General features: G+C 43.5%; 10 protein-coding genes across 16 annotated transcripts in view; 5 read left to right on the top strand and 5 right to left on the bottom strand.

Moving 5' to 3' along the window:
- Positions 1-3303: 3303 nt before the first annotated feature.
- Positions 3304-21569, bottom strand: LOC106606732 (cytochrome b-c1 complex subunit 2, mitochondrial). Its single transcript, XM_045720016.1, has 14 exons — positions 21450-21569; positions 17407-17499; positions 16846-16995; positions 16638-16702; positions 15656-15712; positions 12077-12201; positions 11757-11854; positions 11598-11655; positions 9245-9340; positions 8890-9089; positions 8572-8652; positions 8395-8471; positions 8058-8211; positions 3304-3650 (listed from the first exon to the last, which is right to left on the bottom strand). Exons 1-14 carry the CDS (start codon positions 21480-21482, stop codon positions 3567-3569), a joined length of 1371 nt encoding a protein of 456 aa, XP_045575972.1. The 5' UTR covers positions 21483-21569; the 3' UTR covers positions 3304-3566.
- Positions 21570-23575: 2006 nt separating this feature from the next.
- On the top strand, positions 23576-28127 carry LOC106606728 (NHP2-like protein 1). Its single transcript, XM_045721283.1, has 3 exons — positions 23576-23659; positions 25415-25535; positions 27575-28127. Exons 1-3 carry the CDS (start codon positions 23576-23578, stop codon positions 27829-27831), a joined length of 462 nt encoding a protein of 153 aa, XP_045577239.1. The 3' UTR covers positions 27832-28127.
- Positions 28128-28886: 759 nt separating this feature from the next.
- LOC106606729 (kelch-like protein 20) lies at positions 28887-43556 on the bottom strand. Of its 2 annotated transcripts, XM_045720014.1 has the most exons (12): positions 43395-43556; positions 41828-42116; positions 39805-39939; positions 39406-39597; positions 38821-38964; positions 32289-32475; positions 31870-32016; positions 31534-31662; positions 31091-31267; positions 30698-30844; positions 30298-30463; positions 28887-29937 (listed from the first exon to the last, which is right to left on the bottom strand). In XM_045720014.1, exons 2-12 carry the CDS (start codon positions 42095-42097, stop codon positions 29766-29768), a joined length of 1866 nt encoding a protein of 621 aa, XP_045575970.1. In that variant the 5' UTR covers positions 42098-42116; positions 43395-43556; the 3' UTR covers positions 28887-29765. The 2 variants fall into 2 exon arrangements, with proteins under 2 accessions (XP_045575970.1, XP_045575971.1); XM_045720015.1 differs by lacking the exon at positions 38821-38964.
- Positions 43557-44420: 864 nt separating this feature from the next.
- Positions 44421-52969, bottom strand: LOC106606738 (ankyrin repeat and SAM domain-containing protein 4B). The gene is made up of 2 exons (XM_014203100.2): positions 52662-52969; positions 44421-46280 (listed from the first exon to the last, which is right to left on the bottom strand). Exons 1-2 carry the CDS (start codon positions 52820-52822, stop codon positions 45119-45121), a joined length of 1323 nt encoding a protein of 440 aa, XP_014058575.1. The 5' UTR covers positions 52823-52969; the 3' UTR covers positions 44421-45118.
- A 371-nt stretch (positions 52970-53340) lies between these two features.
- Positions 53341-57215, top strand: LOC106606740 (peroxisomal membrane protein PMP34). The gene is made up of 9 exons (XM_045720013.1): positions 53341-53696; positions 53921-53981; positions 54250-54316; positions 54657-54811; positions 55033-55149; positions 55232-55377; positions 55485-55580; positions 55781-55863; positions 56011-57215. The coding sequence occupies exons 1-9, from the start codon at positions 53622-53624 to the stop codon at positions 56156-56158; spliced, it is 948 nt and encodes a 315-aa protein (XP_045575969.1). The 5' UTR covers positions 53341-53621; the 3' UTR covers positions 56159-57215.
- A 4854-nt stretch (positions 57216-62069) lies between these two features.
- Positions 62070-72928, bottom strand: LOC106606733 (decapping and exoribonuclease protein). 3 transcript variants are annotated; one of them, XM_014203093.2, is made up of 8 exons: positions 72841-72928; positions 71956-72011; positions 67429-67925; positions 66915-67141; positions 64927-65146; positions 63482-63617; positions 63220-63314; positions 62070-63044 (listed from the first exon to the last, which is right to left on the bottom strand). In XM_014203093.2, the coding sequence occupies exons 3-8, from the start codon at positions 67917-67919 to the stop codon at positions 62894-62896; spliced, it is 1320 nt and encodes a 439-aa protein (XP_014058568.1). In that variant the 5' UTR covers positions 67920-67925; positions 71956-72011; positions 72841-72928; the 3' UTR covers positions 62070-62893. The 3 variants fall into 3 exon arrangements, with proteins under 3 accessions (XP_014058568.1, XP_014058567.1, XP_014058569.1); XM_014203092.2 differs by lacking the exon at positions 71956-72011 and having other exon boundaries at positions 72841-72924; XM_014203094.2 differs by lacking the exons at positions 71956-72011; positions 72841-72928 and adding an exon at positions 68241-68560.
- On the top strand, positions 72910-84709 carry LOC106606734 (serine/threonine-protein kinase 19). Of its 3 annotated transcripts, XM_045720009.1 has the most exons (7): positions 72910-73044; positions 73276-73372; positions 73467-73612; positions 73944-74179; positions 74538-74635; positions 74713-74866; positions 83177-84709. In XM_045720009.1, the coding sequence occupies exons 3-7, from the start codon at positions 73505-73507 to the stop codon at positions 83199-83201; spliced, it is 621 nt and encodes a 206-aa protein (XP_045575965.1). In that variant the 5' UTR covers positions 72910-73044; positions 73276-73372; positions 73467-73504; the 3' UTR covers positions 83202-84709. The 3 variants fall into 3 exon arrangements, with proteins under 3 accessions (XP_045575965.1, XP_045575966.1, XP_045575967.1); XM_045720010.1 differs by lacking the exon at positions 73276-73372 and having other exon boundaries at positions 72948-73044; XM_045720011.1 differs by having other exon boundaries at positions 73002-73372; positions 74719-74866.
- On the bottom strand, positions 75313-81928 carry LOC106606735 (ras-related C3 botulinum toxin substrate 1). 2 transcript variants are annotated; one of them, XM_045720012.1, is made up of 6 exons: positions 81617-81928; positions 79398-79469; positions 77981-78098; positions 77662-77724; positions 77215-77378; positions 75313-76925 (listed from the first exon to the last, which is right to left on the bottom strand). In XM_045720012.1, exons 1-6 carry the CDS (start codon positions 81649-81651, stop codon positions 76865-76867), a joined length of 513 nt encoding a protein of 170 aa, XP_045575968.1. In that variant the 5' UTR covers positions 81652-81928; the 3' UTR covers positions 75313-76864. The 2 variants fall into 2 exon arrangements, with proteins under 2 accessions (XP_045575968.1, XP_014058572.1); XM_014203097.2 differs by having other exon boundaries at positions 77219-77378; positions 81617-81926.
- Positions 82329-84709, top strand: smim10l3 (small integral membrane protein 10 like 3). Its single transcript, XM_014203098.1, has 2 exons — positions 82329-82799; positions 83177-84709. The coding sequence occupies exons 1-2, from the start codon at positions 82620-82622 to the stop codon at positions 83195-83197; spliced, it is 201 nt and encodes a 66-aa protein (XP_014058573.1). The 5' UTR covers positions 82329-82619; the 3' UTR covers positions 83198-84709.
- A 14569-nt stretch (positions 84710-99278) lies between these two features.
- The window catches only part of LOC106606720 (cytohesin-3), a 51986-nt gene continuing 35430 nt past the window's right edge, over positions 99279-115834 (top strand). Inside the window, exon 1 of the mRNA XM_045720007.1 lies at positions 99279-99650. Coding sequence (XP_045575963.1) covers positions 99632-99650 — 19 coding nt within the window. The 5' untranslated portion in view covers positions 99279-99631. The remainder of the gene's footprint in view (positions 99651-115834) is intronic.

The raw sequence follows: 115834 nt of genomic DNA, 5'->3' as shown, positions 1-115834 counted from the left end.
AGCAGTCTCAGCAATGTGAGTCTTCACACTGGGCAGACGTCAGTTTAACGTCTAGTTTTGATGCACATTTGGTTGAGTTGTTAACTAACGTGAATTCAATGTGAAATCAACCAAAAATGTCACCCTGTCATTGAATTTAGGTTAAAAGTAGGGTGAAAAATACAAAATACCTTTAAGTTGATGACTTTTTGCAAATCCAATCAGTTTTCCACAACATCATTACATTTCTTGGTTAAAATAACGTGGAAACAACTTTGATTTAACCAGTTTTTACCCAATGTGTTTCTGCTTTGGAGAGAATTTATAGATCACCCAGTTCTCATAACCTCAGCAAAAAAAGAAACGTCCTCTCACTGTCAACTGCGTTTATTTTCAGCAAACTTAACGTGTAAATATTTGTATGAACATAAGATTCAACAACAGAGACATAAACTGAACACAGGTTCCACAGACATGTGACTAACAGAAATGAAATAATGTGTCCCTAAACAAAGGAGGGATCAAAATCAAAAGTAACAGTCAGTATCTGGTGTGGCCACCAGCTGCATTAAGTACTGCAGTGCATCTCCTCCTCATGGACTGCACCAGATTTGCCAGTTCTTGCTGTGAGATGTTACCCCACTCTTCCACCAAGGCACCTGCATGTTCCCGGACATTTCTGGGGGGAATGGCCCTAGCCCTCACCCTCTGATCCAACAGGCCCCAGACGTGCTCAAAGGGATTGAGATCCGGGCTCTTCGCTGGCCATGGCAGAACACTGACATTCCTGTCTTGCAGGAAATCACGCACAGAACGAGCAGTATGGCTGGTGGCATTGTCATGCTGGGGGTCATGTCAGGATGAGCCTGCAGGAAGGGTACCACATGAGGGAGGAGGATGTCTTCCCTGTAACGCACAGCGTTGAGATTGCCTGCAATGACAACAAGCTCAGTCCGATGATGCTGTGACACACCGCACCAGACCATGACGGACCCTCCACCTCCAAATCGATCCCGCTCCAGAGTACAGGCCTCGGTGTAATGCTCATTCCTTTGATGATAAACGCGAATCCGACCATCACCCCTGGTGAGACAAAACCGTGACTCGTCAGTGAAGAGCACTTTTTGCCAGTCCTGTCTGGTCCAGCGACGGTGGGTTTGTGCCCATAGGCGACGTTGTTGCCGGTGATGTCTGGTGAGGACCTGCCTTACAACAGGCCTACAAGCCCCCAGTCCGGCCTCTCTCAGCCTATTGCAGACAGTCTTAGCACCCTTGGAGGGATTGTGCGTTCCTGGTGTAACTCAGGCAGTTGTTGTTGCCATCCTGTACCTGTCCCACAGGTGTGATGTTCGGATGTACCGATCCTATGCAGGTGTTGTTACACGTGCCACTGCGAGGACAATTAGCTGTCCGTCCTGTCTCCCTGTAGCGCTGTCTTAGGCGACTCACAGTACGGACATAGCAATTTATTGCCCTGGCCACATCTGCAGTCCTCATGCCTCCTTGCAGCATGCCTAAGCCACGTTCACGCAGATAAGCAGGGACCCTGGGCATCTTTCTTTTGGTGTTTTTCAGAGTCAGTAAAAAGGCCTCTTTAGTGTCCTAAATTGTTATAACTGTGACCTTAATTGCCTACCGTTTGTAAGCTGTTAGTGTCTTAACGACCGTTCCACAGGTGCATGGTCCTTAATTGTTTATGGTTCATTGAACAAGCATGGGAAATAGTGTTTAAACCCTTTACAATGAAGATCTGTGAAGTTATTTGGATTTTTATGAATTATCTTTGAAAGACAGGGTCCTGAAAAAGGGACATTTCCTTTTTTGCTGAGTTTATATTGCTTGCCTGTATGATCTAAGCTTTTACAGAACACGACCCTAAATTGACACTAGAATATGCAGGAGACCCAACTTGGAAAAATGATATCCTGTGTGTTCATATTCACTCAATTGTAGGTCCCACTGGCTGACCAGGCAGAATGACATGAACACACATTCTAATAGTGGAAGTGGTCCTTAGTTGACAGTGTGTTATATGTTAAAATGTGTTTGTATTATGAATTGTATTCATGTTTAAGGACTCTTGGAAGGTTAGTCCAAATAAGGACTAAAAGAGATCCTAATAAAATAAAATCTATTTGAAGAGAAAAAAAGTTCTTAATATGTTTAATAACATTAGATTTTCACAGCGGACCCCACACTATAGCCTTCATGGCACAGGAGGTATATTAGTGCATTTCCCTGTTACCACACAGTCAGTCAATCACTGATTCAAGCACCACTTCACCACCTCCAATGGGAAATACATGTTGAACCTAAATAGAACCACATGGATATGTAGCTTTATTATTCACTACGTTCCTTGAATACGAGTCACTGACATCCAGTCGTTATCCGTGTTGATTTGTCATGTTTAGTCATCAAGGCCTTTTTTGCCCCTCTCTCTCTAGCCATAGCTGTTATTCTTAATGGCTGCTTTTGCTGTGCCATATTTTTGATAACGTGTTTGACCAAACTCCAGATCGATCAATATACTTACCAAATATGTAAACTTAAAATGCAACAATTTCAAAATGTTTACTTAGTTACAGTTCATAGAAGGAAATCAGTCAATTGAAATAAATTTACCCCCAAACGATCCTACAGGTGAAGAAGCCGGATGTGGAGGTCCTGGGCTGACGTGGTTACACGTGGTCTGCGGTTGAAAGGCTGGTTGGACGTACTGCCAAATTCTCTAAAATGGAGGTGGCTTATGGTAGAGAAATTAACATTAAATTCTCTGGCAACAGCTCTGTTGGACATTCCTGCATTCAGCATACCAATTGCACGCTCCCTCAAAACTTGAGACATCTGTGGCATTGTGGTGTGTGACAAAACTGCACATTTTAGTGTGGACTTTTGTCCCCAGCACAAGGTGCACCTGTGTAATGATCATGCTATTTAATCAGCTTCTTGATATGCCACACCTGTCAGGTGGATGAATTATCTTAGCAAATGAGAAATGCTCAATACCAGGGATGTAAACAAAATTGTGCACACAATGAGAGAAATAAGCTTTCTGTGCATATGGAACATTTCTGGGATGTTTCATTTCAGCTCATGAAACATGTTGCGTTTATATTTTTGTTCAGTATATAAACAATACCCCCACAATTTTCCCTCATTCTAACATACCTGGCTGCTACACTAGATGCAACATTTTTGCCGATATGGCAGCTCCAACAGATTTTCAAGGCTCTTCGTCTCCCCCTGCAGCAGCTGGGTGGAATAACATCAAAGATATATCATTACTCATTCACCTTGGTGATCAAATCAGACCGCCATTACTGTAGATAGACCATTTAATGAATTTACATCAAATATACAGAGAAATTGACAACAAAAAGCATAATTATTCCTGATACTTGTGTACAATTATTGCAGAACAAACTTTAACATGATTTGTTAACAAAGGATTATCGTTTGCTGTAAGATGAAGTCATGGGCTTCATATCAGAACCAAGTTCCTTTTTCTGGAGTAAGCAGCCAGGCACAACCTGCCCAGGTTAAAATGTTAAATAACTGTTTCATTGTTTATGGTTTGTTTCTTTTCACAATTCATCCACAAAGGGTGTGTTGGCGAGGTGTCCGCTAGCTGCCATCGATTTCTTGCCGTCCACAAACTTTCTCGCAGCCTGGAAAAACAAAATAATACACTTATCACATTGTCCCTTATTCCCCTTCTGTGTCCCCAGCTGACCTGCTATAAATAAACGTAAATGTAGGAGGCACACAAAAATCAGTCTTCAAAAATGTTATTCATATATTTATTTTTTTCCCTTTCTTTTTTACTTGGAGAATGGCGTTCCGATCACCTTACCCAAACATTATTATTTTATAAGACAGATGGAGGTATAGTTTGGAAGATAGACATAAAGAGGGAAAGAAAGGATTTAGGGGCACATACAGACAGCAACCCCCATAGCCAAGGCGGCAATATATTCACCATAAATATTCACAGGCATACACTGAGTGTACAAAACATTAGGAACCCCTGTTCTTTCCATGACAGACTGACCAGGTGAAAGCAATGATCCCTTATTTCCCTTATTGATGTCACCTGTTAAATCCACTTCAATCAGTGTATATGAAGGAAAGGAGACAGGTTAAAGAAGGATTTTTAAGCCTTGAGACATGGATTGTGTATGCGTGCCATTCAGAGGGTGAATGGGCAAGACAAAATATTTAAGTGTCTTTGAGCAGGATATGGTAGTAGGTTCCAGGCACACCAATTTAAGTGTCAAGAACTGAAACGCTGCTGTGTTTTTCATACTCAACAGTTTCCTGTGTGTATCAAGAATGGTCCACCACCCAAAGGACATCCAGCCAACTGACACAACTCTGGGAAGCATTGGAGTCAACATGGGCCAGCATCCCTGTGGAATGCTTTCGACACCTAGTGGAGTCCATGCCCGATGAATTGAAGCTGTTCTGAGGGAAAAGGGGGGTGCAACTCAATATTAGGAAGGTGTTCCTAATGTTTTACACACTTAGTGTATATCGAATGTGAATAGATACAGTTGAAGTCGGAAGTTTACATACACCTTAGCAAAATACATTTAAACTCAGTTTTTCACAATTCCTGACATTTAATCCTAGTAAAAATTCCCTGTTTTAGGTCAGTTAGGATCACCACGTTATTTTAAGAATGTGAAATGTCAGAATAATAGTAGAGAGAATTATTTATTTCAGCTTTTATTTCTTTAATCACATTCCCAGTGGGTCAGAAGTTTAGATACACTCAATTAGTATTTGGTAGTATTGCCTTTTTATTGTTTAACTTGGGTCAAACGTTTCGAGTAGCCTTCCACAAGCTTCCCACAATAAGTTGGGTGAATTTTGGCCTATTCCTCCTGACATAGCTGATGTAACTGAGTCAGGTTTGTAGGCCGCCTCGCTTACACACGCTTTTTCAGTTCTGCCCACAAATGTTCTATAGGATTGAGGTCAGGGCTTTGTGATGGCCACTCCAATACCTTGACTTGGTTGTCCGTAAGCCATTTTGCCACAACTTTAGAAGTATGCTTGGGGTCATTGTCCATTCAGAAGACCCATTTGCAACCAAGCGTTTAACTTCCTGACTGATGACTTGAGATGTTGCTTCAATATATCCACATAATTTTCCATACTCATGATGCCATCTATTTTGCGATGTGCACCAGTCCCTCCTGCAGCAAAGCACCCCCACAAAATAATGCTGCCACCCCTGTGTTTCACGGTTGGGATGGTGTTCTTCGGCTTGCAAGCCTCCCCCTTTTTCCTCCAAGTTTTATCAGACCTCTGGTCTGTTTTATCAGACCAGAGGACTTTTCTCCAAAAAGTATGATCTTTGTCCCCATGTGCAGATGCAAACCATAGTCTGGCTTTTTTATGGCGGTTTTGGAGCAGTGGCTTCTTCCTTGCTGAGCGGCCTTTGAGGTTATGTCAATATAGGACTTGTTTTACTGTGGATATAGATATTTGTGTATCTGTTTCCTCCAGCATCTTGACAAGGTCCTTTGCTGTTGTTCTGGGATTGATTTGCACTTTTCGCACCAAAGTACATACATCTCTAGGAGACAGAACGTGTCTCCTTCCTGAGCGGTATGACGGCTGCGTGGTCCCATGGTGTTTATACTTGCGTACTATCGTTTGTACAGATGAACGTGGTACCTTCAGGCGTTTGGAAATTGCTCCCAAGGATGAACCAGACTTGTGGAGGTCTACAATTTATTTTCTGAGGTCTTGGCTGATGTCTTGATTTTCCCATGATGTCAAGCAAGGTAGGCCTTGAAATACATCCACAGGTACACCTCCAATTTACTCAAATGATGTCAATTAGCCTATCAGAAGCTTGGAAAGCCATGCCATGACTTTGTCATGCACAAAGTAGTTGTCCTAACCGACTTGCCAAAACTATAGTTTGTTAACAAGAAATTTGTGGAGTGGTTGAAAAACGAGTTTTAATGACTCCAACTTAAGTGTATGTAAACTTCCGACTTCAACTGTATATGTATATATATATATATACACATATACAGTTGAGCAGTATATATATATATATATATATATATATATACTGCTCAAAAAAATAAAGGGAACACTTAAACAACACATCCTAGATCTGAATGAAATAAATAATCTTATTAAATACTTTTTTCTTTACATAGTTGAATGTGCTGACAACAAAATCACACAAAAATAATAAATGGAAATCCAATTTATCAACCCATGGAGGTCTGGATTTGGAGTCACACTCAAAATTAAAGTGGAAAACCACACTACAGGCTGATCCAACTTTGATGTAATGTCCTTAAAACAAGTCAAAATGATGCTCAGTAGTGTGTGTGGCCTCCACGTGCCTGTATGACCTCCCTACAACGCCTGGGCATGCTCCTGATGAGGTGGCGGATGGTCTCCTGAGGGATCTCCTCCCAGACCTGGACTAAAGCATCCGCCAACTCCTGGACAGTCTGTGGTGCAACGTGGCGTTGGTGGATGGAGCGAGACATGATGTCCCAGATGTGCTCAATTGGATTCAGGTCTGGGGAACGGGCGGGCCAGTCCATAGTATCAATGCCTTCCTCTTGCAGGAACTGCTGACACTCCAGCCACATGAGGTCTAGCATTGTCTTGCATTAGGAGGAACCCAGGGCCAACCGCACCAGCATATGGTCTCACAAGGGGTCTGAGGATCTCATCTCGGTACCTAATGGCAGTCAGGCTACCTCTGGCGAGCACATGGAGGGCTGTGCGGCCCCCCAAAGAAATGCCACCCCACACCATGACTGACCCACCGCCAAACCAGTCATGCTGGAGGATGTTGCAGGCAGCAGAACGTTCTCCACGGCGTCTCCAGACTCTGTCACGTGCTCAGTGTGAACCTGCTTTCATCTGTGAAGAGCACAGGGCGCCAGTGGCGAATTTGCCAATATTGGTGTTCTCTGGCAAATGCTAAACGTCCTGCACGGTGTTGGGCTGTAAGCACAACCCCCACCTGTGGACGTCGGGCCCTCATACCACCCTCATGGAGTCTGTTTCTGACCGTTTGAGCAGACACATGCACATTTGTGGCCTGCTGGAGGTCATTTTACAGGGCTCTGGCAGTGCTTCTCCTGCTCCTCCTTGCACAAAGGCGGAGGTAGCGGTCCTGCTGCTGGGTTGTTGCCCTCCTACGGCCTCCTCCAAGTCTCCTGATGTACTGGCCGGTCTGCTGGTAGCGCCTCCATGCTCTGGACACTACGCTGACAGACACAGCAAACCTTCTTGCCACAGCTCGCATTGATGTGCCATCCTGGATGAGCTGCACTACCTGAGCCACTTGTGTGGGTTGTAGACTCCGTCTCATGCTACCACTAGAGTGAAAGCACCGCCAGTATTCAAAAGTGACCAAAACATCAGCCAGGAAGCATAGGAACTGAGAAGTGGTTTGTGGTCCCCACCTGCAGAACCACTCCTTTATTGGGGGTGTCTTGCTAATTGCCTATAATTTCCACCTGTTGTCTATTCCATTTGCACAACAGCATGTGACATTTATTGTCAATCAGTGTTGCTTCCTAATTGGACAGTTTGATTTCACAGAAGTGTGATTGACTTGGAGTTACATTGTGTTGTTTATGTGTTGTTTAAGTGTTCCCTTTATTTTTTTGAGCAGTAATATATATATATATATATATATATATATATATATATATATGTTTGTTATGTCTTAGCCATGAAGGTCAGTAATGCAGTAGTAACATAAGAATATGATAGAACCTGATATATGTTGATAAGTGACTGTCCCTAACAGTGACTGTCCCTCTCTGTACATGTGATAAAAGCTGCCATCACCCAGGTGACAGGGGTTGCGAAGGGAGGCGTGTCCGAGGATGATGTCGCCAGAGCAAGGTGAGTTCACTAAACAACATGGCTCATTAAGTGGACATGAAACTTGGGGCTGTCTCTCTGTGGTTTTATTTAACCTTTAACCAAGCCAGTCAGTTAATAACAAATTATTATTTACGTTGGTGGCCTATAATACCTTCTTGCCCTAGGAGTAGTGAATGTTGAAGTGTACTCACGTTGACGACGTCTGCGTGGCTGACAGAGTCGATGCTCTGGGTAACTGTCTCTGGTGAGTGGTAGGCTCCGCTGGACAGAGCCTGGGCCCCCATCTCCTCCAGCAGGCCCTCGGAACTCTCCATGGACATCAGGTACTCCGCTTTCAACTGCTTCCTACCAGGTAAGAGGGGGGACAGGGTCAGAGGTCAAATCAGGGCAAAAAGGTATTATAGGCCATCAATGTAAATAATAATTTGTTATTAACTGACTGGCTTGGTTAAAGGTTAAATAAAACCACAGAGAGACAGCCCCAAGTTTCATGTCCACTTAATGAGCCATGTTGTTTAGTGAACTCACCTTGCTCTGGCGACATCATCCTCAGACACGCCTCCCTTCGCAACCTCTGTCACCTGGGCGATGGCAGCTTTTATCACCTGTACAGAGAGGGACAGTCACTGTTAGGGACAGTCACTTATCAACATATATCAGGTTCTATCATATTCTTATGTTACTACTGCATTATAGTGTGCTCACCTCTCCTGCGGAGTCGGCTTGGGCGATGGAGTAGACTCCAAAGAGTCCAGAGTCAGCGTATGTGGCATTGAACGCTGTGGCCTGCATAGGAGACAGAGAAATAAGCATTAGATTAACTTCTGTACACAAGATAGTCCAAGATCATTGTGCTTTCTAACCTCCACACCTTTTATTTTTCTCTGTGCGTAATTTAGACAATCATACAATGAAGACTCCAGTTATGTAGAATTTCAGCTATGTAGAATATCGATTTCTATTGTAGTGACCACAACCAACAACACAGGAATAACTGTAGCAACAAACAGGGAAGTTACTCACATCGAAGGGCTGTGTGGTTGCCTTGGCGATGCCCTGGCTCAGTTTGCTGGTGACGTTGGAGCCTCTCTTTACGTGTGGCCCGGCTCCCAGAACCCTTTGCAGTACACTAAAGGCATTGGCCTCTGCTGATCCAGTCACACCGCCCTCGCTGGCGATCAGCGAGTGGACCAGACCGGCCCCGTTCTGCACCCGCAGCTCACCTGCAGGGACACACAGTCACACACAGTTAACCACCATCAGGGTACGAACACACAACCCATCTTGGCTCACACACTGGGGTTGACTGAATCAGTGGCCCAGACTAGAGCTCAGCAGTTAGGCGTGCATTGCTTCTAAGGCTCTCTATGGGTCTTACCTCCGCGGTATACAGCCTTGGCCCCAGCAACTCCAGCCCCACTGCGGACACTGAGAAACTGCTCTCCTACCTGCCTCAGCACAGAGTGATTCACACCTGGGGAGAGACGGCACAGACAGGGGTCATGTCACTGGAAGACACACCAGAGAGCCAGCAGGAGACACACACACACACACACACACACACACACACACACACACACACACACACACACACACACACACACACACACACACACAGGTGGAGTGTCATCACATAGACATCACATGCCCTCAGTTCAGTGTTTCACACAGGGGTACATTCTAGGGCCGGGAATTGCCAGGGACCTCACAATATTACCACCATACTTAGGTGCCGAAGCGATATGTAGTGTTGTTCTATATGTATTGCGATTCGATACTGTGATTTTATTGCGATTCAATATATATTTTGCTCACCATATATCTGCTGCCGACGGACAAGAGAGAGCCATGACTTTTGATCAGTAAGGGAAATATACTACATGGCTAAAAGTATGTGGACACCTCTTCAACTTAGTGGATTTGGCTACTTCAGCCACACCCGTTGCTGACAGGTGTAAAAATCGAGCCCACGTCATGCAATCTCCATAGACAAACATTGGCAGTAGAATGGCCTGTACTGAAGAGCTCAGTGACTTTCAACGTGGCACCGTCATAGGATGCCACCTTTCCAACAAGTCAGTTTGTCAAATTTCTGCCCTGCTAGAGCTACCCCAGTCAACTGTAAGTGCTGCTAATGTGAAGTGGAAACGTCTCGGAGCAACAACAGCTCAGCCGCGAAGTGGTAGGCCACACAAGTTCACGGAACGGGACTACCGAGTGCTGAAGCGCGAAAAATTGTTTGTCCTCGGGTTGCAACACTCACTACCGAGTTCCAAACTGCCTCTGGAAGCAACAATAACACAATAACTGCTCACCAGGAGCTTCATGAAATGGGTTTCCATGGCCGAGCAGCCTTACACAAGCTTAAGTTCATGCGTTGGCTGGAGTGGTGTAAAGCTCGCCGCCATTGGACTCTGGAGCAATGGAAATGTGTTCTCTGGAGTGATGAATTGCGCTTCACCATCTGGTAGTCCAACGGACGAATCTGGGTTTGGTGGATGCCAGGAGAACACTACCTGCCCCAATGCATAGTACCAACTGTAAAGTTTGATGGAGGAGGAATAATGGTCTGGGGCTGTTTTTCATAGTTCGGGCCCCTTAGTTCCAGTGAAGGGAAATCTTAACGCTACAGCATACAATGACATTCCAAACGATTCTGTGCTTCCAACTTTGTGGTAACAGTTTGGGGAAGGCCCTTTCCTGTTTCAGCATGACAATGCTCCCATGCACAAAGCGAGGTCCATACAGAAATAGTTTGTTCGAGATCGGTGTGGAAGAACTTGAATGGCCTGCACAGAGCCCTGACCTCAACCCCATCGAACACATTTGGGATGACTTGTAACGCCAACTGCGAGCCAGGCTTAATCGCCCAACATCAGTGCCCGACCTCACTAATACTCTTGTGGCTTAATGGAAGCAAGTCCCCGCAGCAATGTTCCAACATCTAGTGGAAAGCCTTCCCAGAAGAGTGGAGGCTGTTATAGCAGCAAAGGGGGGGACCATCTCCATATTATTAACCATGATTCTGGAATGAGATGTTCGACAGGTAGGTGTCCACATACTTAAGACCATGTAGTGTAAGTGCTGAAAATAAATTGTCTCCCTATTTAAAAAGAAGATTGAGAACAAGTTTTGGGGCAGGTACAGCCAACTAGTGCAAAAACAATATTGCGATATTATCAAAAGAATACGATATCGGCAAAAATAATATCTCAATATGTAACTAGCGATTTATTTCCTATCACTTGTACATAGCAGAGAGCAGTCATGTCACACACACACACAGTGCGTCATACTAGAGCAGAACAGCTGACCTCTACTCCACATATCTTTAGACAGCTTTTAACTCTAGCGTTTGGACAGAGGCCAAAGGAAATGTGATGTGTACACAGTACGCACGCACACACAGAGGGAGAGAGTGTTTACGTCGGCCTAATTCAAAGGATATGACCCTCATAGTGACCCAATCAATAGGGTTGTTCCGATTCCCTACCCTTCTTCCTGAAGTGTGCACTTGCTCAATGTCCCCTCACGGATTTAAAAGTAATACATTGGCTAGAGTGAGTTTCCACCATAATCCTTTTCAATCCATGAGGGGCTGTACACTTCAGGGAAAAGGTAGGGCAAGGAATCAGAACAGCCCCGGAGACATGCTGAAGGAGCTGCAACATGTAGAAAGGAGAACCCAGGGTGCCATTGGATCAAAAAGACTAACCGCCAGACACACTCACCTAGTCCTACAAGAGCCATTCTGGCACTGGTGAAATTGTTCTGGACAAAGGACTGCAGCTAAGGGGGATAAGGAAGTAGGAGAGAGTTTGAGAGAGCTAAGCTGTGACAAACACAAGGTAGCACTATAGTGAACAACACAGCTATTAACACAGTCTTACCTGTTCACCACTGACTTTGCCAACCATGTAGTCAGGACAGTACAGGGAGTTGGATAGAGCGTTTTTGTAAGCAGCTTCATGCAACTTCTCAATAACACCTTCAGAGAAATAAACCCCATAACAAAAGACTTCAGTCAGTGTGTTGGCAAGGAGAACTAATAACAGGATGCTAGACAAATGACTATAGACAAAAAATTCATCTGCAGCATACAAATATATACTAAACCAAAATGCTACTGGTAATTCAATAAAACATATTAATTCAACAAGGAGCAATCGTGCTGGACAAGTAAAGTGTACAGAGGGGAAGTGTTGCTGACCTATCTGTGAACACTGGTGGGCCAGGGCCCGGTCTACCTTGACCCTGGAGGTCAGGTCGTCCACTTCCCATGGCCGGAACTCTGGGGTCGTGGTCACGTTGATCAGGTACTCCATCACTGTGTCTCTGAGGAGAAGGATGGACATTGGATGGGCAGACACAAACACACGGACTCACACGGACAATGCAACAGTCATAACTCTCAACATACAGTGGCAAGAAAAAGTATGTGAACCCTTTGGAAATACCTGGATTTCTGCCTAAATTGGTCATCAAATTTGATCTGATCTTCATCTAAGTCACAACAATAGACAAACACAGTCTGCTTAAACTAATAACACACAAACAATTAGAAGTTTTCATGTCTTTACTGAACACACCGTGTAAACATTCACAGTGCAGGGTGGAAAAAGTTTGTGAACCCTTGGATTTAATGACTGGTTGACCCTCCTTTGGCAGCAATAACCTCAACCAAACATTTTCTGTACAGTCGCGGCCAAAGGTTTTGTGAATGACACAAATATTAATTTTCACAGAGTCTGTTGCCTCAGTTTGTATGATGGCAATTTGCACATACTCCAGAATGTTATGAAGAGTGATCAGATGAATTGCAAAGTCCCTCTTTGCCATGCAAATTAACTGAATCCCAAAAAACATTTCCACTGCATTTCAGCCCTGCCACAAAAGGACCAGCCAACATCATGTCAGTGATTCTCTCGTTAACACAGGTGTGAGTGTTGACGAGGACAAGGCTGGAGATCACTCTGTCATGCTGATTAAGTTCGAATAACAGACTGGAAGCTTCAAAAGGAGGGTGGTGCTTGGAATCATTGTTCTTCCTCTGTCAACCATGGTTACCTGCAAGGAAACACGTGCCATCATCATTGCTTTGCACAAAAAGGGCTTCACAGGCAAAGATATTGCTGCCAGTAAGATTGCACCTAAATCAACCATTTATCGGATCATCAAGAACTTCAAGGAGAGCAGTTCAAATGTCGTGAAGAAGGCTTCAGGGCGCCCAAGAAAGTCCAGCAAGTGCCAGGACCGTCTCCTAAAGTTGATTCAGCTGCGGGATCGAGGCACCACCAGTACAGAGCTTGCTCAGGAATGGCAGCAGGCAGGTGTGAGTGCATCTGCACGCACAGTGAGGCGAAGACTTTTGGAAGATGGCCTGGTGTCAAGAAGGGCAGCAAAGAAGCCACTTCTCTCCAGGAAAAACATCAGGGACAGACTGATATTCTGCAAAAGGTACAGGGATTGGACTGCTGAGGACTGGGGTAAAGTCATTTTCTCTGATGAATCCCCTTTCCGATTGTTTGGGGCATCCGGAAAAAAGCTTGTCCGGAGAAGACAAGGTGAGCGCTACCATCAGTCCTGTGTCATGCCAACAGTAAATGATCTTAAGACCATTCATGTGTGGGGTTGCTTCTCAGCCAAGGGAGTGGGCTCACTCACAATTTTGCCTAAGAACACAGCCATGAATAAAGAATGGTACCAACACATCCTCCGAGAGCAACTTCTCCCAACCATCCAGGAACAGTTTGGTGACAAACAATGCCTTTTCCAGCATGATGGGGCACCTTGATAACTAAGTGGCTCGGGGAACAAAACATCAATATTTTGGGTCCATGGACAGGAAACTCCCCAGACCTTAATCCCATTGAGAACTTGTGGTCAATCCTCAAGAGGCGGGTGGACAAACAAAACCCCACAAATTCTGACAAACTCCAAGCATTGATTATGCAAGAATGGGCTGCCATCAGTCAGGATGTGCCCAAGAAGTTAATTGACAGCATGCCAGGGCGGATTGCAGAGGTCTTGAAAAAGAAGGGTCAACACTGCAAATATTGACTCTTTGCATCAACTTCATGTAAGTGTCAATAAAAGCCTTTGAGACTTATGAAATGCTTGTAATTATACTTCAGTATTCCATAGTAACATCTGCCAAAAATATCTAAAGACACTGAAGCAGCAAACTTGGTGGAAATTAATATTTGTGTCATCCTCAAAACTTTTGGCCACGACTGTAGTTGCGGATCAGATCTGCACAACGGTCAGGAGGAATTTTGGACCATTCCTCTTTGCAAAACTGTTTCAGTTCAGCAATATTCTTGCTATGTCTGGTGTGAACTGCTCTCTTGAGGTCATGCCACAGCATCTCAATCGGGTTGAGGTCAGGACTCTGACTGGGCCATTCCAGAAGGCATATTTTCTTCTGTTGAAGCCATTTTGTTGTTGATTTACTTCTGTGTTTTGGGTTGTTGTCCTGTTGCATCACCCAACTTCTGTTGAGCTTCAATTGACGGACAGATAGCCTAATATTCTCCTGCAAAATGTCTTGATAAACTTGGGAATTTATTTTTCCGTCGATTATAGCAAGCTGTCCAGGCTCTGAGGCACCAAAGCAGCCCCAAACCATGATGCTCCCTCCACCATACTTTACAGTTGGGATGAGGTTTTGATGTTGGTGTGCTGTGCCTTTTTTTCTCCACACAGTGTTGTGTGTTCCTTCCAAACAACTCAACTGTAGTTTCATCTGTGCACAGACTATTTTGCCAGTAGCGCTGTGGAACATCCAGGTGCACTTTTGCAAACTTCAGACGTGCAGCAGTGTTTTTTTTGGACAGCAGTGGCTTCTTCCGTGGTGTCCTCCCATGAACACCATTCTTGTTTAGTGTTTTACGTATCTTAGACTCATCAGAGATGTTAGGATGATCCAGAGATTTCTGCAAGTCTTTAGCTGACACTCTAGGATTCTTCTTAACCTCATTGAGCATTCTGCACTGTGCTCTTGCAGTCATCTTTGCAGGACGGCCACTCCTAGGGAGAGCAGCAACAGTGCTGAACTTTCTCCATTTATAGACAATTTGTCTTACCGTGGACTGATGAACATCAAGGCTTTTAGAGATACTTTTGTAACCCTTTCCAGCTTTATGCAAGCCAACCATTTTTTATCTTAGGTCTTCTGAGATCTCTTTTGTTTGAGGCATGGGTCACATCAGGCAATGCTTCTTGTGAATAGGAAACTCACATTTTGTGAGTGTTTTTTATAGGGCAAGCCAGCTCTAACCAACATCTCCAATCTCGTCTCATTGATTGGACTCCAGGTTAGCTGACTCCTGACTCCAATTAGCTTTTGGAGAAGTCATTAACCTAGGGGTTCACAAACTTTTTCCAACCTACACTGTGAATGTTTAAATTATGTATTCAGTATAGACAAGAAAAATACAATAATTTGTGTGTTATTCGTTTAAGCACACTATGTTTGTCTATTGTTGTGACTTAGATGAAGATCAGATCAAATTTGATGATCAATTTATGCAGAAACCCAGGTAATTCCAAAGGGTTCACATACTGTTTCTTGCGCACTGTAGATGATGAATCAAGATGATCTCGAAGTGGCCCTGTGGAAAGCCTCTATGATAAATAGGTAAGAAATACAGGGGCTAATTACACTATGAATCAACCCTGTCCTCGCATACAACGTGCCCGTAATTGAAGTTTCCCCATCCATCAATTCAACACCAAACTAAACCCACACACTATGAGGGAGTCTGGCTGCGGTAGTAAGGGTACTTACAAGTGGTCTCTCAAACACTCCACAGAGTAAACCATGGTCTCCCTCGATGACGTTACCCTGCAGACACACAGAAAACAGACATCTTAGCTACATCCTCCAGACTAGACTAGCTATGATGCACATTGCTTTGCAATGAGGTGAAAATTGGAACATTCTTGTGCTGTGTGTGCAGGTTGGCATTTACTGGGATGATTCATGTACTGGAGGCAGCTCTACAGGGTGGTCACTAGCTGGCACAGCCACAAAGTCATAAAATCTGATTTTAAACCTAACCATACTGCTAACCTTAAATTGAGACGAAAAAAACCACATTTTTGTTTTCATAACTTTTACGATATAGCCAATTTTGACTTTGCAGCTGGCCCATCTAGCGGAACACTGAGCTTTGCCCCCAGGACAAGATTCATCCCAATAAATGTCAACCTGCATGTGACTCTGTGCTTCTCTCATCTTGTTCATTCTACTCCATCCTAAAACGTGAGCCCCCCGTTGACTCGAGGGCAACTGTATGTGTGTGCATCTATAATGTAGTGAAGCTATAGCTTGTGTGAGGTATGGGTGTTGAAGTTGGTGTTAATGTTGCACTGCCTCCTACATTTACGTTTATTTACAGCAAGTCAGGCGGGGAAACAGAAGGAATAAGGGACAAGGAGGTAAGGGGTACACAACAAGTGTATAATATAATAATAATAATAATATTCCATTTAGCAGAAGCTTTTATCCAAAGTGACTTACAGTCATGCGTGCATACATTTTACTTATGGTTGGCCCCGAGAATCGAACCCACAACCCTGGCAGTACAAGCGCCATGCTCTGCCAACTGAGCCATACAGGGTAACAGAGGGTATATTGTAGCATACACTGTGTATGTGGAGATAGGGTGATAGGGAACAGTATAATGTATACTCTGCATGAGGACGGAAATGGGGTTAGGGGACAGGGAGGGAGGGGACATAGTGCTGTACTCTCCATACTCACTGACCTCAGACTACCCCCCACTGCCTCCACACCACGACAGATCCTGAACGCAGACGCTCCCTTAGTAGTCTGAAAACAACAACAGTGACAGTGTTCATTCATTAACTTAAGGACTTAAAAAAACAGTGTAGTTGTGATGGAAATTGCCCTTATTGTTGAAGTCATTCACAAGTCAAAGAGATCAATCCATTCATAAAACCACTGGGACTTACCAGGTTGGCTGCCAACCGCAGGACATGACTGACTCCCTGGTTCTCCACAGTCTCATAACGAGTGCCTGCTTTCACAAACACACCCACACTGGACACGGGAGAGTAGTTCTCCAACGACGCGATCACTAGACCGTTGGGCAGCTTGGACATCTAGTAGAGAACACAGGGAGGGAGAGTCATGATGTCACAGCTGGAACACACGTGAGACTGGCAGCATTGTTGTTTTGGAAACTGCAGAGTGAATAAGAGAGTAAACATTCCATTCTGTTCAACCGAGGTAAAGTTCTTGTGATCAACTACACAACCAAAAGTTCATTTTGCAATATGGAGGGAAAAATATGGCTGCACAGTAAGTAAAAGTGTGTGCATGGTAGTGCCTAAAACAAGTCTACACATGAACATAGTCACAATGCTTAGCCATAGAGTAGAGCACATCCTCATCCCTGACACGCCACGGAAGGACCCACCAAGAAAAACTCCACACCCCAGTTTGGGCTACAACTAGGGCCCAGAGTTTTTCCTGTGATCCCATGTGAAAACGTCTTGGCCTCTATGACATACCTGTACACTCTGGGGGGGCAGGGCCGCCCCAGCCTTCAGGCCAGCCAAGGGCTCAGTGAGGACATCACTCCTCCTGGTGGCATAGCATCGTATCTGGGGAGGGAAATTATAAAAACCATGTCAACAAACACTCACCAGCACTTCCTCAGCTAGGGAATTACAATATGATACACTATTCAATTCATGTGGAGGGATCTAGATTTCCTTCTGTCCTCAAATGACCCCAGTCAAATGACGTCTTATGGCTGAAAATAATACTACAGGTGGATTAAACCAAACCATCATAACAGGTTTTGTTTAGGAGGATGTTTTGTGATACGAGCAGCTTCCTCTAGACCTAAAGACGGGAGATGAATTCTGAGCCTGGTCTAGACTAGAGCAGTGGGTATTCTTGATGATATTTAGTCCACTCTGAGGGTAGACTCACTGGGTGCCAGGCCAACCTGAAATATGTAGTATGTTAAGCCTTCTTCTTATTTGTCCTTCCAAGAAGACACATCATACATTGGCTGTAGCACCTTGGCTAAGATGAGGGTGAGGTGTAGGGAAACTCAATCGGTAGTAAAGCTAAATCCTAAAGACCTGATATGATCCAACCCCCAGTCAAACATCTTATGTCAGAACAGATTATGGTGTATGCTTGACAAGACAACCCAACAACAATATGAAAGAGAGAAATAGGAGCTACTCATTTTTTTGCAGTATGCAGTCTTACAGATAATTTTCCACATTAAAGCATTTTCATGTTATTTCCACAGAAATGACCAAAACAGGTGTCTCCAAGTGTAGCAAGCTACTTTTTTTTCTAGCTTTCAAATAGGCCCATTTTTCTTCTCTTCTCTGGGTTCTTATTGAACTACTTACTCTTGTACACTATGTTTTCTGTTTATTTTTCCTGGTTTTAGATTTGTTAAAGTTTTTCACTTTCAAAAGTATAATTGTTCATAGAAAAACAACAAAATTGGATGTTCTGAGTCCATGTCAATGGTTAAATCACATCAGAAAAATACATTTTTTTAGGTATGTTAGAAAACTTAGGTATGTAAAAATACATGTATTTTTTGTGTAATTCCCCTTAAGTTGCGCATCTGGCCATTTAATTGCGTATCTAGTGAGTGAGGAATGTGCTAAGACCGTGATATGGCTGAAGCAGAAGTGTCGTTTAAAGCTGAAAGTGCGTTGAATACAGTTAGCGAGAAAGATTAGTGGACAACAGTGAAGAATGGAACAAGAATGGAACAAAATGGGCTGAAGTTGTTGTGGAAAATGAGTCTGATGTATCGTTCCTTGTTGGAGTACTTTTTTGGATAAAGATGTTTATTTGGGAAACCCTTTTGAAGTCATGAGGATGGTGAAGGCGGCGTTGGTAAAAGTGGATGCAGTCAAAGTAACCAGAAGTGGTATGGTGTTGATATTGTGTGTATCTAAAGAGCAAAAGGAGCGTGCATTGTGGCTCACGAAAATATCGACGCATGAAGTGAACAGCTTTGATTTTCGGAGCAGGGCACCGGTAAAATGTTATTTCTGGCGTCCTATTGGACATTGATAATCGTTATCTTAGGCCAAAAATTCCAGGAGTAGTTAATGCACGTCGCTTGACACACATGGATAATGGGAAAAAGGAGCAGTTTATCTGTATTATTGATTAATTAGTATATACCACCCTAAGATACGCCGTAAAAGCGTTCGTCCAAAACCCGATGCAATGCAAGAAGTGTAAAAAGGTTGGCCATGTGTCAAGTCTTTGCAGACGGAAGGAATGTTATTGAAGAGTCTTAATGTAAAATGTTGAAACTGTGGTGGGGATTGTATTTCCGAATTCCCTGAGAGCCCTGTTAGGGTGAAAGAGGTTGAGGTGTCAAAGATCAGGGATGTAGGAGGTGAAGAGCTTTGAAGGGGCAAGAGGCCACAGTTCTGAAGAAGATGTGGCGGGGGATATGCCACAACCAGTTGCAAATGTTGAATACACTTATTGTGAAAAAGGTGTATTTTGTAGCATTTATAGCCACAGTTATTAATTGTACTGCACAAGTGTCCAAGAAGCTGGACATCATATCTGCAGCCGATAAGTTTTTGGGCCTCCAAGACTTAATGGCAGAAGCACTGCAAGGACTACTATCACCAGGATATGTTCCTGCATCACAGGATCCTTCTGAGCCTGTGTAGGGACCTGCTTAAAACAGAAAAGCTTTAGTTTCATTTAGTTGAATTAACATTTCGTTACAGGTAGTTTGTATGGAATTTTTGTAATGTATTTTTTACCCCATTTTTTCCCCGTCCTTTTTTGAGCCTTATTATCATCAACTTGTACAGTAGGTGGCGGAATGCGAACGCCATTATACCAAAGAAGAAGAACCAACTTTGCAGTTAACATTTAATTGAGAAGGTTTTGGGGAAACTATCTGTCAACCCACAAAATGGTTATCATATCAACTGGCTACACATAGTGTGAAGGAGAAACGCGCGCACCACACAGACAAACGCAATATTGCTGGAAATGAATAGGCAGATAGTGTTAGGTTTGGCTTTTTAAGACAATAGTGGCTAACCAGGAGTTGGATAATGTCAATGTTGCGTTGATTAGATAGTAACTGGGAGCTTGCTGTGTCTGATACTTGATACTTGTCAAATTGTATGTACTTTCAGAATTGTTTGGCGAGCATCTCATAGGTGGGCTGCGAGCTAATCGACCTGTTGGAGACCTCGGACCTAAACCAATCTAGAACCTGATATCTGAAAAGCTAATAAACTCAGAAAAAAAAAGAAACGTCCCTTTTTCAGGACCCTGTCTTTCAAAAATAATTAGTAAAAATCCAAATAACTTCGAACTTCCGAACATCACACCTGCGGGACAGGTACAGGATGTCAACAACAACTGCCCGAGTTACACCAGGAACGCACAATCCCTCCATCAGTGCTCAAACTGTCCGCAATAGGCTGAGAGAGGCTGGACTGAGGGCTGTAGGCCTGTTGTAAGGCAGGTCCTCACCAGACATCACTGGCGACATCACTTATAGGCACAAACCCACTGTCGCTGGACCAGACAGGACTGTGAAGGTTGTGGTTTTATCTCGCCAGGGGTGATGGTCGGATTTGCGTCTATCGTCGAAGGAATGAGCGTTACACCGAGGCTTGTACTCCGGAGCGGCATCGACTTGGAGGTGGAGGGTCTGTCATGGTCTGGGGCAGTGTGTCACAGCATCATCGGACTGAGCTTATTGTTATTGCTGGCAATCTCAATGCTGTGCGTTACAGGGAAGACATCCTCCTCCCTCATGTGGTACCCTTCCTGCAGGCTTATCCTGACATGACCCTCCAGCATGACAATGCCACCAGCCATACTGCTCGTTCTGTGCGTGATTTCCTGCAAGACAGGAATGTCAGTGTTCTGCCATGGCCAGCCAAGAGCCCGGATCTCAATCCCATTGAGCACGTCTGGGACCTGTTGGATCGGAAGGTTGAGGGCTAGGGCAAAACGGTGGCTTATTGTCAGACTGTCGTAGCTAAAGCTGCCAGTTACTAAATCCCATCACTACCAATTAACATTGCAATGAGATTACTTGATAGGTGAATTGAGACATTGACTGTTCCATGACATGTCACCTGGCTTGGATTGTCAGTGCGGGATTGATCTGAAAAACCAGCAGACCCGCAATGACCTTCAATGGGTTGAGCTGGAGTGGAACTATGGGCTACGTGACAGCTAGCGTGACAGCCTGCCAGCGATTCGCCAGTAGTGAACATGCCATTGTAAAATGTTGTACATAGCCTCATTTGTAAGTGAGAATGGCTATTATAGGTTCATGAAACCGATTGGATACATTATCTCGGTCAAGATTATAGAAGTAAGCGCGCCTAGCTAACTTTAGCTAGGGTAACCGACAGGCTAATTAACCATCCGTTTCCACTAGCCAACCTTGGCTACTTTGCCGGTGAGTCCACGGGGTGGGTTCCAATTGACTCCCCAACGGAAAGAATGCACGAAACCTCATGATAAATCGTTGTAAAATACACGTTTAATAGGATAGAGTAACGAGACTCACGGATAATTTATTTAGAGTTCGGATCCCTTTCATGACTCCCGTTTCTCTCCTTCAGCCGCAGTAAAATACAGATATGGACGCCCTGACGTCCTACCCACAATGCACCGCTCTTCACAATCCAAAAATGGTAAAAAGATTCGTCAAAGATATTTCACTTTAAAGGGCCAATCGGTAGTTGAAACAATACTGTTTTGGTAAAAATCTGAGGGATGAGCCTGTAGAAATGTTACCACTTAAATTCATAGACAGAGCTATGGATGCAAGCAGGGGCGAAAATCTGATATCAACTTTGGAGGGGACAATTACATGAAATTTTCTCAAGAGCAATTCCTGAGGGGGACACCAAAAGTAGTGCTGTAACACATAGCCTACATTGTAATATGGTAAATTTATATTGAGGAACCAAAGAAATAAGGTGTTTGCCGTACTCCTAACTACCGGTACCCAAAACTACACAACTAATCACAACAGCAATACCATTGCCTTTAACAAATCTTAGTTCAGTCACCAGTTTAAGTTGAGAGTGGGGGTATCCATGGCATTTTCCAATTATGTTCCTATTTTACAAGTCAAAAAAATTGAGAACCTTTCATAATGTTGCCAAACAAAGACTCAACAAACTTACCTGAGACTCCCTGTCTCTGCCAGTCTGTCCCTGCATATCTGTCCCCAACTCTGCTGTCTGTGTGCCATCTGTTGCCTGCTCTGCCTAATGACATCATTGTGAAACATTTCCATTAGAATTTCATTTCTTTCTTATGAACATTTTATCAACTAGTCTTTGAGATATTAGGCTAGTAGGGTTCTTACTTTGCGTTTTGGTGTACTGAAAAATACTCACATTTTTCTACCTGGCTGGCTGGCTGGCTACATACACACACACAGTGTGTAGGTTATTTACAGTAGGAGATGGGCTTCTATCATCTTATCTTTTATCATTCTATTTGGGCTTCGATCTAAAAGGTAGCTAGCAAATGTGAAACGGATTAAAATGACAAGAGTTGACAGCTGTATGAGTTCACCATTTACACAACATATGCTGCAACCTTTTGTAATTTTAATAGTTTGTTTCATATTGGCTGGCTTCCAACAATAGCTGAATTTGCAAAGCTAGCGAGCACCAATTCCGTTTCAGTGGTGTTTGCTATAATCTTTCCTACCTGGGTTAAATAAAGGTGAAATAAAATAAATAAATAAAAGTTCCCTTGCGACAATTTAGCTTTTGTACCGAGACCAGTTTGGACTTCAGTTTATCGCTAACCTTATCACAGGGACTTTGAAGCACTAATTTACATCATCTGCATGCTGATCTTGGAATAAATTGACGATAGCAAAGATTCCATCTTTGACGAGGCCACATAAATGGAATAGGTACTAGCTAGCTTAATAGTTAATATTCGCACGCTAGCTCTGCATATTCAGCTAGTGTGTGTGCGCGATTGACTGGATTAACCTCACATCAGTTACGTTCATTGAGTGCCTTTCAGACAGTGGATACCACCCCTCTGTTACCTTGCCAACTAAGGAACTGGCAGTGGATCAAACCATTGTGAGGCAAAGGGTGGGGGGGTCGCAATCTTTTGAAACTTAAAAACGCGCTATTAAGTGTCTATAATCAGCACAATTGCTTTCATTGCGTATTATTAATATTATTTAAATTACATAGTTATGTTTCAGTGATATATTGGGGGGGACAAATCATATTTTTCCCAGGATGGGGGGGGTCGTGTGTCCCCCGTCCCCCCCCGGGATTTCCGCCCCTGGATGCAAGGACTGACCATCCATGATATCCAAATGAAAGTTGTAACCATGGTTTGAGGCTATACAATGCAGAGGAGACTGGAGGGAGGAGCGGGCTCATTGTAATGGATGGAATGGAATCAATGGAACGGAGTAAAACATGTGGTTTCCATGTGTTTGATACCGTTCCATTCCAGCCATTACAATGAGCCCATCATCCTATAGCTCCTTCCACCAGCCTCCACTGATACAGTGTTTGTTTACATTAACCTTGTTTACAACCATTGGAATAATACAAGCTAATATTTGGGGTTCTGATGAGGTATGACAAATGACATCATTGGGTACGATAGTTAGGGTATATACCATTCATTTATAAGTGCAAAATGGAAGTAGCAACTGCAGACTGCCCCTTTAACAAGATTAACATGGATCAGATTCAGAAGTTGTATGGACAGGCTGAGTCGACTGTAATGCATTTTCATATTGGAACCTTTGCCATAAGGGTATGTGTTAAATACACTACAATAAAACAAAACAGTTGTGGTGACTGAAGGAGAAACAGCTCAGCTGAAGAGAGTGGGCAGGTCTGGTGTGATCAACGGGGTTTGTCATCAAACCCACCACAAGACTGTCTTAGCCCACAGAGCTAAAGCCTATACATTAGCTTGGGGAACTAGCGCAAGTCTTCAGGTCTCATGCAAGGTTACTCACACAAGTGAGACTGACTGCAAATGGATTTGAATCCATCTGCGCAATACAAAACTGGTATTCTATCCTAAAAGCCTAGGCATTATTTAAGGGAGCTAATGCAAGTCTTTGTGTCTTGCAGCCATTAGCTGTTGGATTTTGAAATTTGAGGTATGGGGATTCTCACTGACTTAAAAAAAAAACTATATTCAGAATGTGCACTATCCCTAAATTCATTACAACAGCTGAGAGTTTCGTATCTCGATAGAATACTATTTCTACTGCGCGATTAAAGTTCCTCCTCCCGGGTCGCCGGTAGCTTCCACCATAGACAATCGGCACATAACTAATGCCGTGGAGAAAGAGATAGGTAAAGTTAAGTCAGTCCGGTTAATTGGAAATGGTACATTTTTGGTACATGGTACAATATTTTGTGGTAGACAGGCTCAGCAAGGGAAGATTCTGCAAATGGAAAAGCTTAATGGGAAGAAGATTAAAAGCCATGTACCTGGTGCTTATTCTAGGTTGAGGGGAGTCATCACTGGGGCCCCAATATATATGTCCACAGCACATGAGATTAGTGCCACCTTAATTGGGGAGGACAGGCTCGTGGTAATGGCTGGAGCAAAATAAGTGGAATTTATCAAATACTTCAAACACATTATTTCCATGTGTTTGATGACATTCCATTCGCTCCGTTCCAACCATTATTATGAGCCGTCCTCCCTTCAGCAGCCTCCACTGGTCCACAGGTGTGAAGGGAAGCAGAGTGATTAAGGCCAAAATGTTGATCAGTAGGAAAGAGGGTCAAACAAGCGAAAGCTTATCAGTGCTGCTGAGGTTTGAGAAAGTTCTGTCTCGTCGTTCTATCTGTGGACTCACTCTGCACATTTTTAAAACGTCTTTCAACAGGTTATTTCTGTCCTCTGTGAAGCACACGCCGAGAGGACAGAGGGATTTAACATCTTAATCACTGGAAATTTGAAGAAATGGTGAGCTCAGAATAATCGAAGTATGCCTGTGCTAGCTAAGTTAGTTAGCAAGGTAGCTAGCTATCTGTTGTTCAAATCAAATGTATTGGTCACATACATTTAGCAGATGCTATTGCGGGTGTAGCGTCCAACCGACTAGCTGTCTTATTGTAGAGTTTATGAAACGTCTGGCAGCACCACGCCACCACGTGTTTCCTCGATGTTCAAATGTATTGGGGACTTCTAAACTAACTTGCATTATTGAGTCCATGAAAGTAATTGTCTGATTTGTCCAGATTAGATATTATTATTCCTAAAAGAGTAGCAAAAATGTATGTGTGGCGACTGTGACCGAGATATGTGTTTACAACATTCACTGTAGTAACTAGCTAACATTAGCTATGCACTCTGGACAACCGCCAGTGGTCGCTATTGACCTGTCCTTTGAGTCGATCCGTCAAAAGACCGATAAAACGAGACCCCCCAGCGGCTGTCCACGCTGTGTTGATATGTGTGGCCTGGTCACCATATTAATTCTAACCACAATATATTTAACCCTATTAGGCTGATGCAGAAGTCAACCCCAAGGCCTACCCTCTGGCTGATGCCACACTGAGCAAAACCATCCTGGACCTTATGCAGCAAGCTGCTAATTACAAGCAGCTCCGCAAAGGGGCCAATGTAGGTGAGACAAACCTATCTGTAGTGGAACTACATTGTTTTGGTTGCAGGGTTGGAAACGCACAATATGTTTACTCCAACAAGGTGACGAACTCTATGCATTTTACGCACGCTTTGACGACAACAACATAGAGCCGGGTGTGAGGGTCGTCTCCGACCCAAGGTCTGGGGGGGATCTCGCTCTCTGAGGCCGACGTGAGAAGGGTCTTTAATTAGGTCAACACCCGCAAGGCCGCGGGCCCCGCCGGTATTCCAGGGCGCGTTCTCAGCATGCACAAAACAGCTGGCAGGCATATTCAGTCATTTTCAACCTCTCCATGTCCCAGTCTGTAATCCCCACATGTTTTAAGATGACCACCATCATTCCTGTCCCTAAGAACTCTAAGGCTTCATGCCACAATGACTACCGCCCTGTAGCACTCACTTCTGTAATCATGAAGTGCTTTTGAGAGGCTGGTTATGGCACACATTAACTCCACCATCCCAGCCACCGTAGACCCACTGCAATTTGCATACACCCCCAACAGATCCATAGATGACGCAATCTCAATTGCTCTCCACACTGCCCTCACCCACCTAGATAAGAGGAATACCTATGTGAGAATGCTGTTCATTGATTACAGCTCAGCGTTCAACACCATTATTCCCTCCACGCTCATCACCAAGCTTAGGACTCTAGGTCTGAACACCTCCCTCTGCACCTGGATCCTGGACTTTCTGACGGGCCAACCCCAGGTGGTGAGGGTAGGCAACATTTACCTCCACCACGCTGACCCTTAACACAGGGGCCCATGCTTAGTCCCTCCTGTATTCCCTGTTCACCCACGACTGTAATACCATTATCAAGTTTGCTGACGGCACAACAGTGGTTGGCCTGATCACCAGCGACGATGAGTCAGCCTACAGGGAGGAGGTCAGTGACATGACAGTGTGGTGCCGGAGCAACAACCTCTCCTTTAATGTCAGCAAGACCAAGGAGCTGATTGCGGACTACATCAATGGGGCGGCAGTGGCGCAGGTAGATGGCTTCAAGTTCCTTGTGTCCAAATCACTAAAGACTTAAAATGGTCGAAAAGCAGGCGCTAAGAATCTGTTGTGAAGAAGGCGCGACAGTGCCTCGTCCCCTCAGGGGGGTAAAACGGTTCTACAGCTGTACCACTGAGAGCATGTTGACTGGCTGCATCACTGCTTGGTATGGCAGTAGCACCGCCCTCGATCGCATGGCGCTACAAAGGGTTCTGCGGACAGCCCAGTACATTACGGGGGCAGAGCTCCCTGCCATCCAGGACCTCTATATCAGGCGGTGTGAAAAGATGGCCCGGAAAATCGTCAAAGACCCCAACCACCCAAGCCATAGACTATTTTCTCAGCTGCCATATGGCAAGAGGTACCGGTGCATCAAGTCTGACACCAACAGGCTCTTGAACAGCTTCTATCCCCAAGCAAAACAACAGCTAACAAAATAGCTACACGGACCGAGTTTACCATGTATCTTCATTGGCCTTATATATCAGTATTTGCACTCGCTAAGCACACGCACTGTCACTCCAACACACTTACTCCATTTGGTCGTTCGCACATAATATGCACATGCATTTATACTGACTGTACAGACCTGCACACCCACTCACATGCAAGCTGCTGCTACTCTTAACTTATATCCCATCGCCTAGTCACCTTACCCCTATATATATATATATATATCTACCTCCATCACTCCAGTATCCCTGCACATGTAAATATGGTATTGGAACTGACTTTTTAAATATTTCCTGTATATAGTATACTTTGTATATCTCGTTCTTTATTTTTTTCTTAGTAATACATTGATTATTGCATTGTTGGGTTTTGAGTTTGTAAAAAAGGCATTTCACTGTGCATGTGACATTAACTCGCTACTCTCTTGCACCTAACGTGTTCGGAGGAAGACCAGCATTTCATCCAGACCAGTAATACAATTGACATGCCTCTGGAAAAGTACCACCTCACCTAACAGCTTCAGATTTGTCACTCTCTGACCTCTGCTTGTCCTCTCTCCCCCAGCCACTAAAACACTTAACTGCGGTATTGCTGAGTTCATCGTGATGGACGCAGAGCTCCTGGAGATCATCCTCCACCTGCCACTGCTCTGCGAGGACAAGAACGTGCCCTATGTGTTTGTGCGCTCCAAGCAGGCCCTGGGACGCGCCTGCGGGGTCTCACGCCCAGTCATTGCCACTTCGGTCACCATCAAGGAGGGCTCGCAGCTCAAGCCCCAGATCCAGTCTACCCAGATGGCCATTGAGAGACTGCTGGTGTGAGCAGAGAGCTCAGGATGGGGGTTGTAGGGTTAACGATGGGACGGGCTATGATTTAATGTTGTCCTGCTCTGTTTCATGTCCTGTCAGACTCATGTATAGAAGATTCTATTTTGTAGGGCAGTGTCCATTTTGAAATGTTGGGACAGAATAGGTCTATCTGAAGCGCTGGAACAAAAATGGCTTAACTTGTTTTTAACATTACTATGTTGTAAATGTGGCAATTATATATAAAGAGTATACGGGATGTCAAACTAAGCATAGTAGAATCATAGCCAGCAGCATACCACCCTGCATCCCACTGCTGGCTTGCTTCTGAAGCCAAGCAGGGTTGGTCCTGGTCAGTCCCTGGGTGGGAGACCAGATGCTGCTGAAAGTGGTGTTGGAGGGCCAGTAGCAGGCACCCTTTCCTCTGGTCTAAAAAATATCCCAATGCCCCAGGGCTGTGATTGGAGACACTGCCCTGTGTAGGGTGCTGTCTTTTGGATGGGGTGTCCTGACTCCCTGAGGTCATTAAAGATCCCATTGCACTTATTGTAAGAGTAGGGGTGTTAACCCTGGTGTCCTGGCTAAATTCCCAATCTGGCTCTCATACCATCATGGCCACCTAATCATCTCCAGTTTACAATTGGCTCATTCATCCCCTGAAACTATTCCCCAGGTTGTTGCTGTAAATGAGAATGTGTTCAGTCAACTTACTTGGTAAAATGATAAATGCAATTACACTTAGTTTTGGTACAGTTAAAGGTGGACATGTTCATTCCAGTATTTGTAGTGTTTCATTTGGGAAACATTCCTACATTTGGTTTTAAATTATAATTTGATTAAATACATTGGGCAAGTCACTGTGTAGGTGATAATGTATAATTATGTCTCAATTAAAATGATCCTGTTTCAGCATTGTAATCAAAGGAACCTATATGGGCAGATGGATGGAAACTTGGGTAAAAGCCATGCGGTAAAATGGGTTTAGATCCTGGCATCTACAGGGGGACAAAATTATTCTGGGTGCATCTCAGCCTAGAGTGGCATGCTAGTCAGATTCAGTAATAACCATATTGGCATCCATATGCTTTTTATTAATTTCACATTTCCACTTTTACAGAATTAAAATGACTACTGGAAAGCAACATTTACTAAGCATACCGATTAGACAAATATAACCTAAACCATATAACAGGCAATCAAAAGGCAATTGTGAACAGACCTTCCAAATTTGCATGACAAAACACTTCAAACATGTTTGGCTTTTCTTCACTAATTTGTCTCAAATATTGGTTCACAATGGATTCTTTGGCCAATAAAGAGCATCTTTTATAAACGGGGAAAAATAATGATCTTCCAATTGTAATAAAATGGGCCATCCACAACTAAAGAAACATCACATAAAAATAATACAAAAATACACTACGATGGTTGTGGAGAGAACATCTCGCTAAGTCACCGTTGTAAGGTGACAGTTCTAATGAAACAGCCTGACCCCAAACGTTTACGTAACATTACAAGAGAGAGGGTTCCATAAGTGGGTGAGGAGGGTCATCCATCCTAAATGATACCCTTACCATGTACACAGTGACATATTGCCATGGCAACAGAATGGAACCATGCCATTGAGTAAGAGAACAGGCTTTCATGGTGAAATAAAGACCACTTTTGTCAGGCTTGCCATTGAGGCAGTCACACAACTGTCCTCCATGAGTTAAGCCTTGAGGCGCAGTGACTTGGCAAGGTCAAGACTCACGATGAGACAGAATAGCAGCCCTACTAAGGTAGTTAGCTGCCCTCTGGCACAGAGTGACTTCTGTTCACCTGAACAGCCAGGGTCAGGTTGACAGTTTGGCAGAGATGCATAGTCAGAGCTCTCCAAAAGGTGGCAGTCTGGAGCAATATAAATGAATGGTCTGGAGTTCTCCCTCCATCCGTCTCTCTTTCCCTCCTCAGTCCACAGAGAACTCGGTCTCAGAGGCAGTGCCGGGACGGCTGCCCCCATGGGCGTCCTTCCTCAGCTGCAGAGAGACACAGCTCAGCCAGCTCCGGCTGGTGGGCATCTCCCCCACGATCTCCCAGCTGTCTGTCTCCTCACAGTACCGCTCGATGGTGTCGTGGTACCTGGCGGACAGATGGGACAGGTTGCGTAGGCTCTGGTCAAAAGTAGTGCACTACATATGGAATAAGGTGCCATTTCATCAAAAGTAGTGCTATGAATAGGGTGCCATAGGCACCCCAGATACTTTTCATATTCTCCTTAAAAATATATTTGATAGGCCTTGCACCTGCCAAATCAGGGTCGTATTCAGTAGGCACCAAACCCGAGAAAACCGACTGAAATAGGGAGAGAATACGTCAACTTGTTCAATAAGAAACGCTTGCTTTCATTTTCTGTTGAAAACCATTTTGCTCAGGTGTGTCCTAATAAATACAATCAAGCTGAATATAATTAGAAAGGCTTGACATGGAGCTGTCTTTTACCTGTCCCAGCCCTCCTCTCCACCCAGCACGTAGATCTTGCCGTCCACCACGGCCACACCGGGCCGGTAGCGCCTCTCCCTCATATGGGCACACATGGTCCACTGGTTACTCTTGGGGTCGTAACACTCCACCTTGTCTGTGTTCTCTGTGGACGCATGCCAGCCACCTAGGAATGGAATACAGAAGAAAATCCTAATGTATTTTTCCACAGACAATGTGGAAATATCCTCTGGCTTCAAACTAGGGCCTTACTACTTTTTTCCTGATCAGGTCACGTGTTCAGGGAAAAGTCACTATGTATCAAGCATCTTAGAGTAGGTGTGCTGATCTAGGATCAGGTCCCCCATGTCCATGTAATTGTATTCATTGTGATCCAAAAGTCAAAACTGATCCCTGATACCTATGACGTAGATTTTCCCCTTCAGGGTGCAGGCAGCAGAGCCGGAGCGAGCGATCTGCATGGGGGCCACCTCAGTCCATACAGACGTTTTAGGGTTGTACACCTGGGCCAGGTCTGTGCCGTCACCATCCTCTAGAACAGCACCACCTAGGAGCCAGGAGGACACCGATAAGTTACTATCTAATATTAAAGATGACCTGTAGACAATTCAAACTATCGCATAAAGCAATTTCAGAAAAATTATATAAACCAAGCTGAACCTATAGAGTTGCTGTGACTGTCCACAGTAAATACTTTGCCTGCGTTTATACAGTCATCCCAATTCATATTTTTCCCACAAATAGGTCTTTTGACCAATCACATCAGATCTTTTTCAGAGCTGATCTCCCCTACCTGTGACATAGAGCAGTCCATCCAGTGCCACCACAGCAGGGCTGGTGACGGCCATCTTGACCGACTCCATGAACTGCCAGGTGTTGGTGTGGGGGTTGTAACACTCTACCGAGTCCAGGCGGGAACGGCCCTCCCAGCCCCCCACCGCAAACACATAGCCATCCAGCATCACCAAACCTGGAGGGGAGGGAGGGGGACATATTCATGGAAGATTCGGCCTGCTCAACTTTAAACAGAGAGGAGTTATCCAATGGAAGTCTATCTTCAATCAGAAGTCTGTCGGCAGTCACAAATGATGAACTGTATTGGCTATTGTTAACCTGACACAAAGTCTCCGGCTGTCCTTCTAACCAGTGTTATGGAATAAAACTAATTTTAACGCTGACATGTCAGACAGTATGTTAAAATGGATAAATAAATGGCTAGAATTGACTGATTTTTACCTAGCTCTGAGCGGGCTACGTTCATGGGGGCCATCTCCAGCCAGGAGTCGAAGCAGGGGTCATAGCGCCACATCTCTCTGCTGGCCGAGCCATCAGGGAACTCCCCTCCAGCCAGGTACAGAGTGGAGCCTGGGGGAGAGAACATGGAGATGGGAATACATTAGAAAATAATACAATTCCTCACAAATGTGTGTATTTTGTGAGAAACTGACATCTCTTTTCTTCATCTCATTCTCAAGCATTAGGTCAAATGTAACAAAGGTTCTATAACATACAGTAGTAGGATCCATCTTATCACTAGGTGTTAATATACAAACTAAACCAAATGATCCTCACCTGAAACCACCAGGCCGTGTTTACTGACAGCGAAGGGCAGGCAGGCCAGACTCTTCCACTGGCTGGTAAGGGGGTCAAAACTCTCCACGCTACGCAGCACCACCTTATCATCCTCTCCCCCCACCGTCACAATCACCTCAGCTGTCCCTGTCACAGAGAGAGGCCAGCAGAGAAGGATGTGACTGGGGAGCCACAGAGACTAGTCCCTTCAGAGAGCTGGTCATTGTATTAAAGGCAGAACAATCCTCCAGGCATACCAGGGTTTGCGCTTCAGAAAGCTAATTAAAGCGCTAGGCGTGTGGAGGAGTTTGGCAAGTGGGAGGTTAAATGTGTGTGTGTTAAAGTCCTTGTGTGAGTCAGGGTGACAGGGTGTATTTGGAGTGTGTTTATGTGCATGTAGCCATGCGTCTGGTACCTACCTGTGGACCTACGTGGGCGTGCTCGGGGGCAGTAGAGCTCTCCTCGTCGGTCCTGTAGCAGCAGGTAGTCCTTGGCCTCAGAGATGAGCCTCTGACAGCGCTGGGACTCCCGGACCACCTCCAGGGACTCAATCACATCGTGGATGTAGTACGGGCTGATCAGGGGCAGGCGGATGTGCTCCAAGACCTGCAGGGAGACGTGGGTTAGAATGACGACATACACTGAAAACAAACACACCTGCACTCACTGGACACAGGCAGGCATCTCCATCCGACCTCTACAGTTTTATATACACATTAAAACAAGGCCATAGGACCTAACCTTCAATTTAGTTATTTTAATTGAAAAGGTTAGGTCCTATTCCATTTTACCAGAGCGACCTTGATACCTCCAACTTCCACTTAACATGATAGGATCGCTGACCCCTGACCTATGCAAAATGACACCGACTCACATCTGAGAGGCTCTAAATCCTATTGGTGCCAGGCCAGGGTGACACCTTCCAGGGCCCATGGTTACTACAGGACCATACAATGGGGTTCTAACCCCTATAAGAATATTTTGAAGATAAATATACAACGCAGAGGATGAGAAGACGAGAGTACTAGAGTACTAATGGTCAATAGCGAATTGTAAATAGGAGTTGGTTCAGTTCAACATCTGTTCAGAATCTGTGGAAAGTCACTCCTGAACTCAGAGCGACGTGGGCTACATGTCACCTTTTCATTGGTCTGTACGAGTCGGTTATAAATGGCATCCTGTTCCTTTGTTCGGTGGGGAAAAGCTGAGGACAGGGGAGACTGAACATCTGACTCCCAGCATAACATCTTGATTTGTCCTCTCTGAATAAACCTATTTTTCTTCCCCTGATTTGCTTTGGAGTTTGTGTTACTGAAGAATAAAAAAAATTGCTAACACTTGGTGCCATGTTCCGGATGAATTGGTCTGAACAACAACAAGAACTTATCAACTGTGTGTTTATCCAGAAGAAAGAGGCTGAGCGCAGTTAACTCTTAATCTCCTGATTGATGGCATAATTGCTGGGTGAGTCTAGACAAATATCATTTTTAAAGAACCAAATCAGGTTCAAATAGTGTATGCAATGAGTGACATGTATCTGCGATGTATAAGTGTTCAAGTCCTTTGTTTACTCTATCAAAAGGTTGGAGTCCTCTGTTTTTGTGAAACCTTGTTGCATAGAACCTTGTTGCATAATTGAGTACCAATTTTTACACGTGTGGTAAATGTAAGCCTTGTAAGCATTCAACAAGCTTTGAGTGAAGATAAGTTATGGGTAGCCAGGCCCTACAGAAACAATGTGTTCTGGAAAAGGGTTGGGTCCTCAAAAGGGGTTATGCACACACACACAGTGGGGGAAAAAAGTATTTGATCCCCTGCTGATTTTGTACGTTTGCCCACTGACAAAGAAATGATCAGTCTATAATTTTAATGGTAGGTTTATTTGAACAGTGAGAGACAGAATAACAACACAAAAATCCAGAAAAACACATGTCAAAAATGTTATAAAATGATTTGCATTTTAATGAGGGAAATAAGTATTTGACCCCTCTGCAAAACATGACTTAGTACTTGGTGGCAAAACCCTTGTTGGCAATCACAGAGGTCAGACGTTTCTTGTAGTTGGCCACCAGGTTTGCACACATCTCAGGAGGGATTTTGTCCCAATCCTCTTTGCAGATATTCTCCAAGTCATTAAGGTTTCGAGGCTGACGTTTGGCAACTCGAACCTTCAGCTCCCTCCACAGATTTTCTATGGGATTAAGGTCTGGAGACTGGCTAGGCCACTCCAGGACCTTAATGTGCTTCTTCTTGAGCCACTCCTTTGTTGCCATGGCCATGTGTTTTGGGTCATTGTCATGCTGGAATACCCATCCCCGACCCATTTTCAATGCCCTGGCTGAGGGAAGGAGGTTCTCACCCAAGATTTGACGGTACATGGCCCCGTCCATCGTCCCTTTGATGCGGTGAAGTTGTCCTGTCCCCTTAGCAGAAAAACACCCCCAAAGCATGAGGTTTCCACCTCCATGTTTGACGGTGGAGATGGTGTTCTTGGGGTCATAGGCAGCATCCCTCCTCCAAACACGGCGAGTTGAGTTGATGCCAAAGAGCTCCATTTTGATCTCATCTGACGACAACACTTTCACCAGTTGTCCTCTGAGTCATTCAGATGCTCATTGGCAAACTTCAGATGGGCATGTATATGTATTCTTGAGCAGGGGGACCTTGCGGGCGCTGTGGGATTTCAGTCCTTCACGGCGTAGTGATTTCAGTCCTTCACGGCGTAGGTAGCAAGCTGCGGTTAGGAGCACTCCCTTTAAGAGTGTGCTCCTAATCTCAGCTCATTACCTGTATAAAAGACACCTGGGAGCCAGAAATGTTTCTGATTGAGAGGGGGTCAAATACTTATTTCCCTCTTTAAAATGCAAATCATTTTATAACATTTTTGACATGCGTTTTTCTGGATATTTTTGTTGTTATTTTGTCTCTCACTGTTCAAATAAACCTACCATTAAAATTATAGACTGATCCTTTCTTTGTCAGTGGGCAAACGTACAAAATCAGCAGGGGATCAAATACTTCCCCCCCCCACTCGTGTGTGTGTGTGTGTGTGTGTGTGTGTGTGTGTGTGTGTGTGTGTGTGTGTGTGTGTGTGTGTATATACACATACATACATACATACATACATACGTGTGCATGTACACACATATACACACACACACACACACACATATACACACAGAGATATATATTTTGGGGATAAATAAATATAAACATAGAGCTATATATATTATACAACTTTTGACGTTAATGTTAAGTGAGAAAACCACTCTGGAAAAGGGTGGAACAGCTCTTTCGGATGTGAACATGAAACAGATTTTAAATTCACTCTCTAGAACCATTTCAAAGTAGAGCAGGAGACACAGATGAAAAGGTCAGACGTGACCCCCACCTGTGGCCTCTCGGTTTTCTCCTAATCTATCCTTACACCGAGTTGTGCAAGGCAGATCAGGTTTCAAGCTGGTCGGCACTGTCTGTCTTTGAGTCAACAGATTCTGACAGCAGTGACAAACGATGTCTTAGGCTGTAAAAGGGAGTAAAGATAAACTTCCAGAGGACAGTGATCACACATAAATCAGCATTTAAGCATCCACGAGACGTGGTTATCAGAATTATGCAGGTTCCGAGTGAAACCAACAACATTATCCGTTCACAACAACAGAAACCTGGTGTATGTCATTATTGCGGGATTTCTGGTCACTGGCAACGAGACTGTTGGAAAAGAAAATGTTATTTTATGAGAAGTGGCCAGGAGAAGCAGGGTCCATCTAAGGGAAAATGGAAACAAGACAACAGTCCCAACGACACAATACTCAGCAGCAGAGGTTGCTGGATGCTGTGGAGGTAAACTAACAGACCCCTCTTACGTTCCATCTCAGCTGGTGTACATATGAAATCGGATGGAATATTTGAACATGATGGATAACAACTTTCTTTAGTTGAAACGGGTGATGAAGTCACTGTATTGCCCATAGCTTATGCAAAACATGTATGTCCTCAGTACATGGGAAAGAAGATGAGAGCAACAGGAGTGTGTGTGTGTGTGTGTGTGTGTGGGGGGGTGGGCAGATATGAAACAGACCAAACCATTATCAATTTCTATTGGTCCAATGAAGACTGATGCAGGGGTTTGGATAAGCTCCTTTGAACAACCTATTTTAGGCCTTGATGTTATTATGCAACTTGACTCTACATTGAACATTTCTGAAGGGAAGGTGACGTGGCAAATTAGACAACTCCAGAAATCTATAGTTCAGAACCATCCTATTTGGACTAAGTGTGGAACTTTGGATATGGAACCAGTGTGCTTCACAGGTGATGCCCCACCTTGCACAAAACATATCTGGACATGCTTACTTAGGGAAATCTATGTGAAATATCAATTTCTCTTGAAACCAGGACAAATTACTTTCACTTTTTTGTTTCCTTCATTACAGGTTATGAGAATCTACTGTCTGAAGCTGAAGTAATATCCTTCGATTCTAGAACTAACACAGAGATGCATCAGCAGGATGAGGGACACTTGGGAGTCAATACGTTTCTAGCTCTCTCTCTACATTATGCCACAGTAGTCAATCAAAGTAGTTGTTGGGTTTGTACGTATGGTCCATTCACATCAAGGGCAGGTATTCCTTTAAGGGCTATTCCTTTTAACCAGAGTGAAATGTTGGGTATATGGAGAGATGTTCATTGGTATAAGACGATTATTGCTACTAATTTGGGTGAGAATGTTGAGTATCAACATGCGAGAGTACCTAGTTCTGCAGTACCTTCCGTCATTTGAGATTACCAATGACACTAATCAGCGACCACCTTACCTAGTTATTACACATGCCCCTGTTGGGTGGTTATGTTTTAATAGGTCTCTCAATACCTTGGGTAATATCATCAATAATGGTATGATAGCTCCTAATGGGACTTATTTTATCTGTGGATCCTATGCCTATTCCTGGTTACCAAAGTTGTGGCAAGGGTCGTGTTATTAAGGGTCGTGTTATTAAGGGTCGTGTTATTAAGGGTCGTGTTATTAAGGGTCGTGTTATTAAGGGTCGTGTTATTAAGGGTCGTGTTATTAAGGGTCGTGTTATTAAGGGTCGTGTTATTTGGTATATGTTGTACCCCGTGTAAGACATTCGGTGAATTCTCCTTTTTCACATCGTCATAAACGTGTGATTACAGAAACGGGGAGATACTTTACAATTGTGTTTTCCTCTTATGGTATTTCTAAAATAGCACAGGAAGTTATTAATATGGATAACTCTTTGGAAATCCTAGCTCATAGTACAGTTGAGAGTCTTGAGTTAATTACAGCTGAGATGGTTGCCATTTGGACTGTGGCGATGCAAAATAGTTTGGTCCTTGATTATCTTCTGTCTGCACAAGGGGGTACATGTGCTGTGATTGGTGCTGAATGCTGTACTTACATTCCTGATAATTCTGAGGAAATAACTGACCTATTCCAAAAGATCAGGACTGAGGGTGCTAAATATCATGATTACAATCCAGATGATTTAGGCTTAGTCATGTGGTTCTTCCACATGTGGTACATGGGGAGGTTTTTTTGGTGGGCATGATACTTCCAATAGTGGGAGTTGTGGATATTTCTCTTATCCTCATCCAGGTTATTTTTTAATGTATCTTTATTTAACTAGGCAAGTCAGTTAAGAACAAATTCTTATTTTCAATGACAGCCTAGGAACAGTGGGTTAACTGCCTTGTTCAGGGGCAGAACAACAGATTTGTACCTTGTCAGCTCGGGGATTCAAACTTGCAACCTTTCGGCTACTAGTCCAACGCTCTAACCACTAGGCTACCCTGCCGCCCCGGCAATGTGCTATTGCCCGATGTTTGTCTGCTAAAATCCGATGGTTACGTGATAGGAGATATCATAAGATTCATCAACTGTGCCTTTTGGAGATGGTATCAGTGGTGTTCACCAGAATGTGCTGGGGATCATAAGGGTCTTCATCATCACACCAAGCCTCATGATTGTGGTCAATGTGCCCGTGGTAACTGTCCTCGGTGCTGTAGTGAACCATGCTCTCTCAGATGTGCTGGCACACTTGTTAAGTCCTCTTTTCTATAACTTTGTGTGAAATCTATTTCTTATGGCAACGGCAGGTACAATATGCCCTTTGTGTTTTAGAGAAAAATGCAAGGTGTTTAATAATGTAAATGATTTTATGCTTTACTGCTAATGTTTTTCTATTCCGTAAATTTTTTCATGTTTTCTAATGTTGTCTTCTAAAATGACATTTTAACTATATTTATTTTTAAAAATGGCCTAGGGGGAATATAAGAATATTTTGAAGATAAATACACAACGCAGAGGATGAGAAGACGAAGAGTACTAATGGTCAATAGCGAATTGTAAATAGGAGTTGGTTCAGTTCAACATCTGTTCAGAATCTGTGGAAAGTCACTCCTGAACTCAGAGCGACGTGGGCTACATGTGTCACCTTTTCATTGGTCTGTACATGGAGTCGGGAGAAGGATACTGGTTATTTGGCCATTGGCCAAGTTGTACTGCAAGGACTTCTGATTGGTCAACCCCAGGCTAGGGTGGGGGGTTATAAATGGCATCCTGTTCCTTTGTTCGGTGGGGAAAAGCTGAGGACAGGGGAGACTGAACATCTGACTCCCAGCATAACATCTTGATTTGTCCTCTCTGAATAAACCTATTTTTCTCCCCCTGATTTGCTTTGGAGTTTGTGTTATTGAAGAATAACAAATTTCTAACACCCCTAACGTTTATGTAACGCTGAGTGACTGACAGCTGGGGTTTCAGACTGTCAGATCTACTGGGGATTCCAGAGCTTAAAACCCCACACACCACAGTCAACTGTAGGGAGGGGAGCGTAGCACAGAGCTGGACACAATCTGTTGCCTAGATACTGCTCAACACACAGACAAATGGGGGACCACTGCATTGACTGTTGTTTCCACGCTGACCTTTTCAAAGCTCTGCCTACGGGTGGCGCTCTTGTCCAGCCACAGCATGGTGGCCTCGAACACAGTCTCCTCCTTGGCTACGTTCAGGTGGTCGCTGGCGATGATCTCCGTCAGCTTGTCTGCACACAGAGACAGGAACTCCTCCTGGGGGTGTGGGGGGGGGGCAGTGTTCAAAAGATTTTGAAATTTTAAGCAAAAATGAGCATTTCTTATTGGAACAAGTCCAGGTAGTCCCTCCCTGTTTTAGTCTAGTTTCTTCCTTTTGGTGCCTAATGAACATGATCCAGGGCTGGCAAGGGGCCAGACAGTTTTGTTTAGGGGAACAAAAGACAGTTGACTATGATGTCACTTCCCCTTTCTCACATACACAAAGAATGGGAATGTCTAAACAATGAGACATGAGAAATGTCCTCTCCTTCGTCTGCACTGTTCTGAAGGAACAACACGGGTGAAACCGAATACCTCTCTGGGATCATTGTGTTCTCCTTCATCTGTGCTGCATTGAACAGAGGTGAAAAATACATTTGAAACTATTGAGACGCCCCAGGTTTGGACTACACAACCCAGACTTCCTTCCTATCTCACCTGTTGGCAGACACTGCCGAAGTGCTGGAGGATGTAGTCCATGCTGCGTTTCTCCAGCTCCCTGCAGGAGTGGGCCTCAGCGAAGCAGTGGATGCCCACACAGTTCATCTCATCCATCTGGCGCTCCATGAAGCGGCAGCAGGCTTCACGCACTGCCATCACGTCCAAGAGGTTGGCCGCAGCCAGCAGGGCCTGGGGGTCACAGGTCAATGACATTTGATTTCAAGACAGTCAACTCAGGACATTTATTTAGGAAATGAGAAGTGCCATTTACTGTATTTATAACTAGGAATGAAACTGACTTCAACTCTGGGGTAGTTCAACTTTAATTTAACAACTGCAATGCTAAACCAGAAGCTGACTACAAAGTGAGACAGGAAGACAACGGTTCGACCTCACCTGCACGTTGGCCTTGGAGATGACCACCTCAGCCGTGTAGGCGTAGCTGACCAGCATGCCAATCATCTGGGACTCCACTCCGTTGATGGCCACCCGCTCCTGTCTGGACTCCATCAGGTCTGTGGAGAACATGGCCTGGGGAGGGCAGAGCATTAGGACAAGAGAGAAGCAGACTCCTGCCAATGGAAAAGCGCCAACAGCAAATGACCACATTTAAGTACTTCAGGTCTGCAGTGAGTGACAATATAAAAGATGCACGGTCATCAGTAAACTGTATCCATTCAGTAAATGGAATAGTTCAGGAGCAGGGGCACCGTCAGCTTGCTCATCCCTGCTGCACCACTGTATTGCACTCTGAGTCTATGTCGTATAGTAGTTAGAATAATCATTTGGGGGGGGTGCTTACATTTGTCCTGTTATACACAAGTGTGTAGTTTGCATATCCCAACTCCCCCTGAGACACCCATATAGAGTGGGGTCACGGCCAGGGTCACCATTGTACAGTGCCCCTGGAGCAATTAGGGTTAAGTGCCTCAGGGGCAAAGACCCTGTGCTCAAGGGCACAGCAACAGATTTATTTTTACCTTGTCGGCTCCGGAAGTCCAACGCTCAAACCTCGAGGCCACCGACTTATATTAACGCACAGTCTGACTGTCCGGTATGAGTTGGTAAGTGTTAGTGTATCATACGCAAAATTGCCATGGGAGATGAGAGGGACATGTCCCCTCCCCCAATATTCCGAACAGGTTGATTGTAGAATAATAGGAAATTGTAGAATACCCGGACATTTGATTTAAAACTGCTAAATTATTTCTCATCCTCATGGCAAAATGTGAATAGCATGAGATGAGCTATAAAACAGCACGTTTCTCTCTACCCCATGGAAAATGTGTAGAACTGCAAAAAAAATGCTTTAAAACCGCAACATTTTCTCTCAGCCTCATGACAAAATGTGTAGATTAGCATTTATAAAACTGCACTGCATTAGTCCAGTCCTGTTCGGATGCACTGAGCCTCCTCCGCTGTCTATACAGGTGCACAATATATTTGTGCGCATCCTGCTTCAGTACCAGTAAGTGAAATATTACTAATTTACAGTTTCAATGAAGACTCTCCCCCTCTAACAGGCATTCAGCCAGTCCTTAGTTCAAGGTAAGTTTACAGGTGGAGGTTGAGCTAAAACAATGAAAACTAGAAAACTTGATAGTCAATGTATGATCAATTTAGTAGATGATATCCTATGTAAATATGAATGTGCATCATCATTATAATAGTACTCAGTCTTCATCTTTTTTGTATTATTAATATTTTAAATACTTTCATTGATGGTGACTGATCCTTTCACTTATACCGTTTTCAAAGTACCCCTCAAGAGAGGGCATAAATTCATGTCAAACTGTAGAATTGCAGGAACTTTCTTTTTATATGTAAATATTCACAATTATAATAAAACTCAGTCTTGATCTTTTTTGTGTTAATATTTGCCTTGAAATACCTTAATTCATGATGGTGCTGACTTATCCTTCCACTTGTACTGTTTTCAAAATACCATTCAAGAGAGGCATTATAAAGTAATGTCAAACTGTGCACAATTGCAGGAAATGCCTTTTACAATTTCCCCCAAAATCCTGGGAGACGACTCCCAGATCCAACGTCTACTGTTTGTCCCCCCGAATATCTACCCACAATTTAATTTACATATACATCTTAGTCATTTAGTAGACGCTCTTATCCAAAGCGACTTACAGGAGTAATTAGGGTTAAGTGCCTTGCTCAAGGGCACATCGGCAGATTTTTCACCTAGTTGGTTCGGTGATTCAAACCAGTGACCTTTCGGTTACTGGCCCAAAGCTCTTAACCACTAGGCTACCTAATGCCCTTGTAGTGTATGGAGAAGTAGTGTATGCATTCTCTGTCTGCTCTTGGACAATGTATGTTTTTTGTACTCTTGTCCCAATGATAACTTCAACACTCCCTGTGGGGATTAATAAAGTTGTATTGTACCGTACACCACTGTCCATACCTGGAAGTAGGAGCTAAAGGAAGCCAGTACGATGCGGTGACAGGGGAACTCCTGCCCCCCACAGCACAGTGTCACATCACAGAAGGCATTGTTGAGACGCAGGCTGTTCAGGCCCTCCAGGACCTTGTTGGGGTGCCTGGCCTCTACAAACACATAGTCCTCACTGTCCAGCGAGGCCAGGGGAAAGCCAGAGTCCTCAAGGACAGGAGATGGGGGCAGGAAGAAGGTGGCGGATGTGGCCGAGATGTTCACAGCAATGATTTCGGCCATCCTTTCACTTTAGTCAAGCCTGTAGGGGAGGAAGAGGCAGATAGACTGTAGGCTACAGCCTCTTTACCCAGCAGATCTGACCCACTTGCTTACAGCTGCACTAGGGTCAGACAGCATTCCTGTGTAGATTAAGAAACCGTGGACCTGGCGCGAGATTTGGCTCAGAAAACATACCTCAATCCAGGGATGAGAAATGTGTTGTACTACGAATTGTCCCATTATCCCAACTGTTACACTGACGTCATGCTAGTTATAGGTAGACACAGCAACCATTATGGAATGGCATGGCGCATTGAACAACAAAATGGCTGCTATGTCTTCTGCTATCTAGCATGAGAACAAAAATGACACTTTTCCAGAAAAACTAGCAGTCATTCAATCTTCTCGGTGTAACAGTTGGGATAATGGGAAAATTCGGAGTACAACGCATTTCTCATCCCCCCAGGTCTGCAGAGGCCAAATCAAGCTCCGCACTGCAATGCCATTCGACTCCAAAATGTTGTAATAATGTGAATAACAACTCTGTATAGCTCTGCATTGACATGACTGGTTGGCAGTATGTCCTGTATAAACACAAACTCCCTTACTTGACAACAGGTCTGCGAATTGCAAGAAGTATGCATGCCTTGACTTCTGTAGAGCCACATCAGAGTAAATGCTGTGTTTGACTGAGCATGCAGAGCCTTTAACATCGACACAGGAATGCTGTCCAACCCTAGAGCAGCTTTAAGCAAGCCGGTCGAATCTGCTGGCTACAGTCTATTTTTCCCCAGCTTGCCTGTCAAGAATATTTTCAGTCCACTGGGGCAACAGTCTCCTCTCATATACTGGCCTCTCCATAGCAAATACAATAATACAAAATAAAAAAAGAAGTAAGGTTAGTGAGGGAATTCATAGCAGCATCACAAGTGTCTAGTACAATTCCAAGACCAGATAATGCCATTCCAGTTCACACAACATAATATTGTAGTAATTACATTTCCCCCTTGTTATGGCAATTACACAATTTTCAACCAATGCAATAATTTTGAGGACGCAAACTGATTCCTTCGATTGAAATAGTGCATTGAAACTGAAATTACAACACTACATATGCAATGAATGTAATTAAAACACTAACAAGCTAGTTTGTTATTGCCGAAGATTTCTGGAAAGCGCTCAGACTGACTGACACTGCTGACAACTGCTAAGTTAAATGATGACCGACACTTGCCTCCTAAAATGGTTATTTATTGCCCAAAATCTAAGACTGCACCATACACTTCTACCCTGACATCGTGATAATATGTTCCAATACCTGATAAACATTGCGGCATCAATAGAACAATCCAAATTTGTCAGGTCTCGACCGAAAAATTGTTAAGAGTCGTGACCACCAGACGCCATGTCTTCTTTTTCTCTGTTTTACTTTTTCAGCAAAGTGAAACAGAGCTCCTTATCGCCCCCTGCTGTTTATGTCCCCGAAGGTCCTTGCTTGGTTACACCCTAAAAGGTTGATCCATCATGTATGTACCTGTTCAAAGTATAATGTAATAAAACACATTTTGTGTATATCAGTTAGTCACAGTGTATTATTTATCTAATTTGAAGCTCCACCTAGGTGTAACTCCACATATTATCACCAATAGCCATAATACCACTCCAGTGACTCATGGTTACATCAGAGATAGACTTTGTAAATGTCAGTGGTGATCCTATGCAATGTATGATATGGTCAGATTTCATATAATGACCAAACTCTGCATACTGGCACATACAAGACTGGTTGTAGTCACTTACAGTTTAGATAAAATCAACTATTTGGATGGCTTTGCTATAAAGTTTCATACGGAATACAGTTTAGACTTTTAAGCGATACTTCATTATGACCATGACAAGTTGTCCACCAGACACAACCCATGTAGATTAACTGGCTTGAACTTGTCTTCTCCCTCTCTCTGTGTCCTCTCCATTGAAGCCAGAATCAAAAGCTTTCCGTCTAAGAAGACTGCTGGTGCATGGGACTCCTCCTCCCTTCATTTCCTGGTTGACTGGGTCAGAAGGATCTCCTGACCATGGCCTGCTAGGATTCCTTCTGTCTGCCTCTCTATCAAATGAGCTGTGTGTCTAATAAACATTTAAGATATTTTTTTAATTGGCTAGATTCACACTACTAGGGCTCAGAGATTTTCCTGGTTAGGTCACCTGGTAAGGAGAAACTCATGGCTCGCTACAGTTTTGCATGGTATTTATCTACTTCACCAGTGATTCAGAACTTTCAAGTGCCAAAAAATCCAGTCAGAGAAAATGTATGCATGCAACTCACATGGAAGAATTGATCAACTGATTTAAAAACGTTATTTATTTTGGTTGTCATACGTTTTTTTTTATCAATGTACAAATCACAACAATTAAAATTCCCATACAAAATGGCACAACTGAATTCATCACAATATCGTCTCCTTTCAATCAATCATCAAAGGAGGGAACAAGAAAATCAAGATCAGAACAGAACAGTTTCCACTTAATAGGCTCTTACATTACATCATTACTCAAAATGAGTTGTGTGCTTCTCAGAGACATGCCAAAAAGAGCATGCAGCTCAAATTATGTTTGAAATCTGACAGTGTTTCTTCCTTCATGAATTGGTATTGCAAGATGGTGATTGGTAGTGGTTGTGGTGGTGTTATTGCCACTCCATTAATCTAAATGACATTCCTGCTCAGTTCAACCATCGCCGATTATCTCGTCACAGTGCCAGACTTATCCAGCCTGTTGAACCCCCCACTGTTTTGGGTGAATCAATGCTAACTTTAGCCTGTGGCGGCTATAGCAAAGTAACGAAGGGCTGCTGTCACTCCTAGTCCAAGGTAAGAGAAAGATTAAAGAATTTGTCTTTAAAGGATAGAAAACCAGGATATGTATTTCCACTTCAAACTCTCAACTTTGCATCAGTGTTCTTTTCATTCAAAAGTATTGTCACTCTACATCCTCCTACTTGCATCCATCCTACTTTCAACCACCTCCAATATCATCATTTCATCACAAGAAGCTGTCCTTGATGGCGCCAGGTTTCTCCAGTGCACTTTTCCGGCGAGCGGCAGCTTCCAGGATCTTCTTGCGGGGCCCCAGTTGGATGCGGATGCCCTTGAGGTCGTCGTCGGAACAGAGCATCAACGCCTCCAGGTCCAGCTGTTCGCGGGTGAAGGCTGGGGAGAAGTCTGGCAGGGAGATGGATGAGAGGAAGGCATCCAGCGGGGAGGTCTCCTCATCCTGGTCGTCATCCAGGCCGATCTCCTCCTGGTTCCAGGGCAGGTCGCCGTCCTCCTCGTCCTCAACAAAGCCTGTGTCCTCCCCTTCTGTGTCGAACCCCTCCCTGCGGATGAGGAAGCCCAGGTTTTCATTGTTCCCACTGGGGAAGTCATCGGGCTCTATCCCCATCTCCATGGAGAAGTTCTTCCTGAAGACCATGTTCCCCAGGCCGGGCCGTTTGAAGATGGACTCCTTGGCTCCTGGGCCATCTCCTCCTTCGTCATCGTCATTAACTTCATCATCCGTGAATCTTCTCATTCCTCCGTCCTCTTCCTCATCGATCTCATCCTGCTCGGAGAAAACACCCATGAACTCAGGCTTCCCAGAGAGGGTGCCGTTCTCCTGCTTGACGAAGATGACGTTCCCGTCTCTTCCCACCTTCTCTGTCGTTCCTTTATCCTTTTTCCCGAATATCCTCTGGAGGGTCCCCTTTGACCGGGCCGTAAGCGAGCCTGAGGTATCGGAGGCGATCAGCTTGGAGAACTGCTCGTTCACACTGTTGATGGTGCCCATCTTGGAGAACGACGGAGATGCCGTGCTGGCCTCTGACACTGACCCTTGGTACATCTTATCCATCTTGCTCTTGTGCCTTTTTTTGACCCTCTCACACAGCTTCACCCGTGTTTCAGCCTCTTTGGTGGCTTCCTTCTTCAGCCTGGCCACTTTCTTGGCATTCTGGATGGTCTGCTGTGATGCGGCATTGTCCAGGAATCGCACGCAGTCCATGCGGTCGCCCGACGCTGCCACGTCCATAGCTGTGTGGAAGTCGTTGTCCTGGGAGAAGAGGTTGGCGCCGAAGTTGACCAGGAAGCTGAGGATGTGCATGTGACCGTTGGTGGCGGCGTGGTGCAGCGGCGTGTTGCCCCAGATGTCGCTCCTGTTGGGGTCCCCTCTGAAAGAACACAGAAACATCTGTCAATCAATCAACAAACCAATTCATTAACAAACCAATCATACATTTCTATGACACAAGATTAGATAAAATATGTTTTATCTCTGTGATTTCTGTTCAGCTTTGGCTCATCATTGTAGGTGTGAAAGGTAGGCAGTTGGACAAGTTTTATGTTGTAAGTAAAAAAGTCACACCAGATGAGTACATGGACAAGGCTGCACTGAAGGAAAGCCTTTGTTCAAATAGGAAAACTGACTTTGGTATATTTGCTTTTAGATTATTCCACCGTTTTTCTGTGTGTATTTCTTTCTAAACACTGAAATGTCATTATTGACTCCCTGATTTGAAGTTATGGAATTCATCTTGATCATTTGTGTAATCATCGCTTTCTGGAATGATGGTGATGCTACCAGATTGTCTTTGTCCCTCTCCTGCTTCTCCTCCACAGAGCAGTCTCGGGTACAGTAGGCCTACCCTACACCTTCACTGTGTGTGTGTGTTCATTTATTGACAGCGCCCAGTCTGAGGTTTCTTTCTCTTTTTACTCTCGGATCTGAACGGGTCTCTAGGATCCGAACCGGCACGTGTCTGTTTGGGTCTGTTTTTCCACAGGCCTTTTTCGGAACTGGTCTGACTGTCCTGGGTTCCATTCAGAATGGGTATCTGTTTTTTTGTTTGTTGATGATGCATTTCAGATTGGGTGGGAAAGCCACAGATCCATTGTGCAACTTTTTAGACCTGTGAAGACCTCTACCTCAAACCCGGTATCAATGCTGAGGATATGAGAGTGGAGTGGTTTAGACTGCCCCACCCAGGCTCTGCTGTTAATCTTTACCAATACTGAAGAGACAACTATAAGGATCAGATGGTCTCCTACAGGGGAAGTACAGCACTGTTTAAAGACAAACTGAAAAGATGCAACACCTCCATGAAACTGACCAGGGTACAAGGCAATGATGATGGATTGTAGCAAGTACTTGATGGATTGTTACAAAGTCCGGGTATGATGATCTCACCGTTGAAGTCCGTATTAAAGGCAAGGTTACATTTTCTGTCAAATGCAATAACCTATACAGTTTGCCTTATAACATGTATTCATTTTCTCAAAACCTCACTTATTTTAAATCCTGTATACCTTTGTGTCTGTAGCTGTTGGATCCCAGCCAGTGATCTCAATTGAGGAGCTGACAAGGGTAGCCATCATTCTGAGGTGTAAATCTAAAGGCTGGTATCCAGGACAGTGAGGGAACCAAGGGAGCCAAATTGTATGGTTGGTATTCAGAAATACAAAGGAACACTGAGGGATTCTACTCTGCCAAACTAAAGGTCACTCAACAGGAGACAAACAGAAACCGATTTGATATGTATTGTTCAACAGAGCCTGCTCAATGAAGTGAGGAAGACAGAATGTCACATCCCTAGTCAGCTGTTCCAGTGTGTTAAGTACAGTTGTGGCCAAAAGTTTTGAGAATGCCGCAAATATTAATTTTCACAAAGTCTGCTGCCTCAGTTTGTATGATGGCAATTTGCATATACTCCAGAATGCTATGAAGAGTGATCAGATGAATTGCAATTAATTGCAAAGTCCCTCTTTGCCATGCAAATGAACTGAATCCCAAAAAACATTTCCACTGCATTTCAGCCCTGCCACAAAAGGACCAGCTGATCTCATGTCAGTGATTCTCTCATTAACACAGGTGTGAGTGTTGACAAGGACAAGGCTGGAGATTACTCTGTCATGCTGATTGAGTTTGAATAACAGACTGGAAGCTTCAAAAGGAGGGTGGTGCTTGGAATCATTGTTCTTCCTCTGTCAACCATGGTTACCGCCAAGGAAACACGTGCCGTCATCATTGCTTTGCACAAAAAGGGCTTCACAGGCAAGGATATTGCTGCCAGTAAGATTGCACCTAAATCAACCATTTATCGGATCATCAAGAACTTCAAGGAGAGCGGTTCAATTGTTGTGAAGAAGGCTTCAGGGCGCCCAAGAAAGTCCAGCAAGCGCCAGGACCATCTCCTAAAGTTGATTCAGCTGCGGGATCGGGGCACCACCGTTACAGCGCTTGCTCAGGAATGGCAGCAGGCAGGTGTGAGTGCATCTGCACGCACAGTGAGGCGAAGACTTTTGGAGGATGGCCTGGTGTCAAGAAGGGCAGCAAAGAAGCCACTTCTTTCCAGGAAAAACATCAGGGACAGACTGATATTCTGCAAAAGGTACAGGGATTGGACTGCTGAGGACTGGGGTAAAGTCATTTTCTCTGATGAATCCCCTTTCCGATTGTTTGGGGCATCCGGAAAAAAGCTTGTCCGGAGAGACAAGGTGATCGCTACCATCCGTCTTGTGTCATGCCAACAGTAAAGCATCCTGAGACCATTCATATGTGGGATTGCTTCTCAGCCAAGGGAGTGGGCTCACTCACAATTTTGCCTAAGAACACAGCCATGAATAAAGAATGGTACCAACACATCCCCCAAGGGCAACTTCCCCCAACCATCCAGGAACCGTTTGGTAATGAACAATGCATTTTCCAGCATGATGGAGCACCTTGCCATAAGGCAAAAGTGATAACTAAGTGGCTCGGGGAACAAAACATCGATATTTTGGGTCCATGGCCAGGAAACTCCCCAGACCTTAATCCCATTGAGAACTTGTGGTCAAATCCTCAAGAGGCAGGTGGACAAACAAAACCCCACAAATTCTGACAAACTCCAATCATTGATTATGCAAGAATGGGCTGCCATCAGTCAGGATGTGGCCCAGAAGTTAATTGACAGCATGCCAGGGCGGATTGCAGAGGTCTTTAAAAAGAAGGGTCAACACTGCAAATATTGACTCTTTGCATCAACTTCATGTAATTGTCAATAAAAGCCTTTGACACTTATGAAATGCTTGTAATTATACTTCAGTATTCCATAGTAACATCTGGCAAAAATATCTAAAGACACTGAAGCAGCAAACTTTACGGAACTTAATATTTGTGTCATTCTCAAAACTTTTGGCCACGACTGTACATATGTGAAGATGAAAATCATGAAGGGATATTTTGGGGGTGCTCTCTAGTGTTTCTCTTGCTGGTTGCTTCTACTGTGATTGGACTATCTGTGACCATCTGCCGTCTAAAATATAAAGGATCAAGTTAAACAGCAGTGGGATGACCTCACTCAGGAAAATTAAAACCTCACCAAGGAACTACTTCTAGTCACAGATTAATACATTTTAGCTCATGGTGAGCGAAGGGGTCTCATTCAGGAGAGGGATCGCGTCAAAGAAGACCTCAACTGTCAGCTGAAAAACCTAACTGAGGAGCAGGATCAGATCAAAGATGACCTCAATCGTCAGCTGATTGTACTCATTAATCAGTTAGACTTGTGAACAGGAAGTGGTCAAGATCTTGAAACCATCCAAAACCATTCAGTGGATGTGACTCTAGACCCTGATACGGCACATCACCATCTCATTCTATCTGAGGATGGAAACAAGTGGAACATGGAAATATACATCAGACACTGCCAAACCAGAGAGGTTTGATACTTTTCTCAGTGTCCTGAGAAAAGGAGGCTTTTCCTCTGGAAAATTTTACTATGAGGTGCAGGTTAAGGGGAAGACTGAATTGGATTTAGGAGTGGCCAGAGAGCCCATCAACAGGAAGGGGATGAGAACACTGACGATGGATCCTGGATTTTGTGGCTGCGGAATGGGAATGAGTACATGATTCTCACTAATCTTCCTGTCTCGCTCTCCCTGAGAGAGAAGCCCCCAGAAGGTGGGGGTATTTGTGGATCATGAGAAGGGTCAGGTCTTCATCTACAATGTGGAGGCCAGGTCTCCTATCTACTCTTTCACCGGCTCCACCTTCACTGAGAAACAATATCCTATCTCTAGCCTCTGTTGAAAAGATGGCGGTAAAAAACATAAACCCACTGATCATCTCTCCTGTAGACAATACTGACACTGACTGATTCTATAATGGATGTCACTGCCTGACCGTTTTAAACAAAGCAATGCAAATTAAATGTTTTGAGAGTGATATCTTTTGCTTTTCAGTTTGAGTGACCTGTAATTTGTTTATCATTCTATATTTTGCATGGAGGTTTACAACTTCGGGAGAAATGTAAATCCAAACTGTATTATTTGTCACAGTGAATAACGTAAAATGAATAACGTGTTTTCTGTATTTTTAAGGTATATTGCATATATTGTGAAAAACCTTTATCTACACAGTGTACAAAACATTAGGAACACCGTCCTAATCTTGAGTTGCACCCCATTTGCCCTCAGAACATCCTCATTTCGTCAGGGCATGGACTCTACAAGGTGTCAAAAGCGTTCCACATGGATGCTGGCCCGTGTTGACTCCAATGCTTCCCACAGTTGCGTCAAATTGGCTGGATATCCTTTGGGTGGTGGACCATTCTTGATACACATGGGAAACTACTGAGCGTGAAAAACCGAGCAGCGTTGCAGTTCTTGACACACTTAAATTGGTGCACCTGGAACCTACTATCATACCCTGTTAAAAGGTATTTAAATATTTTGTCTTGCCCATTCACTATCTGAATGGCACACACACACAATCCATGGCTAATTGTCTCAAGGTTTAAAAATCCTTCTTTAACCTGTCTTCTCCCCTTCATCTACACTGATTGAAGTGGATTTAACAGGTGACATCAATAAGGGATCATAGCTTTCACCTGGATTCACCTGGTCAGTATATGTCATGGAAAGAGCAGGTGCTCCTAATGTTTTGTACACTCAGTGTCTATAGACATGTATACATATTAACACATATGTCCATATCAACATGAATCTAACAATACAATATAATGAACAACACTTGAAAACTAAATAATGAGTCTTAATTGATGTTGTATAATAGCATTCCTATAATAAATGAATGAAAAAGGACTGTCACCAACGCTATACTCATGAAGTACAAACTAACCCTTCCTTATGGGTTAATTGGTAAGCCATTAAGAATGAAAGTCCTTCTTTGTTCCATCACTACCTCTATAAAACTCCCGATTGCAGTATCTTAGCAACAGGTGATCATAAAACCAAGTTTGTTGCAGTACATCCTACTGCTAACGCCCAACGTGGAAATAGGCAACTATGATCACAAAGGTATGGTAGACATCATTCCAAACATTTTATAAAAATACATTGAGTTCAATGTTGTGAAAACTTAGTAATCCATTGTTAGTGTGCTTCAATTAAATAATCAAGCAATTGGTCGGTTGTCATCTTGACAGAAATAAATAAGAGATGAAAATCAGGTCTGTTTTTTTCCTGCAGTATGAAAGCAGGGGGAAGCTGTTAGGGGAATGAAGGGCTCTATTGTTTGTCATTAATTACATAATTCCCCTTGGCTGATTAAATATTTGGCTCTGCTCATGGGAAAATGTGGTCTAAAAGGCTCTGGGGGGACAGTTTCAGAGTGGCATGCATGTCTAATGCACAAAAATAACATGGGTGAAATGTGACATGGACATACAGTACATTGAGAATATAGTTAAAATATCAGAGGCATTCAGTCACCATTTGAGGACGGTGGTTTAAGTTGATAGAGAAACCTGTAAGGTTGAAACTAATGTGACACAGCTAACTGCACCTCTCTCACCTATAAATCCTTAATGAGGATAGTCTATAGTCGATTTATGGGCATCAGGAATGAGGTGATGGGCATTCCTTCTATCACATGAATGAACAATAAAGTACACCTTTGCTCTTCGTTCAAGTATTTGTTTTGGAAACGAGCAGCAGTGCTGGGAATAGGATCAGCATTAGGCCACTTCCGGACTTTTATCCTCCAACTGCATCCCTCCCAACAAAACATGTGTCATCAATATTAAAGGAGATAAAATATTACAGTATTCATTGGATTGGTACTATAGGTTTTGTGACTATTTTGTAGGTTACTGGAGGATGCCTTTATTGTTGTGTTTTAGCAACTCATCAATGTAGATTGGAAATATTAGTCCTCATACGAGGAATAATTCATCAAGTTACTGACAGTAATGGACAAGGACTAGGAAGAGGTCAAAAGGTCAACCATAACCTATAGCTTCTATCCTTCCTCCTCATGTCAGGCAGAGTTTCTGCTATTTTTTCATTGGATTAGAAGTTAATTGATCTAAACATACATAGGGTAAATTACATCAAAAGAGGTCCAAATAAATTCACATTCTAATAGTTTAGACTTAGTTAAATCAGTTAACTAATATGAGAAAAATCATTTCTAAATTAGGTTTCAATTTATTGTAATTAGTGATTGTAAAAACGTCACAATTGGTATATATTGCTAATATGCCACTTAAAATATTTTGGGATGTTAGGTATGGGAAGGTAGGCTATGACTTCTGAATATCAATTGCACTCACCCTCGGCTACATATAAGTTGAAGGGCCTCGACGTGTCCATGAAAAGCAGCCCATAGCGTAGGTGTCATCCCGTCCTCGTCCGGAGAATTCAGGTCTTTCCTGGTGGTCTCTTTCAAGAGGTCCAGGTAGCCATCGATCGCTGCTTTGTGGTACCTAGACATGTTTACTCTGTGTTTAGAACACTACACTGTGAAATGAAATAAAAAGGCACGTATTTTAGCAGAAATCTGGCATTTTGTTCTTCCTTCCAGCGCGTTGGAGCGCCACAATTGCGCACTGGAGATGTGAGTGGTTTGGTCAGAGCGCTGGGCGTCATCATATCGGTGGAACTCACTGCCATAAAACAAAAGCAAAGTCCATATGCGATTTGTCATGCTGTCCCATTGAGGAAATTCAAGAATCTACAATTGATATGCTGAGAGAAGTTATTAAGCTACTGTATAGGCCTAGGTTACAAGTTGCCAAATGATGGAATGGCAATGACAGAGACAATATATAGTCAAAATATGTTAAATGAATTGTGCATATATATCAGTAGGCTTTTATTTATAAAATGTCATGAGGTCATAGAACAGTGGCCATACCTGGCTGGGCGCGCTTTTGAACTCATGAGCAAAAAGAAAGCCGCACTAATCTCAGGTGCCCTATAGTACTCCATTCCAGTAGATGGCAGTATCGCCCTTTAGAGCGTTTCTGAACTCTGACTGACTGCACCACCAAAATGAGTTATTAGGAATCAGAAATCTCCACAACGAAATTTGCCTTATTTATGGCACTGTCGGAGTACACAAAAGTCACTCAGCCACTCATAATGGAATGACAGCAGGTAAACTTACTCCACCACAACCAGTCACACCGCAAGAAACTCAACCAGGGTGCTCTGCAGTTGCTGACCGACGATAGATTTGGCATTTGGCTAATATCGTCAGATCGAAGATCTGCGGCCCTGAAGAATCAGAGATGTCCGACAATGGTGCCTCAGCGATCAACCTTTTGTCTTACGAGACACTGGTACACGCCGTGGCAGGTGCAGTGGTAAGGACATCTCAACGTAGTTTGCCTATGCATGAACAGCCCTTTAATAATAAAGACAATGCCAAAACTTTCGAATAACTACACTGAAATGTTACAACCGGTGCCTGTAGTTAGTTTGTTAGTTAGCATACTGTGTCAGATTGTATCAACTTTGTGAATTCGTCGTGTAACTTAGGTTTAACTACCCGTCTATCTCCTATATATCATAATGCATTTGCTTCTAGGGTAGCATGACGGCGATGTCCGTCTTCTTTCCTTTGGATACAGCGAGGATCAGACTTCAGGGTGAGTTGTAGAGTAATTGGTTATCAGCAGTCACTATATACCACCATCTTTGTTGTCAGTGTGGCCATACTTGTCTGCTATAACGTTGGTCTCTGCACCCAAGGGTCAGTGAGTTCACAAGGAAATGAGTGATGGATATATAGAAGTGGAAACATTGACAAGAGAGACCTTACCATTGCATGAGCATACCAGAGCTGCAGACTACTTACAATGTTACAATAATGTAAGAAAATGACAATCCCTTTTCTGCCTTCCTTTTCTGTTGCAGTGGATGAGAATCGGAAGTCCAAATCGACTGCCATTCTCCTGGCTGAAATAGCAAAGGAGGAAGGCCTGTGAGTATTGTATGGAACTGTACACATACTTTACTACAATTTATAATCCACCTTTGATTGCTCAAATCAATTGACTGGAAAGGAAAGCTGGCCTTGTATCACCGCATACAGGGCTTTCACTGTGCTGTTGTACCCATAGATCTAGAGTAGTAGAATGGCCATTCCTTTCAGTTCAAAGCAATGTTCCATGATATGTCCATTCTATGACTACTTTTATGTGTTGGGCCAGGAGTTTTCCCCAGTCAGATCACATGCACAGGAAAAACTCCTAGTCCTGGGTTCCCATGGCCCAATGACTTACTTTGCGTATTTCCCTGGTCTCTCTCCTCTCCCCTCCCAGGTTGTCTCTGTACAGAGGCTGGTTCCCAGTCATCTCCAGTCTGTGCTGCTCCAACTTCGTCTACTTCTACACCTTCAACACACTGAAGAAAGTCATGGTGGGTAATCAGGGCCGGTCCAGACCAGGAAAAGACCTCCTCATGGGCTTCATCTCAGGTAGGAGGACCAAACAGGGACCTTTTAGTGGTAATGGCTAAGTCACTATCAACCTACTGCCACCTATTTTGATGGAGTCTAAGTCATTGATGTAGTTATATTAGGGAAGGGGAGTCTGAGAGGTGGTTAACAGAGATTCATTGAAGAAAGTAGATTTGACCTCCATATTGAAATGTATTTAAATGTCTTTCTGTTGCCCGTGTTGTGTGTTTCTCCCCCAGGGGCAGTGAACGTGCTCCTGACCACGCCCATGTGGGTGGTCAACACCCGGCTCAAGCTGCAGGGGGCAAAGTTCAGGAACGAAGACCTCCAGCAGACCCACTACAGAGGCATCTTTGGTGTGTGTTATTCACTGTTGTCTCTTTTCAGTACTAATAAAATGTGACTTACTATCATCATACAATGTGTTTTCGATTACAGATGCTTTCTCGCAGATCATAGCCAGCGAGGGAGTGGGGACTCTTTGGAACGGTACACTGCCTTCTCTGTTGCTGGTCTTCAACCCTGCAGTCGTGTTCATGTTCTATGAAGCCATGAAGAGGAGAGCAGGCCGAGGAGGGAGGAAGGTGAGGGAAGGAGAGGAGGGAGCCAGCTTTCACACCTCTGTGGCGTGTCTGAGCGTCAGTCATGCTGAAAGTTTTTAAGCCTTTGTTTTGTTTTTGTCTGCTCCTAGATTACATCAGCAGAGATCTTTCTCATTGGAGCTGTGGCCAAGGCCATCGCTACCACGGCGACGTATCCCCTGCAGACCGTCCAGGCCATTCTAAGGGTAAACAAATACACATGAAAACGTGTGTATCTATAAACGCACACACCTGCTAACTGAACACTCATTGCAGTGTTTCCCCAAAGTTACCCATCAAACTGTGTCTGATATCATGATTTTGTACTGCTCAGTAAAATAAGTCCATATTTCCTGTACTCACAGCTCATTTTGTTGATTAAATTACGGTCTTTCTCTCCCCCCAGTTTGGGCAGCACAAAGCTGAGGGCAAGGGAGGTCTACTGGGCAGTCTCCGAAACATAGTCTACCTACTTATGGACAGAATCAAGTGAGTAGATCACACACACAATGGAACTCTTGCGTCTCAAGTCTGACTACTGCAATGTGGTGGGACATTTTTCAGACCGTCTTGTGCCAATGAGTTCATCTTGTGTTGATCCATCGACGTGTTCCCTCACTGTCCTCTCCCCTGCAGGAGGCATGGTGTGCTGGGCTTATACAAAGGCCTGGAGGCCAAACTGCTCCAGACAGTACTAACGGCAGCCCTCATGTTTGTGGTGTACGAGAAGATCACCGCAGCCACCTTCAAGGTCATGGGCATCAACAAGAAACTGAAGCACTGAGGTGTGAGCTAGCCCCTAGACCTCAACCTGCACAGGCTATACAACAGTGGTCACCACCCACCCTGGTCCCGGGTTTTGTTCCTGCCCAGCGACGAAACCCCTGGTTCAACGTTCAGATTGACCTATAGATATTACCACATATCTGGAACTTGATTCAGGTGTGTTTAGCACTGGGATATGACAAAACCCTACACACCTGTCTCCAAGATGAGGGTTGGTGACCACTGGGCTACTGACACCCCATCCCAACTTCCCTTTCCTCAATCCCAACATACACCTCAACCAGAGATGGTGTCTCCTCTCTTTTCCCCTTACACTCAGGGGGTTATTCCACATACAGTATTCATATGTCTTCCCTACGATGCCAATATGGGTGAATCTCTCTGGAAATGGTTGTACATGGTCTTATGTGTCATAACTGTCTAGCATATGCATTCTGTGGCAATTGTATTATACCTGACTGAATGGCATTACATTTGAAGCTTGTTATGCTTTCTCCAGCCCTATTACTTTGGAGTGCTGATAACAACTAGCAGTTTTACTAGCCAACTCCTTTTGGCTTAGACGTTGTCTTTCCAAATAGTTGTTCAGAAAGATGATGCCAAACAACTATTTGCTTAACAAGCTTGGACAATGCCCAAGCTAGTGAAGAGCAATATTCTGAAGAACGTTGAGGGCTTGAGTGAAGCATCAAGGCATTTGCAAACATATCTGTATTCTATTTAAAAGTCTGTATATTTCACAGTGCTCCTTCAGCCCTTCGTTAAGCCCACTGCAAACCCTTTCCGGAGAGATGTTACTGCTCTTGAAAAGTAGGTGTTTATTTCTCAGCTGGCTGTGACAGTTTGGTGCCTACAGTTGAAGTTGGAAGTTTACATACACCTTAGCCAAATATATTTTAAACTCACAATTCCTGACATTTAATCTTAAAATTCCCTGTATTAGGTCAGTTAGGATCACCACTTTATTTTAAGAATGTGAAATGTCAGAATAAGAATGTGAAATGTCAGAATAATAGTAGAGAGAGATTTATTTCAGCTTTTATTTCTTTCATCACATTCCCAGTGGGTCAGAAGTTTAGATACACTCAATTAGTATTTGGTACTATTGCCTTTTTGTTTAACTTGGGTCAAATGTTTCGAGTAGCCTTCCACAAGCTTCCCACAATAAGTTGGGTGAATTTTGGCCCATTTCTCCTGACAGAGCTGATGTAACTGAGTCAGGTTTGTAGGCCGCCTCGCTCGCACACGCTTTTTCAGTTCTGCCCACAAATGTTCTATAGGATTGAGGTCAGGGCTTTGTGATGGCCACTCCGATACCTTGACTTGGTTGTCCGTAAGCCATTTTGCCACAACTTTGGAAGTATGCTTGGGGTCATTGTCCATTCAGAAGACCCATTTGCGACCAAGCTTTAACTTCCTGACTGATGTCTTGAGATGTTGCTTCAATATATATAATTTTCCATCCTCATGATGCCATCTATTTTGTGAAGTGCACCAGTCCCTCCTGCAGCAAAGCACCCCCACAACATGATGCTGCCACCCCCGTGCTTCATGGTTGGGATGGTGTTCTTCGGCTGGCAAGCCTCCCCTTTTTTCCTCCAAACATAACGATGGTCATTATGGCCAAACAGTTATATTTTTGTTTCATCAGACCAGAGGACATTTCTCCAAAAAGTATGATCTTTGTCCCCATGTGCAGATGCAAACCATAGTCTGGCTTTTTTATGACGGTTTTGGAGCAGTGGCTTCTTCCTTGCTGAGCGGCCTTTCAGGTTTTGTCGATATAGGACTCGTTTTACTGTGGATATTGGTACTTTTGTACCAGTTTCCTCCAGCATCTTGACAAAGTCCTTTGCTGTTGTTCTGGGATTGATTTGCACTTTTCGCACCAAAATACGTTCATCTCTAGGAGACAGAACGCGTCTCCTTCCTGAGCGGTATGACGGCTGCGTGGTCCCATGGTGTTTATACTTGCGTACTATTGTTTGTACAGACGAACGTGGTACCTTCAGGCATTTGGAAATTGCTCCCAAGGATGAACCAGACTTGTGGAGGTCTACAATTTTTTGTTCTGAGGTCTTTTTGTTCTGGCTGATGTTTCTTTTGATTTTCCCATGATGTCAAGCAAAGAGGCACTGAGTTTGAAGATAGGCCTTGAAATACATCCACAGGTACCCCTCCAATTAACTCAAATGATGTAAATTAGCCTATCAGAAGCTTCTAAAGCCATGACATAATTTTATGGAATTTTCCAAGCTGTTTAAAGGCACAGTCAACTTAGTGTATGTAAACTTCTGACCCACTGGAATTGTGATACAGTGAATTAGTGAAATAATCTGTCTGCGAACAATTGTTGGAAAAATTACATGTCATGCACAAAGTAGATGTCCTAACTGACTTGCCAAAACTAGTTTGTTAACAAGAAATTTGTGGAGTGGTTGAAAAACAAGTTTTAATGACTCCTAAGTATGTAAACTTCCGACTTCAACTGTATGTGCTGAATAGCCTATGTTTGATCTGCTTGGCCATCTGCGGTACGCACTATTGGCACAGGACAGAAAAAACACAGGATGCTATCAGTGTTTTGTATGACTTGAGTTTTCTGAGTCGTCATACATAATGTACATTCGCGTCCAATACAACAAACATATCTTGGCTTCAATTACGTACTAGAAGTGGATCCCATTTTTATTTTATTTTTACTCCTGAAATATTTACCTTGTATTGCCTTTTAATGAAGCCAGTCAACCATTTCTCAGTCTTATGATTTAATTCAAAATACAATAATGATTATTCTAAATGCTTCTCTTATTTAAAACAAGTTTTCCCCAACCACCTAACAAGGAACAACTCTGGGCCCTAGTTATTATTAAAAACTCTTATGGTAAACCAGTTAACTTTAGAAGAATGTCTGCAAGACAAAAGGCTACTTTTATTTATTTAGGGTGTCGGTATAAGATGAGCGTTACGTCATGTTTCACAAAACTGTAGCCAGGAATGTTCAGTCAGTTTAACCTCATTGCTGCTCAACAGGTTTGTCTTCATTAGGCACCACCCGGACTGAAACAGGGAGGCATTACATGAACTAGTCCAATAAGAAACCCTCATTTTCACTTTACGTTGCACTAACGTTTTCTGTTTTGTGCCCTAATGAACATAACCAAGATGAAAAGGAGAGTTGGTTGGGCCAGTCTATAGAGAAATCGGATAAATACTTTTAAATTTTTTACATTTAGATAAATCTTAATCTCTAGATTGGATGAACATTTTTCCAAATTGAAACGCATAGTATACATTTTCTATGCTATCTTGGAATATGTCTTGTCTACTTAACTTGCATAGAACATGTGAAGGGGTTTATATTAAAATCTAAACTAGTTAAATGAAAATGGGCCAACTAGAAGAATCAATACATGTACATTTGGCGGTGATAATTATAATTTCACTGCAGCATTTTGCAATCTATGTAATGTTGTTGTCATTGTTCACTGGAATTCTTGAGCCTGTACTTTTTAATGCTAAGTGCCTCCAAACCTAGGGACTAGCGATGGTGATGGACCAGATCTGTTGATAGCACTGTAAAGACTGTTGACACATCACGTACTGACTGTGCTGATCAGTAGTCAAATCTGTTATGTCTTAAAATTAGTAGTTCATACAACCCATAATCTGCTGCCTTGCTTAGCCTAGACAGTAGGCTATGTATGTAGAGATTGGATGTTCAGAATGATATGAACAGTATGTGACCTGTACTAAGAAAGCTGACTGTCTTTCAAAGCAATAAATTCTACAAGTTATAATAACTGCTTCTCTACATTTTACTATATCTTTGTTGCACAGAAATTCTGACTTACAGTGCATTCGGAAGGTATTCAGACCCCTTGACGCTTTACACTTTTTATGTTATTTTTTAAAATCTATTTAACTAGGCAAGTCAGTTAAGAACAAATTCTTATTTACCATGACGGCCTCCCCTGGCCAAAACCGGACGCTGGGCCAATTGTGCGCCGCCCTATGGGACTCACAATCACGGCCGAATGTGATGCAGCCTGGATTCGAACCAGAGACTGCAGTGACGCCTCTTGCACAGAGATGCAGTGCCTCAGACGGCTGCGCCAATCAGGAGCCTTATTCTAAAATGTATTAAATATTTTTTTCCCCCTCAATCTACACACAATACCCCATAATGACAAAGCGAAAACAGGTTTAGAAGTTTCTGCAAATGTATTAAAAAAAAAAAAAAAATTACGTAAGTATTCAGACCCTTTGCTATGAGACCTGGAATTGAGCTCAGGTGCATCCTGTTTCCATTGATCATCCTTGAGATGTTTCTATAACCTGATTGAAGTCCACCTGTGGTAAAGTCAATTGATTGGACATGATTTGGAAAGGCACACGCCTGTCACAGTTGACATTGCATGTCAGAGCAAAAACCAAGCCATGAGGTTGAAAGAATTGTCTGTAGAGCACCAAGATAGGATTGTGTCGAGGCACAGATCTGGGGAAGGGTACTAAAAAATGTCTGCAGCATTGAAGGTCCCCAAGAACACAGTGGCCTCCATCATTTTTAAATGGAAAAAGTTTGGAACCACCAAGACTCTTCCTAGAGCTGGCCTTCCGGCCAAACTGAGCAATCGGGGGAGAAGGGCCTTGGTCAGGGAGGTGACCAAGAACCCGATGGTCACTCTGACAGAGCTCCAGACTTCCTCTGTGGAGATGCGAGAACCTTCCAGAAGGACAACCATCTCTGCAGCACTCCACCAGTCAGGCCTTTATGGTAGAGTGGCTAGACAGAAGCCACTCCTCAATAAAAGGCACAGCCTGCTCGGAGTTTGCCAAAAGGCACCTAAAGGACTCTCAGACCATGAGAAACAAGATTCTCTGGTCTGATGAAACCAAGATGTGACACTTGGCATTCAGGCCAAAGAGTTCAGTCTGGAGGAAACCTGGCATCCCTACGGTGAAGCATGGTGGTGGCAGCATCATGCTGTAGGGATGTTTTTCAGTGGCAGGGACTGGGAGACTAGTCGGGATCAAGGGAAAGATGAACGGAGCAAAGTACAGAGAGATCCTTGATGAAAACCTGCTCCAGAGCGCTCAGGACCTCAGACTGGGGAGAAGGTTTACATTCCAACAGGACAATGACCATAAGCACACAGCCAAGACAATGCAGGAGTGGCTTTGAGACAAGTCTCTGAATGTCCTCAAGTGGCCCAGCCAGAGCCTGGATGAACATCTCTGGAGAGACCTGAAAATAGCTATGCAGCAACGCTCCCCATCCAACCTGACAGAGCTTGAGAGGATCTGCAGAGAAGAATGGGAGAAACTCCCCAAATGCAGGTGTGCCAAGTTTGTAGCGTCATACCCAATAAGAATCGAGGCTGTAATCGCTGCCAAAGGTGCTTCAACAAAGTACTGAATAAAGGGTCTGAATACTTATTTAAATGTGACATTTTTTCATTAGTTATACATTTCTAAACCTGTTTTTGCTTTGTCATTGTGCGGTTGTGTGTAGCTTGAGGGAGGAAAAAACAATTGAATCAATTTTAGAATAAGGCTGTAACAAAATGTGGAAAAATTCCAAGGGGTCTGAGTAATTTCAGAATGCACTGTATGTGGTTATAACAGTATTTCCACTTCTGACTTGAATGATTAAGGACGTACAGTAGGACATGACAAGATGTGCCTTGGAATTCATGGAGAACTCTGGGACTAGTATGCACCCTGCAGATTTTAAATTAATAATAATTCTGTAAATTGCATTGAAATAAATGAAATCTATGACAGATTAACATCTTCACAGAGAATTATTTTTTTTTTTTAGTTAATTCCATTCAGCACAACTGCATTGTAGAATCAAACTTTTACCTGGGATGTTTTCTACCATCTGCGACATTGTCAATGCTTCATTCAATGAAGGTGTAATTTATTATAGGACAAAGGATAATGCATTCTGACACTGGACAGTTTCCATGAAAACTTTGGTTAAAACTGCTTATGCAATATTGATGTTCTTACAGTGCATATGTTTTTCGTTTTTTTTATGTGGCATATTTGAATTAATGTACTCCAGAAAATAACATGATAAGTGATCGATATGCCCATGGGGTTAATAATAAAAAGGTTTGATTGGGAAATGAAATCTTGTTATGGTACTATTGTTCGACAGTTTCAGAGCAGACACTTCAAACCGCAACTGTTACATTCAAATCACTGAATTTTGTAATAAAATAAAATACAAATCTGAGGTGAAAAACGTAAATACTACACATTAAAAAAAAGACACCACAAACCATTAGGAAAGACATGTTTTCTGTAAACCTGGACACCATTTGTGAGGAAGTCCCAAAAGCTGGTTTGTGAATGCTAAAGTCCATGCTGATCCACACTATATAACTCAGCCACTCTGGGAGGAAAATGGAAGTTCAATAAAACGGCTTTCTTTATCGTCAAAAACCGACCCGTCAGAACCCGCCTACTCCTTCAGGGCGCTTGGTGTGTTTCTACTTCATTATCAAATAACAGGTTTCAGCGTTAAAGTATTGCTTCAAGTCCATACTGGTGTAAGGTGAAAACCTTGGCCTGTACGAATAAAGCATAGAGTAGGAGTGCTGATCCAGGCTCAGTTTTGCCTACTAAATCAGAATGAATAGGATGAGGGACCTGATTCTAGATCAGCACTCTTACTCTGAGACGCTTTGTGAATATGGGCCATTGTCAGGTTTGTTCTTAATCAGGTCTGAGGTGGGTGGTGGTGTGTCTCACGACTGGTTGAACTGGTCATCTCCCTGACGTACCAGTCTGGTAGGAAGGAGTACTGAGAGTCTCTGTGGATGGAGTAGGTGACGTCTCGGTGTGGATCCCATGAGAACAGGTGCACCACCCTGACAGAAAGAAATAACACAGTTAACTAGAGTCAGCACGTTTCTAGGGAAACCCTTGACTGTATGCAATAGCAAGTTCTCTTAAGCTTTTTTTAATGGGAGCAGAAAGTAAAGGTTATGAGCACTGTAATAAAATAAGTACTTTAAAAAGAATCTTAACCATATCAAGCATCACCTTGGATTGTCTTCTGTGACCACACTCTTCACGAAGGACAGGAATTCACAGCAGAAGTTCATGCAGACAGTTGGCTTCCAGCAGTTGGTTTCATTCTGTGTGAGAGAATAGAGTCAACCACTTAGGACAAACAATCACGCACATTGTTTTTAACCTCACAAAATAGGCATCCTATATTACACAGACCTACTGGGTTTCTGGTATGAGACCTGTTACAAATGTGTATTTTCTTTTTCAGAAGAAAATAAAACACGAACCGTACCTTGATAAGCTGAGATATCTTGGAGATGTGGTAAGTCTCCACAGACACAACCACTCCGTCATGATCACGGAAACCAGCTACGATTCGCGGTACCCCAGGAAGAAAGGACTGGGCCCACCACTTTAGTAGTTTAAACCTGGATGGAGAACATACACAAGAGAAAACGCACATTTTCACTCTCTTGGGAAAATGTTCCAACTGAAGACATGAGGAGCTAGCCTTGGTTCCAGTTTCATTCTGTGTATATTCATCAGCAAAACATGTCTTTACCAGACAGTGACAACAGAGCTGGTTACTGGGCAATACCATGATAATGGAATTACGCTGAGACTCAGATTTTTCACTTTAAAATGTATGTCTAAAAAAACATTTAAGAGTTTAACAAACCATATAACTCTATGCACAGAGACTACCGTAATTTCCGGACTATAAGCCGCAACTTTTTTCCCACGCTCTGAACCTCGCGGCTTAAACAATGACGCGGCTAATATATGGATTTTTCCCGCTCAGTTTTTTGGCGGCATGAAGCCTTCATTAGACCAATGAAATTGCCGAACGGGTTAAGGTCAAACAACTTTTTTGTTTACTGTTTAGATTAAATCGAGCGCTCTCAAACTTCCCATCATTCTGATTACGGTAGTCATTTTGTCACCCTCATCATGGCAAAGACACGGAGAAATGCATATGATGCAGCTTTCAAGTTGAAGGTGATTGATCTGGCTGTTGGAAAAGGAAATAGAGCTGCTGCACGGGAGCTTGGTCTTAATGAGTCGATGATAAGGCGTTAGGAATCGACTCAGTGCAAAAAGACAACTAAAGCTTACTGCTAATTTTTTATTTTTTGTTACAAGCCGTGTTTCGTTAAAGCCTATTTATTTTTGTTACAAGCCGTGTTTCATTAAAGCCTGTGTAAAGTTCATTTGTTTCAATATACCGGTAGGCACCTGCGGCTTATAGACATGTGCGGCTTATTTATGTTCAAAATATTATTTATTTTTTAAATTCAGTGGGTGCGGCTTATATTCAGGTGCGCTCAATAGTCCGGAAATTATGGTACTTTTAACAATTTACACTGAGAATTTTACAAATACAGGAAGAACTGTGCAGATACAAAGTTTGGTAAGAGAATAAAACTGAAGGAGATTGTAACGTAATTCTGTTACCAAACTTTGCACCTGCACAATTTTTCAAGTAAATGTTTTTTTTTTATTGTCTAAATTGTTCAACATAGTCAGTGTGCATAGAGTTGTATGGATTGTTAAACTTTGAAATCAATGGCTTTTGTTTGGCATACAGTTTAAAGAAAAATATGAGTCTCAGCGAAATTCCGTTAACATGGAATTTCCCAACTTCAGATATCCAGAGATATAAGATATGGATATGCAGATGTGCAATCCGTCTCCATAATAGGGGGCTGGTGCAGAGCGTATCTGGGGATAGTTTACCTGTGGAAGTTGCTGCGTTGTTTGGGGGTGGAGATTTCCAGTGAGGTCTTCATCTCGATGTAGTTGGCTGGAGGAGACGGGGCCTTGGGGTCTTTGTCCCGACAGTCCACCTCGCCAGAGAACAGCAGTCTGTGCTCGGCTAGCCGGGTCTGGACTACAGTGCAGAAGGCCTCGTTGGTGTTTACAACCCCACCTGGATCTGGAAGACTCTGGGCGTCATCTAAAAAAAGATTACAGACATATCAAAACCATCCAAGGCCTCCAACTACCATCTCAAGTATGAGAAATGTTATGCATTTCTAGGTGTAGGCTTTTCAGGAACTGTACACCAATCTCAAGTCATATTGATATAAAACCATCAATAAAAACCATCAGCAATCAATCATCTGAAAGTCCACCACAACATACAGTGGCTTGTGAAAGTATTCACCCCCTATTTTTCCTATTATGTTGCCTTACAACCTGGAATTAAAATCATTTTTTGGGGGTTTGTATCATTTGATTTACACAACATGCCTACCACTTGAGCATGCATAAATATTCACCCCCCCCCAAAGTCTATACTTTGTAGAGCCACCTTTTGCAGCAATTACAGTTGCAAGTCTCTTGGGGTATGTCTCTATAAGCTTGGCACATCTAGCCACTGGGATTTTTGCCCATTCTTCAAGGCGAAACTGCTCCAGCTCCTTCATGGATGGGTTCCGCTGGTGTACAGCAATCTTTAATTCATACCACAGAATCTCAATTGGATTGAGGTCTGGGCTTTCAATAGGCCATTCCAAGACATTTAAATGTTTCCCCTTAAACCACTCAAGTGTTGCTTCAGCAGTATGCTTAGGGTCATTGTCCTGCTGGAAGGTGAACCTCCGTCCCAGTCTCAAATCTCTGGAAGACCAACAGGTTTCCCTCAAGAATTTCCCTGTATTTAGCACCATCCATCATTCCTTCAATTCTGACCAGTTTCCCAGTCCCTGCCGATGAAAAACATCCCCACAGCATGATGCTGCCACCACCATGCTTCACTGTGGGGATGGTGTTCTCGGTGTGATGAGAGGTGTTGTGTTTGGCCAGGCATAGCGTTTTCCTTGATGGCCAAAAAGCTACATTTTAGTCTTATCTGACCAGAGTACCTTCTTCCATATGTTGTTTGGGGAGTCTCCCACATGCCTTTTGGCGAACACCAAACTTGTTGGCTTATATTTTTCTTAAGCAATGTCTTTTTTTCTGGCCACTCTTCCATAAAGCCCAGCACTGTGGAGTGTACGGCTTAAAGTGGTCCTACGGCCAGATACTCCAATCTCCGCTGTGGAGCTTTGCAGCTCCTTCAGGGTTGTCTTTGGTCTCTTTGTTGCCTCTCTGATTAATGCCCTCCTTGCCTGGTCCGTGAGTTTGGGTGGGCGGCCCTCTCTTGGCAGGTTTGTTGTGGTGCCAAATTCTTTACATTTTTTAATAATGGATTTAATGGTGCTCCATGGGATGTTCAAAGTTTCTGATCTTTTTTAGAACCCAACCCTGATCTGTACTTCTTCACAACTTTGTCCCTGACCTGTTTGGCGTGCTCCTTGGTCTTCATGGTGCCCCTTGCTTAGTGGTGTTGCAGACTCTGGGGCCTATCAGAACAGGTGTATATATACTGAGATCATGCAACAGATCATGTGACACTTAGATTGTACACAGGTGGACTTTATTTAACTAATTATGTTACTTCGGAAGGTAATTGGTTGCACCAGATCTTATTTAGGGGCTTCATAGCAAAGGGGGTGAATATATATGCACACACCACTTTCCGTTATTTTTAAAATTTCAATTCACCAATTTGGACTATTTTGTGTATGTCCATTACATGAAATCCAAATAAAAATCTATTTAAATTACAGGTTGTAATGCAACAAAATAGGAAAAATGCCAAGGGGGATGAATACTTTTGCAAGGTACTGTAACAACTCAGTGCATACAGCAAAAGAGGAATACAAGAAGCCATCCTCTACCTGCACAGGTGTACTGTTCAAATTTGTACCCCCAGTACATCATCTCCTCGTGCCTCTCGGTGCGGTTCTCCCGGTCCCGGCGTGCAGCCTCCGTCTCCACCTCACTGATGTACAGTGTCCCCCCCATCCTGGTCACAGCCAGCAGCCAGCCCTCCCGGGTCTCATAAGGCGTGGTCAACAGCTTGGTTAGGTGGCCGCGCCATGTTACAATGTCTACACCTAATGCACTGGTAGGAGAGGTCGATCAAAGAATACATGTCTGTCAGAACACACAGGTTAATATAGTCACAGTCATTCCTTGTGACTAGGAATCACAGAATTGACTGAGGACATTGAGTGTGTGTATATTGAATATTGTGTCCATCACAACTGATCCCATTCTGAAATGTTTATGGCCTTGATGACTGACAATTAGTGGGCCTATATCTGTATAACTAGACAGAAAGGTGTTGCTATTGATGAATAATGTATCAATCAAAATAACATCTCTTAAACTGACACTAGTGGTGCTTACCATGGGGAAGAAGAAGCAGCTGTGTCCTTCGACTGCAGCTTGGACCTGTTTGCCAGGATCCATCTGAGGATGTGGTCCAATTTCTCCTTCACCCTGTCGTCCCTCTTGACGAAGCGGCTCCTGTACCCGTCCCTCAGGTCGAAGTTAGGACAACTCTTCTCCGGCTCCACGTAGTAACGCAGCTGCCGGGCATCATTGAAAAACCTGCGCTCAGAGTCCAGGGAGAAATGTCCCACCTCCACAGGCTGTTTGTATAAGGGGAAGTCTCTCTCGTACAGCTGTCGTTGTATGCTCAGGCTCTGGGTTGGGGGGCTAGATGGGGGTGTTGAAGGGCCAGCCGGGTGATGGTTCTGACCGGGTCTGAAGCGCTTGTGTTGGAAATGACCTCTCCCACTGTCATCCATGTCTCTCTTGAATGTTGACTGGTGGTTGTCGTGGTGATTGGAGTTTGGATGTTGTGGTCTGTGGTGGGACTGGTGGCGTTGGTCCATGGTGATCTAGGAAGAGACAAATATATCTGGTTAATAATCATTCAAATAACAATCTGATAGTCTGTGTCTGACTCAATCTCTTCCAATCTTTCCTTTTTGTATACTACTCCTAATTAAAAGCCCAAAGCAGTCCAAATGTGACTTTCCTGTTTGTTTTTTTACATATTTCCACACTTTGAAGTGTGTGAAATAAAAAAATGATAATGCCCTTTTAGCTGTTTGAAAAGACTGCCTGAAATGTCAGTCTATTTAGGTGGGATGGAGTTTTAGCCTGCCTGGTGTAGATTAATTAATAGACCAATAAAAAAGGGAGTTCCAAACCTGGGGCAAAACAGACGGGGTTGGCTTAGATTGTTGACAGGAGGAAGGATGGCGGAAGCGGACACACTGATGTGGATTGGGAATCTAATGGCGGTAGAATCAAGGAGAACTTGAATATTGTCCAAAATAATGGAAAATGGAGCAAGATAGCGTACAGGGCTGAGAAAGACCCTTCGTATCTTGTAGCAGTGCGGTTTGTTAATGACGAGCAGCTGATCGGATTACTAATCTTGAAGAATCCATTTGATACAGTCAGGTCCATAAATATTTGGACATTGACCAAGGTATTATTGTTATTTTAGCTGTCTACCACAGCATATTGGAGTTAAAATTAAATAATGAATATGAGCTTTCATTTGAGGGTATTTACATCCAAAGCGGGTGAACTGTGTAGGAATTACAGCACTTTTTATATGTGGTCCCCCCGTTTTTAAGGGACCAAAAGTAATTGGACAATTGGCTGCTCAGCTGTTCCATGGCCAGGTGTGTGTTATTCCCTCATTAGTTAATTTACAAGTAAGCAGATAAAAGGTTCAGAGTTTATTTCAAGTGTGGCATTTGCATTTGGAATCTATTGCTGTTAACCCTCAATATGTCCAAAGAGCAGTCACTGCCAGTGAAGCAAGCCATCCTTAGGCTGAAAAATCTAAACAAACCCATCGGAGAGATAGCAAAAACATTAGGTGTGGCCGAATCAACTATTTAGTACATTCTTTAAAAGAAAGAACGCACTGGTGAGCTCAGGAACACCAAAAGGCCAGACAAACTACGCAAAACAACGGTGGTGGATGACAGGAGAATTATTTCCCTGGTGAAGAAAAAACCCTTCACCACAGTTGGCCAGATCAAGAACACCCTCCAGGAGGTAGGTATATCTGTGTCAGAGTTAACAATCAAGAGAACACCAGAGTAAATACAGACGGTTTACCACAAGATGTAAACCATCTGGAAGACCAGATTAGAGTTTGCCAAACAACATCTAAAAAAGCCTGTACAGTTCTGGAACAACAGCCTATGGACAGATGAGACAAAAATCAACAGAATGATGGAAAGAGAAGAGCATGGAGAAGGGAAGGAACTGCTCATGATTCGAAGCATACCACTTTATCTGTGAAGCATGGCGAGGGCATGTATGGCTGCCAATGGAACTGGTTCCCCTGTATTTATTGATATTGTGACTGCTGACAAAAGCAACAGGATGAATTCTGAAGTGTTTAGGGCTATATTATCTGCTCAGATTCAGCCAAATGCTTCAAAACTCATTGGATGGTGCTTCACAGTGCAAATGGACAATGACCCAAAGCATACTGAAAAAGCAACCCAATACCTTTTTAAGGAAAAGAAGTGGAATGTTCTGCAATGGCCAAGTCAATCACCTGACCTGAATCCAATTGAGCATGCATTTCACTTGCTGAAGGCAAAACGCCACAAGAACAAGCAGGAACTGAAGACAGCTGCAGTAAAGGCCTGGCAAAGCATCACCAGGAAAGAAACCCAGCATCTGGTGATGTCTATGTGTTCCAGACTTCAGGCAGTCATTTGCAACCAAGTATTAAAACTCACAATTTAATTTATGATTGTTAGTTTGTCCAATTACTTTTGAGCCCCTAAAATTGGGGGGGACCACATAAAAAATGCTGTAATTCCTACACCGTTCACACGATTTGGATGTAAATACCCTCAAATTAAAGCTGAAAGTCTGCACTTTCAGCTCATCTTGATTGTTTCCTTTCAAATCCTTTGTGTTGGCATACAGAGCCAAAATGAAAATAGCTTGGTCAATGCCCAAATATTTATGGGCCTGACTATATCCGAACTGGTGGAGAGTGCTGGGTAAAGTGAAGGCTGTGATGATCACGAGAGGCGGGCTTGTTTTGATTTTTTTGTACTTCTGCTGATCAGAAGGAGCGTGTGTTGCGTCTCACCCGAGTTGATAAGTTTGACATGTCGTGTGTGTCTCTTAGAACAGGGCACTCCTCAAGGGGGTAATATCTGGCGTCTCGTGGGAAGTCGATGCACGTCGGATGAATCGTGTGGTGAATGATGAAAAGGTGAAGTCTATCTGTTCTTTTGTGGAGTCTCTCCCTACTCAAGTGCAGTTGGGGTATATAAACTACAGAGTCAGAGTATTTATCCCAAGAACAATGCAGTGTGATCACTGTAAAGCTTTTGGACATGTTTCAAGTGTTTTCAGAAGGGAGAACCCGAGATGTCCAAGTTGTGTAAAAGATCATGTTGTGTTTTAAAAGTGATGAAAATGTTGCAATTGTAGTAGGAACCATGAAGCCAGGTCTTTGGAATGCCCGACAAGGGTGAAAGAGAATGAGGTGGCCAAAGTCAGGGCTGTCCAGAGCATTTCATATGCAGCAGCTGTTAAAAGGGTTGAGTGTTCGAATGGTGCTCCTGCTGAGTCCATGGTGGTGGATAGGCCTTCACTGCAGGCTGCAGCGGTTGCCTTTCACCAGCAGGACCCAAATATTTTGAAGGTTAAGAAGGTGGACTTTGTGGCCTTTATAGCTATGGTGATTAATGGTACTGCCAAGGTGGAGAGAAAGTCCAGGAAAATAGATATCATTGTGGATGCGGCGGAGCGGTTCCTGGGATTGAAATATTTCTCAGCGGAGGATGGAGTATTGTCACAAGCCGTACCACCCTCTCAGGCCCTAGAGCCTGTGAAGGGAGATATTGAGATTTGAAGGAAGGAAGTCAAATAACATTTTATTAGTCACACGCGCCGAATACAACCTTACAGTGAAATGCTTACTTCCGGTACAGAGTCAATGTGCAGGGGCACCGGTTAGTTGGGGTAATATGTACATGTAGGTAGAGTTATTAAAGTGACTATCCATAGATGATAACAACAGAGAGTAGCAGCGGTGTAAAAGAGGAGGGAGCAATGCAAATAGTCTGGGTAGCAATTTGATTAGTTGTTCGGGAGTCTTATGGCTTGGGGGTAGAAGCTGTTTAGAAGCCTCTTGGACCTAGACTTGGCGCTCCGGTACCGCTTGCCGTGTGGTATCAGAGAGAACAGTCTATGACTAGGGTGGCTGGAGTCTTGACACTTTTTAGGGCCTTCCTCTGACACCACCTGGTATAGAGGTCCTGGATGGCAGGAAGCTTGGCCCCAGTGATGTACTGGGACGTTCGCACTACCCTCTGTAGTACCTTGTGGTCGGAGGCCGAGCAGTTGCCATACCAGGCAGTGATGCAACCAGTCAGGATGCTCGCGATGGTGCAGCAGTAGAACCTTTTGAGGATCTGAGGACCCATGCCAAATCTTTTCAGTCTCCTGAGGGGGAATAGGTTTTGTCGTGCCCTCATCACGACTGTCTTGGTGTGCTTGGACCATGTTAGTTTGTTGGTGATGTGGACACCAAGGAACTTGAAGCTCTCAACCTGCTCCACTGCAGCCCCTCAATGAGAATGAGGGCGTGCTTGCTCCTGTAGTCCACAATCATCTCCTTTGTCTTGATCACGTTGAGGTAGAGATTGTTGTCCTGGCACCACACGGCCAGGTCTCTGACCTCCTCCCTATAGGCTGTCTCGTTGTCGGTGATCAGGCCTACCACCATTGTGTCATCGGCAAAGTTAATGGTGGTGTTGGAGTCGTGCCTGGCCTGGTCAAGTTTTGTTTTGTTTTGTTTTTGTCGATGTACTATTTTTATTTGGGTGGATTAAGTTAGTTTTCGATGTCATGTATGGTTTTGGTTTTTACCTTGGTTTTTCAACCCATCCAGTTGGTGGCGGCAAAACACCTTTCGGGGTTCCAGTCTGCCATAAAACCCACAGAAGAAGAAGAAGTTGCAAACCTCTCTGCCAAGAGCTTGGTTTTCCCCTCCCCACTCCTAGCAAAATTCTTGTTTGAGAAATTGCTCTTTGGTAATAAGCTATTTCAGTTTTTTTTTTACCATTTTAATTCAAAAACAATCACTGTAATGTACTTGATTGTTACCCAGAAATGATTTGATATTATCATTTTTTTAATTTATAATGTCTGCATTGGACCTTTAACTGATCTGGCAGAACAGGATGGATAGATGGAGAGCCAGAATGGGTCAATCACATTGCTTCTTCCTATTTATTCATGGACACTGCATTCTTTCTAGAAAATCTTTAGACATCGCTCTCCTTTGGGATGCAAACCACAGAAGTAGGCTGGCTAGCTAACTAGCGACTAACATACAGTATACAACAATACACAGACACCGGACCCAAACCTTCGGCTTCTGCCACTGCTGTCTCATATGACTGGCTGAAAGCAAGCGTAACTAAATTAGGTAGCTATGTGGACTAGATAGATAATATCACTGTATTGGTTATTACATAAATACTGTAATATGTTACATCAGACGTAATAACAGATTTTTTTTAAAATTACATTACCCTCCAGTCAATGTAAGTTCAGCATTGAAAATGCATGGCTAGCGAGCTAGTTAGCAGCTAACAGTTGATGTAAATGCACAATGGTATTAACTTAGTAGCAGTTCCCTTCAACACAAACTGCATGCATGCATGCTACATTATGTTATGCATGCTACTTTCTATGTTTTGATCAAGCAAAGCAGATGCAACTCATTTTGCTAAATGTGAATTTACTCACCACCGTCTTATTAGCTAGCTAGCTAACGTTACTTCTGTTTTGCAGGATGTGTAATAGTTGATGCTGACGGATAGGTGGCGGTGTGTTTCGGAGTCGGGTGCTGTCTTGTCATTCTGACACAATCATTTTGTCCGGTGAATGTTTAAACGATTGGAAAATCTTGTTTGACAAGGAGTTGCTACAGCAATGCTTACTTTAAGTCAGGTGTGGACATCCATTTTATTGCTAGTGAAAATACTTATGGAAAACAAACCAATGTTTTGTAATAATACCGTTATTATAAAGTTTAACGTTACCCTAGTAGACAAATGGCTAGAAGCTCGTTTATTTGAACGTTAGCATGCTGCTGTCTATCTTCATAATAACAACTAGTTACTGTAGCTAGCCACTAACGTTAGCAGTCCACAACGATTGTTAATGTTTTTCATGCCTCAGTTATGAACAGAAAACGGGCCCTTATATCAGACACGTTTAAAGTGAACAAACGAAGAGTTGGCAGAGAAGCAGTTTGGAGCTGTCAACAATGGAGAAGGTGCCTTTTCTCAAACTTAAATGTAGCTAGCTAGCTAAATGTGTCAGTGTTTGACTTGTTGTCCGTCTCCTTTCTTGTCCCTTTCTTTTCCCAGAGGGACCACTGGACGTCAAAGCCACCCTGCAGGACCGTATGACATTATTCCCACGCAAACTCTTCAATGACGCCCTTCCACAAATTGTCCTAAAACACCAACTCTACAGCATACACAATGATAGGACCCAAGTGGACAGGCAGCTTGTAAGCCCAATGAATATTGCTGGAGCAGTGTTCTTTAATCCTGGTGGTCTCAATCAAATGTTTTTGTTTATTTTTATTTAACCTTTATTTAACTAGGCAAGTCAGTTAAGAACAAATTCTTATTTACAATGACGGCCTACACCGGCCAAACCCGGACGACGCTGTACTGGTTACTAACAAAAACCTCCACACTTTGTTGGTCTCCAGGACCGGGTTTGAAGAACACTACTAGTCCTAGAGAAATATTCAAATTTGTCAATTTAGACCATTGCCTTGGTTGATCCATCTATGTTAATGTCCAACATCTTCATTTTCATCATCTCTTTGTTAGAGTGACTTGAGGGAACAGGGAGAGCTGTTGATGTTCCAGCTGGGCTTTGACTCCGAGGCCTTTGGGTTGGTGTTCTCTGCAGACTACAAGGCTAAAGTCCTGGCTGGGGAGGAGGGGAGAGGGACACGGGGCACAGTGGATAAATTCCTGGAGAAAGTGCTGCCCTCCTGCAATGACCTGAGCTTCAACAAAGACAAAATGCTGAAGGAGTTTCGCTTCACAGACTCAGAGATAACGTATGAGGAAAAATGCTTTTTTTAAAATTAATCTTGGTCTCTTCATGTATTGAAAGTCTTTGTTTGAATGCGTTTCTACTATAGCTTGTTTGCCAGACACAGATTAAGCCTAGTCCTGGACTAAAAGGCTATGTCAATGGAGATTCTCTATTATACATGATTTTTAGTCCTGGTCTAGGCTTGATCTCTGTCCAAGAAACCGGCACTGTGTGTGTAAGATAAAAATAAATTGTTTGAGAGGGTGGTCATCTATGCTGCATCTTATCCTTTTCATGTATCTGAAAGACTCTGCTTGGATTCATTTGCTCCATTGTAAATGAGTCACTAATAACTTGTGCTATATCTCACCCCCACCCAGGCAACTGGTGAAGTCGGGGGTTCTGACTGTGAGGGACGCTGGCAGCTGGTGGCTCTCCATCCCCAACTCTGGCAGATTCACCAAGTACCTAATACAGGGTCAGCTACCAAACAAAGAAGTTATTAGCACTACTTTGCTAATGGAGTGTTGACTGTTTACTATCTTCCTCCCCCAGACCCAGGTCGTAAAGCTGTGCTGGGCATGGTTAAGAAGTCCAAATATAACGAAGTCTTAAAGGCAGAACTGGAGGAGAGGCAGACCAACTCACAGGTTAAATTCCAGATCAAGTACCACATCCATGACATCATTGGTGCCGAGCTAGTAGAATGGTGAGACTGGTTTTCATGTCAGTAGGACCAAGAGTTTTCCCTGAACATCATGACACTCTTGCACACATCCACCACTAATGCTGCTGCCATATTGTTTACTGTTATTATCTGTCCTGATACCAGTCACTTTCTCCTAATCCCTGCCTACATGTAATGTACATATCTACCTCAACTAATCCAGTATCCCTGCACATTGTACATCTGGCACTAACCCTGTATACAGCTTACATGTTCCTTTCTTTTCTCGTGGCTTTTAAGATATACTATCCAGCTATACTCATACTCAGAGTCCTCAAAGGAGGAAGTACAATAGCATGTCAGTCCTTAAGAAAAAGCTTAAACACTAAGTGCTGTAACTACTGTAAATATGAATACCTCACTTGAGAAGCAAAGTACTGTGACAAATATGAATACCTCAAATGTAAAGGCAAAGTAAATACACACGGTATGTTTAATTCAAATTTAATGGTTCTCAAAAAAGTTACAAATTGCTTTATCCATAAAACCAAAGGGCCACATTGGCTCATTTGGAGCGCAGCTTGATGCCTGAACAACAGTTACATATCTTGTAGTTCAAATATGTAAATGCTAAAAATGTATATGTATCAGTGTTTGCAGCACATTTCATGCCATCTGCATTAATTACAAAAGGCTAGACTTGTAGTAAAATTAAAGGTTTATTTGTAGTTGGTAAACAATATAGCGTTCATAGTTTGTTTAAAAATACAGTGAGTGATTAACTTCAGTGGAATGTTTTTAATACAAAATAGCCAATTGAATGCAAATGATTATAACCAAAGATGAATATATATATACACACTACGTCATTACTGACTGTAGCTTAGTTACCGTTAGAACATTCCTCAGTCATTTAAATGCTCTCTCCTTTGCCTTCCAAGTAGTTGTGGCTACTGTGAATCAAATGGGCTATTCACAAAGAATACACAGAAGAAATCACTGCATGAATGGTTTCTGATAAATGGCCAAAGACTAATATAAGAGGTGCTTTTATCTCACATCGACACCCAAAACAGTCCTCACATCCAATCTTCTCATATAAAGTCGCAAGCTTTGTTTTTGTCAGGCAACGATTTGGTTCAGACAGTACAGGGAGAACACAGCAGGAGCGGGATCGGGGGATACAACATTTTTGACTGACAGGTCCAACCGTGCAACGAGGCACACCAGCTCTCCCATTAAATACTTTAGGATCACGCCTTTTCCAATCGACAAAAAGCACTGTTAGCTAGACCAGTGTTTCCCAAACTCAGTCCTAGTCAAATTAGATTTATGGTACATTAATTAGTAGTTGGAGGTGAAAATAAAACTGGTGATGCTATTAACTTGGCTAGTTGTGGATTTCCATGTTATAAAGAATGCCACCCCACAAATAGAATGCCATCTTATCCATGTAACCATTAACTGCAGTGCATCATGCCAAATTATTAGCTGTACTGTTAGGAGGTAAACCTAAAAAATGATCAACAAGTTTAGTGTCTGTCTGCTGTACAGCTCTAATATCTGCAGTACGCAGTTTGGCAAATTCACGCTCCACCCAAAACAACCTGTAAAGACTGTAAACAAACAATATGGACTATGAGTGTAAGAGCAACAAATAGAAAACATTTCAGCATCCTTTTCACAGAAGTTTAAATCCATTTGTAGAAGGCCTCTCGAATCTCTTACACTTCAGTGATGTGTGTCTATGTAAAGAAAAGGACTGGGTTCAGATTGTCATCAAAACCCATTCCTAAACCTATCTGTATGTTCAGTTTCTTTTAACAAAGGAACAGTTTGTCCCAGTGCTGTACTAGTAGCGACTAATATATAAAGGAAGGAAAGATTCGGAAGTAAAATGCTTTTGTGTCTGCGTCTCCCCGCCCCGCATGGCGAGTGCACACTTCCTGACACTTCCTGTCTGCGGGGTTCTAGAGCAGGGAGCACTTCCTTCTCCTCTTCTTGACGGGCGGGGGGCAGAGGACCGCCCGGATGGCCTCGTCAAACACAGTCTTCAGGCCGCGCTGGGTCAGGGCCGAGCACTCCAGGTACTTCACCGCACCTGAGCGACAGGAGAGAGTATGAGGAGACTGTTACTACTAATGCATGGCTCTGAAGGGTGTGCATGTGCTGTCCTAGCAGGAGAGAAGCCAGTTACTCTTCACCCACTCCCTTTGAGACGTCACTTTCTAAAGTCTTACTCAGAAAGCATGACTACATCCTAAGTAATGCATGAGTACAACCACTTTCTCCTGGTTGAGAAGGTCATCTGCATTCAAAGCATGAACTGTCCCTAACAGTAAACACACTCCCTCAACCTGCATTCATTGTCACTGATAGACACTGAACACGTACCGATCTCTTTGGCCATGGCCAGGCCCTGGGGGTAGGTGATAGGGGTGAGCTTCTTCTCCCTGAGCTTCTCGATGGTGTCCTTATCGTCCCTCAGATCCAACTTGGTGCCCACTAGGATGATGGGCGTGTTGGGGCAGTGGTGCCTGACCTCTGGGTACCACTATGAAGAGAGACCACATCGGGCATATCACTTTCATAGGGTTCCCATTCAATTTGTCATTACAGTTTCCATGACTTTTCAAAATATTGATCAATATAACCAGTAAAAATCTGTAATCTTATGAAGAATCAAAATGGACTGTCTTTTCCAAAATGACTCTCTGAAAAATAGAGCTAAACAATATAAATGTGTTTGAACTGAACATCATGTCCTGTGTTGTAGACAAGCTCCTTGTATTGAATTCTTAAGAGCTATGATGAGTTGCTTCAAACAGGGCACCCACCTTGGCACGGACGTTTTCAAACGAGGCAGGACTCACGAGGGAGAAACAGATAAGGAACACATCCTGGAGCGAGAGAGAAAGGAGGAATAATCTCAGTCAGTACCTGTGATAATCACTTCCGTAATCACAGTGTTCCTTACATACAAAGGTGTGTGTTTCCTTATATCTAAAACGTCCTTATTATTACTACCCACAGAGACGAGGACTAGGATATTTTTGACAGAATGTCCTGTAAGTACACAAAGGCTTCATTTCAAACAAAACAATAGTAAGTTTCAGCTGTTCCCATGGCAATGCATGTCTGGTCTGTCAATCTTACCGTCTGTGGGTAGGAGAGGGGGCGGAGTCTGTCGTAGTCTTCCTGTCCTGCTGTATCCCACAGGCCCAGGTTGACTGGTTTTCCATCCACCATCACATTGGCAGAGTAGTTGTCAAACCTGTAGGGATCAGTCAACCGCTATGAGTTTGGGTATAGGCTAATAATCAACTGCAGACAACAAAGGAGAGAGAAGTGTATCCTATTTACCTTGATGTGAAAACCTAAAGTGCTATAAGGGAATAGAAGAACGTCTCTAGATATTTTTACATAAGCTCGTAATCCTTATTTAAAGGGACAATCAACAGGTGAAACAATAAAGCGTCTCCCCACCTCTTTTGGTAGAAAGTTGAAGGATGGCCCTGGAGAAATGTAACCACTGAAATTCATAGACTGACCTATAGATGCAAGGACTGACCATCCAAGATATCAAAATTACAGACCAATTTAGACCTGTGACACCAAGTGGGGGCAATTAATTATCAGGTAGAACAGAAAACCAGCAGGCACCAAACCTCATGGGGTAAGAGTTGAATACATTTACAATAATTACAAACATTGGAGTTAAACAAGCATACATTTTGGGTTATGCTGGGGTATGACAGTTAAACTAAGCTCATAGTGCATTAATCAGTTATATTCTTTAAGAATCAACGGGTCTCTCTCATTCATTTATAAATCCAAAAATGGAAGTAGCAGCTGCAGATTTCCCCTTTAATATTATCATTTGAATGTTTTACAGTAGTCCCTCTTATGAAGAACTGGTTCAAACTGGTGAAAACCTCTTGGTAAATCTGACCAGTGACCATCAATAATAAAACATCTGGTCACTTATCTAAACCAGTTTATGTCACTGATACAGATCAACATAAGTTAGTGCCAGGTCTGATAAGACCTAAAAACCCTTCTGGTAATTTACATCGCCGTGTTTTCCCCAGGTATTTCTTCCCCTAAGGGAGCGCACACACCCCACCGAATGTTGATCTGCTGGTCATCTGCCATTTGTTCGGCGCAGTATGTTTTAGGGACCAACCCGCCAGAGGACGTCTGACTGCCAACATTTTCATGTGATTCTACATGTAGAATTGTTTAGCAAATTACACCTGGCACCCTGTTCAGAGATGCTAAGTACTCTTGGCTGGCAAACACTACTGGTGTAATGCTAAGGCCCACAGGTTAGCATGATAAGCATCCCAAGCAGCCAACAAACATTTTCCCACCAAATCCAATTGAAATCCTATTTGCAGGTTTAGGTGGGGGGCAAATGACAGCTATGTAGAGATGCCCTCCCTGCCTAGCCTGAATAATGGTTGTGGAGACTGAGACAAGGGGAGAATTAGAGGGGTGTGGTGCTGGGGGTGTCTGGCTCCAGGGGGTTCCCAGGCCAGGCCTCCCAGCCGGGGGCTGTAGAGGTACTCACACTGTGGGGATGTACTCTCCAGGGAAGGCGTTGGTCGTGTAGCTGATCAGCAGACATGTCTTACCCACAGCTCTGGAAGAGGAGAAAATAAAGGCACATGTCAATGTTATGGAACAAATCATAGGCGGGCATGCCACATGCCAATTTTATAGCACGATGTCGATCCTCTGAAAGAACCATGCTAAAGACATGGCTATGGTCTATTATAGAGGGCATTGAGGTCCCTACCGAACTTGAAACTGGGTGGATGGACAACACACACTTCAAAATCTACCTTGAACGATTGTATGCCCTGCAGCCAGGAACTCAGAGACTTGGTTCAAATGAGTAAGGTTGAGAGTAGGCCTAGCCTCGGCCAAGATGTCTGATGCCATGCAATGCCATCCTCTACACATTAATACATTGATGATCACACATTTCAGAGGATCACCTGCTTTTTTTTCAATGATCTGAGGTTCAGTAAAACCAACTCAAGTCCGTAACTCTTTGAAATGTGGCCTAGTCACTATTTCAAAAGATAAAAGGCTAGCCGACAAATGGGAGTGGACAGTTATATTACCTCCTTAAATCAAAGAATAGAACAGTTCAGCCGTGGTTCCATCTATGACGTGTGGGCTTTAATTTCTCCTGCTGCCTACAATATCCACCACACCCAGCCCAGAGGCTGCATACTCTGTTGTGTACACCCTCCCCTCCCTCCTACACATTATGAGTGGAGTGCCCAAACAGATCAGAGTTTTTCTGATACGGTCATCCAAAGGTGCAGTTATTTGAGTGGCGAACTACCAGCTAGGTGAGGAACAGGTTTGACCAAGCACCACAAGGGTAACTAAAATATGTTACCAAGTTTGTTACCTAATTGTTGGGTAATACCTACCTACCAACCACTAGTTAAGGCATTGTATCTACCTGGTTAGCAAACAGAGGTCGGTGAAGTGCAGTGAGTCACCACGTCTTATTACCACGCTCACACCTCAGGTTTAACCTGAGGCCATTTAACTTGGTTGGGAACTGCAAACATCAAGGAGTTATACAGTCTAGATGAAATACTCCCTATGATCCAGATATTAATATTCATATATAGAGTGAGTCAGTCCACCTGTAATGGTCTGGGATAGTTGAATGTATTCAGTGGGTAAGTGACTAGGTATCCCCTTTCCCTCTCTTTACTTCACACCTGGAAAATGTTTCTACGGAAACATTAGCTTGCTGGCAAAGATGATGAATACCGGTTAGCTGTTTTCACAATTTAGATTCAATGAAATGACCAAGTAAACAATGACAGAAATAAACTGGAGACGAGGTTTACTTGAGCCCAAAAAAATACAAAAGCTTCAAATACAGCTTGCCAAGTACCTCAACTCCTCCATGAAGCAGAGTGCAGACTGGAGTTTTTGCAAGGAACCTCCGACTTCAATACTTCAAAAATATACATTTGTAAACGTTTACATGTATCTATGTTTGTCCACTGTTGCGTACCTTTATTGGTTTGCTTTAAGCCCTACTTTTTATTAAAATATTCATGAAATACAATCGCTGACTGTTTCCATGTTGATTAAATTGGCGCATTGGCCGGAGTTTCCATCATACAGCAACAGGGAAACAGTCGGTGGTTGTATTTTATTTAAAAAAATATGATTTCAGCAAACAAATGGCCTGCAACAACAAAGGACAAACACAGGTACACGGTAAGTGTTTAATAATTTACATTTTTAAGTATCGAAGTATAGTTACTAGTGATGGGGGAAAATCGATAGTAATTTTTGGGCAACATTATATCCGTATTTTACTCCAAGTATCGAATTGTAAATAACAAAATAATAATTGTTAGCGGAGTTGAGATACTTGGCTAGAATATAGACATGTTTCAGCATCTGAATGTACACAGCTATGGTAGAGCAGTGATTTAATTCATAAAGTTAACACACCAACTTAATTTAGTCCCATTGACGGGGACTAAACCAGCTGATTTGCACAAATAACAAATGTGAGAATAAGCATGTATTTGCTTACGTAATGTTGGATTGTCATTGTTGAACCTGTTAGTTTGGTAGTTACCTAGCCTTTAGCTAACTTTTCAACTAACTAACATTAGCTAGCAAGTTAACACATTTGCTAGATATATTATTTATTTATTGACTTTCACACCAAATATAGATAGTTACTTAGCTATAATGGTACATCGTGTATTTATAGTTAGTAAACGTTAATAAACTTACCCGTCCCCAACCACGACACACTTTATGGCCTGCATTGTTCCGGACCGTACTACCAGACTGGTCCAGATGCGTCGCTAAGTCCGTTTACTAGCTTAGGTGCTAGCTTAGTTACCCACTCTTTTGTCTGAACTTGTTCAAACTTGAAATGTCTGGAATTATTTGGTCAAAATAAGACTGATTGGCAAGGTTAATGTGTGTCTTTTCGAAAGTGTCCGATAAGATATATTTTTTTGAAGTGATCTTGCTACATTCCCATACTTTCTCAACTGGAAATTATGGAGCAAACAGCTGCTACCACCCATTGAGGAAAAAACAGAGCCGCGTTTTACGTCGCAAAACCGTGCGGAACTATCAGTTCACCGGGTCACTTCCGGTTGCTTTAGACGCCCACGCACGGATTGAAATCACTGATGTCCAGTAGTTTAATCCTAAAACAAAAGACAGTACATTGTGATAAAACGAAAGAAGCATCACATTAAGAAAAGGGATTTGAACTTGTATCTTTCACACAACATACATACAATTATTTAGAAGTTAGCCGTTTGAAAACGTGTACCAAAATACACATTTGAGAAGTGTGAACAACTTTTTCAGTGTTCAGGTAGTGTGGAGTTATCAGAAGATAATATATTGCTATACTGTATGGTATGCAGAGGTATCTGGTATACTTAGTAACCAGAACAGTATAAGAGAGACTAATTTATCCAAATGATTATATTCTAAAAAAAAAAAACAGCGTATTTACGGACACCATAGACAGTTACACAATGATGACGTTGCCGGATATCATTGCATTGCAACTTCCGTGAGTCACACTGTTAATGTTCCGTTTGACCAAAACGGGAAAGGAAGGGTGGATTTATCGGTTGGGGTGGGGTACCTCGTCAAAAGACGAAAATATGAATGTTAAAAACTCCAGACAACGATGGCAGTATGCACTGTTGTATCTTCTTAACTTGTAAATAAGATTCCGGTGGATAATCGCCGTTGCAGACATTGTCTTATGGCGGGTCTGTCTTATTTAGTGTTCCGTTTTTCGGGGTCCGCTGGTCGGACTTACGGGGTGTTTTCAAAAGGATTGACGAGGACTTTGTTGATATTTTTTGATCTCGCTTGGCGACTGCGAATCAGATTCCCATACCTCTACCTCATCGCTTCGATGATGTTCAATGTGCGATTACAGGTAAACATATTCCTGGCTAACCTTGCACCTAAACGGTGCATACAATTAGCTAGAGCGAACATTATTTTATCTTCACAGATTGACTGAGCTATTTTAGCAGCTAGCTCGCTTGCTAGCTAACGTTTGTTAACGCTACAGCTAAATAAAAAATAAAGGTAATTTGCTAGTTTGCTAGCTAGTCTAAGAAGCCACAGCATAAGGTTTGGCAATGCAAGTTTGAAGTACAGTATCACGACCATAAAGGAGGCAGATTTAGAAAGCCACTGCCCACTTTGACACGTCATGCTTTGTTCAGTGTCATTTCTTGTTTTCATACATTCACCATATGTCAGATTTCCAATTTTTAGCTAACTGTCTTTGTCTTTTCCTATTTGCAGGTCCATATTGAGATTCACTGAGTGAGTTACAACTTCCACAATTGAGGACCCAACACCCCTGACTCTGCGCATTAGTGGGCATCCTCAGTCGCAACTTCCCAAAGAGACCCTGCAGACCTCACACAATCAACAATGTGGAAGAGGGCACTAGTATCAGGGGCCAGTATGACAATGCGCAATGTTACACGACCGTTGTCTCAGCCACCCCTTGTCATAGGAACCCAGTGTCTTTGCTTGGGAAGGACACCATGATGATGTCATTAACAATGGCCGCCGGGGTGTGCAGAGATCTGTGAGGTTGTACTGGGATATATCTCTCACAGCCACTCGCCACCAGAGATTCTTGAGCTACCCATCTGGTCAGAGGAGACATAGGAAAGGATGACCAGTGGAATTCAACACTGCCTTTTTGTCGCAGACCACAAGGAGGACTGAGAAACAAAAATTACAATGACAACAATGGAATGAAAGTTTTTGGAACCTTTCTTATTTCTTCTTCCTCTTAGAGTTCTGTTTGATGTGTTCATTAGTGCTCATCTGTTGTTGTCTCCGAAGGAAAAACTGGAAACTTGTCATATAGTTCCCCTCATAATGAAACATAAGTATCCACTAGCTTGCATCTCCACCGCATGACATAAACCAGTGCATGTTTTCTATTCTCAGTGGTTTGGGCATTTCTTTTGAGCGGTTTTGGTAAAGTTTGTTTGCAAATGGAAGGATGGTGCAGTGAGTTGGAAAGTGGAAGAGGAGAAATTTCAGTGTAGCTCAGCAGGGCTACTGTTACAACCTTTCAGTGTAGCTCAGCAGGGCTACTGTTACAACCTTTCAGTGTAGCTCAGCAGGGTTACTGTTACAACCTTTCAGTGTAGCTCAGCAGGGCTACTGTTACAACCTTTCAGTGTAGCTCAGCAGGGCTACTGTTACAACCTTTCAGTGTAGCTCAGCAGGGCTACTGTTACAACCTTTCAGTGTAGCTCAGCAGGGCTACTGTTACAACCTTTCAGTGTAGCTCAGCAGGGCTACTGTTACAACCTTTCAGTGTAGAAATTGTCACCTTTCAGTGTGGGTACGGTCACCTTTCAGTGTGGGTACGGTCACCTTTCAGTGTGGGTACGGTCACCTTTCAGTGTGGGTACGGTCACCTTTCAGTGTGGGTACGGTCACCTTTCAGTTAGAGAAATGGCAAGGTGCTTGTTGTGTAATGTACATCTATCCTTAGTGTCACTTCTTCTCACTGATTTGGAATGGAATGTTGCAGTGTAGGTGTCAGGCAAAGAGGAAGGATCCAGGAAAGGAATGATTGATGACACACACACACACACGTCACCCACTTCTCTGTATTGGTCAATGGAGCTAACGAGGTGGCATTTTAGATTTGAAATAAATGGTTTATGATTTTGTCTTTGGTATGCACTCGTCCTTATCTCTCAGTAAAGTGTTTGTGGGTTTTGTCATTTGAGTCACTGTATTAAAAGGGTAAGGAATTTAATATGGTTGTACCTCCTTGGAAACAATAAATTATTAAACAATCAACTATTTCTGTCATTTTATATTCTATGAAATTACTTTTAGGTTATAATCTTCATCTTGGATTCATACACAAAACACTAACCTCTGCCCTCTACCCTTCTACACCCTCATGGTAATGTTTACTTAAGTGGGTAAGATCTACACCCTCATGGTAATGTTTACTTAAGTGGGTAAGATCTATAGTAAGGATTTTTGTGTTAAATCTGTTATTTAACCCGTATATCTCATCCAATCTATTATTAGAGAGTGACCAGAGGGCATAGCAGAGATACCATTTCAAAGGAGAACAGTGTGACTATTGAGGTCATTCATTCATCCTCCCAAGATGGATTACATAGCCCACAGATAATTTACAATGTGGATCAATTAATTTAATTAAAAGTGGATTTCAGACAATTTCATTACAGTCAATTCAACATATCCCCTTAATGATGAAGCAGGACATTGTCTCTGCAATCAAGATGACCCATTGGTAAAGCTGGTGCTGATCTGTTAAAGATTGTCTTAGAAACCATATTGTAAGGGAGTGAACGTTATTTATAATAAGGGTTACATGGAGAAAATCAGACCTATGAAATGAAAATAGTTCACCCTTCCTTCAGTAAAACATATTTGACCTAAACCCTCCCTGAATGCTAGAAAAAAAACAAGTGACCCTCTATACCCAAATGATAATTTAAACAAAGTGAATAGCAGAGAACATGCCTACCGTTTACCCTCACTTCCTGGACAGACCAGAACCTTAGATTTGCAGTTTTAGAAACTGTTCTTCATCCTGTAAGCATTATATGGCAACTCAGGAATTTTGATAGCAAGAGTAGGGGTGGAAAGATCTCCTTTATTGTGAAGGCATTGCATGAATCTTTCATCGTATTTGCAGGGCCAAGAAAAAATGGCTTTTTATAAAAAATGTACATATTAGCAGAATCGTTTTAATACCGCTTAAATTCCCGAAATTACAAGCTAAGAATGGATAGAGAGATAGTCCTATGTGTTCATCTTAACATATTTCTCCAATGCCAAATCAGTGTCTTGTTTGCAACTGAACTGTTCCTATTTGCAAATAATAAAATCTGAGACGCCATTAGGAATCTGAGCATAGTACTTTCAAAAGTTAGGTCTACCTTTCCACCCCAGACAGAGTAGACCTGCTACCGACGCAGAAAAATGTAAGCTGCTGGCTAGGGTTTCCCTAAAATCTGTCTGGGTTTAAACATTTTACATTTTAGTCATTTAGCAGACGCTCTTATCCAGAGCGACTTACAGTAGTGAATACATACATTTCATTTCATGCATTTTTTGTTTTTGTTGTACTTGCCCCCCGTGGGAATCAAACCCACAACCCTGGCATTGCAAACACCATGCTCTACCAACTGAGCCACAATCTTCTATTGTACATAAATAGAATAGCTTAATCAATTGATAGTGACAGAATTAAAGTTTAAAAAATGGTCTCCTGGGCTATAGAAGATTGTAGCTCAGCATCTGAATGTCAAAGAAATGAAACAATAATATCCCCATATGCATCGGATTCTTTCCTTGGTATTTTACAGCTTGTTTCTAGCATAAAGCATTGCGGACCAAATCGCTGTTATAGATCACTTTATATAACCGGATCCATTTTATTTTCTTCAAAATCTTAAGAAAACAAGAGGTAGGTCTGTGCTTTTTGCCATTTTTTTCATAAAAATTAGGCCTATGATAAACCCTCTCATACCCCTTAATTTCGAGTCTCGGTTTTAACTTAATAGCTTATGGATATAGCAGCCTATAGCCTAATTTTGTCTGTCGAACAGGAAGCCTACCTCTTATTTCTTAAATAGGTAGAAATAGGCTCCAACACAAAGCCCTATTGTTGTCAGGAAAATGAAGTATAATTAAAATGAAGATGTTGAAATGAATTATGCCTACTCAAATTTGCCTACTTTCAGCACCATGAGCTGTCCATTTTAGATTGCTTGTGCTGCAGCTGCAGCTTCAAGTTTCAGCACCACAATGTAAGTTACTCGAATCTGTCTTATTGTGAGGTCAATAACTCTGATAAATAGGCCTACATCATGGGCAAGAAACATATTGTTTTAAATCAAATCAATTATAGTAGTAGCAAGGTATCAAAGTTGACCTCCTGTCCTCCTTCTCATCTTCACGCTCTCCTTCTCGAACTGAACAGAAAATAAACTATAGGCTAGTCCGCACGCAAGATAGTGAGTTTTTTGGACTAGGCCTAATCAAAAATTATTTTCGGAAGAAGCCTTTGACACTCCTCCTGACCTGCCACCATAGGCCTAAACAGCACAGCCATTGGTTAGGCAGCACACAAAAACGTGTTTGATCAGCAAGAGCAGAGCAGACCAGGGCTCAGGGTTGGAATATCCATGGCAGTGTGTAATGCTGCCTAGTTTTATTTACACCATCCCAGCAGCTATCATAGAAATATAACTTTGCTCTGTGCTTCTCCAAGCATGCACTTTGTAGCTTATAGGCTGTGGATCATTTGATTGAGACCACACTAAATAGGCTGTGGATCATTTGATTGAGACCACACTAAATAGGCTGTGGATCATTTGATTGAGACCACACTAAATAGCCTATAGGCTATGGATCATTTGATTGAGACCACACTAAATAGCCTATAGGCACACTTGAAATTGCACGCCCAGTGGAGAATCAGAGATGAAGGGCGGCACAGGACACACATTGCCTAATAAGCAACTAATTCTAAAACACTGAGAAATATTGAAATTTCATCATTTAAAAATTACACGACCCTCCCCTGGACTAGATTTAAAAAACTTAACCCTCCCCTTGACTGAAATTGGAAAAGCATGACCCTCCATTTTCTTCCAGGTACCCATTATGTAAATGTGGATCCTGCCCTAATGGAACAATAATACTGTATTAAATATGCATAACAGAATATGGTTTGAATATTCATAATGGCAGTTGTCCTATAGCTCACCAAGAGCTAAGAATTTGTGAGAATTGTTGGGTAGTACATCCTTTATAGGAGAATTGTTTGGTAGGGTATACTTTATCTTGACTTTACTACAAGTGACTCAGCTGTTGTTCTATGCTTGTCCACACGGTGGCAGCAGCTCCTCACTGGTAGTTTAGCACCTTCCCAACTCTTGCTGAAAGTACATCACTCATGCCCCCTAGACCTAGTATAAATGGAAAATATAGAAGTGAGACGAAATAAGTAATTTGCTTTTTGGTGAATAGTAATGTTTATCACTGGTGACTTAGTCCTACCATCATTTTAGCAGCGAACAGCTCTCTGATTCTCCTCTTTTCTCATCTCAGATACAATCTCCCCAAAACTCTTTAACTAGATGTACTTGTAACGTAAAAGTGTCAATGTGCAGTGAAACAAACATTATGCTGTAAACCCACCAACAGCCCTACTTTGCACTCGCCGATTAAACTCAACTCCACGATTTACGAGTGATGACTAATATTGGCGGACTGGACCTCCGACATCACATCACGTGATTTTGTTTGTAAAAAAACCCCCTGCTGATTCCAGCACCCAAAGAATAGACCGCAAATACACACGACATTGTTGTGTGCTGAAATCAGTAGTTTTTTATAAAAATGTTGGCGCTCCAGTCCGCCCACACAGTCCGCCAACTCCATCGTAAATCCTGGAGTTGAGTTTAGACGGCTAATTTGGCACTTTCCTTTGCTATGGCTTGCACTCTGGATTTGTACATCTGCAAAATGCTGATACCTCGCACAGTGCAAACTGTACCCGGACGAAAACTTCCGACCGAGTATTTCAATGGCAGGCACATGTAAAAACCATAAGGTTGCTAAGGCAACTGCATTATAATTCTCCATGTGGCAACCCTGAACCCTCCACCTCCTCTTTGGAAAAGAACATGGATTCATTTCTCTGGGATTTGCCACATGAAAATATTTTAATAATAGGGTTAACATAATGGACTGACAGAAACAGAATGAGAGAGAGAGTGAGTGGAACAAGCTGATCCTAACTGTTATTGGCCAATTTCTATTTTGCCCTGTTTATCAATCAACTGACTGGCTTTCTTGATGTCTATAGTATTCTCTCTGGTATGCAATCTGGTTTCCCCTCAGGTTATGGATGTGTCACTGCAACCTTAAAGGTCCTAAATGATGTCACCATTGCCCTTGATTCTAAGCAATGTTGTGCTGCTATTTTTTATTGACTTGGCCAAAGCTTTTGATACAGTAGACCATTCCATTCTTGTGGGCCGGATAAGGAGTATTGGTGTCTCTGAGGGGTCTTTGGCCTGGTTCGTTAACTACCTCTCTCAAAGAGTGCAGTGTATTAAGTTAGAACATCTGCTGTCTCAGCCGCTGCCTGTCACCAAGGGAGTACCCCAAAGCTCGATCCTAGGTCCCACGCTCTTCTCAATTTACATCAGCAACATAGCTCAGGCAGTAGGAAGCTCTCTCATTCATTTATATGCAGATGATACAGTCTTATACTCAGCTGGCCCCTCCCCGGAGTGTCCAACAAGCTTTCTCTGCCCTTAATCTTGTTCTGAACACCTCCAAAACAAAGGTCATGTGGTTTGGTAAGAAGAATGCCCCTCTCCTACAGGTGTTATTACTACCTCTGAGGGTTTAGAGGTAGTCACCTCATACAAGTACTTGGCAGTATGGCTAGACAGTACACTGTCCTTCTCTCAGCACATATCAAAGCTGCAGGCTAAGGTTAAATCTAGACTTGGTTTCCTCTATTGTAATTGCTCCTCTTTCATCCCAGCTGCCAAACTAACCCTGATTCAGATGACCATCCTACCCATGATAGATTACAGAGATGTCATTTATACATTGGGGTAAGGGTGCTCTCGAGCAGCTAGATGTTCTTTACCATTCGGTCATCAGATTTGCCACCAATGCTCCTTATAGGACACTGCACTCTATACTCCTCTGTAAACTGGTCATCTCTGTATACCTGTCGCAAGATCCACTGGTCTATGCTTATTTATAAAACCGTCTTAGGCCTCACTCCCCCCTATCTGAGATTCCTACTGCAGCCCTCATCCTCCACATACAACACCAGTTCTGCCAGTCATATTCTGTTAAAGGTACCCAAAGCAAACACATCCCTGGGTCGCTCCTCTTTTCAGTTCGCTGCAGCTAGCGACTGGAACGAGCTGCAACAAACACTCAAACTGGACCGTTTTATCTCTTCATTCAGACTCAATCATGGTCACTCTTACTGACAGTTGTGGCTGCTTCACGTGATGTATTGTTGTCTCTACCTTCATGACTTTGTGCTGTTGTCTGTGCCCAATAATGTTTGGACCATATTTTGTGCTACTACCATTTTGTGTTTCTACCATGTTGTTGTTATGTTGTGTTGCTAGCATGCGGTGTTGTCATGTGTTGCTGCCATACTATGTTGTTGTCCTAGGTCTCTCTTTATGTAGTGTTGTGGTGTCTCCCTTGTCGTGATGTGTGTTTTATCCTATATTTGTATTTTTAATCCCCATGTCCCCGCAGGAGGCCTTTTGCCCTTCGGTAGGCTGTTACTGTAAATAAGAATTTGTTCTTAACTGACTTGCCTAGTTAAATAAAGGTTATATTAAACATTTTAAAAATAAAGAAGTAGATTAATCTTTCCCCTCAAATACAGTCAACCACCATTTGTATACAGGCTACACTCAAAAACATGGAGGATGCAACATGAAGCTCGTCTATTTAGCCTCTGGCTTCTATTTTTATTTATTTTATTTAACTAAGCAAGTCCTATAGCAACCAGGCAAGTCCTATGTGTTCTATAGCAACAAGGATGTGAGCTTTAGGCTACTTCTCTGTGTGATTTGGCCTGATGATGATGTGTGTGTGTGTCTAAGTGATAATTCTGCTACAGAGGGGTGTGTGTGTGTGTGTTTGTTCATACATGGTCACACAGGTGCATAGTCTCTGTGCATTGGGGCATGTGAGTCCGTGCATGAGTATCTGAGTGTGTCCATATGCTGCTTTCCATGTGTTTAATACAGGGTGATAATGAACTTTGTTTAGATGTGATAATTATGTATTTTTATGTGTACTGTAAACTTGCTGTAGGTGTAGACTGTAGGTGCGGTGCATTCGGAAAGTATTCAGACCCCTTAACTTTTTCCACATTTTGTTACGTTACAGCAAATGTCCACATCAATCTACACACAATACCCCATAATGACAATGCGAAAGCAGGTTTTTATACATTTTTGCAAATGTATTAAAAATAAAAAACATAAATGCTTTATTTACGTAAGTATTCAGACCCTTTGTGAAGGGAAGGGGGGAAAGCTGATAATAGGATGCTCTGAACTGGATTTCCTCACATCAGAATCTGACATTGTTGTTGGTTTACTTAACAAAACACCTCAAATATGTCCGTTTCTTGTAGGGACACTACTACATCATCAACAAGAGTGGCAGTCACTCACTCACTCTCATGTGCATTTGTAAAGGATACAGTCCTACATTACTATTCCAAGTTCACCATGCATGGAAAATGGATTAGCCATTCTAAATGTAATCAAACATGAATCCAGTTCATGTAATCTCAAATGCATTAGTAAAAAACTGTGATTGCACATGATCCTTCTGGGTTGGACATTGAGAATTGGTAATAATGATATGAGTATGAGATTACTGATGTTATTTGAGGCAGTAGAATGAATGTACTGCTGGCTGCGTTCAGCAGAGCAGGCCACAGCATTGTGGAAATACAAATATTATGTAGCGCAACCATGTAGATTAGAATAAGCCATCTCTATTCATGACATTTCTATCTTAAATGCTCCACAACGGTTTCCTGCTGAACATGCCCATGCGTTGGCACCAAGGCTGGTTACAGTATATGGGTCCACTTGATGGTTAAGCAAATGATACCAGCTTTTTGCATGAAAGTGTGCAAAGTATGAACAAGGATGAGAACAGGTGACAGGTACTTTGCATGTAACCTGACCTCGCAACTGAATTAAAGTTGTTTGTGTCTGTGTCGGTGTCTGTCTGTGTGTGTGTGTGTGTGTGTGTGTGTGTGTGTGTGTGTGTGAGGGAGGCAGAGAGTGAGAGAGAGAGATTGGTGATGTTACTTCTACTCCTGCCAACATGTTGGGATTAAAATGGGCCATAAGCACAAAAGAGCATTTCAATCTTATCAGTGTGTGTATTAGTATTACATTTGAGGGTTTTTTATAATCACGTTTCATCATGCGTTTGTGTGTTTCTGTTTCTATAGTCCCTAAATTGACCCCATAGCTGAAGTGGTGAATGATGCAATATTGTAAAAGTTAATATGGCTATCAATAATGACACAGTTGATTTATTAGTAGTACACATCATTTGACTGTGACAAACACTGTAAATGTTTGGCTCACTCAGAAGTCTACTAATGAAAAACTGCACCAACATAATGCATTCAATGTTGCAGCTTTTTGGCTTTTGTTCCAACATACCCCCACAACAGGTAGAGATATATTGGTTTTAGAGGGATCATAATGAATCTAAATGTGTTTGTATACCTATCACACTATTGTTTCATATGATAGTAATATCCTTTTTCCGTTAGTCAAATACTCTGCCACGGAGCTGATTCCCCTTGAGCTACTTTCCTGATTAGGACTGATATGGTTTAGATGGCAAAGATTGGCTGATTTTTGACACACAGCATGCATAGAGAACCAACAACAATATAGATAGATAGATAGATAGACAGACAGACAGACAGACAGACAGACAGACAGACAGACAGACAGACAGACAGACAGACAGACAGACAGACAGACAGACAGACAGACAGACAGACAGACAGACAGACAGACAGACAGACAGACAGACAGACAGACAGACAGACAGATTGTCAAAATAAAACTCATTAAATCAGGCTGATCATCTGTATCAATATCTATCTGTCAGTACTTTGTGTTAATGAACACATACAACAGGTAGAACTGGTAGACAGCTGCATTCTGCATCACGAGAAGATAAATATTAAGAGGAAATTCCAGAGGTGTTTGGAGGCAGTCGTTGACACCTACTTGTACAGTAGTTACATAACCAATGACAGGAACCTGGTTTACTTACTGACACGTTTCTGGTTCCTGGACACGGTACTGTCTCTGTATACCCCCAGACCACCCAGACCCAGACAGAGTAACAACAGAGACCATGGGACTCATTTGGGCCCTTGACAGATGAGATCCAAACTTCAGGCAGATCTGATGGCCATGGCTGGAAAAGAAGTGGAAAGAGATTGGAGTCGGATAGCAACAACGCATAAAGAGGAAGTCCTGCCGCACAGAGCTTCCTGTGGCCTCTGTTAAGCCACTTTCCCCCCTGCCCCCCCTTGGACTCCCTTCCTTCTTGCTACCCATGGACTGACCCCCGCCCCCAATCCCCTTTCACCCCCCATAAGGAAGGAAGTATTTGTCACCCTATCCCCCTTCCAGGCCCAAACCAGACCCCCCTCTCCTCCACCCTCCTCAACTCCTACCTCAGTCCGGTAGTCTAGCCTGTGGTTTAAGGAGTATTAATCAAATCAAATCAAATGTTATTTGTCACATGTGCCGAATACAACAGGTGTAGACCTTACAGTGAAATGCTTACTTACAAGCCCTAACCAACAATGCAGTTTAAAAAAAACAACAAATACGGATAAGGAATAAAAGTTACAAATAATTAAAGAGCAGCAGTAAAATAACAATAGCGAGGCTATATACAGGGGGTACCGGTACAGAGTCAATGTGTGGGGGCACCGGTTAGTCAAGGTAATTGAAATAATATGTACATGTAGGTAGAGTTATTAAAGTGACTATGCATACATAATAACAGAGTAGCAGCAGTGTAAAAGGGGGGGCAATGCAAATAGTCAGGGTAGCCATTTGATTAGATGTTCAGGAGTCTTATGGCTTGGGGGTAGAAGCTGTTTAGAAGCCTCTTGGACCTAGACTTGGCGCTCCAGTACCGCTTGCCGTGTGGTAGCAGAGAGAACAGTCTATGACTAGGGTAGCTGGAGTCTTTGACAATGTTTAGGGCCTTCCTCTGACACCGCCTGGTATAGCTGGCTAAGTCATTGCTCTTGCTTTATAGTATACCCCTCATACGGCAAGATAATGCTACAGTATTACGATAGTAAATATATGGCAAGATGGAGCTACAGTATTACCATAGTAAATATATGGCAAGATGAAGCTACAGTATTACCATAGTAAATATATGGCAAGATGAAGCTACAGTATTACCATAGTAAATATATGGCAAGATGGAGTTATTACCAGAATAAGTATTTTTATTTATAAATGTTTTATTTAACCTTTATTTAACTAGGCAAGTCAGTTAAGAACAAATTCTTATTTACAATGACAATAAGTATACCTATCCAGTCTTTTCAAATATACATGAAGCATGTAGGGGTTGTGGCTGAAGGTCAATTTGGGATTGAGTATCTGAACTCCCCTCGCCCCACTTACAAGATAGGAAGTCGCCCCTTCAACCTTCACCCCAGACCCCACTCCCAACCACAACCACAACCACCCATCACTACCACCACCATCCCCCACCCATACCCAAATCCCCCATCACCATCCCCCACCCATACCCAAATCCCCCATCACCACCCCCCACCATCCCCCACCCATATCCAAATCCCCCATCACCACCCCTCACCATCCCCCACCCATACCCAAATCCCCCATCACTCCACCATCCCCCACCCATATCCCTTGTCTCAGTCTATGCCCACAAGCTATAGCCTATATGAAGAAGGAGAATCATCAACCTAGTTATGATGGAAACCCTTGACTTGATAACTTTATATAGTTCATTTTCATGGAAATTCACTCTGTGAGGTCAGCATAGAAATTCACACAATTGAAACACTCTAATACAGCATACCAACCTGTTCTACTGCTGTCTATCCATTGTGTTGCCCGGGCCCTGTGTCGGGTCAAATCATGAGAGTATAATGGACACTCCCAAAATAAATGAGGGCATCTCCAAGCATGAAAGGATATTGATGTTGTTCTAGACTGCTATTTTTAGGGCACCCACAAGCCAATTCAAACCCTGACCAACGGGGAGAGTATCAGACCTCCTGAAAGCCCTCCTTCCATTCTCCAATGTAAAGGAAGCTACTCCGTCACTGACTTATGGTCAGTTTGGTGTAAGACGTGTAGTTTGGTTACTTTCTGATCAGTCAAATGGTATGATATAGATGATATATATGATATAGATATGATATAGATTTAGGATATACAGTATGTGTCTATACACTGTGGACTACATCTCAATCTGATTTACACAGTGAAGACTTTCTCAGTCTTTCCACTCTTTCACACTATACACTGGTACATGTGTGAACCAGGACAGCTATCAGCACCCCCTACAGTGAAGACTCTTTCAGAATTCTTGGTCCAACTGGTGGTGTGTACTCAAACATCCCAAATACTAATCCAATGCACCCATTTGCTTTATAAATCATATATTCTGGGTTTATATAAATATTGAAAAGATGTTGCCCTACAATCCCCATAGAAAGCCAGTGTGAAGCTACTGTACAGCTATACTGTATGTAATGCAGCTGCCGCCTGACTGGATTATGAGGTGAATGGGTTCTAGGGGGTAATTTGGGTGTGGGGGTCGTTCGACAGTTAGGGAGTTGGCGGCTGAAGGGGGAGGTAACCACTAACCTGCCCCCTGGTGTTACCGTGGAGACTGGAGCATATGAAGTCGTGCTGTTTCTCTGACTGCTCAATCAGGTCACGTGAAGTCGGTCAGGAGCGCCGGGCGCCGCAGCCCTCTCGTCTGACGTGAGGGAGAGCGTAATCTGCCAGATGCACTGCCATGGGCACCTTCGGGGCATACGGCAACCGCCATCAGCCCGCAGTGGCAGAGAGAGAGAGAGAGAGAGAGAGAGAGAGAGAGAGAGAGAGCCCTGGTAGTCAGCCAGAAAGGCCAGCACATGTTGGGTTTTAAGAAGTCAAACAGGCTTGGGTGACATTTTGGCTTTTGTTCCAATAAATGTGGTGCCTTTCAGTTTGGGGTGGATTCATTCACCATTATTCTAGAAGTGAAGAATGCAAATAAATACCAGCGTTATGGTGACTCCCATGCTCCAACACACACAACATACACACAAACGAACGCACACACATCGCATGCACACATTTGAGTGCACACACACACACACACACACACACATGCTTGGGTTAAACATTACATTTATATAGAGAGGAACACAACCTGAGAGAGGGAGATGGAGAGAAAGAGTGAGCAAAAAAATGGTGAGAGAGAGGGAGAAAGACAGCGGGGGCAGAGAGAGGGAGGGTGACAGAGAGGGTAGGAGTGGATGAAGAAAGAGAGGTAGACCGAAAAAGAGAAAGAGTGAAAGATATGGTAAGAGAGAAAGAGAGATGGAGAGAAACATTTACTCCACATCTACTATAAATTGTACTTGATGGAGAAAACAACCAATTCACCATGCTCTGGTTCAATAACAACAGCATGCTAACCAATTCACCATGCTCTGGTTCAATAACAACAGCATGCTAACCAATTCACCATGCTCTGGTTCAATAACAACAGCATGCTAATCAATTCACCATGCTCTGGTTCAATAACAACAGCATGCTAACCAATTCACCATGCTCTGGTTCAATAACAACAGCATGCTAACCAATTCACCATGCTCTGGTTCAATAACAACAGCATGCTAACCAATTCACCATGCTCTGGTTCAATAACAACAGCATGCTAACCAATTCACCATGCTCTGGTTCAATAACAACAGCATGCTAACCAATTCACCATGCTCTGGTTCAATAACAACAGCATGCTAACCAATGACAGAAACTGACTAAGATTATGCATATGGCCTATTTTCTGTAGCACAGAAAATATTCAAATCATGCCTGTGTGCTGTGCGTTGTTGAATACTTTGCTTGAATCCGCCACCTATGTAAAACTACTGGTCCGCCCGGTGGAAAATGGAGAAAGAGAGAAAAACTAAGAAAACACAGTTTCCTGGTCTGGACATCTGGGCCCCAAACAGGACCCCCCCCCCACACACACACCAAACTGAGAGCCTGGTCGGGAGCCCCCCCTTCCAAAAGTCCCCCATCTCCCTGTGCGTGCCCTTTTTTTCAAATCATTCCCCTAAACTCCTACTAAACACAGGAACACACACGTTTCCCAGCTCTCCCAGGACCCACCCCTCCTCTTTCTTCTCCTCTCTCCAAGCTAAGTGACATGATCCCCCAGCATTATGTTCCTATTAAAACATGTCTAGATCATCACAGGGTACGCAGAAGGTCCGAGTGCAGAAAAAGCAAACAATGTCTGGATGTGTATCCACTGGACCATGGTTTACATTCCCACCACCCCCTCAGGTCTACTTGGTATCCACCAGGAGTTGTGGGGTTATCCAGGTGGAACTTCAGGGCCCTGTTTATACCGTAGTTCTAAACCCAGTTGCTCCAGTTTCAGTTGCTGTGGTGTTAAAGGTTGAAAAGAGAGTGTTGATCAACGTCAATTTAACACAAGAGCTGGAGAAAATAAACAACCACAGAAATAAGTCAAAGGTGACAAAGAGTATGCTGCTCAAAACGTTGTGTAGACTCTTCCAAAAGGGTTCTCGGCTGTCCCCATTGGATAACCATTTTTAGTTTCAACTTATACCCTATTTGGTTCCAGGAACCCAAAACGGTTCAACTTGGAACTAGAAAGGTTCTACCTGGAATCAACAACGGTTCTTCAAAGGGTTCTCCTATGGGGACAGCTGAAGAACCCTTTTAGGTTGTAGATAGCACCTTTTTTCAAAGAGCGTATATATCAGTTGAATTAAGGATGACTTACAGAACCAGCAAACAGAGAGGTATTAGAGTTTATCATGTGCCATGTGAACCAACAAGTACTCCATCCCAACCAGACTACACTAGATCATTCTGGATCATTCTGGATTGAGCTAGTTCTGGTTCTGGTTTTAGTTGTCATAATATCCCAGTAGTGTCATGCTGATGTAATGTTTAGACTGCAGAGGACTTCTAGAACCACTCAAAGTGGAAGGGTGGATCTGTGATGTGAGGAATATTCACACACAATTGCATTTATTCCTTTGTGTTTCACATGTTGTTCAAACATAAACTACAGTATGTAGACTATAGGAAAATCAGCTTCACTGTTGGATGCTTCACACTCCATACGTTTTAGTTTATAGAGATAGCCTACATAGGGGTTTGTCTTCGCAATTGTCTCTCTGTATAAGAAGAAGCATTCAATTCTGGAACATTTTTGTAAGACACAATGAATAAACAAATGAAAGAATGAATGAATACATTAAAACATCTGTTCATTCTTGACCCCTGGAGTAATGTGTACAGGAAGAGAGACCCCCTTCTTTCTCTGAAGAGGCAGGAATGCGATAATTGAAACCGTGTGTGTTGTAGAAACACAGCCGCAGAGAGAGTGTGTGTGTGTGTGTGTGTGTGTGTGTCTTTTCCCAGCTATTGGCCTACACACTGGCTGGTTCCCACTGCTTGTGTGAGTGTTTGTTCTGGGCTTGGAATCAGATACCAATTCACTACCCAGTACCATTCCCTGTCTCATAGAGGCATCCTTATGTTCTGTATTTTTATTACTGGACCAAGCAGAGGTCCTGCAGTATAGCCTACATTGGAGAGGATAATATGATATAATAGTCTAGTTTCTAACATTGTCAGCACACATACACACACACACACACACACACACACACACACACACACACACACACACACACACACACACACACACACACACCACAGAAAATAAAATTCCACCAATTCACCATGCTCTGGTTCAATAACAACAGCATGCTAACCAATTCACCATGCTCTGGTTCAATAACAACAGCATGCTAACCAATTCACCATGCTCTGGTTCAATAACAACAGCATGCTAACCAATTCACCATGCTCTGGTTCAATAACAACAGCATGCTAACCAATTCACCATGCTCTGGTTCAATAACAACAGCATGCTAACCAATTCACCATGCTCTGGTTCAATAACAACAGCATGCTAACCAATGACAGAAACTGACTAAGATTATGCATATGGCCTATTTTCTGTAGCACAGAAAATATTCAAATCATGCCTGTGTGCTGTGCGTTGTTGAATACTTTGCTTGAATCCGCCACCTATGTAAAACTACTGGTCCGCCCGGTGGAAAATGGAGAAAGAGAGAAAAACTAAGAAAACACAGTTTCCTGGTCTGGACATCTGGGCCCCAAACAGGACCCCCCCCTACCCCCCCACACACACACCAAACTGAGAGCCTGGTCGGGAGCCCCCCCCACACACACACACACACACACACACACACACACACACACACAAAATGAGCATATTTTCTTTGTCAATGAAAGAAACCAGATGCAGTGACTTTAGGACGGCGGCAACATTGAGAAATTTGATTGAGTTATTCCCTCACAGATTACAATACAGTACAGCCTGTGAACAGTACAGTCAAATGAGGGCGGGTTTGTAGTCGTTGCTCCACAGGGCGGGACAGATAATGATGACGTACAGTGAAAGCTGCCTGTCTGTCTAGTGGAGAAGGGGAGTCGTGGAGCTCGGATGGGATAGCCTACTCTCCCGATGCTAGTGGAGTGAAGGTGTATCTGCCGGATAATATGCAACCGATCACTCTAGAAAAAAGACGTCGCCGATTCAGTTCCATCTGAAATAGGCTACACTGATGACGGATATCCAAGCGGATTGCCTCGTGATTCAAGCATTGATGGCAAGAAAATAATTTCCCCCAAAACAAGACGCGGCTTCAACCTGTCTGCAAATGCACCCTACAAATTAAAACGCGCATTTCAATAATTTACCCCATATTCATACAACAAGTTTCAGCGATCTTACCTGGTTTTTTGGACCTTTGCATTTTCCCCTTCAGCCATGGACGAAGACAATCAAGGTAACGTTACATCCCATTCACACGCATGTTTATCTTTCATGTGTCGATGTATTGATGTGTACACTAGGATCATTTTCGGCAGGCTACAGCAGGACCCAAGGCCGGTTTAATGACAACAATCAGGTTAACACTGTATTTACATTGAGGTATTGTGATATTTCACATAATAATAATAATAATAATACTATAATCTGCCTATATTATATGTTACAATAGATTTAAGGATGACGTTAGAAAATAAGAATACGAAAATAAATAGAAGGCATTTAGAATGTGAACCTTTATCCCTCTACATTGAGACAATTTACATGTTCACCCTCACTCGTGTGGTATAGCCACCCAGTTATGAGCATGTTTCATGGTTCCATGAGAAGTCATCTGACACAGAACCATCAGTCATCACACAGTGGATGTGTAGCGCGCTAATGCAGGATGGAGGGATATGGATTGACCTATATTCTACGTAAATAAGAACAAACAGGACTGTCACATTCCAGCGGATAGGCATGATGCCTGTATGAATACATCACTGTCACGAGGCTGAATGCAGAACGCATACTCCCTTGGCTTATTACAGTTTTTAACAGTCACTTTGGCACAAATTTCAGAACCTTGTGGTCATTTTTCAAAACTCTTGACACAAAACACAAAACGGTCATCACTTGTAACACAGGCTGTCCAACGTTCAAAACATTGCATTGTGCATTCATATCTTTAAAGGAACCTTGCACTTGCAGAATCATTGGTTCAAATAACTTATTTATCATGAAATACCATAGGAACATTCATTTAGATCACCCACACACAAGATACCGATAGTTTCACTGTGTAGTTGTTCGTACATTCATTAAATATTGTAGTACAAAATGTGTGACCTGATTTAGCTCATCATGGAAGGTTACATTCGATCAGCGAATCAGGTGGCTGCCTGCAACTCAATATATAGTGTATATAGAGTAGAGAGCTTTAGATGTTGTTCGACCAAACATTAGAACATGCGTAATCTAAGCAAATTTGACCGTGGTATGATTGTTGATGCCACACATGGTGATTCCAGCACCTCCTGGGATTTTTACGCACTACAGTCTCTAGAGTTTACAGAGAATGGTGCGATAAACAAAACACATTCAGTGAGCGGCAGTTCTGTGGGCAAAAACACCTTGTTAATGAGAGAGGTCAGAGGAGAATGTCCAGACTCATTCAAGCTAACAGAAAGGCCACAAATGCTCAAATAACAGCTGTTTAAAACAGGGGTGTGCATAAGGGCATCTCTTAACGTACAACACCGTGAATAATTCAGGCTGTTGTGGAGGCAAAAGGGGGTCCTACCCAGTACTAGATAGGTGTACCTAATAAAGTGGCCGGTGAGTGTACAGCGATGTCGAATCTGAAAACATGGTCTGGAAAGGGGCACATGGGAACATAGGAACAGTGTCCAATAAAGAATGATGATGAAATATTACATCCATAGATAATGTAGTCCAATTGGTTCATGTTCCACGGTAATTGGTATCAATGGATCTCGTTATCCTGAAACTTTCATGATCTAAACATGGAATATTGTTTGTCAGTTTCCATAAAACCATGCATTAAGAGTAATGCAACAGTTACTTATCATTTTTGAGCAGTTGTATCAATTGATAGTTAGATCATTGTAATGAAATGAATAGACAGTCATCTCAGATGTAATGTGTGAATTGCATTTTGAAATGGTAATACTTTGATGTTAAGTTGTGTCATTTTGAACAGGTGATTTTAGTTCAATGAACAAATGATCTTAGCTTTATGTGTATTGTATCCAAGCAATTGGAAAAAGTGTTAAGAGTTTTGCAAAATGTTCATTTTGATCATTGGTTGTGAGTTTTGTGTCTAGAGTTTTGAAAAATGACATTAAGGTTCCGAAATTAGTACCAAAGTGATTATAAAAAACTGTATTAAGACTTTAAGTCAGCAGGTCAGTTACACACACATTCCAGGCAAGCTCAACAGGTCGTTCCATATGTAGGGAAGGCTAATTCAAGCATTGCTCAGTGATATATAAAGTTATGACGAATTGAAGAGTGCTCTCTCTGGCTCAGTTCCATGACTAGATGCTTTGTGTGTGTGTGTGTGTGTGTGTGTGTGTGTGTGTGTGTGTGTGTGTGTGTGTGTGTGTGTGTGTGTGTGTGTGTGTGTGTGTGTGTGTGTGTGTGTGTGTGTGTGTGTGTGTGTGTGTGTGTGTGTGTGTGTGGACATAAGCACAATCGGCTCAGTAGGCTACACATAATTTGGATCTCTCTATTTGAGTCCCGACCCACCTTTTGAGAAAACACTGATCTACAGCTCTTGCTAGGCCCCTTTACTGTTTAGTCCAGAGCTATGTGATGTATGTTATTCACTGTGGCAGAGTGGAGCGAGGGAAGAGGGTACAGAGCCCTCATTGTGCTGCTATCAAAGTGCTTCCCCTCCAGTGGTGGGTGGGAGACGTCAGCAGCAGCACAGACACACACACACCACAGACAGACACGATAGACAGACATCACAGACATATTGTATGGTCCTGTGATGCCAACCAGAGATAATTGACAGTTAGACAGCCGAGAGAGGAAGACCGAACCCATTCCATCCTATCCCTGTTCCCCCTCTCCCTCACGGCAGTCTTCCCTAATACAGAGAGAGAGAGAGAGAGAGAGAGAGGATAGATTGTGGTCTGGAATGATAAGAGAGGTGTCAGTGTGTTTATTTGTGTGTGATAGAGGGGATCTCTGTGTGTGTGTGTTGGAGGGGATGTGTGTGTGTGTTGGAGGGGATGTGTGTGTGTGTTGGAGGGGATGTGTGGGTGTTGGAGGGGATGTGTGTGTGTGTTGGAGGGGATGTGTGTGTGTGTGTGTGTGTGTGTGTATATGTGTTGGAGGGGATGTGTGTGTGTTGGAGGGGATGTGTGGGTGTTGGAGGGGATGTGTGTGTATATGTGTTGGAGGGGATGTGTGTGTGTGTTGGAGGGGATGTGTGTGTGTTGGAGGGGATGTGTGTGTGTTTGTGTGTGTGTATATGTGTTGGAGGGGATGTGTGTGTGTGTGTATATGTGTTGGAGGGGATGTGTGTGTGTGTGTGTGTGTATGTCCTGGAAGGATACGCATAGCACCACATATGCCAGTTCTGCAGACAGTTGATGAGAGAGAGAGAGAGAGAAAGACCACCGGGCTTATTGTCTAGCACGCTTGGCTTGATTTAGGACACATGAAGGACATCATCATCACCAATCATTAGTGATCTCCTCACCCGAGATCTACAGTATATACACTATATGCCTGAACAGAACCAGAGCTTACCAGGGACACTGAGGAGAGACAGCCCAGGGAGGAGGTGATTAGGCTGGGTAGCAGGGCAGAGTGGGTGAGAGATGGTTCCTGGCTCTGCTCTATGGGATACTGTCTGTGACACGCCGGGTGTGAGGCGGTCGACAGGAGTCCTGCTGGGCCAGTGTGATTAACACACACACGCACGCACGCACGCCAGGCCAGGCCAGATGGAGAGAGGGATATGGAGAGTAGGAGAATGAGAGAGCGGCCAAAGGATAATAGAGAGAACAGATAGAAATCAAGTGGTAGACAGAGAGAGAGAGGGAGGGAGTCAGAGAGCGAGAGAGAGAGGGAGGGAGGGAGGAAGAGGAGGGAAGGTTGGAGACAGGCCAGTGCAGGGATGAGTACATATTCCTCAATCAATTCTTCAGTCTATTACTGGATTTCCGTTCAATAAAACTCCTATCTGTTGTGTGATGATTAGCTAACTGTGGGTGGTAGTAGTGATGTGATGATTAGCTAACTGTGGGTGGTAGTAGTGATGTGATGATTAGCTAACTGTGGGTGGTAGTAGTGATGTGCTGTACTCCTCTCCACCAGTGTTCATCCCCACCAGTGAGGCCTTATAGGAGAGAGCAGAGCACTCCTCATTCTCTCTCACACACACACACACACACACACACACACACACACACACACACACACACACACACACACACACACACACACACACACACACACACACACACACACAGGCGTTATAAAACTCTGGGCAGCAGCAGAAACGAAGGTGATTGAATCCGTCTGACATGCATGACACTCCACAATACGATGCTTCTCCTCAGACACCTGCTCTGATTGGTGCCTCACTGCTGCTTTGTTTAATCCACTCATTTTACATGAAGCAGAAGACTCTAATGACCAATTCTGAGCGGAACATTTGAACAGATTAAATGAACAGTGTGTTTATTAGCAGTGTCATTTCTACTAGCTTCAACTGTGGCACTTGAGAGTGTGTGTGTGTGTGTGTGTGTGTGTGTGTGTGTGTGTGTGCACAGCATTGACTGGTAGAGTGAGAGACCATATGGAATGAATCAGTGTTTTTATCCCTTTAGTTACGTTCACAGCATGTCTACCGACGGACTGTGTGTCTGTGTGTGTATGTTTGGCCACAAACCTCTCTGTTTACTCAGTGCGAAAACCGACCATTTTCATTGGCTACGCTTGTGTGCCCGTGCAGCCGCGAGGTTATGCCATGCACGCTCCTGGCTAGCCGAGGCGAGACACCTTCCACCTCGGAGGCGTATCTCAATAGTCTGATATGGCTTCCTCTGCTTGTCTCCTTGTCTCCTGTCCTTCATCTGCACTAATGAAGAATTGGACATTAAGCACCAACTACACTCAGCCACAGTATTTATTTATTTGACCTGAAGGCCTGCTATGCCCTCTACTCTGACCAACCCACATTCAGGATAGAAGTGGAGGAAGCAACGGTCCCAGACCTTCTCGTGTGCTTGCTTCTGTGGACGGCAAAATGGCTTCAGACAGAGAATGTTAAGGAGGTTGTTTGTTTACGTTTGGTCTTTGGAATAGATGGGGCGTCTCTGGACCTCCGTGTTTACCCAAGGCCCACCCTCTGTGAAGTAGCTAAGAGAAGTGCAGCTGAAAAGTTGATGGGTCACGGTTCAATGACTATATGAGCTCTCCACAATTTAGAGAAGCTCACGCTTAGCTGGTCCAGCAAGAAGACGTCCCTTTGCTCTGTTGCAGCACAGAGCTCACATTGTGCCGATCCACCATTTATTCAGGTGGACTGGAGTCCTTCAAAGTATGTCACAGCACAGTGGCCTGCCAAACTGACTGGCCCTCCCAGGGCTCCACTGACCTGATCAGTGGGTCAAGAGCTTGGGACTAGAAGGTTCTCTCTACATTTTTGTCAAAATTGAGTTGTTGACGTAGCCTTTTTCTGTTCAATGTTCTCTACTTATATAGTACAGTAAATACTCCAATTCACGTTGTTAAGATAAAAATTCATGACACCAGTCAAACCAATGAGCATTCAGAACTTTAAGGCCAATTATCTCAGAATCATTGCAGATAGAACCTTATAGTTCCAACCCACACGGCACACACTGGTTAAATCAACATTGTTTCCACGTCATTTTAATGAAATGACGTGGAACCAACGTGGTATAGACGTTAAAATGACCTCTGCCCAGTGGGAAGCTCTCAATGTGTCTGTATGGCATGACAACAATAGTGAGGGCACTAAAGCACATGCAGAGCTGGGACCAGCTCTGGTTTACTACTGCAGTTCTGCAGAAATAGATTGGATCCCAGCAGGCCAGTCTGGATTTAGACTACCACAACTGGATTCAAAGGAAAAAGTACCAACCAAAAATAATATGAAGACTACATTTTATTGGTAATAGTGCCTATGTGTTCCACGTCTCTCCATCTCTCTGTCTGCTGGCTGCTGACTGTGGGCTGCTGACTGTGGGCTGCTGACTGTGGGCTGCTGACTGTGGGCTGCTGACTGTGGGCTGCTGACTGTGGGCTGCTGACTGTGGGCTGCTGACTGTGGGCTGCTGACTGCTGGCTGCTGACTGCTGGCTGCTGACTGCGGGCTGTGGGCTGCTGACTGTGGGCTGCTGACTGTGGGCTGCTGACTGTGGGCATGGTCAACACCCACTGCTGCCCCAATCAGTTACTTCTCAACCTAACCCTGAAGGGCCACCACCAGTCAGCCAGACTGGTCAATACTACGTCCCATAGCCTCTCTCTCCTTCTATCTGAGTTTAACAGCCATTTCCTTTCCAGTCTAAATATACTGTATATCAGTCTAAATATATATCTTATACATTGATTGGTGGGTTGTCTGGTTCTCCACCCAGGCCTCCCTGTGTGATTCAGCCCAGTGTGAGTCACCTCTGTCAGGCTGGGCTCTGTGTTGTGACTGCTGGGTGGTTGTCACCAACCTGATGCCCTGCTGGCTGTATAACAGAGACCTTGTTTGGCCTGGCTCAATATCTGATCATACAAACAGACACAGCAGAGAGGGGAGTTGATACTGTACGGTGGATGGGTTGAGTGGGTGTGTGTGTGTGTGTGTGTGGCCAGAGAGGTTTCAAGTCAATAAGTCACCATCTTATAACTTAAAACACACTGTTCCTATCACACACACCCTACTATAGGTCCAAACAAGCAGATGTTTCTATTGCATTTAACCTTTATTCACCCAGGTTAATGTTATTGAGATATGATCTCTTTTTTAAGAGAGACTGAATGATGTCAAGTCCACATTTTGAATGGTGGAGTGCAGTTATATGTCTATACAGTAAATTGGAGTTAGTTAAGTTGGAGTTTTGGGATTATTGACAGATGGGCCCACATGGAAGTTGAATCAGTTTCTCTCTCAGTGGATTTGATAGGGTTTGAAGGGTAGATGTAGCTGCGTAAATGCGCTCTGTGTTCTGTTGTGTTAGGAGAGACTGGGGAAATCCTCCTGAACCTCAGCACTGTTTTCTCAATCTTAAAAAAGGGGTCTAAGAAATGTTTCTAAGTGAGTGCGGTGTGCGTGGCAGGAATCTGTGAACTGTTGTGTCCCAGCAGAAGGGTCCTAGTGTTGGAGAGAGCACGCAGAGGTTCTACAGCCATCATTCCTCTCCAGTCCATGTTCCCTCCCTGGCTGGCTGATATACGGGGCTGCGTAGTAAAGGGTTCCACATGAAGAATGGTTGAATAGATTAAAAACAGACCTAGACAAGGCCTACAATACGGAGGTTTGGGGTGTGTGAGTGTGGGTGGGGGGGGGGCAGCGTGTGTGTGTGTGGGAGGGGGATTTTGGAAGCGTGAGGCAAATTGAGCTCTATTTTTCTCCTCTCTCTCAGAGCGTGCGAAAACTCCCAGGAGTCCTGGGTCATATGTTGAAAAGAATATTTGCGGGAAGAACAGCCCCCTCTCCAGTCTGGGCTTTGTCGGCCCTCAAGTTCAAGGTTCTGTCTGTGCCTGTGTGCGTCTGTCTATGCGTGCATTCGTGCCTGCATGTGTTACATGTTGGCTTTTGGGGAAGGGAAGGGAAGAGAAGGCCGACCAGAGTGGAGCGGAGGAAAAGGCACGGCTGGAACAGTTATGTAAGGGATCATAGATTGTAAAAGCTGCTGAAGATGCAGGAAAAAGGTGTCACTACAGCCAGCCAGCATGCCAGGACATCCAGTCCCCCTCTGTCTCCAAACACACAGGATCTTATAACCTCTGGTTTCCTCAGGCTAAATGGGTCCTTCAAATGGATGGATCATTTGGGGTGGCCAGAACAGAGACTATTTATCCCCAGTATGTACTTTTATCCTTTTGACAATGGTGTTACTTTTCTAGGGATAGATTGGTGTTGGCTGGAGTGAGGAGTGTATCTTCCTGAAAATGCTTTTATCCTCTTGACCACTGTCTTGTCTTCACGTCAGGTTTGATATGCACTGTTGGTTTTTGAGCTTGCAGCTTACTGGAAAGAAATGTACTTTGTGCATTTGTGATGGCAGGACACTGAATCAACAGTATAGTGCTGTACTACATAATCTGTCCATCTCAGTGCTCTCTCCTCTCCTCTCCTCTCCTCTCCTCTCCTCTCCTCTCCTCTCCTCTCCTCTCCTCTCCTCTCCTCTCCTCTCCTCTCCTCTCCTCTCCTCTCCTCTCCTCTCCTCTCCTCTCCTCTCCTCTCCTTTGCTCTATAAGAGGATGTGTACAGTAATGCTTATTCTGGACCAGCATGTCAGTAGAGTAGACCATGCTCTGTCTGTCTCTCACTCTCTGTCTGTCTCTCGCTCTCTGTCTGCCTCTCGCTCTCTGTCTGCCTCTCGCTCTCTGTCTGCCTCTCGCTCTCTGTCTGCCTCTCGCTCTCTGTCTGCCTCTCGCTCTCTGTCTGCCTCTCGCTCTCTGTCAGCCTCTCGCTCTCTGTCAGCCTCTCGCTCTCTGCCTGCCTCTCGCTCTCTCTGTCTGCCTCTCGCTCTCTCTGTCTGCCTCTCGCTCTCTCTGTCTGCCTCTCGCTCTCTCTGTCTGCCTCTCGCTCTCTCTGTCTGCCTCTCGCTCTCTCTGTCTGTCTCTGTCTGTCTCTCGCTCTCTTCATCTCTCTCTCTCTCTCTCTCTCTCTCTCTCCTTGTGTTCTGTGCCATGGTAGATCTGCACAAACTACTTTTTCTCTGGTGTAAAATACAGCCTCATCATGTAAAATGAATGTGTTGTTTAGTTGTGAGGAGAGGGATCAGCAGGTTCTGCTTCTGCTGTGGTGTTGCAGTAGTAGTACTCATACTCTTCCCCCGTGGAGATATATATATATACTGCTCAAAAAAATAAAGGGAACACTTAAACAACACATCCTAGATCTGAATGAAAGAAATAATCTTATTAAATACTTTTTTCTTTACATAGTTGAATGTGCTGACAACAAAATCACACCAAAATAATCAATGGAAATCCAATTTATCAACCCATGGAGGTCTGGATTTGGAGTCACACTCAAAATTAAAGTGGAAAACCACACTACAGGCTGATACAACTTTGATGTAATGTCATTAAAACAAGTCAAAATGAGGCTCAGTAGTGTGTGTGGCCTCCACGTGCCTGTATGACCTCCCTAAAACGCCTGGGCATGCTCCTGATGAGGTGGCGGATGGTCTCCTGAGGGATCTCCTCCCAGACCTGGACTAAAGCATCTGCCAACTCCTGGACAGTCTGTGGTGCAACGTGGCGTTGGTGGATAGAGCGAGATATGATGTCCCAGATGTGCTCAATTGGATTCAGGTCTGGGGAACGGGCGGGCCAGTCCATAGCATCAATGCCTTCCTCTTGCAGGAACTGCTGACACACTCCAGCCACATGAGGTCTAGCATTGTCTTGCATTAGGAGGAACCCAGGGCCAACCGCACCAGCATATGGTCTCACAAGGGGTCTGAGGATCTCATCTCGGTACCTAATGGCAGTCAGGCTACCTCTGGCGAGCACATGGAGGGCTGTGCGGCCCCCCAAAGAAATGCCACCCCGCACCATGACTGACCCACCGCCAAACCGGTCATGCTGGAGGATGTTGCAGGTAGCAGAATGTTCTCCACGGTGTCTCCAGACTCTGTCACATCTGGTACGTGCTCAGTGTGAACCTGCTTTCATCTGTGAAGAGCACAGGGCGCCAGTGGCGAATTTGCCAATCTTGGTGTTCTCTGGCAAATGCCAAACGTCCTGCACGGTGTTGGGCTGTAAGCACAACCCACACCTGTGGACGTCGGGCCCTCATACCACCCTCATGGAGTCTGTTTCTGACCATTTGAGCAGACACATGCACATTTGTGGCCTGCTGGAGGTCATTTTGCAGGGCTCTGGCAGTGCTCCTGCTGCTCCTCCTTGCACAAAGGCGGAGGTAGCGGTCCTGCTGCTGGGTTGTTGCCCTCCTACGGCCTCCTCCACGTCTCCTGATGTACTGGCCTGTCTCCTGGTAGCGCCTCCATGCTCTGGACACTACGCTGACAGACACAGCAAACCTTCTTGCCACAGCTCGCATTGATGTGCCATCCTGGATGAGCTGCATTACCTGAGCCACTTGTGTGGGTTGTAGACTCCGTCTCATGCTACCACTAGAGTGAAATCACCGCCAGCATTCAAAAGTGACCAAAACATCAGCCAGGAAGTATAGGAACTGAGAAGTGTTATGTGGTCACCACCTGCAGAACCACTCCTTTATTGGGGGTATCTTGCTAATTGCCTATAATTTCCACCTGTTGTCTATTCCATTTGCACAACAGCATGTGAAATGTATTGTCAATCAGTGTTGCTTCCTAAGTGGACAGTTTGATTTCACAGAAGTGTGATTGACTTGGAGTTACATTGTGTTGTTTAAGTGTTCCCTTTATTTTTTTGAGCAATATGTATGTATGTATGTATGTATGTATGTATGTATGTATGTATGTATGTATGTATGTATGTATGTATGTATGTATGTATGTATGTATGTATGTATGTATGTATGTATGTATGTATGTATATGTATATGTATATATATGTGTTGGTTGTGTTTGTCACAGCAAAACACCTCATAGTCAGTACCCAGCGGGGCCAGCCATATGACGAACAGGGACCCTCTGCATGACCTGCCTGTGTGTGTGTGTGGCTTTATGAGTGTACTGTATATATAGTGAGTGTTTAGGAGTATTCAGAGCAAAGTGAATGCTGCAGTTACCATGTATATAGTACTCAGCCAAAGTAGGTTGGTGGTGGAGGGCTCAGCCCCAGCTGTGTGTACAGTATCTCACGGTTTCCCACTCCCATGGACCAGGATGAGATAGCAGTTAATTGTGTGTGTATGTGCTTTGATGTGTGTGTGTGTGTGCATTTGTGCGTGTGTGTTTGTGTGTAGATGGAGAGGATTACCGGCTGCTGCAAGCCCTCTCCATGCTTAAACAAATGGGGGAGATGAGCTCTGGAGGGACGGGGACAGTTAGTGGATTAAGGGTCATAGGCTGGAGCTGCTGGCTGTCACCTTCCTACACCCAACTGGAGCTGCTGGCTGTCACCTCCCTACATCCAACTGGATCTGCTGGCTGTCACCTTCCTACATCCAACTGGAGCTGCTGGCTGTCACCTTCCTACATCCAACTGGAGCTGCTGGCTGTCACCTCCCTACACCCAACTGGAGCTGCTGGCTGTCACCTCCCTACATCCAACTGGAGCTGCTGGCTGTCACCTTCCTTCATCCAACTGGAGCTGCTGGCTGTCACCTCCCTACATCCAACTGGAGCTGCTGGCTGTCACCTCCCTACATCCAACTGGAGCTGCTGGCTGTCACCTCCCTACATCCAACTGGAGCTGCTGGCTGTCACCTCCCTACATCCAACTGGAGCTGCTGGCTGTCACCTTCCTACATCCAACTGGAGCTGCTGGCTGTCACCTCCCTACATCCAACTGGAGCTGCTGGCTGTCACCTTCCTACATCCAACTGGAGCTGCTGGCTGTCACCTCCCTACACCCAACTGGAGCTGCTGGCTGTCACCTTCCTACATCCAACCTTCCTTCATCCAACTGGAGCTGCTGGCTGTCACCTCCCTACACCCAACTGGAGCTGCTGGCTGTCACCTTCCTACATCCAACTGGAGCTGCTGGCTGTCACCTCCCTACATCCAACTGGAGCTGCTGGCTGTCACCTTCCTACATCCAACTGGAGCTGCTGGCTGTCACCTCCCTACATCCAACTGGAGCTGCTGGCTGTCACCTTCCTACATCCAACTGGAGCTGCTGGATGTCACCTCCCTACACCCAACTGGAGCTGCTGGCTGTCACCTCCCTACACCCAACTGGAGCTGCTGGCTGTCACCTCCCTACACCCAACTGGAGCTGCTGGCTGTCACCTTCCTACACCCAACTGGAGCTGCTGGCTGTCACCTTCCTACACCCAACTGGAGCTGCTGGCTGTCACCTTCCTACATCCAACTGGAGCTGCTGGCTGTCACCTTCCTACACCCAACTGGAGATGTGGGCTGAATGGAGAGACACCAAACAGGATACAAACATGACAGAGATGAGAAACCATCCCTTTCTTCACAAATACAGGAAATGTACATCACTACTACATTGAGACTTTGGTCCCACTATATTTAGATGGTCTACAGATGGTCATACTATCAACACGCTATATGTTGATAAGCAAACACTTACTAAGGTTAAGGTTAGGTTTAGAATAAGGGTTAAGGTTAGGGTTAGTGGATAGTTAGTTGACATGATGTTGACAGTTATTGAACATCTACTGAACATCTACAAACCATCTCCTTGGGACTATCCAAATAAAGTGTTACCAAGACTTTCCCCATGTCAATAATGAGATGAGAAGCCTGATCCTTGATCTGATTTAACAAAGTCCCCTGACTACATATACGGCATACCAATCAGGGATCTTTCTGCCATTGTAATCCATTGAAGTCCAAACAGTGTCAGAAAAACATTTTCAGGATGGAAAAAAGATTTAAGTGATTAACTTAAATGATTAAAACCAGATATCAATTATGTAGAAAAGATAATGGACCCGTATATATTTGAATACAATAATCTTTGTGTCAAGGGGGTACTCAAGGAAGCAGGAGGGGTGAAGTCAGGCGCCGGAGACAAATGTCCGTGAACACACGTTTAATGGGCGTAATCCTCAAACAGCCAAAAACAGGCAAGGCAGGGCAGCAATACAAAAACAACAGTATGAGCCTGAAAGCAAAGTAGGGGAGCAGCACAAACTCATCAGCCTTATAAATACACAGGCAGAGGAAAAACACCTAACCCCAGTCTAACCAACCTGACGAAACGCACAAAAAACAAACCTAAACAGAAAGACTAAATAACCCCCCACTAATGAACTAACACAACACAGGTGCAAACCTAAACTAGACCTAACAAAAGGAAAATGAACAGAGGATCGGTGGCAGCTAGTAGGCCGGCGGCGCCGAGCGCCGCCCGAACGGGGAGTGGCGCCACCTTCAGTCGACGTTGTGACACTTTGAGAACTGAAAATAATATGTAGGCAGTCAAGGAGAACTGAAAATTCCCAAAACAATGAATTTATCAGTATTCATTTTGTTTTTATGTTTGAGCAAAATAACACAGGATTAGCCATAGCAAAATGCATAGAATTGCAGGAAATTTGCTTTAAAACTGCAACAATTTCTCTCAGCTCCATGGCAGAAGGTGTAGAATTGCAGGAAATTGACTTAAAAATGCTAAAAAGGATCTATGGCGCCAAGATAGGGGCCCCTAAAATGTTCTCTAAAATGTTCTCTATAATGTAGCAGCGCCATAAGGCCGACCGCACTCTGCCACGCCCCTGCCACTCCCCATGCCACGCCCACCACTTAAACCCCTTTTGATCCAGAAAAACGCTGCCGATGATAATCAGAGGAGTTGGCTAAAGCACATACAGATCTGGGACCAGCCTAGTCGTCTTGACAGTGGGACAATCTCAAGTACTGAAGGGGATGTACATTGCAGTGCAGTGTAGTGAATCACTGTGTGTAGCCTGTATCTGTTCTGCTGATACAATACGGAGGATCCTAACGTATTCTATTGGCCTTTGAAACCTCTCCACTACATTGTGTGGGGATTTGTGAGAGGAGAGCAGAAAGAATGACTAATGTTTTTCATGGTGGGAAGCGTGAAATGAAATGTGAATGGCCTCCAAGGCAGGTCGGTCTACTCAGGCTCTCTGGACTAGGTCAGCCTGACAGGCTGAAGAATGGGCCTGCAGATGTCCAAGAGAGCATTGATAACGAGACCTTTTCACAAGGACAGTAGCGGCTAGATATCAAGCTGTATCAAGACGCTGTCCTGGGGGGGAATAATACACATGCAGTAATGCACACACGCACACACACGCACACACACACACACACACACACACACACACACACACACACACACACACACACACACACACACACACACACACACACACACACAGTCAAGAGTGCCTCGGGGTGTAGACAGAGATTTACAGTGGCTCTGAGGCATGGGTCCCTTCACACACACATTTAATCTCCTGTCACCTCTGTCACGTCACATCATATCTCTGGCTGGAATACACAAACACTATGAAACAAGCCCTCCCTCCCTCCCTATGAGGGGTCACTAGCTACGGAAATACATTACGTGAATGAGATCCCACAATCCCACAGACATCAATGAGGATCTCCATATGTGTGTCAAAGTGATACTCCAAATATATAGACGATGGCCAAGTTCACTAACATCATGGTGTTCTCTGAGTAGCTTTAGCAGAGCAAACTGTCATTGCTGATTTTTCACCAGAGGTTTGATGGCTAGATTAGTTATAGCTTAACATGATATTATTACTGTAGAATGAGGTGGTAGACAATACCATGTGTAGCTAGACGCACTGGTGGGAGATGTCCATAAATGAAATGGTTATACTTTAGAGTTGTTTCCAAGGGTGAATATGGAGAAAATGACTATTACCAACATCTGGACCTGGATGGAATGATTATATTTGTTTTCCAGAGGCTGTAAATTGTTTCCACTAGTTTTCCCACTTTCCACTTTAAAATATATCGTTCCCTTGTAATTCTAGGATTTATTCAACACGCAGGGAGAAATATTCAGTAAATATGATACTTCACTTATCTGAAGACTTGACAAACTGTACAGGTGGCTGTAAATAATAAGAAGACAGTGATTATTGTCCTTCCTCTAGATAAAATACAATTTTCACTATTTAAAATCATCATCAGCATTCAATTTCTCAAGAAAGGGAGAAGCACTTGAGCCCTGTATGCCTAAAAATGTTCAAAGAGCCATAATGAGAACAGTGGCACGTTAAACCCTTGTGTTTACAGCAACAGAACCACCATGTTGGATCATCAAGAAAGGTACTGATCTTATTTCTTGGAGTATCAAGCCTTTTTGAGCACCTTTGTCTCTTCCACTCTCCTATCTTATTGTCCCAGGAAGGAAACCAGATGGTTATTATAGATTAGTGATGGATCAATCTTTTCATTTTCAAATCATAGATACATACAGTAGATATGAACCCAGCGTTACTGAACTTCATACAGATCATCTGAGTTCCATCCAGCTGGATCTCTTCAAACAGGAAGCTTCATATTATTTCCTGTATCCTATGTTATTTTGCATGACTGCATCTTCTCAACATCTGGCTACCCCAATATTCAGCTCTATGAAGCTGGGTCACAGCTGGATGTGACATGGGTTCAGGTGGGTCGAATGCAACAGTGGGACTATATCAAAATATTGTAATTTATATCAAATTGTTAATGTGTTTTGAAGGATAATTGAGGGGTATTACTGTAGCTAGAGGGGGTTACCATTTTTCATTATTTCCCCAAAATACAGTGCTGTGAAAAAGTATTTGCCCCTCCCTGATTTCTTATTTTTTTGCACATTTGTCACACTTAAATGTTTCAGATCATCAAACAAATGTAAATATTACACAAAGATAACCCAAGTAAACACAAAATGCAGTTTAAGTGATGATTTTATTTATTAAGGGAAAAAGGCTATCTGAACCTTCATGGCCCTATGTGAAAAAGTAATTGCCCCCTAAACCTAATAACTGGTTGTGCCACCCTCAGCAGCAACAACTGCAATCAAGCGTTTGCGATAACTGGCAATGAGTCTTTCACATCGCTGTGGAGGAATTTTGGCCCACTCTTCTTTGCAGAATTGTTTTAATTCAGCCACATTGGAGGGTTTTCGAGCATGAACCGCCGTTTTAAGGTCACGCCACAGCATCTCAATCGGATTCAAGGCCCGACTTTGACTAGGCCACTCCAAAACCTTCATTTAGTTTTTTTTAAGCCATTCAGAGGTGGACTTGCTGGTGTGTTTTGGATATTTGTCCTGCTGCAGAACCCAAGTGCGCTTCAGCTTGAGGTCACGAACTGATGGCCGGACATTCTCCTTCAGGATTTTTTGGTAGATAGCAGAATTCATGGTTCCATCAATCACAGCAAGTCGTCCAGGTCCTGAAGCAGCAAAGCAGCCCCAGACCATCACACTACCACCACTATATTTACTGTTGGTATGATGTTCTTTTTCTGAAATGCTATGTTACTTTTACGCCAGATGTAACGGGACGCACACCTTCCAAAAAGTTCAGCTTTTGTCTCATCAGTCCACAGAATATTTTCCCAAAAGTCTTGGGGATCATCAAGATGTTTTTTGCCAAAAGTGAGACGAGCCTTTATGTTATTTTTGGTCAGCAGTGGTTTTCGCCTTGGAACTCTGCCATGGATGCTGTTTTTGCCCAGTCTCTTTCTTATGGTTGAGTCATGAACACTGACCTTAGCTGAGGCAAGTGAGGCCTGCAGTTCTTTAGATGTTGTTGTGGGTTCTTTTGTGACCTCTTGGATG

Source organism: Salmo salar, chromosome ssa06 (genome assembly GCF_905237065.1).
Source record: "Salmo salar chromosome ssa06, Ssal_v3.1, whole genome shotgun sequence".
Taxonomy (NCBI): Eukaryota; Metazoa; Chordata; class Actinopteri; order Salmoniformes; family Salmonidae; genus Salmo; species Salmo salar.
The sequence above is the reverse complement of the archived record's forward strand: the minus strand, read 5'-3'. Positions and strand labels throughout refer to the sequence as shown.

Coding starts and splice junctions, on each gene's coding strand:
- LOC106606732 (XM_045720016.1), bottom strand. CDS start 21,482: ATGAAAGGGATCCGAACTCTAAATAAATTATCC. Junction 12,202..15,655: donor GAGTGTTTGAGAGACCACTT/GTAAGTACCCTT, acceptor CCTTCTCCTCAG/AGACACAGTGATGGAGTACC. Junction 8,472..8,571: donor AAGCCGACTCCGCAGGAGAG/GTGAGCACACTA, acceptor CTCTCTGTACAG/GTGATAAAAGCTGCCATCGC.
- LOC106606728 (XM_045721283.1), top strand. CDS start 23,576: ATGGAAGTAGCAACTGCAGACTGCCCCTTTAACAAGATTAACATGGAT. Junction 23,660..25,414: donor ATGGACAGGCTGAGTCGACT/GTAATGCATTTT, acceptor TAACCCTATTAG/GCTGATGCAGAAGTCAACCC. Junction 25,536..27,574: donor CCGCAAAGGGGCCAATGTAG/GTGAGACAAACC, acceptor TCTCTCCCCCAG/CCACTAAAACACTTAACTGC.
- LOC106606729 (XM_045720014.1), bottom strand. CDS start 42,097: ATGGCCGAAATCATTGCTGTGAACATCTCGGCCACATCCGCCACCTTC. Junction 32,017..32,288: donor ACGCCCACGTAGGTCCACAG/GTAGGTACCAGA, acceptor TCTCTGTGACAG/GGACAGCTGAGGTGATTGTG. Junction 30,845..31,090: donor TGGACTGCTCTATGTCACAG/GTAGGGGAGATC, acceptor CCTGGCTCCTAG/GTGGTGCTGTTCTAGAGGAT.
- LOC106606738 (XM_014203100.2), bottom strand. CDS start 52,822: ATGTCTAGGTACCACAAAGCAGCGATCGATGGCTACCTGGACCTCTTG. Junction 46,281..52,661: donor CAACTTATATGTAGCCGAGG/GTGAGTGCAATT, acceptor GTGTTCTTTCAG/AGGGGACCCCAACAGGAGCG.
- LOC106606740 (XM_045720013.1), top strand. CDS start 53,622: ATGTCCGACAATGGTGCCTCAGCGATCAACCTTTTGTCTTACGAGACA. Junction 53,697..53,920: donor ACGCCGTGGCAGGTGCAGTG/GTAAGGACATCT, acceptor ATTTGCTTCTAG/GGTAGCATGACGGCGATGTC. Junction 55,150..55,231: donor CCACTACAGAGGCATCTTTG/GTGTGTGTTATT, acceptor TTTCGATTACAG/ATGCTTTCTCGCAGATCATA.
- LOC106606733 (XM_014203093.2), bottom strand. CDS start 67,919: ATGGACCAACGCCACCAGTCCCACCACAGACCACAACATCCAAACTCC. Junction 67,142..67,428: donor GCTGCTTCTTCTTCCCCATG/GTAAGCACCACT, acceptor CTCTCCTACCAG/TGCATTAGGTGTAGACATTG. Junction 63,618..64,926: donor CAACGCAGCAACTTCCACAG/GTAAACTATCCC, acceptor TTCTCCATCCAG/GTTTAAACTACTAAAGTGGT.
- LOC106606734 (XM_045720009.1), top strand. CDS start 73,505: ATGACATTATTCCCACGCAAACTCTTCAATGACGCCCTTCCACAAATT. Junction 73,613..73,943: donor CCCAAGTGGACAGGCAGCTT/GTAAGCCCAATG, acceptor TCTCTTTGTTAG/AGTGACTTGAGGGAACAGGG. Junction 74,636..74,712: donor CACCAAGTACCTAATACAGG/GTCAGCTACCAA, acceptor TTCCTCCCCCAG/ACCCAGGTCGTAAAGCTGTG.
- LOC106606735 (XM_014203097.2), bottom strand. CDS start 81,651: ATGCAGGCCATAAAGTGTGTCGTGGTTGGGGACGG. Junction 78,099..79,397: donor GGAGAGTACATCCCCACAGT/GTGAGTACCTCT, acceptor TGATCCCTACAG/GTTTGACAACTACTCTGCCA. Junction 77,725..77,980: donor CCCTCTCCTACCCACAGACG/GTAAGATTGACA, acceptor CTCTCGCTCCAG/GATGTGTTCCTTATCTGTTT.
- smim10l3 (XM_014203098.1), top strand. CDS start 82,620: ATGGCGGGTCTGTCTTATTTAGTGTTCCGTTTTTCGGGGTCCGCTGGT. Junction 82,800..83,176: donor TGTTCAATGTGCGATTACAG/GTAAACATATTC, acceptor TCCTATTTGCAG/GTCCATATTGAGATTCACTG.